Below are 121,896 nucleotides of genomic sequence, written 5' to 3'. Positions count from 1 at the left end.
CCGGTTCTTTTTTTTTTTCCCTAATTTCTGCTATCAGCTAACCAAATCCATAGTCCAAAGAGGACAAAAAAAAACAAAGAATGGATTCGGACCACGATGGGCACAAAGTTACCTTTGAAGCACTTGGCGGACGATTCTTCAGGGAGGGTTAAACCATGACCAAGGGGACCTCACAAGTCATATGCTGCAACTATTTTTTTTTTATTGGATGAATGAAAAATTAATTAAGAACAATAACGAAGACCTAAGGCTAGACGAAAAGGGAGGGACCCCTAGAACCAAAACAACTAATAAAATGATGATACGTCAAAACTTAGAGAAGAAAAAAACAATTAAACAAAGATGATACACCAAAAACCCGGGTGTTTACGATTGAATTTTCCCACAATAATTTTCTGCAACTTTGAGTACTTGGTAGCTATATGATTGAGTTTTCTCTCATATATTTGAATGGAAAAGCATTAGAATTCTTTGGCAATGGATTAATGGAGTAGTTATTATTCGATTGTAGGGGCTGTGTATATTGTAGAGATTTTTTTTTTGGGTAGAATTTTGTGGTAGACATTGACAAAACGAAGGGTTGGGTTCCCTCCAAAATTTCTGGTTGGTATACCATTAATGAAGCCTTTTTGATAATGGGTTCCACAATGGATTCCATATGAGTGGTCTTAGAGGACCTTGAATGGTACTTGTACAAGGACATGAACTGTGCTTTACGATTAACTTTTACACGAAAACCTAGTCAAATATTGAGGGGTAATTTTGGTATTAAAAATTTGAGGGTTGAAGGGCAGTTGGAAATTAAAGAATAAATTTTAGCTGTTTGGTGGAATTGGCAAATCTTCCCCCTTTTTATTTGTTATTTACTACAAAATTTTCCTTCTATAAGAATTCAAACACCACCTCTCCATGCCACAAACCCAACCCATTTCAACAGAGGCACAGATCTAACTCTTTCCATTCTCTGTTTCACACCATGATGCATCCCATTATCTTGCTTGGACTTCTGATAGTAGCATACTTTACTGTGAGAAAAATTGTGTTTTAATTTATCATTCATTTCAACTTTGTTAATTATTTTTTGTTCTTGTTTCATCTTCTTATTTCTAGCTTGTTCTTTCTTCCTATAAAATTGCAGAGTTCTCAAGCTGAAAATGCCTTCTCACAGTACTGGGAAGAGCATATTGGTCTTCCTCACCCTCCACATTGGTTGGTTGAAAAGGCTTCTCCATTAAGTCCCCATCAAGAAGCAGTGTTTATGAAACTTATGGAAGAAAATAAATTGGATTCACACTTGTATTTATTTTGTAAGCAAGCTAATGTTGCTTGTTCTACAAATGCACTTGTGAAGAAAACAAACAACACAACCCTACCACCAATAGCCCAGTGGAATGCTGCCAAATTGGAATATGACTTTCCAACTGAAACTCCCATGTTGGTTGCTAGCCAAGGGGGAGTGCCATATTTCAGAAAATCAATGTTGAAAGAGAGAGGTTTCATGCATATCCCTGATCTAAGGGATCCAATGTCATATAAATCATTCTTGCCTCGATCTTTAGCATCAAAAATCCCATTTTCCTTTGCACATATCATGGAATTGAAGAAGCTTTTTGGTGTGGTGGATGAATCAATCATGGATGAATATATTCAAGACACCCTCAAGACTTGTGAGAAATGCCCTATTCGAGGCAAGCAAAGCATCTGTGTGACTTCCGCCGAAGATCTCATTGATTTTGTTGTCAAGAAATTAGGGCACCATGTACACATATGGAATACTGAGAGCATTGAAGGATCATATGAGAATGTCACAATTGGAGTTGTGAAACTCATCCATGGAAACCTCTCTGAACCACCAGCCTTATGTCATAGTCAGCCATTCCCATTTCAAGTCTATTACTGTCATGTTTTAGAGAAAGTGAAAGTATATGCAGTTGATATACATGCTCATAAGAAAGTGAATCATGTTATCATGGCATGCCATTATGACACATCTTCTTGGAATCCAAACCATCTTGCTTTTAAGCTTCTTGGTTTTGGCCCAGGCCTAATTGAAGTTTGTCATTGGATAAATGAGAATGAAGTGGTTTGGACAAAAGTTCTAGGTTGAAAAACATTTGAAGATTTGATTATCTTCTAGTTCTCTTGTTTGTGTTACATGTTACTACTTGTGCTATTAGATGGATAAATAATTACTTAATTTTTATTTCTTCTTATGTCTTTCAAGTTTTAATATAATTTTGTTCTTCAATTGTCCTACATAAATGATAGGGAAGCAGTTTTCTATACGGGAGTGTGGCCTACACCAGCACTCCCATGTGTCTATCTCTCTCCTCCTTAAAACAAGGGGGCAGAGGTGTCTTTTCACATGGGGAGGAGAGATATAGACTCATGGGAGTGCTGGTGTAGGCCACACTCCCGGACAGAGAACTTTTTCCCTAAATTATATTACAACTTGAAATAAAAAAGGGCAAGAGAACGCTACCTATTCACGGGCGGTGTGTAGCTCCTGCACCTAGACAGGGCTACGCTAAATGACCGCCACACCCTTAGGAATTTTTGTCTTTTCATGGGGGCAATGGTCATTTCACACGGCTCTATGTCTAGGCGCAGGAGCCACTCACCACACGTGATCGTGCAACATTCTTTTTCCCTAAAAAAATGTTTGTCCATTAAAGTTTTTAGTTAGACATGGTCAATCTATAAAGAAACATGTTGAGGGCGATTGCGTAACCACAAGGAAGAAACCAAATAAACAATCACACAACACGAGGAATTTAAAGTGGTTCGGCACGAATGCCTACATTCGTCCTAGTGAACTAGAGATTTCCCACTAAAGCTGAAAAACTCTCTCCACCTCACAAAGTGATCTTTCCTTTGCTCGTGTTTAGGTTTTCTCAGAGAGAATATATAGGAAACCTAAAAACCCTAATCCCCACGCAATTACAGTTTTACCGTGTACTTGTAATGGACCCAAAACCTAATCCAATTACAAATACATGCCCTATAATAATTATGTGAAGACACACCGAACCCCTACAATCTCCACCTTGGTTTAGATTCTGCAAACCACTCTAAAGAACCAATGGTGATGTCGAGTATACAAGTTTCGCCAATGTCTCTGCCTATCTGCCAGACCCAATTGGCATAACTACACACCCTACCAGGTGTCCTTTCCTGTCCGCCATACCCAAATTGGCATGTCCTATACCTCTTGTCCGGTGTGTCCTTACTGTCCACCATACTCAAAACGGCATGGCCCACACTCAATTGGGTGTCCCCATACAACATACCACTGATTTGGCTTGGATTAGTTGGGAAAGCTGCATTGGAGAGACCACTCTCAATGGCACTTTGTAAGCTCCTTCACAACTGCTTCCCCTTTCAGCCATTCTTTTCAAAATATTGGCACTGGAGCCCGTTTTATATCCACTATAGCCATCAACTGTTCATATAGCCGTCGGATCTACAATTTCAAGTACATAATAGCCATATGATATGAATGGGTACACACCAGCCGATGAATGTTGTAATGGACGAAAACAGGAGGACGGTGAGGTATTTGTAATAACTAATAACAAATGGGCTGGGAAGCCCAGGATGGAAAGAGGGAGAGAGATTTAAGGTGGCAGAGGCAAAATAAAGATATAGGAGAGAAGGAAAGAAATTTTGGTCACCAAATCTTAGTTATTCCAACAATGTCTTTGTCTGTAATTACTCAGTTATTGTCCTAGAGAAGTCTTTTCCTTCAACAGTAGGCCTAGAGTTCGATACAATGCCATTTCTCTACAATTTGCATTTGTACCTTGGGTAATATTTTAATGGGCAGAGTTTTCTTCAGTCAAGGAAAATGAGAATCCATTCACCACAGGGATTCAGATGCACGCATGAAGATATCAACAGGGTATTTTGGAAAACATACTAAAACCCTATAGGGAGTTATAAACCCTAGAATGGTATGGTTTAAGCTCCACAGAATGGTGAAGGGAAAATTTCTCCAATTTAATATTTTTTTTTTTTAGAAGGGGGAACATTACCAAGATCCACTAAATAAGAAACAGTATTACAAAGCAAGTAGGTTTGACTTTATTTTACACTTACTTTTTGTGTAAACCTACATGTTTTGTTATACTTTTTCATATCTAATAAATGTATGAAATTGTCCCAAAAAATATAACCTACATGATAATGATCACTTCAATGATCCAGATTTAAAAATTCTCAACAGAGACAATTCCCTATTCTCAACACACACACACACACACACACACAGGCCATGGCAAAGTAAAATGGCAGATTGCAGTACCAAAGGACCCCGAAGTATCATATCGGAGGCTTACCATTTAATAACTATATATTCTTAATTAATTGAACAGCAAAATCTCTTACAATGACATTCTAAACAGGTTCCATAAGTTAGTTTTGTTGTTGAGCTACAAAGGCTAGGCCTCATTGTAAACCATTCCGTTCTTTGTCCCATTAGAAAAAAAACTCTGCATCCGAGGGGCTCCTCCCCTATTCCTTTTTTTTGCTTGATTTGGAATCATCGTCTTCATCATTTCTCAACTCTCCATCTTTAGTTGACGCAGCTGTCTTGGACTCATCAAACTCCAATAGCTATATAAACGACAACAAAATCATTAGAATAGAGACTCAATTACTCAATAAATACAAAAAGATTAAAACATCCAAGGAACAGCCGGTGCTGGTCAGCTTCATTTTAATCAATCAGAAGTAGTTGAGAGGCTGACTAGATGAAAATGACTTTACAAATTATTGCTCTCTTTCAATTTTTATCCATAATAATTTAGAGGTGGGTGATGTGGGTCAGGACCACCATTCACTTCAATTTATGGCATCTTGATTGCCCCTGACCACGTGTCTCTCATTAAGGAACAATACACCACCAGTACCATGTATGAAGTCATGGGTGTCTTTAATATTTCTTACAAGAAAGCCCAAATAACAGTATAATAAACTCACTAAGCACAGACAATTAAATTAAACGATCTTCGAGTTTAACAAATTAACTGGTAAAGACTAACCCGAAACATATAAATTGAATGTCATACCACTTTCTGATTCTAACAACATTATGTGATGTAAATCATCTGAAATTACTGTATAATGGAAAACTGCCTCTTAACAGATCTAAGCTTTGATGAAATAGAAAATGATGCTGGCAGAGATCAGAATACCTAATAAGCCTTAGTGTAATGGGCCCAAAGTTGAAGAAAACTAAAGAAATAAGGAGGAATCTGGTGGACTGTATTATGAAGATGGAGACCCAAATCTATCCATCTGATTTATTAAATTTTGTAGGTAGGATAATAGATATAAAGTTCAAGGTTAATATTGGAGAAGTATGAAAAATAAAAAGGTTTGAAAAAGGAGAAAACAAGTGTTAAAGAAGGCCAGAGGGACACTTAAGGCGCAGACCCCTCCTAGGGTCTAAGGCACAAGCTCACTGAAATTAGGTGCAATTTTTTCCCAAAAAAAAAAAAAAAACTCTTAAAAACACAAATAATTGAAAGACAAACTATTCTACACCGAAAATGTCAATTAAAAAAAATAAATAAACAAAAACCGGCATATTAGCAAAGATGAAACCAGAAATTGTGTGACTTGAATCTTTGCAACTTCTAAATTAGTGTCAAAACAATAAAAGGAAAAAAAAAAAAACAACAGAGTTGAATCGTTGAATGTGGGAGCAGGAAGAAGCAGGGAGAAAAGTAAAAAAAAAAAAAAAAAAAAACACCAAAAGGATGGGGAGATGGAGAGACAGGAAAGTATTTTAGCAGTGCAGGGTGGTGGTTCAAACCCAGAACAGAGGAGGGAGGAGGATGAGGAAGTGGAGAGAAAAGTAAACCTAAAAAAGAGGCAATTTAGCATTGGAGGGTGGTGGTTCAAACTTAGAAAGTAGGGAGGAAAAAGAAGAAGAATTAAGAAAGGGGGGGGATATAAAAACATAAAATACATACCTGTTAGAGATCGAGAGACCATGCAAGACCTCTTCGGTCTTTGATTCTTATCTCTTCTTCTGTTTCTTCTCTTGCTCTCCCTCTCTTGATTTAGGTTTTTAAGGCACATATACAATCCAAAACAAATGCCAAACATCCAATAGCTAGCAAATAGTAAAGGAGATCCCTTGATTTCATTTATGGATAAAGTGGTCAAACAAGGAAAGTGGGACCTTGCAGGCGACACTAATTGATGTGGAACGAGATGGCAAATTGTATTAAAAAGGTTGCTAAGGAGGTCCTAGGGTAATCGAAAGGTAAACGTCATGCCCCTAGAGAGTCTTGGTGGCAGGATGATGAGGTCTAAGCAACCATCAAGACTAAGAAAGCTAGTTTTAAGACATGGCAAAGGACTAAGAAGTATAGGATTTAAAAGGTATAAATCTGCCAGATATGAAGCTAAGAAGATTGAGGGGAATGCAAGGGCAAGAAAATATGATGATCATTACAACAATCTGAACACAAAGGAAAGAGAAAAATCAATCTATAGGATAACTAAAGCAAGAGAAAGGATGTGTAGAGATGTTGACCATGTAAGATGTATTAAAAGTGAAGATGGTGAAGTTTTAACAAGGGATGAAGACATTATGAAGCGATGGAATTAGTATTTCTGCAGTCTCCTAAATGCAGACTTTTCGAGTAATAATGCCACAGAGGGCTGTATTACTCATCGTGACACCACTTGTTGTAGATATATACGTAAAATTAGGGTGTCTAAAAGTCAAAGAAGCTTTAAGAAGGATGAAAGTAGGGAAGACCCCAGGCCCAGACGGAGTCCCAATCGAAGTGTGGAAGAGTCTAGGGATATGTGATTTATCCTGGCTAACCAAGTTGTTTAACAAGAACTTAAGTACAAAGATAATACCAAATGAATGGAGAAGAATTGTGGTCCCCATTTACAAAAATAAAGGTGGTACATAGAGTTGCAATAACTATAGTGGAGTAAATCTAATGAGCCATACGATGAAGTTATGGGAGAGGGTTATTGATACTCATCTGATAAAGGAAACTACTATTTCGGAGAACCAATCTGGCTTTATGACAGGTAGATCTACAATGGAAGCTATATTCTTAGTAAGGAGACTCATGGAATGGTATAGAGAAGGTAAAAAGGATTTTCATATGGTCTTTATTGAACTAGAAAAAGCCTATGATAGAGTCCCTAGAGAGCTAATCTAGCACATCCTGGAGAAGAGAAGGATGCCATCTAAATACGTTTATAATTAAAGATATGTATGATGGTGTGGTGACTAGCATAAGATCTGTGGGGGTTCAAGGTAGTTAGTTCCCAATTACGCTTGGGGTTCATCAAGGATCAACCTAAAGCCCTTATTTATTTTCACTTATCATGGATGATTTAACTCGAGACATACAAGATGAGATTCCTTGGTGTATGCTTGTTGCTGATGATAGTGTTCGTCGACGAGACAAAAGTAGGGATTAACACCCAATTAGAGTTTTGGAGAACTATCTTGGAATCAAAAGGTCTTAAGATAAGTAATACAAAAACGGAGTACATGGTGTGCAACTTTAGCCACACTATAATCGTTAATGAGGTAGTCAATATTGACGATAAAGAGATACCTCTTAGTGATTATTTTAGATATCTGGGCTCTATCGTAATTCCGTAAGTAAAGAAGGGGTTATAAAGGATGATGTTTCCCAAAGAATTAAAATAGGATGGATGAAGTGGAGAGGTGCAACCAGCGTACTGTGTGATCGGTGTATTCCTTTGAAACTCAAAGGAAAATTTTATAAGACTACCATACGAGTGGTTATGATGTATAGTGCTGAATATTGGGCAGTTAAGAAGCGATACACAGATAAACTAAATGTGGTGGAGATGAGGATGTTGAGATGGATGTGTGGTAAGACTAGGAAGGATAAAGTAAAGAATGATCATATTAGAGCTGAGTTGGGAGTAGCACCTATACATGAGAAGTTACGAGAGAGCCGTTTGAGGTGGCATGGTCATGTACAACAGAGGCCCTGGAATGCACCAATACGGAGGAGTGATTTGATTCAGATTGAAGGATCTAAAAGAGCTATGGGCAGGCCTAAAATGAACATAGGAGTAGTGAGGAAAGACATACATAGTAGAGCTTGTCTCAAGTATGGCCTCGAATAGAGCTGATTGGAGGGCAACGATCCATGTAGGCAACCCCATTTAGGTAGGATATCCCTGCGTTTTTGTCGATGTTGTTGTTCTCTTTTCTTTTAACAAGTATGTTTAATTGTTTTTGTCTTTGCAAGGACCAATGTAGCCGACCCCAATTAGCTGGGATAAGGCAAAGTTGTTGTTGCTAATTTTGGAAGTCAAAACTTCTTTGTTTAGCGTGCTTTTGGGCTGTTTTTAAATTATTAAGTTACCTATCCAATAAGACTAACATCTTGCGATATGAGTTGTATCAAGAAAGTTATGATCAACTTACTTGTGGGTAATGTAGTCCTAGATAGGTAGGAGACCTACTAGGAGCCAGACAACAGGATCAATAGCAAAAGGGGTTCCTGGTTCGAATGGACAGCTCTAGGTTTTAGGCTAATTCTAGGGTTTAGGATGAGAATTTGGGAATGGGTCTTATATGACTTTAATATGCAGGTCTAGGGGGTTATTATGGGATAAAAATAATTGGATTTGGGAAGGTTTTAAAATTCTGCAATTTTGCAGGTTTTAGGTTTAATGGAGTGGAGGAATAGAGGGGTTGTAGAGGAGACTAAGGGCTAGGTTTAAGGCCGAGTGTAGGGAGAGGTGTGGGGGTTGTGTGCTGGAAGTGTGGTTCAAAATTGATGGTCAGATCTGTAGTTAAAAGGGACAGGATTTCTATTTCAAAAAGTTCAATTAAATTATGGGTTCTGCTTAGAGTTTATATCTTAAAACAGTTCTTTTATTTATTTAGGAAAAGTCACAAAATTCTAGTTAAAGTCATATTAGGAATTCATTTTCAGAGTCAAATAGTCATAAGGACATGGGGTCTGGTTATTATATTTTGAGTAGAATCATTTAGTTCTCAGTTTGACCAAGGGATTGGTTCCCATCCAAGTGTTTTGTTGGCCAATCCATAGATTTGTTCATGGTGAACAGGCTTTGATCTCTCTCTCTTTCTTCTTCAATGAGATCCTATTCAGTTATAGTTACAGTAGTGCCCATTAACAACTGGTTTAGTAACTCTAGTTGCACCATCATAGCATAACAGTAACAGAGCTGAATTTTACACTCAATCAATCGAACAAAAACCAAATTTTTTAATCATTCTTGCACAGTTGCACCAACAGCTTCTTTTTTGTGTGTGTGAGTATGTGTGCTAGGAATGGGCCCTAACATATCAAGCCACAAGGCTCTGGTTGGAAGGGGGTTGTTGTAACCTCTTTTAGGTCCTACTAACAACAAAAATAAGGGAGGTAGAAGCAATTCTCAAGAAGGTAGCAGCAAACCAGATCTCTCCTCCAATGAATACCATAATCACCAATATAACCCAAGGAGCAATTAGATCTAAAACTCTTTACCGGAATCTAGGTATTTGAATCACAAACCACGCAGCAGTTCACTCAACAGAGAGATATTGACTAGTATCCAACAATAGAAGCTAGTAACAGAGTAATATTATAGTAGCAACAGCTTAGGCCGCAGCCTTAGGAAAGAATGAAATCTTCAACTCAACAACTGATTACAACTTATGTATAACTCTATATTTAGAGAAGAGATCAAGGGAACTAAAGATTCCTATTAGAAATAGGGAACCCAACTCCCAATGTTAAACACTTGGTACCCAACAAATTCTCTCTTAGCAGATCAATATAACCCCCCTATGGGACCCCATATAAGGAAGCCCACTTACAATAAAATAGAGCCCATCTAGAAGTCCATTACCCTGAATACTCTAACAATTATAATAATCATACCAATCAAGGCGGCAAGGCAACCCAAGGCAGTTGAGGGGGAAAAAAAAACCAAGGCAACACCAACAAGGCACCTAGGCACCGCCTGGGGGGTGATGCCTAGTCGATGCCTTGACAACTATGATAATTATATTAATAACAATGAAAGAAAGACCATAATATCTAGTGAATCGAGTATCTTCACTGTTCATTGCTGAATGGAACTCCAACAATCCCCATTAGGCAGCTGACCAGTACCCCCACTTATGTGGAGGCACATAGAGAGGAACCTTGGAGGATGCTCCTGCATCAAATTCTCTATTGGAGGTCTTGTACTCTTGTTGCATATTATTCTTTCTTTGATCAATAATGTTCCTTTGCATATAAAACATTGTTTGGGGGGGAGGAGGGAGGGGGAGAACAGGTGTAGAACAAACCGGTTTGACTTCTCCATTCCATATGCAGTGGACAGCGACAGATCCAATAACAGCTGGTACAATATACAGAAGCGCAGGCTGAAAGTGCAAAGGGAAGTTGTAAGATAATTTAGAATATGGAAGAAAATTAACTAAAGGAGTCACTTTAGTCGGAATATATTTGAGATTTGAACAGGCCCATCTGCTTTGGTTTATGAACCACAGATTAGTACAAGTTCAATCATGGTATTCAGTGTAGTCAGAACTCATTTCCCCAAATGAAAATTTTAACCATGTCCCACTGGGATTTAAAGGATTATAAATTATATGCATATAACTGACCTGTGCAGCTTGAAACCAGTTCATCACAATAATTGTTAGGACCAAACCAACTGCATATCCAAAAAATGCACTTCTGAAATAGCGATTCTCTTTCCCTCTTGACACATCAAACCGCAATGCCAATGCAACAAAAATTCCTTCACGAAGATTAAAAAGAGAAACCAGTAAGTGCGGGTTAATATGAAACCAAGAGGTGGGGGGGTGGGAGAACAAAACAAAATGAATCTCAGAATTAAACATAATTAGAACATCTTACATATCCACAGGTGCAATTCCACCACAATATAATTACATTAAAGAAACATGAAAATCAATCAGTTCAAGTCACAAAAATGAGGGCATAAAATTTCTTTATGCTGTGAGTTTGCACTTTACCTCTAAAATCTTAAGCCTCAAACATGTCATATCCCTTTCAGAATGGCAACATTTCGTTCACATGGTCACATGCAGATAAGCTTATCCATACAGTCCTAAAATCTGCCAGTTGGCAGCTTAGTTGAATTAAAAAATTGTGTGTGGCCATATTGTCCAGATCACCTTGATTCATGTGGTATGTTCAGCTCAAACGCGTTTCGTACGGAAAGATAAGTCAATCTTGGTTAAGAATTGGATAACTGAGAAAATGATTGACTACATTGTGAGCTACGTAATTGAGTTTGACTTTGAAACTAGACAGGTAACCAATCCACATGGTCCTTTATCATTTTTTTTTTTTTGGGGTAGAATGGTCCTCTTTATCTATTTAACAGGTTAGAATTACATCAGCTATATCAGTCATATGCCGATTTGACAGTTAAAAATAAATCCAGTAGATGGTGGGCTGTATAGCAGAGATGGGCCACGAAATATGACATACAAAGTATCAAAGAGTGTTTTACCGATCCAACAACAGAATCTGTTAGATCAGACCTCCAAATGGCTCAAATACAGTTGACCGTTTGGTGAAGATCTCTGAACAGGTTATTCAGGAAACATTTGCTTACACGCATTATTATTCACACTGCACTTCTACTTTTCCCTCCACCCCCCCCCCAACACACAATGGAGAAATCATCAAGAAAATGAATACAGAAACCCCACAAAAATGGAGTTTTGAATCTGATAAACATTTCAATGAAGAAACCAGCCTCATTACCCTTGGTGACAGCCCATACTTCCACAGGAGTTGTACCATAAACATTCATGAACATGAAGATAATGAAAGATATGCTATGCTACTTTTAAAATATGGCATGGTCCCATAACTGTAGCACTGGTATAGCCCTGTCTAAAGCATCAATAAAATATTTCTAGGTTTCCATGTCCAGATCTTTGATCTAGAAGCTAAAAGCATATCAGCAGAGTAGTTTTAAGGCAACCTGATGCAGATTTATCACCAAACTGGGCTTCCTTCCTTAGGAATAAGTCTAGGGTTGGGTTATATACATGTTAGGCCTTTGATTCCATGGGTTTTCTATGTAATAGGCAATTTTTATGGGCTTAAAGTATGGGTAATTGAGTTGCATACGGGATTAGTTGTTTTAGTTCCATACTTACGTTTTGTTCACAAATTGAACCGGTTCAACAATTGTTCAATTTAAGTGATTTTACTAGTTTTCTTTTAAGTGTTTAGTGGGGCTGGATTAGAACTCTGTTTTGAGTCTATTTCAGTTTCTTAGTCAGTTTAAGTTACCTAATAGGTTAAGGATTGGGTTAGGCCTTTCCTTTTTAGTGTAGGAGTCTATTTTTGAGTCTTTTATATAAGTTTGTATGGGGGGCAAATATTGGACACGAATTTTGATTAATGAAAAGCTTTTTGCTGTTCTTCTCCTCCATTGAAGATTTTTGCCTTATGTTTGATCAAGGCTGGCAGGATTGATCTTTGATCTAATCGACACCTTGTGGTGTGAAGCCCGGGTGGTTCGAATTGGTTATTTGCTTTCTCCATTGCTGTTATGTTCAAGTTCTACATTCAAATTCTGATTTCAAGAGTGATTCTACAACATCAAGCACTGTTCAAGTCTACAACATCAGCCCAAGTCTGACCCAATCTGTTCTTCATCCACAAGTAAGTCTAGAACTGAAAACTTGCAAATATTCTTCTTCCCTTCTAGGTCACATGCAAGGTGATTTTCGCGAGCTGATCGTAAGAACCTGCTAAAATTTTGATGGACTCTTCCTCAAACCCAAAGAGAGAGACGATCCAAATTTCATTACCATCAACCCAGCCGCTTGTCTGAAATGACAGTTTTACCCCTCTCCCATCTCTACTAAGAAACCTCCATAACTCCAGATTTAACCATCTGATTTAGCCATACTTTCAGCATATAGTCCCCTCCACCCTATCCATACTCAACCTAAATATTAAGCCCTTCAACTATCTGATTTCCTGTTATTATAAACCCTAGATTCCATATTCTTCCATTTTCCAAAAACCCGAAACCCTAACCCTAACCTTGCTGCCCATTTAAGTTTACACACTTCCGCTCATTAAAACATCTCAGGACCTTCACTGATAGACTCCCCTACACCTGCCTAGCATAACCAACACCTCAAACCCTAACCCTAATTTTAACCTAAAATCATAGTTTGACCTAATCGGACCACCAGTTCATATCAGATCCTAGTTTACTGGCTCCTAATTGGTCTCCTACCAATCTAGGACTACATTAAGTGGTATCGGAGCATGGATGAACATCATAGACCAGTGTTGCCAGCAACACCCGATCCTACGGCTACAATACTCGAGAAGTTTGAAAAGTTCTCTTCTTAATAGAGGACTATAGCTGCAGAAATGAGAGCTATTGATGAAAAATTACAGCAAGTTGAGCAACATCTAGTTACTCCAATAAGGAATCGCAATCTACCCATGGAAGAGGACAGATATCAGGTGTACTGACCTCCCAGATGACAGGGATTACAAAGAAGACAGGGAAAGGTACAGATATCACAAGGAAGACAGGCATAGAGAATATAAAGACTACAGGGAACAGCCTAGACCTCCAAAGGCATTCAAGTTGAGGGACTACGATAGCAGACCAGATCCACAGGTAAATTACGATTGGTTAGATGCTTTAGATGATTATTTTGATTGGTATGATTTATCTGAGCCTAGGAAGATGAGATTAGCTCGTACTAATCTAGTGGGGCTAGCCCTTGAGTGGTGGAGAACTACTGAGAGAGATCTTCAGTATGAAGGCAAAGCACCTATTAATTGGGCAGAGATGAACGAAGACCCAAGTAAGAAATATATACCACAAACATTTAGAGCTCAACAGGAAGGTCAAATAAATTCCCTTCGACAACATCACCACCAAAAGACCTTCAAATCTAAAGACAACTTGAAGCCTCCATCAATGAGATTCAGTTTGCAAGTTGAAGAGTGTTGGAAATCTGACATCACCAATTTTAAGTCAACAGCTGAATACAAATTTACATTGCCAATGGAAATTAAGACAGCACAAGTTGAAGACAAAGCTGAAGTGATCACAGTGAATTTATGATTAAAAAGAAGAAACAATGCTTGAAACTTCAAAGATGGAAGGTCAACAAGTAGAAGAAATTACTAAAGAGGTCTACGCAGACGAGATCAAAGTAAGCAAAGCTGAAATAGTGGAACGTGAAGTGGTGATCGAGAACACTCCACAAGAAATCATTGATATTCAAGATGTTGTTCTTGAAGAGGTGGTAATGTAATTCTAGATAGGCTAAAGCCCTACTAGAAACCAATTAAACCAGGACCAATAACAAGGAACTAAGGGGCTGTTGATTCTGCAGTTTCAGTAGGACAGAATTGCAGTTTTAGGTCAAATCTAGGGCTTAGGTTAGGATAATGGAAGGGGGGCTTAGGGGGTATGGCTAGGTAGGTTTATAGGACTCTAATAATATAGGTATTATAGAGTTTTAAGTGTTTTGAAAATTTTGTAAAACTGGGCAGCAAGTCGGGGTCGACTATAGGTTTTGGGGAAATTAATGAAGGATGAGGGGATTAGGGTTTTGATGGACAAATATGGCTGAGCAGCAAGATCTAGAGTTTAATGGAATTCAAGCAAAAATAAAGGGGGATCAATTGGGGAAGGGAGTAGAGGATTAGAAGAAGAAATTAATGAACAAGTTGCAACAGAAATCCACTAGCAGCAGCTTGGACAGAAGTGAAGGATAGAACCACCTTCGAATTAGGATCCTCCCGGCCGTCACGGCGCAAGGAGTCAATCAGATTCCACCAATCCCTTTCCACCTTGATAGAACCACAAGGATGCACACTCACAAGGAGCATAGGAACAGCAACAATGGCAGCCAACAAACAAAAGCTTTTTTCATTAATCAAATTCGTATTCAAGGCTTTGCCCCCTTACAACCTTATATAAAAGACTCAAATAGACTTCCACTCTAAAAAGGAAAGGCCTAACCCAATCCTTAACCTATTAGGTAACTTAAACTGACTAGGAAACTAAAATACTAAAAGAAATAGACTCAAAACCTGGCTAGACTTATAGAATCCTAATCCAGCCCAATTTACATCACATGACCACTTAAACAAGTCACATGATCACTTAAGTGATCACATGATCACTAATTACATAAAAATCAAAACTAAGGAATTAAAACAGCTAATCCCGTATGCAACCTAATACCCATATTTTAGGCCCATAAAAGTGGCCTATTACATAGGAAACCCATGGGATCAAAGGCCCAACATACATATAACCCAACCCTAGACTTATTTCTAAAGAAATAAGCCCATTTCGATGATGAATCTGCATCAAGTGGAGCTCGTGCCTCAAGTCTTCGATGAGAAGGTTACAAACGTTGACACCCTATGAATACGACATTCACAGTTGATATTGTTGATATTGAATCAAAGGTTCAACACATAGAGTTTGATCTACCCCCATGGTTCTTTAAAGAGAAAGCTCCACGCCTTGAAGATTTTATTCCTAATATTCTTGCATTACCAGAGTTTTGTTTCGGAATGGTCAAAGTTGCTACTCAAATGTTGTTTTCTGCTCATCACTACAAAATTCAAGGATGAATTTTTTCAAGCTGGAGAAAGTTAATGCAGATTTATCACTAAACAATGCTTATTTCCTTGGGAGTAAGTCTAGGGTTGGGTTATATACATGTTGGGCCTTTGATCCCATGGGTTTTCTAAGTAATAGGCCACTTTTATGGGCCTAAAGTATGGGTAATAGGATTGCATACGGGATTAGTTGTTTTAGTTTCATACTTACATTTATTTTGGTGTTTTTATTCATAAATTGAACCGGTTCAACCAATGGTTCAATTTAAGTGATTTTAGTAGTTTTCTTTTAAGTGTTTAGTAAGGCTAGATTAGGACTCTGTTTTGAGTCTATTTCAATTTCCTAGTCACTTTAAGTTACCTAATAGGTTAAGGATTGGGTTAGGCCTTTCCTTTTTAGTGTAGGAGTCTATTTTCGAGTCTATTAAATAAGGTTGTAAGGGGGACAAGTATTGGACACGAATTTTGATTGATGAAAAGCTTTTGCTGCTCTCCTCCTCCATTGAAGATTTTTGTCTTGTGTTTGATCAAGGCTGGTGGGATTGGTATTTGAACCAATTGACATCTTGCGGTGTGAAGCCCGGGTAGTACGAATTGGTTATCTGTTTTCTCCATTGCTGTTACGTTCAAGTTCTGATTTCAAGAGTGATTCTACATCATCAAGCACTGTTCTAGTCTACAACATCACCCCAAGTCTGATCCAATCTGTTCTTCATCCACAAGTAAGTCTAGAACTGAAAACCTGCAACTATTCTTCTTCCCTTCTATAGAAGGTCAGATGCAAGGTGATTTTCACGAGAATTCTGCCCAACCAAATCTTACCGTTAGAACCTACTAAAATTTGATCGAATCTTCCTCAAACCCGAAGAGAGAGACAATCCAAATTTCATTACCATCGACCCAGCCGCTTGTCTGAAATTACACTTTTACCCCTCTCTCCCATCTCTACTAGGAAACCTCCATAACTCCATATTTAACCATCTGATTTAACCATAACTTTCAGCATATAGACCCCTCCACCCTACCCACACTCAACCTAAATATTAAGCCCTTCAACCACCTGATTTCCTGTTATTATAAACCCTAGATTCCATCCTCTTCCACTTTTCAAAAACACGAAACCCTAACCCTAACCCTAACCCTAACTCTAACCTTGCTGCCCATTTAAGTTTACACACTTCCACTCATTAAAACATCTCAGGACCATAGTTGTCACGTCGTCATGGCGATCCAAGTCGGTGGAGGGTGTCTAATCGACATATCGACATGTCGCCCCCCATCGCGATCATGTCGACCATGTTTTATTTTTTATTTTCTCTATTTTTAATGTCATTTAGTATGCTATAATATATACCCTACAACATAAAAAAATCAACAGGAAAGTGTCCTACTAATCTACTATGGTTTAATTCATGAAAGTGTTAATATGAAAAAATTACCAATACCCCCCCCTCTCTTTCTCTCGACACTCTCCCTCTGTCTCTCTCTATGTGTGTGTGTGTGTGTGTGTGGCTGTGTGCAAGGGAAGAAGAAAGAAAGAAAAAAAAACTGTTGTTGGTGACTTGGTGTTGCTTTAGTGCTTTACCAAACAAAAAAAATACAATACCGTGTGTATTTGGCTGTCACTGTCACATGAAAAAAACCCTCTATGGTTTAATTCATGAAAGTGTTAATATGAAAAAATTACCAATACCCCCCCCTCTCTTTCTCTCGACACTCTCCCTCTGTCTCTCTCTATGTGTGTGTGTGTGGCTGTGTGCAAGGGAAGAAGAAAGAAAGAAAAAAAAACTGTTGTTGGTGACTTGGTGTTGCTTTAGTGCTTTACCAAACAAAAAAATACAATACCGTGTGTATTTGGCTGTCACTGTCACATGAAAAACCCTCTATGGTTTAATTCATGAAAGTGTTAATATGAAAAATTACCAATACCCCCCTCTCTTTCTCTCGACACTCTCCCTCTGTCTCTCTCTGTGTGTGTGTGTGTGGCTGTGTGCAAGGGAAGAAGAAAGAAAGAAAAAAAAACTGTTGTTGGTGACTTGGTGTTGCTTTAGTGCTTTACCAAACAAAAAAAATACAATACCGTGTGTATTTGGCTGTCACTGTCACATGAAAAAAACCCTCTGTGACTGAATATTATCTATAAAAAAAAAAAGGAGAAGAGGAGTCACCGGAAGTGAAGAAGTGAGAAGAACTAAAAAAGCAAAGGGAAGAGAAGAAGAACTGAAGGAGTGAGAAACCCCCTCTGTCTTTCGCAGTCTCGCTGGAGTCGCGACTGTGTGTGAATGAGTGAGAAGAAAAACTGAAGAAGAACTGAACAAAAGAAGAAGAAGAAGAAGAAGAAGAATTGAAGGAGAGAATTGCCGGAGGACTGGGAGGAGAAGAAGAAAAAGAACCACCACCAAATAAAATAAAATAAAACAATTACAGTAATTACTTACCTGCTTGAAGAGGTTGCCGGAGCTGGGAGCACTCGCCGGAGCCGAGGAAGGAGGCCAACAGCCGTTCAAAGAAATGAAGAAGAACTGCGTCTCTCTATCTCACGACTCTCTCCTTTGTTCTCTTTTTTGATTTCTATTTCTCCCAAGAGACGAGAGTTAGGGTATAGCATATTGTTTTAAGTTTTTTTTTAACTTTTTTTATGTTGATGTGTATTGCAGGTGTAACTTGAAAAGTTACAGCTCCAATCCACATTAAGATAAAAGCATCATCTTTTAAACGGTTAAAAAAAATTAATAATTGTTAAAAACTTAAGTTTTATACACTTGAACATGAATATCAGTCAATATTCTTACACATCCCATGTCATTGGTTGATATGCCCATTATTCCAACGATATGACACCATGACAACTATGCTCAGGACCTTCACTGATAGACTCCCCTACACCTGCCTAGCATAACCAACACCTCAAACCCTAACCCTAATTTTAACCTAAAACCATATTTTGACCTAATCGGACCACCAGTTCATATCAGATCCTGGTTTACTGGTTCCTAGTTGGTCTCCTACCAATTTAGGACTATATTACAACCATTAAACAAGAAACATTTACCAGCTCTACATATATGTTGCATGGACACTAATAGTGGATAAACATCCATTTCACTCTATCCCCTCCATGGACATCCCGGTTACATAATCACTTCCACCTATTCCCATATAAAGTTTCTACATAAAAATTAGTTGTTTTACATATATGTTCTTTCCTTTTGAATAGTGCTATTATCTCAATAAGTGACTCAGCAGACAAAATATCTCATTGTTTAGGCATGAATAACGTGGGATTCTGAATTTCAACTCCTACATAAATGCAACACTTATCCAGTCGAGATTAATGAGCAAACATGCCATGTGCACCAATGACCAACAACAAATGAAGAACAATGTCCTGGGACGGCTGTATTTTTTAAGTCAACCTGATGACGAGAACAACTGCCAAGACAAATTGGTAGAAGTGTGGAGCAAAAAAGCCCACCCTACAAGGAGGTGTTGAGTTCAAGCCTCATGGTTTTCATCTTCCCTCCCTCCACCATAGAATAGGGTACCTTAATACCTATCTTAAAAAAAATAAAAAAATAAAAAATCAACCTGATGACCCGGTGATCGAAACAGGTGGATCAACCACCCCCAACCTGGTCATTAACACCTTCTTAATGACTCCATTAACCCACATAGTCAAGCCAGGTTTGCATAAGTATGAGTGGTTTGTTGACCTTTTGAAACAGTGAGACAGCAACATGGTCAGCAATAGGATTAACCAGGCCAGAAGTCGGGACATTGCGATAAGGAGAATCTTATTGATCTGTAAAGTAAAACAGTACAATGGGATAAGCATATACCGCGTATAGCGCACCTTTTTGTCTTTGGGGGAGGGGGCATAGCACGTATGTGTATTAGTTACAACTCAACTTGATTCAACCAAGCCTTTTTTCAGCCAATCATAGTTCTCATGGTGTGTAGGCAATCTTAGGCATTGGAGGAGGGGAAAAATAAGGCAACACCAACAAGGCGTCAAGGTGTCGCCTAGGCAACCAAGGCGCCCTTCCAGAAATTGGCACTTGGACGCCTAGGTGATGCCTTGACAACTACATGGGGTCCATTTCACCATTCAACTTTATTTTTAGGTCAAGTTAGTTGTCAACCTAGAACATTCATATCTTTGTCCACTACTTCTTCCCAAGCCACTTTTGTCCAACTCTTGTCTCTTTGTCTTTTAACTCCTCCAATCTGTACCACATCACTCCTCGCTGGTGCACACAACGGCCTTGACTGTAAATGCACATACCACATAAAATGATGTATGTGTAATAGTTACAACTATTATTGATGTAGAACGAAGGAGGAAAGATAGAAGAAAGGCCAGTACAGCGAGCCATCGAACCAGTAGCCCAACCAACCCACTTGGCCCAGCTCAATCAGCCCACAGTTCTATTTAGGGCTTGACAACTGGACAGGGTATCAACTTTCAGCATATGTGGGCTTGATTGGAAGATCAGATCTTGCTGTGGGATTAATATTTAGTAACTAGTTGCTATTTCTAGTTTGGGCTTGTAATCTGTGATCCACCCATCAGTTGGATGTGGTAATTCAGGGGTCTCTTATTGTGTCAAAGACCTAGAACTGATCTCAGATTGAGTGTATTCTACCCTAGGATTTGTGAGTTATTCATAGCTAATAATTCTGCAGCAGCAAGTTGACATTTACTTTCATCTGCTGTATTTATCAATCCAACCGTTGGATGGCTACCTTCTTTAGGGTATAAGTACCATAGTTGTCATGGCGCCGCCATGGCATCCTGGCTCTGGAGAAGATTGCATATCGACCTCCGATATCGTTGATATACAAATAACGACCGATATGGCCTCCATGGCGTCACCATGGCGCCGCCATGGACGCCATACCACGATATATGGCCATATCAGTCTATATTTGTGTTTGAGTGTATAAAACTTAGGTTTTTAAATTTTTTTTTTAAAACCATTTAAGAGCTTAAATGCTTTTTCCTTAATGTGTATTGGAGGTGTAACTTGAAAAGTCACACTTGCAATACACATTAACATAAAAAAATTAAAAACATTAAACAATATATACCCTAATTTTGAAACACTAAGTCACTAATTGGAATTTGGGAGACATAGGAATCACAAAAAGAGATTTCGAGACAGAGGAGAGAGTTCGTGAGACAGAGACACAGAGACACAGTTCCGGCAACTCTCGGCTTCAGTTCCTGCAACAGTTCTTCACTTCTTCGAACCCCTCCAGCAACCACTTCAAGCAGGTAAGTAATTTTTTTTTTTTATTTGGTTCTTCCTCTTCTTCTCCTCCCAGTCCTCCGGCAATCCTCTCCTTCAGTTGAGTTCTTCTTATTCCTCTTCTTCAGTTCTTCTCACTTCTTCGTCTTCTTCACTTCCGGCAACTCTCTCATTCAGTTCTTCTTCTTCTTCAGTTCTTCTTCTCACTTCTTCTTCTTCAGTTCCTCTTCTTGCCTTGCAGTTGCAGGCTTGCACACAGTCACAGACCTCGTTTTTTTTTCTTCTTCTTGCCTTGCAGTTGCAGGCATGCACACAGTCACAGACCTCTCGGTTGTTTTTTTTTTCTTTTTTCTTCTTCTTGCCTTGCAGTTGCAGGCTTGCACACAGTCACAGACCTCTCGTTTTTTTTTTTTTTCCTTCTTGCCTTGCAGTTGCAGGCTTGCACAGTCACACACATGGGTTTTCTTTTTTCTTTTTTCTTCTTCCTGCCTTGCAATTGCACTGTTGCAGGCTTGCACACAGTCACAGACCACTCGGTTTTTTTTTTTCCTTTTTTCTTCTTGATTTGCAGTTGCAGGCTTGCACAGTCACAGAGAAGGGTTTTTTTTTTTTCCTCTTCTTCTTGCCTTGCACACAGCCACACACACACACACAGAGACGGAGAGAGTCGAGAGACAAGAGGGGGGGGATTTATTACAGACAGAAGTCCATCACTCACACACACACACACACACACAAACAGCAGCAAGCATATATTCACATCAGCAAATTTTTTTTCCCCGTCTATATGGGCTGTTTATTAGGTTTATTCACTGATTTCACTCAATATAAATTGTGTTCTTTTAATTTGTATTTTTGTTTTGTTACTTTTGTAGTCACTTTCACTCAACTAATGGCTAGTTCTACACCAATTAGTAGTGGGGGTGAAAATATTGCAAGTACGGGAGCTACTCCAGCATATGATCCAAGCAAAAACCATAGTAGATTATTAATACACTTTCCTGTTGATTTTTTATGTTATAGGGTATATATTATAGCATACTAAATGATAATAAAAATAGAAAAAATAAAAAATAAAACATGGTCGACATGATCGTCCTGGCAAGGCTACGTGTCAATATATCGATCAGACACCCCTCCACCGACTTGGATCGCTGTGACACCGTGACAACTATGATAAGTACTATTGCTGTAGCCTTACTCTTGACCTAATTTTGGGTCTAATACAAGACCTATTACTGTGGTTATTAAACCCTCTATATAGCTGTACAACAATAACCTACAGTCCTACTTGTGGGTTGGGAATTTGTTTACTGTTTAGTGAGCATAGCCCCATTACTAAAAACCAATCCACAAGATAGATCCAAAATCAACTCCATAAGAACATACCATAGCACACCACCCCAACACCAATCGTTGGATGGCTACCTTCTTTGGGGTATAAGTACTATTTCTGTAGCCTTACTCTTGACCTAATTTTGGGTCTAATACAAGCCCTATTACTGTGGTTATTAAACCCTCTATATTGCTGTACAACAGTAACCAACAGTCCTACTTGTGGGTGGAAATTTGTTCACTGTTTACAGAGCATAGCCCCATTAATAATAACCAATCCACAAGATAGATCCAAAATCAACTCCATAAGAACATACTGTAGCACACCACCCCAACACACACACACATCAATTATAACAGGGCTCCAAGATACAAGTTTCCTTCAAAATAGGACAAAAGTAGATCTCTTCAAACATAAAAATTGAAAAACTTACCAGGAATTACAATGTCACCAAGTCCAAGCATGGAATATGGCCGTGCAGAATCTGCCGTTGGGAATAAAAGCTGCAGAAAAGGGACATGAATTTTGCTATCAACACAAACGAACATTCTTTCTTGCTTCAACAAATAATACAAAAACCAATATCCACTTTAATATGCAGAATCTATCCAAAAAGGAAAATTGAATCTCGGACGATTCAGAAGTACTTTAAGCATAAAATTGGATTATCATGCAAGACCTCAAGTGATCTGAAGAACTAACCTTTATAGGAGCATCAAAAGATTTTGCAACACTAACCATCACCGGTGTAAAGAAGACCCAGAAAATATCATAAACAAAAAGTCCAGCCTACAATTGCCCAAAAAAGATAAAAGGAGTAAGATGAAGCAATTATAAACTATAAAGAACCCTCATTTTATATTTCCTTTTTTGAAATGGTGAAATTTCTTCTGGAAAAGAAAAGAGGGAAAGAACACAGGCAACAGAAGATATGGAAATTAAAAAAGACGAGCCACAGAAAATTAAAGAAAGGAAGCCATACTGAATGAGAACTCCTGGTTGTATTTTCTCACCCTATTGGCATTTCTAATCTGCTATGATTAAGGCAGTTATTAATGTCTTAAAGATTGCCATCTCCACAGGCTCATTTAACGCTGCAATTGAAAGTGATTCCACGATGATGGTTGGTTGGCTGCATGCCTCAGATGGTGGGCGATGGAGACTCCATCATCACTGAAAAGGTTCTTTGCTTGCAAGGGAACTAATCATTTTCTAGGGGACTGAGGTGTGCTAAATTCCTTAGCAGATGTGCTTGCTAGGGAAGGGATAGATAGGTTTTGTATGCAGGAGATTATCATACTGTAAATTTTTATTTATTTATTTATTTTTTGTTATACTTTACATTTTGGCAAGGAAAATCCATTGTTATCAGGGGTGGATGGAGAAGGGAAGCTCTCCGAAGTGTGGAAACCCATATAATAAATTAGAGTGGTAAAAAAAGACTCCAGAACAATGCATCCCTAACAAGTAACAACTCGCTTCTTCAAAATGCCAGCTACGAAAGTAGCCAATCATAGGATACAAGAGACCGACATATTCAACAAAGATGCAAAGAGCAGACATCATATACCAATTAGGAGATTTTCCAAGGGCCTCTAAAGAGGATTTTTCTATTACAGTGCGCAAAATTCCCACTCAGCTTCCAGAATGTCCCAATGAGAAATTTGGAAATATGATTACTTGATAAGGAACTATTGCTACAGCCGTAATTGCATGCCGGATTTAACCAGCCCCAAAAAAGGTCATGTATTAACCAACCCCAAAAAGGGCAGGTATTGAAAAAGCAAAAGGTTCTATGTACTACCCACTTAGGAAGTGGATTGATGCAGGACGATGGGGCTTGAAGAGGAGGAAGATCCAGCCACAGATGACGAGGCCTGCTCCTATCAAGCCAGTCCCTTTTGGCCTTCATTTGAGCCAGCATGGCCTGCATTATAAGGCCTGGTTGTTGGAGTTTTAGGCTAAACTAATGGGCCAGGTTTGGACCCATTAAGAGACCCTTATAATGACTTGTGTGGGAGGCTTCTTCAAGGAGATTTTGATTTAATTTTTGTTTCTATTTTGGTGTAACCTAAAAATAAGAAGCAATCTAGATTTTTTCCTAATTCTCTTTGGATTGTTTTTGTAAGGGATCTTTGCCTTCACCACACAAGGGAGATTCTGCTTTGGATTATCAATAAAATAGGGCTGTAGTCAATTTGAAGTATTGAAAAAAGAAGTTTTTTTGCTTTGTGCTGTATGATTTAACCATGGTGAGAGACCAAGATCAGTGACAGACTGACCAAGGCCATAGGTGAGAGGCCTAGGTCATATAACCCCCCCCCTCCTTCGTCTTCCCTTTTCTTACCTAAGTTCTTCTTCAGTTTCTAATTTTATTAGCCTTCAACAAGTCATCAACAGAGAGGCACCTAGGCACCTTCTTCTACTGTTACTGTTGCTGTTTGTCACTAGAGAGCTGTTCCATCGATTTTCCCAACAGAGGCTGGTACTGGAGATTCATTGCCACCCTGTGGCTACAGGATTTGGTATTTTCTGGTTGTCTTCTCTTCTACTCATACCGTTGTTCATACCAGCAGGTCCTTTCGATTCTCTGAAGTTTGGTCCTACTCTTAAAGCTCTTCCATAAATCTGAATTGGATCTTCATTCATGACAGATTGGTAGTAGCAGTAAACCTGTATTTTTGGTAACTACCTTCTAATTTCTGTCCCTGTTTATATCTAACAATATAACTGTATGCTAGGTGTGATATCTGAGGGGTTATCTCCATCACTTGGGCCCTATGACTGATCCAAAGCTGACGGTGATCTACCCAGCAGGTTAAGAGTTTTAAATAGCTCTTAAATCTGTTTCTAAGTTACTATTTTAGAGTGCTGCTGATTTGAAGATTCTGTCTGATGCATTACCTTGAATCTGATATATGTGATATCAGTTATTGAGTGGATGACATGTTGTTATTTTGATTTTTGATGGGGAGTTACATGTTGATGTAGATTTATAGCTAGGTTACCAATTCTGAAACCTAGTTTCTATTTGGATCTTTTTACAATATCTCTCCATCCCACCGTTGGATTAAGATCTCTTTTGGGGATATTGAAGACCCTAGGGAGACCATTTATTGCAGTTAATTTGGGGCTGATCAGACTTGTACATTGGGACTAATCTGGGTATTAAGCTCCTGTTTTTGTAAGCCCACCGATCTATTGATAGGATTCTGATCTCTATGGTAATGTTAAATTGAGTGCATCAGAAATCCTGTGATGTCCATTATCATTGTGCCACATGGACAAGTGAAGTGGCTATTCCAAATGTTGGATAGGAAGGACAGAGTCTTGATTAGCCACATGTCAAATTTCAGAGCATATTTCAATCAAATAACCCTCACATGTATTGCCATGAATCCCATGTATGTCCACACACATCAAATGGTACTCCAACCACATTTGTGTATTCTCCCACGGTCCTGATTTTCCAAAGCTATATTTTGTCACTTGACAAAATCCATTTGGGCTGAAATTTGATATGTGAGCAGGAGGCCTTGGATCTACCTGTTTCACAAATTTTGGGCCCTACCATAGCTGCCATGTGGAAGACATTTGTAGATGCAGGAAGCCCTTCCTAGGTTAGCCATGCAGGAAACAGAAATTCTTTGAAAAATAATGAAAGAATAAAAACTCTCATCTTCACTAAATGGTATAATAATCAGCTGGAGCACAGAAATTTGCCAATAAGATCCCAATCAAACAATACGTAACAGATGCAAAAATGTCTCAGCATCAAAAGCTAAGAGATGCTCGCTATCATAATTGGTATACAAATTGAAAGATCACACACTAGGTGGCCTCACAAGCCTTAAACTGAAAGGTGGACAAATTAAAAAAATTTCCACTCAGTAACACAAGTAAAGACATATCTGATGAGTATCCCAAAAGGCAACATGAAACTAACGATAACAAATGTCATTCAAAAAAAAAATTCTACTCCAACTCAACCACTTTGAACGATGGTAAACTTCATGAATAAATAAGCAGTTTAGAGACAATGTAATGGAATTGCCTACTGCCCTGGAATCATGGAACAAAGTCACACAGATCGATACGATTTTAGAACCAATGTAACATGCTTAACAGTAGAATGTCAAAATCAGTTACAAAGCTATATGTGAACCGAGGCATTGTTTTCATACATTCTGTCTGGCTTGGGAAATGGATGGCAGGATCTCCCCCTCTGACCAAAAGTACAAATGAAAAGATAAAAGTCACCAGTTGTAGAGCATCGTTGAGCCGGTGTCTATGCATCATATTGGACACGGAAGATGTCCAAGCAAAAAATAATACAACAAAGTTGAATCACAGATTGGAATTTGGATTGACATTGAGATTGAATATAAAAATGCAGAAACGCAAAGAATGGGGAAACTAAAGAACAGCACCCAAATGGGATCCACAAACTTCTAATGAAGGAGTATGCAAATTCTCCAAAACTGGAACTAGTAGCTTAGTGAAATTAAGGAATAGGACGGTGATCCTGTTTCAGAAGATTGCAACACCAGAGCCAAAAATCTTACTCAAGAGAGATGAATTTAAGTTAACTAGAAGAGAATACATACACTATACAAGAAGAAACTTTTCCCAAGTGAGACCTTGAGAAACATTTACAAAGGGAAATTGTATGTAGGAGAAGCAGCAGAATAAAAAGAACTCAACCGCAGGACATCAGGTGCGCACATTGGCTTTCTTCTTCTTGTTCAACAGTTATCTTGAAGTAGTTCAAAGCAAGGTTTAAAGTATCGGTATAGGGTATCATATTGGTCGGGCGATTTTAAGAGACGTATCGTATCGGAGATACGTATCGATCGGTGCAGAAACGCATGAAAATGATCAAAATACACATGGAAATACACTTTTGGACACAAAAAACAATATAAACAAGCAATATATGTCATATATCATGCATATACACTAAGAATTGTGAATAATGTATAACCAGACAAGTGTGGCACTTTGAAATTGTTATAAAAGATGAGATTTCTTACATGCAAAATCACTCTATTGCCATGAAGAATGTCGGGGTGGATCAAACTCATGTCTGTAAGGGTCTTCAAGAATAAGAGCAACTAGGATGATGTTGTGTACTGACCTGACCGAACATAAGCACAAGAATGACCCTTAAGGAAGCCATTTTCGATTTTGGGTGAAAAATGGTGGATTTGAGGTCAAATCTTTGCAAATGTATACAAATCATGCATCTAATAGTTAGTTGAACCTATTCTCCTTGAATCATAGCCAAAAAAAAAAGAACTAAAATGCAAGATTTGAAGCAAAAGCTCAAGTTTTTTGAAAAAAACCTACCTTTCCCTTCAACTGTTGAGTATGTCTTGTATTCCAAGGATTCAAGTGTCATCTGGATCCGACCCGACCCGAAGGGAGAAAAAGTTGAGCTTTAGTTCATGAAGTGGAGGGCTTATCCAAGCGAACAAATCTTTTTTTTTTTTGGGGGGGGGGGGCTATGACCCTGAAAAACTTTTTTGGGGGTCCGGTTCGTGTTTGCTGTAAAATATGAAAAAAGGCATGTGTATCGATATGTATCGGCCGATACATATCGATACTTATTGATACATTTAAAAACCCAAACAAATGGTAATATTAGTACGTATCGAGTGTATCGATCGTATCGACCGTATTGTATCATATCGACACATATCGATACATTTGATTCAATATATTTTTTTTAAAAAAAAAAAAAAGACGTATCGGTCAATATCGTATCGATACGGACCGATACTTTAAACCATACTTCAAAGACTTAACCATGTACACTTCGGAGTAGTTGGAATGATCTTATATAGAGGGAAACGAAAAGTATAGAACAATTTTTCTGCATTTAATCTTTTGAAAGTTTTAAGCATTTATACCCACATGATATACTTTCCCTCTATCTGTACAATTACGGTTACATTATTAAAATTCATTTGTCTCTGATCAGAACAACACACAACAAATATAAATTCTCAAAAAAGATAACTTCACTTACAAAATCCAAGAAAACAGACTATGGTTACAGTATATAGACCAGAAAATAAAGGAGCATATTGTTGAAAGGATCACAAACCCCACTAAAGAAAAGGCAGAAGCCTTGTAATTATACATTATGCTTCTATAACAGTGGTTTACTTTGATGACATTCTTATCTACAGTCACACCACTGAGGACCATCTCGATCATCTGAAGCACATGTTGAGAGTGTTACGTACAGAGAAACTCTTCATCAACCTTAAAAAGTGTTCTTTTATGTTGCCTAAGGTTGTCTTCCTTGGGTTTATGATATCGTCAGAAGGGGTTGAAGCTGATCCGGAGAAAGTGCAAAGCATAGTCGATTGGCCAATACCACAAACCTTGACAGAGGTCAGGAGCTTCCACGGCCTAGCATCTTTTTATCGGCGTTTTATTTGGAACTTCAGTGGCATCATGGCACCCATTACTGAATGGATGAAGGAACGTAAGGGCAAATTCCAGTGGACACCGGCTGCTACAAAAGCTTTTGCATTGATCAAGCAAAAGATGACCGAGGCACCTGTTCTATGGCTTCCAAGCGTTGCTGTCATATTTGAGGTAGCTACAGATGCATCCCATGTTGGGATTGGAGGAGTTCATATGCAATCAAATCATCCCATTGCCTACTATAGTGAGAAACTCAACGATGCTAAGCGGCGTTACTCTACCTATGATTTGGAACTTTATGCAATGATCCAGATTCTAAAGCATTGGAGACACTACCTTGTGGGCAAGGAATTTATTCTATATTCTGACTATGAAGCCGTTAAGTATCTCCATTCTCAGCGATCCATAAGCAACCGACATGCTAAATGGATTGCCAATCTCCAAGAGTTTAATTTCGCTCTGAAGTACAAGGCAGGCAAAGAGAACCAGGTAGCTAATGCACTAAGTAGGAAAGTACTCACCATGTCCACCTCTTCTACTCACAGTACAGGCATCGAACATATCAAGGATGAGTACACGGCTGATTCTGATTTTTCTCCCATTCATACTACATTACAGCAAGGTGGAACTGATGCCAAATACTCTTTACGTGATGGATATCTTTTCTTAGGGACACGCCTATGTATCCTTAACACGTCCCTTCGACAGCACCTCATTAGGGAGCTACATGGAGGTGGCATGGGAGGGCATTTTGGCATTAGCAAGACTTATGCTGCAGTTGCTGATTTGTATTATTGGCCACATCTTCAGCACGATGTACAGCAAGTGATACAACGATGCCGTGCTTGTTAGCTTGCCAAGGGTGATAAGCAAAACACAGGTTTCTACACACCTCTTCCAATACCTCATGCCCCATGGTTACATATCAGCATGGATTTTGTTCTGGGTTTACGATCTACACGGGAGCGTCATGATTCTATATTTGTCGTGGTAAACAGGTTCTCGAAGATGACTCATTTTCTTCCCTGCAAGAAGGCATTTGATGCAAGTCACATAGCCAAACTCTTCTTCAAAGAGGTGGTACGTATTCATGGACTACCCGAATCTATTGTTTCTGATCGTGATGTGAAATTCACTACCTATTTTTGGAAGACCCTGTGGCTGAAGACCAATAGCAAGCTGAAGTTCTCCACCGCCTTTCTTCCTCAAACAGATGGGAAAACTGAAGCGATTAATCGCAGCTTAGGCAATCTCCTCTGATGTCTTGTTCGTGATCATGAGAAAGATTGGCCTTCTATCCTTGATATTGCTGAGTTCGCATACAACAGTTCTGCCAATCGGACCACTGGCCGTACCCCATTTGAGATTGTTTTGGGTATGCAACCCAAGCGCCCCATGGACTTGTTTCCTCTTCCTCCTCATGTTCGTGTTAGTGTGGAAGCTGATGAGTTCCTCCGCCACATCACCGAGGTCCATGCCGACGTTCGCCGACGCATTGCTACTAACAATGAAGGATACAAGGCAGCAGCTGATCATCATCGCCGATACGTGGAATTCCAACCTAGTGATTTGGTGATGGTTCGTATTTCTCCTGAGCGACTTCCTTCTGGGGCCAATCATAAGTTCCATCCTCGCAAGATGGGTCCTTTCAAGGTGCTACAACACATTGGGACCAAAACCTATATGCTCAAGCTTCCTCCGCCCATGAAGATTAACAATGTTTTCAACGTGGCTGATCTCACTCTCTATGTCGGCCACCATTCTGATGAAGGTGATACTGCAAATGCTCTCCGCCTCCCACAGTTTACCACTCCTACTACTCATATCATTGAGAGTGTGCTTGATAACAAGTTTACTACTATGCGGGGTGGTCGCGGCTATTACTCTTTCCTTATTAAATAGAAGGATCGTCAGGATAGTGACAGTAGCTGGATTCACGCCAAGACTTCAAGCGCCTTGATCCAGATCTCTACGAGCACTACATGTCTTTCATCCATTCGTCAGAGATGAATGTTTTTAAGAAGGGGGGGAGTTGATGTAAACAATAGTTTGAAATCTCGCGATATCTCGGTATCTTAGGCTGGTCGAGATATCCGAAATATACCGAAATTTCGCCGAAATATGGTATTTTTTCTGCCATATTTTGGCACTCCATCTCGTTGGGTTTTTGGCCATATTAAGGTCTAATACTTCATGTACACCCTTATTAAAGCTAAATAAACACATTTAAACCTTCATATTGCAAAAAAAATGAAATCAAAGTGGTGTTTTAGGTTTGCACCCTTGATTGATTGTATACGGCCCGACCCTGATGTATAAAATAGTTAAATACATATTGTTTAAGTACTAAAAGACATAATAAGAAATTTAAACAAAGTAATGAAACAAAAATAAAGTCAAATGTAGCCTTTAGTTTAAACTCAAAGTCATAAGTGCATAAGTCATAACTCATAAACTTCATAATAGTCAATAGTGCAATACTCAATACACAAAGTATCTCTACGAAATATACCGAAATGTACCAAAATTTACCGAAATATACTGCTCAATACACAGTATTTCTACGAAATATACCGAAATTTCTACAAAATTTGAACTTTTTTCATTTTGGAAGCCCATCTCGTCTCGATAGTGTTGAAATTACCGAAATTTCCGCTATATATCGCGAAATTTTGTACCATGATGTAAATTGGTTGTCTAAAACCAGCCGCATGTGTAGGGATTCTTCCCTACACCAGCATAAATAACCATCAGGTAGGTGTAGGGATTCTTCCCTACACCAGCAGTAGTTGTGGGGTTGTTAGGATTTAAATTAGTATTTTTTTTTATTATTCTTTATTGAGTTGTAATTCTAAAATAGGATTCCTAGTGCAAGTTTGAATCCTAATTAGAAGTCCTAGTCCTAGTTAGCATTCCTATTTCTATTTTGAGTCCTAGTCCTAGTTAGCATTCCTATTTCTATTTTGAGTCCTAGTCATAGTTAGAATTTATTTTCTGTCCAGCCTTAAAGGCTATATAACATAAGAGCTCAATTGAGCCCCCCACGATTTAATAAAGAAGAATATTGCTTTAATGCATTCCACTGTCCTGAGATAGGCTGTGAAGGTGAGGCTGAGATAGCCTTCACTAGTTCACTGCTTCTCTCCTTCGAGTGCATTCAAGTTTGTTCAAGTTTGCTACTGCCGAGTGTGTGAAGATTCATAGCTCAGTTATTCAGATCTGCTATCAGTTCAAGGATCCATTCAACAAGTAAGCATATAATCCCCAATCCCCCAAACCCTTCTTCTCCTAATCCTCTAACCTAACCCTAACTCTAAACCCTAGATCTCTTCTCCTTTCACATTCCCAAAATCCAAACCCTAAATTGATATCTATCTTAGTTTACATCTATAACTCCATTAGAACACTTCAAGACCTTCAATAGAAGACCCCTCCACATCAGCTTATCCTGTCCATACCATCAAACCCTAAACTCCATTAAACCCTAACCCTAATTTCATCTAATCATCCATTTTACTCTAGCCGATTGCATTAAACCCAAGCAGATCCTGGTTCTGGTTCTAGTTGGCTTTATATCCATCTGGAATTACATTACCCCATCAACTAGAAGGCTGACTCTAGAGGAGATAAGCTGGATTTCTAACATCAGACCTAATCCAGCTAAAAATAAGATAAAATATTAACAACAATAGTGAAACAGAAAACAAATACTAAGTCTCCTACTCAATGCCATCGACTGGCCTGACTTGGAGTGCCTAACAGCGTAAAACACTGAAGTAGTCCAAACATCGGAGAATAATCAACTGTCCTAACTGAACAGAACACTAAAGTAGCATAGTGTAGCACAGTGTCCCATCAATAGGGGCTGCAGGACTGCCTTATCGACAGCAATAGCCTGCTACTTCCATCTATTTTCTCTGATCTGCATCAGAGTTAATTTCATCATAGAGAGATGTTAGTGTTGTCATTGCAATAACTTCTATGTACTCGAATCATTATGTACTGCTATGATATTTTCTATATGGTTCCTATGCTGGGAGCATTTCGGGGCATAGGTCTAACCACCTCAACTCCCCGTTTCTGGCATGCTATAGTTATTATAGTCTCTCGATGACGGGAATGGGAGATTACCGATAAGCCAGATGCTTCATGAACCACAAGTACATCTCGTCAATAAAATCTTTAATAAGCATTGCATGGTTCACCTAAATTCTCTAATGCACAATAGTCAATGCTTCTATGACATTAGCTAATTGCTGTATCTACTCGTTCTCCTTTTTTCAAAAGATTTACATCATCTTATTCTCAACAAGAAGTTTTGCAAAAAGTAACCTTCATGATCAGCAAAGATATCATAATTTGAAACACATTGAACTAGGCAAGCAAGGTTGCCTAAAAACATAAAATCTAATCAAAGCAACAAAACAAATTTGTCTCTGGTAACAAAACATATGGAATCAAATTCATACCAAGAGAATGGCACCAGTTTTGAATGACCCAAGAGAAAGCATTTCAATTCCCTGCAAAACAAATTTGGGATCATTTCTCAAATAGTGACACTCTAAAATGCTCTATCAGTTCACCATGTGCAGATTATGAAAATCGAAGCACATCCAATCAAAGAATGACTACGCAAAGGACTTAATGTTTCAGAAGTTACAGGAACATCAAAAATAAAAACTGTCATCTAAAATCATGAAATGTAGCAAAAGAAAATAGAGGATATCAGTCACGCTCACAAGTCTACTAACTGGGCTTCAAGCAAACCCACCTGATGCAGATCTGAAGACCTACATTTGTAGGAAGAAGAAGTCCAAGTAGTTGCTGTTTTAGTTTTAGTTTGCTGATTTTAATTACTATACTTAGTTTTATTTTGATGTCTTTTATTTAAAATTGAACCAGGTCCAATTTTGGTCAAACTGCTGGTTCAACTAAGTGATTTGATTTTGTTTTTTTTAATTACGTAAGTTGGGTCCACTCCTCTCCATGCATAAGAGAGGAGGTGTTTTAATTTCTTAGTACAGCTAGGTGCACTTTTAGTCTCCTAGACTAATTGGAATTACTTGGCCTATTGGCCTTTAAATAAAGTAAATTGTGGAGGCTCTTTTTTACCTCACACGAATTTTAGAAAGCAAAAAAAAAGAAGCTGCAGCTCTGCAACTTGTCATCCTCGCGAAGAAGAATCTTGTGTTTGATCAAGGTTTGAAGGACTCGGAGTTTGATCTGATTAACACATTGCGATGGGAAGCCCGGATGGGTCGTGTTGGTTATTCTCTACGTTTTCTACTACGGTTCTACTGCCCAAGAATTCTGAAATGAAGTTTTACCATCAACAAGTAAGTCTGAAACTGAAAACCCGCAACTAATCTTCTTCCCTTCTAGACGGTTTACATGTTATGTGTTTTTCATGAGAATTCAGTCTAGCCGAATCCAACCATTGGAATACATTCAAATTTTAATCGAATGTTCTGCAACCCTAATCATGAACTTGATCCAAATTTGAGGACATTCTGACAGCCAATCTCCCTATTTTTGAGTTTTCCTATTTTACCCCTACTCCCACTTCAACTCTGTTTTAACCCTTTAAACCTTGCTGCCTGTTCTGATTTCTACCCTATTAGCTTGCTGAGATCAGATTATTACATCTCTGAAATCAATGAGTTAACTTCCTATTATCAACCCTAACTCCAGTACCCTAATTAACATATTTCTTGGTAATTTAAAGATTCTATTTGGTTTCTGGTTTGAGACTTTGAGTAATTCAGATCCAAGACTTCATTACCAACAGTTCCAATATATAAGCTCCAGTATAAGGTGCAGAAATCATTGAAAATTTAGTTACTTTGAAATGATAGGATCAAACCTGAATGCAGAATGCTAGACCCAGTATGTTGTTGGCCAGCCAATGCTTCTGTTTTGCATACCATGCGCAGAAAAAAGTTCCTGGAATTGCAGCAACAATCTGAGATCTTGTGAACTCAACCTCCACAGCTGTGTAAGAAAGGCACAAAGATAAACATCATTCTGCATGATAGAGGGGCAATAAGATGTCAACTGATCAATGCAATCAGAAAAACAAGAGAATTCATTAGCTCGCCGCAGCCCATGGAACCAAAACTTGAAAAATATCAGCTTAGTTTATCAGGCCTTAGTTGTTACTGACCAGCACTGCTTAGTTTATCGAGTTCGAGTTTTTATAATAATATATCTGCTTAGTTTATCGGCCTTAGTTGTTCAGCCCTGCTAAAATCACCTAAATTGACCCCATTTAGCTGAGTTTAGTTGGGTAATGGCCAATACCCAGTGCTGGTCTTGCCTATGCAAGGTCCTGGGAGGGATGAGTTTGGAGTTGGTCCAAACCTTTGGCATTTTTGTGCACAGTGGCTGCCCTCAAGACTCGAACCTGAGCATTTGCCCTGGCAGCCCGAACCTTTTACCATCGCTCTAAGCAATGGTCTCTTGCCCAAGATTTGGGGGTAATTAGTGGATTTTTAGCCTACACTCTTAGGTGTTACTGTTTTTCAATACCCATCATAAAGGCTAGATTAAGTTTCCTGTTGCCTGTTGCATGTTGCATGTTGCATGTTGCCTGTAGCCTCTTGTAATAGATACATTTCTTGGTGCAAAATACAAATAACTAGATAAACAGCATATTTCAGAAATAATCAAAGATGTAAATCTATCATCAGCCAAATTTATACAGATGCACTAGGCAAACTCCAATGCATAAAGATGGAAGGAAATCAGAAATTTTAACCATGGCTTAACAAGATAAGGATTTTTTTATATAAAATGTTTATTAAGAAAAATATCAGAGAAATTTTAGGCTGGCATTCTCAATTACAACAGTACAACAGTATGTGGTTCAACGTTCATGGTCAGCATAAAAAAAATTGCAATCAAAATCACAAGAGTACAACTGATAACCTAATAAAGAATAACCATTTGGAAAATCAGAGGAAGTTAGTATATCACATACAAGGGAAATATGGAAGATGCCAGACAATGAGGTTCTCATTCCAATGTCTAGGAAGAAACCGCTTAAGTGCAGGTAACAATGTTGCACTGCATAACAAAAGAGAAACAACAATATATTGGGAAAATTGAAGAGGAGATTAACTAAAATGATTCATTAACTTAGTTCAGACAAAAACTTCAGTAACAGGAGTCATGTGCAAAGAACATACGAAAGTGCAACGATCCCAAGTACAAAGAAGTAGCATGTCAGTACAGCATTAACCAAGTCTTTCGATAGAAACTTGAATAGCAAGAACAGTGATAAAAGCATTGCACTTCCAATCAAGGGGAAACGCATAGCATGTTCATTAGACATTGTCTCCTGCGTAATTAGGGAAATCAATGTCAGAAAAATCCAAAATGATCACAATTGACTATTGTGAATGTGAAATCTACAATAAAAATTCACAATCACAAGATTCTTTTTCTGAGTCACAATCACAAGATTGTGCAACATGCAAGGTTTTACTTACCGAAGGTGGTGTTGGCTTGACTGATCGATAGCAACCCACATAGACAGTCAGACATGCTGTCAAAATAACATTTAAATTTGGGTCTACCTTCACAACAAGTGGTGCCAAGGATAAACCTGTACACAAAGCAAACAAGTTATGCAGGCACATGCTCCAGAACTCCCAGGACAACTAAAAGAGAATGTACCATCACATTAAAAGAAAGTAAAAGGGTTTACAGCAACAACTGAATAATTTAATTCCTAAGTGATAAGTGACGCTATTAACCTCCACCGAATTTGAAGTGTTAACTTATTTACTTATCATTCATAGATCTCAAAAAAGAAAATAGAATGGATTATGTTCGAGACTCCAGAGGCTTTCAGGTGCTGAACCAGGAGGTCATTTCCAACCAATATTTGTCCATCCATTCTGAAACCGGGAGTAAGCTCAGAAGAGGCTCAATGAATTCAATATTACTCCTTCAATAAAATATGTTATTCATACCAAATGGTTCCAATTTAAAAAATAGAAACCCAATGAATTTTTCTAGGGGCAGCCAACATGAAAAAATGACTTCTTAACAGAAATGGCTTCTAGAAAGCTCTCTTCCAGCCAATTTAAACATAATATTTTCAGATTTCACCACGAAGATCTTTTGTATGCCTTAAATGTGACGACCACCTCAGGAATAGAGATATTACGAAACAACTATTCAGCGAAGAGTCAGATCAATGTATCCTTCAAAGCTCATGGCTGTCCATCCATTCTGAAGCTCACAGTGGAGCAGAAAGGCTGACAAATGACTTACAATTTCCAACCAAAAAAAAAGAGATAAGAGGTAGGCATTAGAGGATTTCTCTTCTATTAGAGATTTTAAAATTATATAATTTTGTAGGTTTTTCTGAATGAATTTTATGCATAAAAGTTACGATCTTAAGAAATAAACATGCAGGGTAAGGACAATCTAGAAGCACCCCTCTCCACATGGTTGACAATTTCAAAATTTGGTCGTACTCAAGGTAAATCAGATGTTTTGACACCAAAAGTCATAAAGGAGGTCCAAGTTCAACTCTCATTGCTACATTGGATTAGAATAAATAGCAAAGGTTTTTTTAGGGCTCTCTTCCCATGCCAACTTCAGAGGAGTGGCGACTTTTCAAGAACCACCTCATGGCTTATGAGGGAGCATTGGACCCTAATATTCTGACAATCCATTCAAATTATCTACATTAGGTTTCTGTTCATTCATACCTTCAGAATGCTAGAATTAGCCAATTAGTGTTCATCCAAACATACTAGAAAATCATAATCATCAGTGATCTTCAAACAAAATAAGATCTCAAGGAAGACTGAGTGGATTGAAAATCAATCAATTAAAAACATTTATATCAATGAGAATGGTTGATGTCCGACCGTAGCCAAACATGAGGTCAGTAAAACTTTAAAACCTGGGAAATCTATCACACACAGCTTTCATTTCCTTTCATGGAACAAAATTAACATACATATGGAAAGGGGTATTCATCAGCATCCATGTTTAGGCGGCACCAAAATAATTTAGGTTAGGAAAAAAATTGATGAAATACAGTCAACAGTGCTATGTCTCCCGTGCCATGTCCTAACATTTAAAAAAAAATGTCGGGAGGGGGGGAAGTGCAGGGGCATTATCCCTTACAAGTCAATATATAACTTTTGGAAGAGAATGGTACCAACAACTAGCACATGCAGGATTTTCAGCCACAAGATTTCAACAATGTGCTGCAACCTAGGAAAATTTTTTTTTCCTGCAGGCAGCTCAGCTAAAATGTGCCATGGTGGAATAATAAGCACAGAGAAACCAAAAGGATATCATACTAGGGGGTGGGAAACCCCAAAAATTGAACTCCAAAACCCATTTGAAACCTTTGAAAATAAATACAAAACAGGAAACCAGAACTAAAAGATTAAAAACAAAATTGTTAATTTTGCGTCCCTCCAACCGCCCCTCCCCCCTTCCCTTTTTGAATCCTTATCCTTGTATGTTTTGATTGGAGATACAATAAAGCCAAAGGTGTTCCCACTCCCAATTTCTCAAAATGTTGAAGCATATAGAAGCGTGTTAGGTAAGAACACCACTCCAGATTGAACATTCTTCTTCAGTAATGAAAGCATAACCTAAAAACAAAAATGCAAGAAGAAAAATTGTTCTCCAATGAACAAAAGTGCTGCAACAAAGATGAATGCGCATTCAAGGAGTTTTCAACCAATTCTTATCTTAAAGCTCAATTCCGCACTCAACATCACAAACCGGCAACAAATAGAAAACCAACTAAACTCTCATCTGCATCAAAATACCTGCTAGGGCCAAATTCGCAATACGTTCACTGGTCATCATTGTCAGCAACTATGAACCGCCAGTAGTAGCTATTGCGAATAAACCAATACCGAGGGAAACAATATACCCTTGGTCTGATGAAGTCGCACGTGCAGAGCAAGCCTAGAACGCACAGATTGATTAACAAAACCGTTTTCAATGATAAAATGTAGCACTTTCTTCAGGTAAGGATAATTTTTCTCCGCAGATCACGGCCCTGCAACAAGAAAAAAACAATAAATAACAAAGAAGATAGAAGATATGCATCACGCCGAAATCTTCAATTGAATTCATTCGAAAGGAAAAGATATCAATGAACATATTAAGGATAAAATCTAAGCGTAGGATTTGAAGGATGTACCGATTCTCAGAAGTTGATCTCTACGGATCGAAAGATTTTTCACAGATTTTTAAAAAGGAGAAACAAAAATTAAGGAAGAAAGCAAGGTTTTCTGAATGGTAAGAAGGAAGAAGAAAAGTTAGGGTTTTTGTTTACCTCAGATGGGAAGAGCGTTAAGGGCCGATCTCTCGATGCTGTTTTGTGGGTTTTACAGGTCGGTGATGCGTCGTCGCCCCCCTACAGAAACGAAGTACAGACCCAGTGAAACCGAAAATTAAGAAAATAAATTTATAAAGAAATCAATAATAAAAATGGAAATAAATGCACGGATTATAGTCCGAATTTACTAAGGACCCCACATAATTTATCACTTACAAACCGTTTGATTAGCATCGGATGAGCATCCCATTGAAGTCGATTCTAATCTGACAATCAAAAGATATACCTCACGTGCGCGACGGCTTTAAATTATCGTAACTCCTTTCCTCCTGTCATACGGTCATACCGGTGGCTATACTCACATAAAAAGACTACGGTGGCTACATAATAATAAAAAAAAATCCTTCTATACGTCACTACGGAAAGTAAAGTGAAATTGCTCACTATTCTTTATTTAACCTTATTTTTTAATTGAACAATAAATTAAGAAGATAGGTACAAATGTAATTTCACATTTACTGTACCAGGTTTGCTTCTAAGTTTCTATTTTATCAATGGCTCTTCTTCTTTCCTATTCTATTACTACTTTGTTGGCCTACTTTCATCCTTCTTACAGCTTCTTTGACCTTAGAAACCCCAATTTTCCTTATATATCTACAAAAAATGGTGTCACGATGAGTAATACAATCCTCGGGGCATTATTATTTGAAAAGTCTTTATTTAGGAGACTACAAAAATACTCATTCCGTCGCTTCATAATGTCTTCATCCCTTGTTAAAACTTCATCATCTTCACTTTTAATACGTCCAACATTGTTAGCATCTCTACTCATCCTTTCTCTTGCCTTAACTATCCTATAGATAGTTTTTTCTCTTTCCTTTGTGTTCAAATTGTTGTAATGATTATCATATTTCCTCGCCCTTTCAGTCCCCTCAATCTTCTTAGCTTCCTAGGACATGTAGTATCAGCAGAAGGTATTTTTGTGGATACTAGCAAAGTAGAACAGTGACCAAATGGGCTAGACCTACAAATGTCACAAAAATTTGAAGTTTTCTCGGCTTAGTTGGATATTATAGACGGTCTATCGAGGGGTTTTCTTGGTTATCATTACCAATGACCAAATTAACCCGAAAAGGAGTGTAATTCATTTGGAGTGATGAATGTGAACAAAGTTTTCAGGAACTGAAGAAGAGATTAGTGACTGCTCCGGTGTTGACAATCCCAACGAAATCGGAGGATATTTCATTTATAGCGATGCTTCACTAAAAGGACTTGGCTGCATACTTATGAAAGATGGTAAAGTGGTAGCGTATGCTTTAAGACAATTGAAGAGCTACAAACATAATTACCTACCCATGACCTGGAATTAGCAGTTGTAGTTTTCGCCTTAAAAATCTGGAGGCATACCTTTATGAGGAAAAATGTGAAATTTTCACAGACCATAAAAGTTTAAAGTACTTTTTCACCCAAAAGGAATTGACCATGAGACAAAGAAGATGGCTTGAGCTAATCAAAGATTATGACTGTGAGATAAATTACCACCCGGGCAAGGCGAATGTGGTGGCAAATGCCTTGAGTAGGAAGTCCCAGACTTGTACAGCTATGCCGTTGACCATTCATCCCCACATTCTTGAGGACCTGAGAAGACTAAACATTGAGATAGTGACTAGTGACATTGTAGCTACACTGACAAATATCACAGTCTGACCATCATTGATGAGTGAAATAAAGGCCAAGCAAGATGAGGACGAGTTTCTGATGAAGGTTAGACAAGAAATTCAAGAAGATAAGAACAAAAATTTCTGCATTGAAATGGATGGTATATCATGTTCAGGAGAAGAATTTGTGTTCCTGACAATTTGAAGTTGAAAGAAGAGATATTAAGAGAAGCACATTATTCCCCTTATACCATACACCCAGGAGGTAAAAAATGTATAGGGATATTAAAGGATTTTACTGGTGGAATAAGACTTTGTTGTTGTTGTCGGTACTGGTGGAACAATATGAAGAGAGAGGTTGCAAAATATGTTGAAAAATGCTTAACATGTCAACAAGTTAAGGCAGAGCACCAACGATTGTCGGGGGGACTATTACAACCAATCATTGTCTCAGAATGGAAATGAGAGAACACCACTATGGACTTCGTGATTGCATTACCCAAGACAGTTAAAAGTCAGAACGCAATATGGGTAATAGTTGATTGCCTAACAAAATCTGTCCATTCCTTACCAATGTAGATAACTTACTCAATGGAAAAATTGGCACAGTTGTACATCAACGAAATCATCCCCTCTTTCCCCTCTTTGGTTTTGGGTTTGGGAAATGACTTTGGGTGGTTTGAACCTTGAGTTTCTTTTGAAACCTAAAGGATGCTGGAGTTCTTGATGTAGGATCCATTAATGGATCTTTCCATCTTCCATAGTATGATATATGAGCCATGTATGGAGCTTAAGGATCCATTTTTCCCAAAACCTAGGGCTAGACTTTGTGGGGGATTCACTCCATAGAACCCCTCAAATCCATTGAATACTTGGGCTAAATAAGTTCTTGGGACCTTAAAGGACAGTAGGGTACTTCCCCTCTCCTTGGAGCCCTAAAATCCAAGAAAAGTGAGGTTTGGAGGTGAAAACCTCAAAATCTCAGATCTGCAGGTGGGTGGACCCAAGCCAGAATCCAAGTATGAGTCCATCCCTATTTTGATTGCAGGTGGACCTAGAGGTGGACTCAAGCCATATTCCACCTAAATGTCCGGTTCAGGTTTTTGGGGCATTTTGCCCTGGGTGGACCTAGATACTGTGTCTCCACTCAAGAGTCCACCTGGACTCTATTATCCTTCCTTAAGGCTTAATCTTTGAAGACCCTTTGGGACTCCTCCTACCTTACCTAACATGCCTTATCACGCTTCTTTAGGCAACATAACTTTTACGGTGAGGCATATCATACATTGATCGGCGACGAACCCTAGTAAATGAATCGCGAACTAATAGGTGAGTGGGTGTGGATTTGATTGATTTTGGGAGTGTTTTGCATTATATTATGCTTTTATGTCATTTCTCATACATACTCGTTCTTGCATTATTATAACTATATTTTTAGAGTGTTTTGATCCGAGCCCTATTTATTGTGGCAGAAGGAGAAGAAGTCAGGGTGATGAACCCAAGCTTCTTAAAAGTGAAAGAGCTTCCGATAGCCATGACGAGAACTACAGATCAAGAGTAAAATAGGATTATGATAAGATCTTGTAGAGGGTAGGTTAGAAAGGGGAGCATCAAGGAAAGAGGACCCCCACTCAGGTGAGAAAAAGACTTTATCTACACACTCCCTAACAAAAGTAGGAGATTTCTATTTATTGGACCAAGTAAAGGGAGAGGTCAAGGGTTTAAGGCACTCAAGGGAGAAGTCGTCAATCAGATTTGAGAGAAGGTGGGCTGCAGGAGATGGATGGAAGGTGGCTCCACCCAATTCCTCCGATGTAGATAGTACCTCATGAAAATCTCCAACTAAAACAAATATACACGAGAGGGAAGAGATGAAAGAGTGAAGGTCCTCCCAATAGGAAGGCCGAAGGCTAAGGTGAGGGGGCATGGATACAAATTAAAACCCAAGGGACGAAGGAAATATCAGATAATAAGAGAGCAATGAAGTTAGGGTGAGAAAAAGATTGTAACACATTAACCGATTCATAAACAATCATCCAAAGAACACATTTGCATCCTCTAGGGCCTTCACTGTTTGCGTAGGCCACAGAACCATAACCATTCTTTAAACAAGCAAACTTAATAGAATCATGATCAATGCATTTGTTTCACAGAGGAAAATAATATCAGCCTTAGCAGACTTAACACGATGATTGAACACATTTTTTTGTAAAAGAGCCATTAAGGCCACGAGTATTTCAAGAAAGCAACTTCATTCCAAAAGTACAGAGGGAAGCCAGGGTGAAAGAAATAGATAGCGTTAGAAAAGGAGTTAAAAATTCTTTCAAGGTTAGAAAACACGTTTATTAGCTCTAAGATTAAGCATAACACGACAACATTAAATACTAAGCATAACAGTATAAAACACCAAAAAGAACTTAAAAGAAGTCCTCACTAAAGTTGGAAAGAATTACCTAGGTTGGTGTGAAAGAGTCATCAGCCTCTTGGATAGTGTAGGGGACAACATGGAACTCTGGAGCAACATCAGCTTCAGGGCTTGAGGAATTAACAAGAGAAAGGTCAGATAACCTGTCCTTGACAAGGGACAGTAGTTGTTTAGGATCTGAAGAGATGGAGAGAGAGTTAGACATATAATTCTTTACATTATCAAGTTTAGAGAAGATAGAAGGGGGAGAAACAAAAGGAATAAATTTCTGTTTCTTAGAACAATGATTGAGGCTCGAGTTCCCAGTGAAAGAGTTCAGAACTCCGGCAGGGGTGGCTGTCTTCAAGAAGCCAAATTGGGGCAAAGGTCCACAGAAATATTGGTTGATAGTAATGCACTGAGCCTCCGAGATAGTGACCCCGTCGTAGGAATGTCACTAGAATTTGAGGGAGAGTGGTATCAGGATTCGGATTGGAAGGTGTCAAAAGCACATTGTCTCCCAAATTCAGTAAAATAGTGAAGGTGCCATCTTTGTCACGAGCATAGGCATCCAAAGACGCCTCCAATCTTAAAGAGTCAGAAAAGAGATGACCAGGTTCTGTATCCTTATTGTCATTATTGAACTGGCTAGAAGGAAAAAGTCTTCATAGTCTCCATTACCAGTCAAAGACGAAGTATCGTAGTCCATCTCACACGGTTTAGACTCGACCAAACCTTCCTCTTCATAAATTACCGAACGATGCCCATAGAAGTCTAAAACTCCTTCTAGTTCGGATGATGAGGAAGAAGACATCATCATAGAGCTTGAAGCTAGCAGAGTAGGGCAGAGAGCATTCACCATAATAGGGGGAGCAAGCACATCATCATAAAAACCCACAGGTGGAAGCTTCTAGGCCGGGGAACCTTTCAATATCGGGCAAAAAGTAGTATCATGGAATAGCCTTCTATACCGAAAGTAGATCGACCATAGCTCATACGTCAATTTCACAACATATGCCTCCTTTGTGACCGGATCTCTTATTTTGGACAAAAAACAGATAACTATTTTCTTTTTTAAATTAATTTTGATGCGGGCTGTATTTTGGGGAAGCCCAAAAACCATAAGGTTAGTGCAAATTTGCAGAGAGCAACCAACACAAGAAACCGCATGCTCAATTGCCTCATCAGAAAAACAACTATCTGGAATGGGAGAGACTTGAACCCATAACGGCTCAAAATCAGATTCTTTAGCATAACGATCATAATCCGATGCATGAGGCAAAAGGTGAATGAGATTCATCATACAAAGGCTGACTTTTTTCCCATAGGTAAGTGTATAGATTCATCATCCATAAATACCTAATAACAAACTAAATGTATATATTAATGCATTTCCCTTTCCTTTTTCCCATGCAAAAGACCAAAGGTCTTGCCCCGATGGAATGGATTATACATTAATGTGTTTTTTTAAAACAGATTATGCTTCGACTCCTTTTGAAAAATAAAATATTTAATGTCTCTCAAAGTCTTAATTATCTTTCTAATTAGGAAAAGGTCAAAAGGTCATGCCCATTCTTGTTATTATGTATATTAATTATTAAATATATTTAAAATTTTAATAAACATGACTTGCCTTGACCAAGTTTGACTTGTCTGAGTCACCAGGTTTTGAAAAGGACAAGTCAAGTCGAGAAACCTAGTTTTCCAAATATGGTTTCTACAAGGGTTTAGATATACTTCGTTTTTGTATCCGCCAGAGAAGTAAATATAATTTCCGAATTTGAATTCGTTTCTGCAACGAATATTTGACGAATATCTGCTTCGAAAATTGCAGTTGCAGAGAAAGGGGATGCAACCGCTGGATTCCTCTTACGGTTGGCTCTTTTTTGAACTCTCTGTCTCGGTGAAGAGAGAGAGAGAGAGAGAGCTTGGATGTCTCTCGATCGGCTCGTTTCTTGAACTCGCGTCGACTCCGAAACACGAGAGAGAGAGAGAGAGAGAGAGAGAGAGAGAAGGAGAGGATGCTGCTAGATGTCTTTGCTGCCGACTCCTTTTTTGCTTCCATTGAGCTCTGCTGGTCGTCTCCGACAACACGAGAGAGAGAGAGATTACAATCTGAAACCTCCTTCCCAGCATGCGAGAGATTCCTCTCGATTTGTCTATACTCTATCTTAAGTCTTAACCTATGTTTATCTCGAATCTTTGATGGTGCTATCCTTCATATCTCTATTCACTATGCTTTTCTAAATTTTAAATGATCTTTGTGCATAATTAGGGTTGAACACCTGAGTTATTTTCTTTACTTCTTTTTATCCTACGGTCCAAATTCAACCTTTAAATCTGGCCTTTGAGATTGGCATGTTGATTTCTATAATAAATAATAAAAAATAGGCCATGTATCACATACTTCTACACTATTAATGTAATAAAATTAATATTCTTAAATAATCAGATAAAAGATATGGATATAATATTTCGAATAATTTCTTACTGTCGGATAGTTAAACAAATTGGGTAATAATCGGTCGAAAACTAGGATTATCATATTCGTATCCGATTAGTCCCAGACGGATTCGGATAATTTTCGGATAATGATTTTTCGAATACGGATTCTCCTAAACGAATATAAATATGAATCGAATACGGATTTTCGACTATCCGTTTACATCCCTACCCATAATTGATTTTTGGTTGTATCCATATCTGATTATGTGTTGGACTCTACTATTTAGGGTTTGACTCGGTTATGAACCAGTTTGATACCTTCTTGAGTTTTGTGATATGCGGAGTAATTTACATAAGTTTCTGCTATAATTTCAAACTTTTTTAAAATTATATAATTAATAACATGAATAGAAAAATCACAAGTTTACACTTGTCTTTCATTAGACCTAAATTCGTAACACCATAATACCCATTTTACCCTCGGCCTTATAATATCAATATTAGATGAACATCACATTAAAGTGTTTAGTGTCATGTTATTACAAGTAGTTGTAATGACATAAATATCCTTAAGACCCTTCTTGGCATTCCAAGAGTTGGAATTGGTGCATTGTTTGTTATTTTAATTGTTAATTATATTGCAATGTGATGTTAATAATGTTATGTATGTATACAATGATGAATGTGTTATAACATAGGCTGGTCATGGGAATTTTTTTTTATGAGAATGTATGTAATGCATTGTTATTTATTATTTTCTCTCTCTTCCCCTCTCACACTCCCTTTTAATAAATGTAATCCTCTTTGAAAAAACCTAAATGGAGAGGGTTGATTTTCTCAAGGTTTCCTCAAGGTTTCCTCAAGGTTTTCTTATGGATTATTTTTTATTAATGTTAAAGTTCATGTGATGTAACTTAAGTATGTACATGAGATGTATCATGGTGGAGGTCATGTGATGTGATTCATGGTGGAGATAAAATATGGAGGAGTAATATCTTTCAAAGGAGGCCATGTCTAATGGGAGCAACATCAAATTGATCAAGTTGCACTTCAATCATTAGTGAATGGTTTCTTAATCTCATTCCTTTGACATATTATAATGGGTAAATTACACGTCACCCCTTGGTTTTCAAACGAAATTCAAATCACCCCCTGTATTAGATCCCAATATGATAAATTAGTCCCTATCGTTAGTTTTATGCTATTAAGTGATGATGTCAGTTAGTTAAATAAATTTAAATCCCTAAACTACCCTTGACATCCAAACATAGATTTTGAAAGATAGTATTGAAAATTTAATTCTAATGTTTTAGTACAAGGGTAATAGTCCTTTCACACCAATAACTAACAGACTAACACCGTTACTGTAAAGGGGGATGGATGAGTATTTTCAAAAATCAGGGGTGATTTGAGTTTCGTTTGAAAACTAGGGGTGACGTGTAATTTACCCTATTATAATTGTTAGTTTATGTGGTTGACGTATATGCCTATGTCTTCGTATTGCAAGGAAGTTTACATTCTTTTATGCGTTAATTGATGTGTCTGATGTATGAGTGTTAATTATAACATGTGATGTGTATACCATGCTTTGCGTTATTATTTAGTAAATTCCCTTCTTAACTTCGACCTTAGATACAAGTACGATACGAGATGGACTAAGCAATGAGGATTGGGCTCCTCTCCTTGGAGGGCATCATCCAATGAGTGCCTAATGCGGCATCAAACGGCTGGGCTATGTCACACACATCCCAATGGCTGATTGGACACACGCCGAGATGTGTGCGGCACAACCCAGCCATCAGATGACTCATTGGGCACTCATTGGGCAATGCCCTCCAAGGAGAGGAGCCGAATTCAGATATCATGGCCTCATAAGTATGTGTGGGGACCATCTTAAGGGCTCTTAGCTAGGGAACTCTTTTGGAACCATCATAGAATGTAAATTTTTTTACTTACTTTATAGGGAAAAGTTTCTTCATAACACTTGTGTATGGAGTCCCACACGCCAAGATACAAAACGTTGGAGCGCAGTCTATCTGTCCTCCAAACCCCTTATTTTATGATTCGTAATGGGGATCCTCTATTTTCTCAAATCAATAATTGGGTGTTGGTGGGCACCTCACCAGCCGTATATTCAGAAAAAGTTCTATAAATATGAAAAATAAATATTTGTACAAAACCTTTAAATTAAATATTTTATGTGAAATATTACAAAGTAAATATAGCTTTCTGTGTTAAATATTGTACAACAATATAAAACAAACTTGTAGAAGTCCAGAAAAAAACAATATGGTGCCGAATAAAAATTGGAAATATGATATAGCTTTTTGTGCTAAATAAAATATATATATTTCCAAAAAATTAACTGTAGAATTTTTTGTCAAAATATTATATTAAATGCAACATATATTATAATAAGTTTGTACACAATATTAACAAAAAATCTGTAAAAATCTAGGAAAATTCATACACTACAAAAATTAAAGTTGGAACAAAATCTAGCATTTATACAAACAAATACATTTAATAAAAAAATTATCTTTACCAAGAACTTAATAACTCACCACTATTTAGTGAATATTCAATCGCAATTATACAAATATAGTTTCATCATAAAATGAAACGAAATGTGTTTTCTAAAACAAGAGTTGTGAACGCCTTGAGTAAACTATTGGAGGAGTAGGACGTACAAGAAACTTGTAAGCAGTTTCAAGGTAACAAAAGAAAAAATATATAGTCTGGATAAACCCTTAATCGATTCTGATTAAGTCGGAATTGACAAGAATCACCCAGTCTCAGCCTAAACCCTAGAAACTACTAATAGTTTACGGCTAAATCCTAAACTAGTGTACCTCAGCTAATGTCTAAACCACTTAGAATTTTGAAAAATCCTAGGTCTCTCAACCACCTGATTTTTAGTAGGGGTGATCTAATGACAGAAATCAGGTCAATTGGAGTTCCACAGGAAAATATTCTGTTTCAGAGGCAATCATCGGTCGATTAGAAATTTATGGAGGGACCTTGGAAAATTGAATATACAAGGTCTTAACCACCTAATTTTTAGTAGGGGATCCGACGTTGAAATCAAGTTAATCGAAGTACCACGGGAAAAAATTTCATTTCGAGGGTCATCATTGGACAACAAGAAATTTGTAAAAGGCCTTGGAAAATTGAAAACCCTAGGTCTACACACCTAATTTTGAAAGTGGAATCCGATGCAAACAACCGCTAGCTCGGTTGGTTGGAAGCATTGCCGGTTGAGTGCATGCCCCCTAGGAGGTCAAGGGATCGACTCTCCTGGATTGCATCCTGTGCCAAAAGGCACCTCTCTCTCCCCTCCCCCACTAGTTGTAGATTGTGGGCTTGTCTTAGCCTTCTCCCCTTAGTTTGTAGTTGGCATGTGGGCCCTTGAATAGGATAGACCAAAAAAAAAAAGAAGGGGATCCAATGACCTTGTAAATAGGTCAATTGGAGTTCCACGTACGGGAAAAGATTTCATTTCAAAGGCCATCATTGGCCAATAATAAATTTATGAAAGAAAACCCAGATACTTGAACAATTATAGATCTAAACCATCTAATTTTGAAAGGGGGGTCTGATGACATTGAAATCAGGTCAATCAGAGTTCCATGGGAAAAGATTCCATTTTGAGGGCCATCATTGGCTGACAAGAAATTTATGAAGGAAACCTTAAAACTTGAAAAATTATAGGTCTAAACCATCTAATTGAAAGGGGGATCCGATGACATTGAAATTAGATCAATCAGAGTTCCAAGGGAAAAGATTCTATTTCGAAGGCCATTATTGGCTAACAAGAAATTTATGAGGGGAATCCAAAAAATTTCAAAATCCTAGATCGATCTAGCAGACTAATTTTGAAAGGGGTATCCAATGCCATTGAAATCAATTCAATCGAAGTTCCATGCAAAAAGATTCTCTTCTAAGGGTCATCATTGGCAAACAAGAACTTTGTTAGGGAAACCCTCAGAACCCAATAAAGAATATTTATTATTAGTATTAATATTATTATAATATTAGTAGAGATAGTACTATGATGGAAAGAACTACTATTTTAATAAAAAATAATAAAAAAGTAGAAATGAAAAAATGATATCTAGCAGTGGTTATCGAAAATCACTGTTTTTTTTTTTGTGGTAAAAATGGGTACAACTAGTGGCCTCACTTACACAGAGATCATGAAGCCACCGAATGGAACAACTCAACACTTTTATCTTTTATGCTTTTCGTCTTTTGTTCAACTTCTTTGTTTTATTTTTGGGAGATGTATTCTTCAGTCATTGGGTCATCAGTCGTGAGGAGTCAGGAGTTTATCCGCCTCTGTGTAACGGTATGACCTAATGTTTATCATTTCCTTTATTGAAGTTGTGTTGTTTTGTCTTTTCTGCATTTATCTTTTTAGGTATTTGTATATCTTCCTTTTCCGTTTGTGTTGCTCTTGAGCTCCATTGAGACCTACGCCCTTCAGTCTACCCAAAGGTCCTTAGAGTTACTCAGGCACGAGGGAACCCTAAATTCCCTGGATGAAAGTCAGATAAGGCAATCCTAGCCTCATTTGAGCCTGCGTAAAAGGTTTTGGCATGCCTGCACCTACACCATCCCTGCGCCATTTTGTGAGAATGTTGGAAAAGCACCAACAAGTTTATGCCAATCTTGCTCGACATCTCTACATCAATTAAAGAAGGGAGGAAAAAAGAAAAAGGGGTTAGATAAGAATCAAACATGGATAAAATAGGAACAGAGGACAGTGATGGTGGTGGTGGTAGTATTGGGTATCTACATTTGCAAAAGAAGAAGATGATATGGGGAAGATGAGGGCATTTTGGTCTTTCCTCGTTCTTCCTTTGAGCAAAAAATAGAAGAGAATGGGTATATCTACTCATAAGGGCATTGTGGTAATTATGCCCTTGTGAGGGTATAATTGTACATTACATTCTTCAATTTCAGATCCATTAACATTTAATGCCTGATATTAACGCGTGGACTTAAATGACTTTAAGTTGAAAAGTAGGGGGTGTACATGGAATTTTCAAGGGGTGGGTGTGGAATTGTCAGAATCTTAGGGGTGCATGTGGAATATTGGGACCATTTAAGGGGGGCATGTGTATTTAGCCCATTATTATTCCTTTAGGCAAAATACAGGGGCGTACACATAATTTTCCCTAAAAATATTATTTATATCTTAAACGTCATTAATTGTCTCCATAGGCAGCAACAGTCTTTTATAACCACATCTATCTAGTATATTAATACATAGGAAAAACACTACAATGCACTGTTTGTATAGCAGAAAACCCATGATGGTCCCAACAGGAAGAAATTTTATTTTACCGCCGCTATATAAACTAAATTTACTTCTCCCACAAACACGAATTATTTGGCAGGCACTCGGTGGGAATAGTTTTTTGGACAATCAGCAGTGGTAATATTTTCGCTGCCATATGATAATATTTCACGGCAGTTAAGTAAATTATCACGGCTAATTGTTTTATTTAGCGTCAATTTAAAGAACCACTAGAAAATAGTGATATATGGTTTATGTAATACTTTACTACCTCAGTGCTCCTGCTATTGCTTGGTCTGGGGAGGGTCATAATGTACTAATGTAAGCGATAGAAGTATAAGACTGGGATAAGTAAATTACATACTCTCAAGGTGTAAGAAAGGCCAATAAGTATGACCACAAAAATCGATAATAAGAAGGGGAATTTGCACAACTCTTCAAGGTTATGTGGGCAATGCCCCAATATTTTCATGACAACTCTTCAAGGAGACAAAGTTCTTACTCTTCAAGGAAGGAGTGAAACTCTTCAAGATTTCAAAGCAAGGCAAGGTGATTTATGACAATATTGGGGTCGCCTCAGAATTGACAAACCTCATGCATGTTAAGTGCAGGGGAGGAGGTCTAGCCCTTAAATTAGACATTCAGAAGGCATTTGACACTCTTGAGTGGGGATTTTTATTCGAGGTGCTCAGGGCTTTCGGCTTCTCGGATTTATGGGTTTCTTTAGTGCACCAAATTTTGCTCTCTACAAAAATTTCTATCTTGATCAATGGTGGTCCGGTTGGAGTTTTCAATGTCGAAAGAGGGCTTCGACAGGGAGACCCCCTCTCCCCCCTTCTTTTTATCCTCTCTAAGGAAGTGCTTTGCCGTGGAATTGGTGATCTCTGTCGTAGGGGGGATATTACTCCTCTCCCAGGCACTCGCCAGGTATCTCCTCCCACACATCTCCTATACGCTGATGATCTCTTTATTTTTATGAGGGCAGATTTGAAAGGTGTAAAGAAAATCAAGCATTTCCTAGAGGACTATAGCAAGTGTTTAGCACATCAACCTTGATAAAAGCAAGGTCTTCTTGGGCCGAATTTCGCGACTCGCAAGGCGCGCCGACCACGATGCTTCAAATCCCAATCGCAATTTCCTACAAGGTATTTGGGAGTAGAGTTGATAAAGGGGCGTGTCACGAAGGCAACTGTCCTTCCTCTCCTTGATCACTTCAAGAAAAAGCTTTCTTCTTGGAAAGGTCGCCTTCTTTCCCTGGCTGGGCGTGTGGAATTGGTAAGATCGGTCATGGGAAGCATTCCAATACGCAACCTCTCTATGTATTTTTGGCCGTCGTCTGCTATTGATTGCATGGAAAGATGGGTCCATAATTTCATTTGGTCAGGGGACTCAGACAAATCCAAAGCCATCACTGTAAGGTGGGACACCCTTTGTAAGCCGAAAGATGAAGGGAGACTTGGCATCCGACATCTCAGAGAGGTAAACCTAGCCCTTCTTTCCAAGTTTGCCTGGTCTATAAGACATGGAAATTCAAGCTTAACTACCTTCTTGCAAGGAAGATTGGTTAATAAGGATGGTTCCCTGAAGAAATATGTGGGTTCCTCTACGGTACTTATAGGATTAAAGAAGGTGTGGGACTTCATTCAAGCCGAAGAACGCTGGGTGGTTGGGAATGGAGATTCCATTAGGTTTTGGTATGACAAGTGGTTGGGTAACCATAGCATAGACCAGTTGCTGGAAGGCCGTATTCACAACAACCTCATAGCCACCGTCTCAAATTTTATTGAAGAAGGTAAATGGGTGTTCCCACGGGTGGAGGATCAGGTGCTTCAAGGCGTTTTCTCCAAGATACACAACCTGAATATTGTGCCTTCAGGGAGGGAGGACGTTCGGGTTTGGGTGAACACCAAGTTTGGATCCTTCTCGGTGCACTCAGCCTGGGAAGGGTTGAGGCAAAGAGCAGCAAATCCGGAGTGGACTTGGGCAGTTTGGCTTCAACATCTCCACCCCCGCAGTTCCATGTTTGGCTAGAGACTAGTTCACAAATCACTCCCTACTCGATGAGAATGTCCGTCGTAGAGCGCTCCACGGTGTCCGGATGTGAGCTTTGTTGGGCTGAAGAGGATTCAAGGAATCACATCTTCCTCAATTGCATTTTCTCGAACCGATTTGGGTCAAGGTTTTAGGTCTTTTCAATGAGCATTGGAACGGTTTCCCCTCCATGGAGCTCCTTTTCTCATGGTGGCGGAGAAAAGCAAAGATAGTTTTGGTGGTGATATCCGAAAGGCACTCCTTATAATTGTATGCCAACGATTTGGGTGGAAAGAAATAGACGAAGGTATGACAACCAGCGCAACACTCCAATGCGGGTCATGCAACGTTGTATCGCCGAGATTGCGATTGCTCTATAGCCAAAGGAATCCAAATTAAATCAAGAAATGATCTAATGCTAGCAAAATTCTTCAAGGTAGACACCGCAACGCCCAAATTGAAGCAAAATCTTGAAATTGATGGAAGGCGCCCCGTTGGGGTGGTGGAAATCGAACATTGATGGCTCTTCCATTGGCAATCCCGGCTATTCAGTGCGGGGGATTTTCGAGGAATCACCTTGGTGTAACAAGAAGATGCTTCTCTATTTTCCAAGGAATCGAACGAACTTCCAAGCCGAGATGGCAGCCTTTTTTATTGGCATAAATGAGGTGAAAGATCTAGAGGTCGAGCGCCTGCGGGTGGAGTGTGATTCAGCCACGGTGGTTGCTGGCATTCTTTCCTCTAAGATCCGTGGGCCTTCCTTCAACGCGGTGGATGCTGAAAATTACCTAAAATCAATACGAGGGCGAATCACCCATTGTTATAGAGAGGGTAATGCCACGGCCGATGCCCTTGCCAATCGTGCGAAGCAAATTCCAAAACTTCGAGAACTGGAACGGATCCCCTAACTTCATTGCTCATACTACTACGTGGGAAGCTTTGGGCAGTCGTACTACCGCCTCTCAAACCCGTAGTGAGGCCGCTACGATCTTGATTGTACTTGTAATTGGCTGTTTGTGCTCTCAAGCCACATTAGCTGTTCAGTTCTTTTATTTTTGCAATTTTCATCTTACTTTCAATATATACTTGCTGACCTTTAGCAAAAAAAAGAAACTCTTCAAGATTTCAAAGAATGAACTCTTCTAGGTTCAAGGGGAAGAACTCATCATGGTTCAAGAGAAGTGCTCCCTTCTACAAAATATTAATTCATAAATCTCTAGTCTCCATTACAAATAAGATTAGTGAGAATTTTATAGGCAAAGGAAAAGAAAACCTAAAAGTTCCTACGACATCTCAAGAAAATGAAAATTCTAGAAAACAAATAAATAAAAGTAAATTTCAAGACATAGGGGTTGTTCCAATGTGCCTTGATGCAAGCTCCAAGATTGAAGTAGGTGTCTCAATAGAGAAGACCTTATAATATTTTTGTTGCTTCTTAAGAGAGCTCATGGCAGAAGGTGAGCTTCATGGGGAAATGAAGAGACATAAGGAAGATGAAGGTCATTCATGAGTTGGACTACACATGTTCAGTGTAAAAGTCATAGCTCCTTCATTTTAGATCCATTCAACCTCATTCCGAAGCCATTGAAATGAAAACTCAAAGATATACAACTATTATGTTTCGCATTCTCCAAATTCCCAATGGAAATAATGCAAAATTTCACTTGAAGTGGAGGCATGTGCAATGTGCATAGTCATGATTCTGGATTATTCATTGATCAACTTTGAGTGGCAATTTTGTTGGCCTTGGTCTTTGGTTCATTTTAGACCAAGAGTTGGTGCTGGACCTTGAGATAATTTTGGGATTCATGAGCTTGAATGGGCTGATACCAGCTCACACGGTGGAGGTGGGCTGAAGTCTTCAAGATGCGGGTGGGCCTGCATCATGTATGTACCCTTACCCTTACTTTCATAGAGAGGCTTTTTCTAAACTCGAACCCGTGACCACTTGCTCACAATGGAGCAACCTTACCATGCACTATGGCTAGCCCTCTATTATGGAATATGATTATATCATTTGTATAGCCACAGTAACTATAAACCATTGTTGAATCTACATATATAGCGGCAGTTAAAAATTACTTCCGCTAAAGTGCATTCATTGAGCACTTTTTTTTTTTTTTTTGGGGTGTGGCGGTCTAAAGAGACCATTGGACTACTAAAACTTCTTCCAAGCTTATTTACATGAATGAAGAAGACTATTTCTTTTTTGTACTTTGTCATCGTTTTTGCATCCCTAAAACTTAAACTGTATGTCAATGACAATTTAAATGATTACAGACAGCCTTGATCTCCCAAAATATTTTTGTCATACTTAAAATAGTAATGCACCTCAGTCTATTGTAGCCTACTTACATTTGAATATTCAACACTCACTTATTTGGTCTTTCAAACACTAGGAACTACATCTTCGAGTGTACTCGTTAACAAGCTTTGAGAATAATGAAGACTTGGTCTCTAGCAATTTGGCTGGAGAATCATATTCTAGTACAAGGCCTGTTTAAGAAAAGAAAACATATCAATCTGATAAGTACCAGAAAAGGATGAGAAGACATTACATAACTCAACTGAATCAATTTGGTTGTGGTGTACTATCTGGATACTAACCGTTATCGAGAAGGAGGACCATATTGGTATCAAGAATTGATGTTATCCTATGTGCGATTGTGATGACAGTAGACGTTGAGAAATGTCGATTAAGCGTTTCTTGAATAAGATAGTCAGTCATAGAATCCACTGATGCAGTGGCTTCATCGAGTACTAAAACTTTGCTCTTTTTGAGTAATACCCTCCCTAAACAGATTAGCTGTCTTTGACCCATGCTCCAATTCTCTCCATTCTCATTCACTTTAACAGAAATCATATGAAAATGGATTAGCTATTCAGAATCTTCTTTTCCTTAATTTTCTTCCCTTACTTTTTGTTGGAAAAGGGGTTAGGGGCTGGGAGTTTGGGTTGTACATTACAAATTAGATATCTCATACAATAATACACCTAAGGAGGATAAATTGAAGTTGATTAACTTTGGTACAGAGTGAATATGAGAAGAAACCCACCTGCAGAATCAAGCTTCACTTCCTTCTTTCTAAGCTCATCACCAAGCTGGCATTTGTCTAAAGCCTAGAGAAAAAAATTCCATGTCAACTTACCACCTTGGTTGATTCTTCAAGATGGCATAGAATTGATCATTATAGATGAGTTAATCGGAAGACTAAATGAACAAGCAAGGGGGTTACCAAGTGAAAATGGAAAACAGGGCAATAAAAATATTGCACTTCTCAAGTCCAAACTAAAAGATCTCTTAGGAAAAAAATGGTACAAAGATGATCCAATGCATCTAATGTAATGATTGAAATATCTCAATAAAAACGATATCAAAAAAATTGAACAAATAATAAAAAGAAGATGACCACGAGAAAGGATTTCATGGAGATACATGTCCTAACTAGTCGATTAAGATGAGTTTGTTTTGTGTGTGAATCATCAGTAAGTAGAAGATATGTTCATCCTATCTTTGTCATTGATTAACTATTATTGATAAAATGAAAAAAATCCACCTCCCAAATCTGTTCATTAGAGTACTCCTCAAGTGGGTCAAGATTGCTTCTTAGAGTCCCCTCAAACATGGTTGGGTCTTGTGGAATGATGCTCAATCTTGACCTCAAATCATGAAGGCCAATCTTGGAGATGTTAATACCATCTATCCAAATTTGACCGGCTGTAGGTTCAAGCATGCGGAAGAGAGCTTGTGCAAGTGTTGATTTACCACTTCCCGTACGCCTAACAATTCCAATCTTCATCCCTCCAGGGAAAGTGCAGGAAAGACCTCACAAGACAAGGGAAGGTGTGGGGCATATCGAACCTACATACATATTAATTAATTAAATTATTGTGCTTAGTAGAATAAAAAAATAGAAAGAAGAAATGCCTAGCAACAATAGGCTTCAATGGAGTTTATTCCATAAAGCAAGGAAATAAGTAAGGAGATAAAGTCTTGGGAAATCTATATTGTAGCTTACCTGCAAATCAACAATATCAACTTTCCCTTGTGATGGCCATTCATGATCTAATCTGTTTTCTTCTACCAATAGAGGGGATTCACTAGGGATGCAGACGTATTGCATTATTCTCTCTACAGATATAATTTGATTCTCCAGTCTGCTAAGATCCCATATGACCCCATGCATACTAAGACCAAGGCCATATGTGACAACTAAACCCACAACACCTTCAAGAGAGAAAATAAAACAAAATAAATTCAAAATCATACTTCCATGAGAGCAATCAATCATTGTTCCTTTAAAGGATGATTTTATTAGATCTCGTGTTTAGCTTTTTACCAGGACTAAATACTCCCTTGGGCACTGAGATCAAGAAAATCAAAGAGATGGCATATGTGATGGATGTCAACATATCTAGGCGGAAGCATAACCACTTCATTGCACTAGAGAGATGAAATTTGGACCGAGAAAAATCATCCACCAGCTTGAGGTTTGTGTCCATAAACCTCTCTTCTTGATTGAAACACTTGATTGTAGTTGAACCTAAACTAGATTCAGAAAAATGTTGTATAATTGGAGCTTGGCAAACCCCGGCTAGCCGTGAAAGTTCTCGTGCTATAGATGCGTAGTATTGCTACACGTCATTGTTCACAAAAAAGAAAATTAGTTGTAATGCAAAATAAATAAAAGATGCAAGGATTAGTAAGAAATTTAGCCATTTTTTATGAGGGATTTCTTAATGTGAGATGCTTTTGTTTAGATGTTAGTAGTGATACCTCTTCATGGACAAAAGTGTAGGGAAATATTTCATTTTGTTTTATTTATTTTTCAACTATTCTCATTTGAATCGCTACTATTTTCTATTTTTGTTAGATGTTGATTGAATTATAAACATTACCTTATGTTGACTCTGTCCCAAAATTTCTATCCCAAATTCTTTAATAAAAAGTTTACTCAAAATATACATAATTGTATCCCAAATTTTGTAGTACCCAATTTGTTTTACCAAATTTCGAATCATATTATCGAATTTCAATTCCATTAACAATGGCATGTATCTATAGCCAATTTTTTGCTAAATCTAAATTTTCTAATGATGGGACTATAAAATATAGCCTTATTCACTATTGCCAAAGAAAATAAATAAGCAGTTAAGTACAAAAATGCACCATAGTGGTGCCTAGGTACTTCAATTAAGCTAGAGAAGACTGCTGGCGGGAGATCTCTATTCATTACACCCAGCGAAACCAAAAAACATGAGCGCATAGAGTGATACGCAATCAAACTACTATGCTAACGTGCTTTAACCTAAACAAGCAAGGGCCTGACTATATACAACGGCTAGCGCCAGAACAAGCAAGGGCCTGCGCCAGAACAAGCAAGGGATGTGAAATGATTTTGCATGATTAAAGTAAAAGCGTAACCCTCGTGCTTTACTTTGGAAATAAAGAGGCATGTTAAGACCCAATGGAATAAGAAGGAAAGTAGAAAAGAAAGATGGAAAGGAATTGCAAAAGAATATTTGCCCCTTGAAAAATATCAACTATTTAATAATGTGGCATTGATTCCTAGAGGCTTCTCTTGACTTCCCAAATATCTGCCATATGGTAGTTCAATTGGGGGATCAAAGCTAGTTGATGTGGGTTGTCCAATTAACCAACACACCATCTATCAAATTTGATCCTAATTGGTTGAGAATTCAATTTCAAAGCTTTGGGTAAGTTAAAAGACAAGGTATAGACACTAAATTTTGTCATCTCAAACACTCCTCCCCTACTGCAAGTGATTCGAAGCCGAAATAGCCCATATAGTTTTTCGCTATGGAAACTTTCCAGATAGCATAGTTTTATGATATTAAGGCATGTCCTAAAATTTGTTACAAATCACACGCTGTTTAGCCATCCTTTCATCAAACCCAAATTTTGTTGGTCCCACCCCGCTCTAGGTCACAAATCTGACTATGTCCCTGGACATATCTGTGGTTGATCTTTGAATCAATGATTATAACATAAAATTTTTTTTCCGATGATGAGTGGATTGTCAAAATTTGACGGTTGGATCTCCCGAAAGTTTGCTAAAAAGGTGATTGCACTGCAGACTAGCCGGCTTTGGGCACAAATCTAACTAACTTCACAGAAGAATCTAGGGTTTCTATTTATTTCATTGAAAAAAAGATTCAAAATACTTTCCATCAATATAAAGATCACAAAAATTAGAAAGCTAGATCTCTCGGAATTAGTCCCAAAATTTAGCAAAAATGCAATTGAAAACCTATAAATATAAATGGGTTCCTCTCTCTCTCTCTCTCACACACACACACACACACACATTTCAAACTGACCAATTCACCTTCTAAGCTCTGAACGTTCAAGATCAAGTTTATTTTCTCTCTCCTAGATTAGTGTCTGATAGTCCCTCGGAAAATCCGAAAACCCCTGGGGAAAGATTGAAATGTAGGAGAAGTCTACAAAAAGTCAGCAAGAGTGGAAATTCTGTAGAATCTATAAAATTCCTAAAAATAAAAAATGGCAAATTTCCCTGGGAGTACTGAATTACTTCTAGACTATCGCAGAAGTATTAGAATTCCCCAGAAACTCTAGTGAATTACTTCTATAATGTCGGTTTTACCAAAAATACCCCTTGTAATAAGTAAGCGCTGCCAGATCTTTTCAAAAGGATATATATATATATATACATATACATATACGTAGACAACCATACGGAATTATGTTGGACCTAATCCCTAGTGAGGGGGGTATGTAGATAGGCAGACAATTTTATGCCTTAGTTCAGTCATTCCTATATATATATATATATTTCAATCGTGCATTTACCATACATATTACATACGTACATATATTTTGCCGCTTTCATTTACATTTAAGTAGTATTATTATTATGCAAGTTAGTATTTAGGACTAGTTAGTAAGACTAATTAGAATAGGAGTTGGTTTACATAGAAAGAGACTAGCCAGTGGCTAGGTGGCTGTTAGGGTGTCTCACACCTTCCCAACCCATAAATTTGAACATATCCTGGGTCAGACCTTTGACTTATCCATTACTGATCGAGTTAAACATAGTCCTCCTCCTAAAATGGGGGAGACATTTATGGGTCCTAGACGTTGATCTAGGAGATGACTCCAAAAGAACATTTATCTGAAGATGATATTCCTCTCCTTTTCCCAACGAAGAGGAGGATAGAGGTCCCATCAAACCTCAAAAAATTGGGGCTTTCCTAACAAAATTGCCTCAGGAATCATGGTGCACAATCGTCTCCGATCCCCAACCAACACACATGCACTTGCGTTCCTTTTTTCCCTTTTTCTCCCCCTTATCCGAAGACGAAAAAAGAGGACGTGGAAAACCCAGTCATTTACACCCACACAAGGATACAAATCCAAACATGGTGTGCTATGCATAGATGTTGGATAAAAAGACACATGACTTTTCCAAATAGGAAACAACTATCCATTGGTCAATCTGACTAAATCATCCCTCCACATGACCCTAAATTGCTGGATCACTAACACAAGGCTCTTAGTCAGGCCTTGGAATGGACATTTCTCTCTAATCCTTAATATTTAGCTAATAATAGTTATTTATTAATTTATCATTTCAAAAGTATTTATAATTTTTTTATAATTATTGACTGTTTTATTATTTATTTGTTTGGATGAATAATGATTAATATTTAACGAGTGCCAAAGAATACATCTACTCCCCAAGAAGGAAGCACATGAAGAAAAAAAATACAAGGACCCACCCTCAAGGGATATTCCCATTCCTAGTATGCAACAAAATTGGAAAATCCTAAGGTTGGATAACGTGCCTATTTGTAGGAGTATCGAAGTAAGACCAAGCATGGAGATAAAGCTTTCCCTTGAACACCGAAAAATATGGATGTTCAAATGATTCATTATTTAAATAGTAAATAAATGAGAAATTATTCATTAATTTAGTATTTGCAAAGTGTTCTTGGTCAACAGACCAAGTAAGGTTGAAACATACAATTCCACTACGTAGAAGGATCAACTGGTAAGTGTGGTGTAGACACCAATTTTTGTCACCTCAGGAGTTTTATTGACGATGATGGAAGGAGTCTCCTAGAATCTCAACAAAAAAATTTGTTGTAGAGTTCGTGGTTTTTTAGGAAAATGACTATTTTGCCTTTGGTATTACTTACGTGCCTCTACCTTTTCAAAATTAACAAAGACTGATAGGTTAAGTGTGTTTTGTCATTATAAGCCTAAATCTAGAAGATGGTGAAAAGACAACTTTGTTTAGCTATTATTTTGTGGGTCCCCCACTTTGAGTACAGTTTTGATTGTGTTCTCAGTCAAATTTGTTTCTGATATCCCCATATCGGATATTACTCAGAAAGACCTTCCGGCGATATGTGGTGCATCAAAATTTGATCACCAGATTAAAAGAAATCGCCATTTAAAGTTTTTGGAAAAGGATTCCATTCTGACCAATTTGGGAGTGCCATTTGGCACCTCCCTTGCAGTTCTATAGGGACCATTTCTATGGTACCGCAGAAATTGCTTCTGTGGTACTACAAAGACCAGTAAGGGTCTATAAAAGAAGACCCCTTCATTATGGAGGCTTGATTTTTGCTCCAAAGGATTGTTGTTAGTCTCTCTCTCTCAAATCACCAAAAGAAAAGAGGAGAGAGAAAGAGAAATAAGGCTCTTGATGAGTCAAGAAATAATAGACCAATAAGGGAATGACATGTGGCAACCTAGAGACTGAACAAGAGAAACCGGTCGGACCAAGCCATAACCCAAGGCCGGCCGGAGAACAAATCTTCAAGGTCCGAGTGGTGTACCCTCGGATGCTCAGTCAGTATTTGGCGCACTTAACCAGCAGTACATGCCAGGGGAACAAGAGAAGACCTAAGTGCTCCAACTCGGATCATGATTAGGTGAGACCGAGTGCTCCCACTCAGATTCAGGTTCAGGATTGGAGAACAAGGAAGACCCAAGTGGTCCACACTTAGGTGACAAGGCAATTATCGATGGAAGAACCGAGTGTATGACACTCGGACCAAGACTTCACGCACGGCCCATGCACAGGGTCAGCCTCAGATCACGGCTGGTCTGGCATAGGGTCAGCCTAGTATGAAGGATTGGATCTTCCTATAAAACCCTAAATCAAAACAACAACCGTAACCCGAGTAATAAGTCGCAGGGCCACGTCACCTCACCTCGAAGATCACGAGATGTGCTGAGTCAACTGGCACAAGATCTTCTACCTAAATCAGACTCTTTCCTTACAAGGACTCTCCCCATAATCGTCCAAGGCCACACTATAAATACCCAGGTATGAGGCTCAAATGCTATCTAATTTTTTGCGATATTGAACTGCTGCTAAAATGAAGACCTGACTTAGGCATTGAAAAGTCCTCGGCCAGAGCCACATCGGCTCTCCAATACTAGCTCAATCGATTTTTGCAGATTCATTCTAGGTGGACCAGACCAGAGGTTTTCAGACGCAACAGTTCCATTTCAATTAATGAAAGTGGAGTTTTCTCTCTCCTAACCTAGCAAAGCCCCAACTGAAATACTCAAAATACCGTTAAATGCCTTGGAGAAAGCTTGACATCCAAAGAACTATAGACACCAAAGAGCGAGTATCTAAGATTCCCCAAGACGCCAAAATTCTGTCAGGAGGTGCCTAGGCAACCGAAATACTACTAATTGGGTCCCGCACCTCTGATTTAAGAATTTCTCCGAGTAAGCCAGAAACTAAGGGGCAGTCACTCTTTGCTTTCTTTTCATTTTATTTCTTTTGTTATAAGTGTGTGTACACATATAACTCTCTCTTAACCCTAATGTGTCGTTGTGCTGTCGATTTTTTCTATCAAACCCCACCTTACTATCAAGTTCATTCCAGATGTTTTCAAAACCCTAGACAAATTTAAATCAAATAAAATGGGTTTCATCACTTATTTAAATTACATAGAATGAATGCGGATTCTAATGCCAACCCTGACCCTTGAAATAAAAGCTTTTCGTGTGGGAATCGATTGACAACCAGTCGGTGTCATTGTACTTTGTTTAATGTGAATAGGTAATTTTGAACCCTATTCCCTTGTTTTTACATGTGGATTTAGTTGGCCCATCTTGACTCTCAAAATAGAATCTTTTTTGTGTGAGCACCATTGACACCAAGTAAGTGTCATTGGACACCATTTACTGGATAGGTGGTTTTGGACCTCTAGTTAAGTTAGATCCTTGGTATTTTCATCGACCAACGAGGGCCATCCAAATGGAATATTTCATTTTAAACCACCCATGTTATTTCATAACCTTTCGTATCTGTCTGTGCACCCCTTCGATAATCTCTGCACCCATGTCGAATCTATAGATTTTTAATGAACTATCTTTCCACATGTCAACTCTATTTGGGCTTAAACTTGATTTGTGAGTAGGGACTTTAGGTCAACCTGACGAAATTTTTTTTACCCAATCCGATTTACCACATGGCAAAAGTAGGCACCAGGCCATGGGTTGGTTGTGTGGATTGTTGGACTAAAAACCCATCTCCCCTTATTTTAAATATATTCTACAAAAAAAAAAAAAAAACTTTTTTAAATATGAACTTGAACTGCCAGAAGAGGCCATACTATATATTTATCATATATATTTCAAATATTTTATGCATATCAAAAGTGCAACAATATCGTTTTAAGTGACCTTTGCACATTGACAACATATTCCTTATTCTGTCCTTTCTTCTCAAACAATTTTGTATGCTAATTTATATGAAAAATGTGTGATTGGTAAAAAAGATTTCTTTTATGTATTGATTATAAGTTAAGAAGACTAGTAAGGCCTAAAACTACTTTCTCATCTAAGCATATATTCATCAACCACTAAATCAATTTTGATATGAACAAAGAAAATTCGTAATTCATTGATTAAACAAAGCTTGAACCAACTTGTATTATGACCTATTAATCATGATAAAGATATGGAGAGCTTGATTTGAAATCTTTAGAAGTGGAAGTGGCTATATGATTACCTGGTACCAGATGCATGCCACAGTCATTGAGATAAAAACTATTAACATCTGCCATGTAACCCATGACATTATAGCTGTAGTTCCAAGAAATCCTATGATTGAGATAAGAAGTTCTTCAATTTGATGGGGAATAGAGGTATCAACTGCACTTTGATCTATGGATACCTATATACAAAAAATAGAATTTATTTATAATTTAAAATATATTAACTTTTATGGTGGTCAAACAAGGTCATTTAGACTACAAGAATAATTAAGCATATTTACTAACCCGATTTAGAATCCTTCCACTTGGAGTAGAATCAAAAATGAAATAGGAGCACGGAAAATGCACAAATGCATTTTCTTGAAGAGCAAAATGGCTGTCTTGTATCCAACATTTACAACGAGCATGGACCTTATAAGTACACAAAGAGAGCTTCCAAGGGTCATAACAACATAAACAAAGATGAGAGTGGTTACTCGAACATGAGGTCTCACATCCTCTGAAACAGGAGTAGCTAACACCATCCGGTACTTACTAGCTATTTGAAGAAGCTGAAAAAGAATTTGTGCTAGCAATATCAATAGTACAAAAACTTCTTTATATGCAGTGGTAACATATTTCCAGTAGAGTGATAAGCTAACTCTACCCTTTTCTCTTCTTTCTTCTTGGACAAGCTGCCCTTCTGACCTCTCTAGTTTTTCTATTTTATAATTTTTGGGTTCTTTTTCCTCGTCTTGAATAGAATTCTCACTACATAGCATATTACCATCTTCCTCATCATTTATTAAATTATCCAATGCAGTCCCACGATCGACAGAATTAAGGTTCATCAAAGCTTTCTTATGTGCACCCACTAATTCCATAAAGTCAGTTCCTGGACTAAGAATTTCTTCATACTTTCCTGCTTGGGTAATCTTCCCATCTCTCATAACCTATCAAACAAGAGAAGGTAAATAATCACTCTTAAATTATGTTGAATGACTAAGTCGGGAATGAAATATGTCATCTTCTCACCAGGATAAGATCAGCAGAAGGTAAAAACTCTACTTGATGGGTAACATAAATTATTGTTTTTGAACCCAAAATTCTCAGCAAACACTCCTGTCACAAAAGTTTAGATGTTCACATTAAAGAACTCAAAAAGAACTTCTAGTCACTTAAAGATCTTATACATATTAATATAATTTATTTTTCATAAAGATAAGTACATTAAACCTTAGGTTTTATACAAGAACACATGCATATTTCTCTATATCAAATGTATGTATATCTTTTTTGTTTAGACAAATATGATTTCATTCTTTTTAGATCAATTTTAGATTAAATTTAGTTCATGATGAACAAAATTATGATGTAAGCAATGAGATGTATAGTTTCAAGCCAAATTTATTAAGGAAATCTTTGGAATTAGAGATAAGGTATTACCAAAGCTTTCTTATGTGCACCCACTAACTACATAAAGCTAGTTAGATTCTGAACTAAGTTTTTTTTTCATACTTTCCCGCTTAAATAAGCTTTCCATCTCTCATAACATACCAAACAAGAGAAGGTAAATAATCACTCTAAAACTGGGTTGAATGATTAAATTAGAAAAGAAAGATGACATATTCTCAGCAAAATAAGATCAACAGAAGGTAAAAACTCTACTTGAGGGGTAAAATAAATTATTATTTTTGAATAAAAAAATTCCGAATAAAAAATTTCCAGCAAATACTCCTATCACAAAGTTTAGATGTTCACATTAAAGCACTCAAAAAGAATTTCTGGTTACTTAAAGATCTTATATATATTAATATAAAGATAAGTACATCAAGCCATAGGTTTTATACAAGAACACAAATTTCTCAATATCATATGTATGTATATCATTTTTGTTTAGACAAACATGATTTCATTCTTCTTTAATCAATATTTAGATTAAATTTAGTTTATGGAGAACAAAATTATGATGTAAGCAATGAGATGTACAGTTTCAAGCCAAATTTATCAAGGAAATAATTAGAATTAGAGGTCAAAGAATAGCTACCTTAAATAGATGAGTTCCAGTGTGAGCATCGACAGCACTAAAGGGATCATCAAGCAGATAAATGTCAGCATCATGGTACAAAGCACGTGCAATCTGGATTCTGTGCTTCTGCCCACCACTCAAGTTGATCCCCCTCTCTCCAATGATAGTCTGGTCACCAAAGGCACACAATTCTAGGTCCTTTTTTAATGAACATGCTTCAAGAATCATTTCGTGCCTTTTCTTATCCATCTCCTTACCAAACAATATATTGTCCATTATCTTGCCACTTTGTATCCAAGGTGATTAGGCAACATATGCTTTTGTCCCATTCAACTTAATGGTTCTAGATACCTTCGGCACTTCCCCTAATATACATGAAAGTAGGCTTGACTTGCCTGACCCAACAGAACCACAAACTGCCACTCTCATACCACAGTGTATTTGAAAATTAAGATTTTTTAATGTGAGATTAGGAGAATGAAGGTCCCAAGAGAAATTCCCCTTGACCATGTCAATTGCAATGTTGGCACCATCTCCTGGAAGCTTTTGTACTATATTTGGATGAAGATCATCAAGACAGCGGAATAAGACTATTCTATCAAGGGAAACTTTAGTTTGTACTACCATGGAAATTGTGTCAGGAAGATTATGAATGGGCCCTTGCAATATCTCAAATGTTGCAAGTGCAGATAGAATCTTCCCCGACTCTAACGGAATTCCCATAAGTATACAAAAGCCAAAAGTAATAATGGAGACAAACATGGGAGACGAAGAGTAGACAAAAACAGTCATAGCTGATGCATAAAGTTGCTTTTTTAACCATCTTGTTTCAAAGTTCCTTAGCTCAATTATCTTAGCCAAGAACTTCATGTCCCAGTTCTGGAGCTTGAGAATCCTCATATTCCTTAGAGCCTCAGATGTCACCTTCATCCTTCGATCCTTTGAATCCATCAACTCCTCTTGAAATTTCTCTTGTAGTTTTCCTAATGGAATATTTGCTAACATCAAAATCACTGTGGAAACAAAAGCTGCAAGTGAAGCCAACCCAAGGCTCTTGTACAAGATCAACAATGCTAGGACAACCTCAATAGGCACCTTCCATATATCGTGTACATACCAACTAAAAAAGGCAATTCTCTCAACATCAACACTCATCAAATTAATGCTCTCCCCACTAGTGTGACCCTGCTTTGATTGGCTTGAAAGCCTGAGACCCTTCTTATAAATTATTGAGAACAAGGCAGCACGGACCCTAATTGCCATCTTTCGTAGTTGAAAAAACAAGTGTCTCTCTGAGAGGCTCCATACGAGCTTTGAGAGAAAGAAAATAAATACTAGCACATAGCCTTTATATTTTAGTTGGTGAGGGTTATTGAGATACTGGACGAAGGAATCCATAAGATATGGTCCAACATAAGAAGCTATTGTGCATATAATGGAGAATACAGTCGTCCATAGAGTTTCTTTCCACGTCAAAAGAATCAATGCCTTCACTATCTTGAGTGTGCTTACCTCCTCACCATTACCATTGTCATTATAATCAGATTCAAGTTTATTTCTAAAACAAGCAAAAACCACATTGCCTCTATCACAATTGGCAAGCTGAGGAATATCTTCAAGGTCCAATGTTTTTTTGTACCCAAGTGCAAGCAAAGGCCCCATCCATGAAAAAATAAAAATACTAAGAACATTGGCATTTGCATAAGGAGTTACATTCTCTCCACTAACACTAGATTTTTGTCCACCGTCACGTTTGTTTGTACTTGAACTAATTTTCAAAAAAGGCTCTAATAGATGAAGATCTTCTTCTTTTCGTTTCTTGCCAAACAACCCAGCATAGCAAAAGATCAAACCAGCAATAAACGATGCAACATCAGAGATCCATAGCAAGAATGTTATGAAAAAATGTTTCCAATATAGACCAAGATGTATAACAAGAAGGAACAAGACATTAGGAAGAAGAAGGCCCACCAAATCCTTAGTAGAATGGGAAACTTGCACTCACTTGAATAAGAAAATTGAATGTACAAGTAAGCAGAGATCACAAACCAAGTAAGTGTTCTAAATGAAAAATCCAATTGGCCGAAAATATTTAGGTCAGACCAACCATGTCTATATCCAGAGAGGTAGTTTAACACACATTGGAGAAGATCACAGAATTACAGACCCATGCAAGATATAAGGGCTGACCAATAATATAAAAAGTATGTATTTTTTAACATTGGTTTTGAATTTTCAAGGGTAGGTATCGTGTATCTCTTGCAAGTCCAAGAAATGGATATAACTAATAGAAAAACTAGGTGTGAAAAAATAGAAAGCCCATGCAAGAAAATGGTTGTAGAAGACTGCGAAAAAAAAATCCAGGTGTCCATATCATCCTTTGATTCTTCAAAAATATCCATATCTGCAATTTTCTTTTATTCTGTTTGCGATTTGGTGGCTTAGCTCATATAGATCCAATACAAATCTTATCAGCTTTACTATTTTTTGAATTGATGCAGGGACATTTGACAAATGTTGACGAAACTCTTAGCATCTAAATACCACGATTATCAACTAATGTGTTCTAGAAAGACTTAGACCAATATTGAAGTCTCAATATCACCCTTAGCTGTAGTTGAACCTGTTAATGGATAAGAGAACAAAAATTGTTTGAGAATATATAAAGATGAACAAAATTTCATCGAAAAAAAAAAAACAAGAATGGAAGAAGCTGCAGTTATATATGATTTAGTCCATATTCAATTAAGATCATCAATAGAGAGCCTATACTTAGAAATATGATTTATAAACCAATAAATATTTTAGAAAACATAATGGAGAGAAATGCAAGGTAGAGAGCTTCGTATCATAAGAAACCTAGAGATGCATTACACTAAATGTAAATAGAAAAATAAGAAGAAAATAATGAACTTCCAAAATACAAAATCCATATATGATGACGTTTCAAAAAATGCAATCATAGAAACAACATCAACAACATAATTCACCTATGAATAGAGTTATCAAATGTTGACAAACAGTAGTACGTAGCTTCTCTACGAGAAACATTACAAAACAAATTATGGCAAATTGAAGATTATCAAATGTGAGGGAGGAAAATCCTTGTGAAACAACACTTCAACTAACCACACTCAACTTGATATTACCTATAAATCAATAACTGGATCGATTCATACACTAATTTAAGTGACTATTCCAATCCATCTCATGCAATAATCAATACAATTTCACTTGTTATAAGATATGAGTGGAGTGTGACTCTAGTGCGGTGGTAACTTCAGTTATCTCTCAATTCATCCACTGGTTCTTCATAAAAACATGGATGTTTTTCAACAGTTATCTGGAAAGAATCTCTTGGAAAATATCTCATTGCTATCGTGAAGTGAATGTGGTAGCATATGCGTTAGCAAAGAAAGCAGCCTCGACACGGGCATTTTCCGTTTGGTTTCCTTCTCCGCCTTTCATTTTAGGGGATATTCACTGTGATATGCAGGGGAGACTATGATATAGATTTGGTTGATGCCTGGTCTTGTATTTTCGTTAATCTGTAATTCTGCTGATGGACGTGTCGAAGGTGGAATTACAGATTAATGTCTTGATGTATTTTATTTATTTATTTATTTTTTATCTTGCCTAGATGTTAACTCAGTAATTTTTCCTTTATTTTAATATATTTTCCGGCCATTAAAGAAAAAAAAAGGGGCAAATTTCATGGACCCCCCCTCTAAGTATGCAAAATGTTACAGACATCCCAAACTTGGATAAAATGTCACAGACACCCTTTACTTTATGATTTCATTTCAACTTAGTCTACTGAGTTAAGTCTCTCTTAGTTCTTTTAAAATGATGAAATTACCCTTACAATAGGGTGAACTTCCCATAATACCCTTAAGGGTAAAACCCCAAATTACAAAGCACTCTACTTCGTCTTCAATTCGTTGGTCCAAGCCCGAAGAAGCAAGAACTCGGAAATTGTGGTAAACCCACTGTACAAATTACAATGGATGCAAGGAAGGTTCCCACAAGGATCAAAGAAAATTAAGTGGAGTTTCGTCTTTCCCTCTTGAAGCTCTACTAAGAGTGCGTTTGGTAACGTTTAGAACAGTGTTTTGAACAGTTCTTTTGTTCAAAAAAACATGAAAAAGTGTTTGGCTTTGCGGTTCATTTTTTTGTTCTTTTAGAACGAACCGGAGGTCTTGAGCACCAAAAGAACGTTATTTACAGACTGTCTCGGAGACGGTCTGCAAAGAACAAAGAACGACGCGAGCGACGGATAGAAGGCAAAACCCGTGATTTTTTGGAGAAAAAACACGACTCTCACATCTCTCTCTCTCTGCTACCACCAATTTTGGAGACGACGAAGGGCTCACTCTGCAACCCTAGGTGAGATCTCTCACTCTCTCTCCCTCTCTATCTCTCGCATGCTGGTAACATTGTTTCCCTCTCTCTGTTTCTCTCTCTCCCTCTCTATCTCTCGCACTCTCTGCACTTCTCTCTCGCTCTTTCCCTTTCTCTGTCTCACTCTCTCCTTCTCATATACTCTCTCTGTGTCATTGTTTTGGTTCATTTCCTCTCTATGTCTCTCTCTCTCTCCCTCTCATACTCTCCCTCTCACCGTCTCTGTGTGGAGATTATGGAAGACTGATCCAAATTTTTTTAGATTTTGTCTCAGGAAGTCGATCTGCACCCTACAACCGAAAACAACAGACGGATCAGCACCCCTTTGCTTCCCATTTTGTCTCAGGTAATTTTATATCTTAGATCTAGTGTAGTCTACTTTTTTTTTCTTTTAAATTTTTTTTCTTGCTGTAACGGATCAGCACCCCTTTGCTTCCCATTTTGATGCATTACAATATGGATGACAAATCAAAATGGTATTGATTTTACAAGTTGGTATGCCTCTAGATGATTCCATGATGAAGCAATGTAAACTTATGATTTTACAAGTTGGTATGCCTCTAGATGATTCCATGGTAAATTTTGTGAAGTTGGAGTTTTCTGGTTTACTCTCTTCTGTCTTTGATCAGTAAATTCAAGGTGCAGGAATTGCTTGCACTATAGCTTTTCATGGGGAATAGTTTTGCAGATTGAATCATAAGTTGGGACAGTTGGTTGAATAGTTTTGCCACTCATCTTTTGACTTGCATTTTTTTTATTTTTGTTATTAATTTGTTAGGATTTCTTTTTCCATTTTTATTGCTATTATTTCTGCTACTGTATTTTTTACCACATGTTCCAGAGACCTGGAGAAATAACATTAAATAAGAAACCATCATTATAACTCCTACAATTGATTCATAATATCATTTATATCAATTCCAGAATTGGTAATTGTCCTGAACATCCTGAAATGTCTAGGAAGCATGCGATGCAGTCATTGCTAATGGATATTTTCTGTCCACAATGGACTAGTTTCTATTGTCTGACCCCTCAAAGAAAGCATAGTCCACAGGGAAGTATTCATTGCCATAGAGGCTAAGGAATGGGTAGATATTAACAGTGAAAGGGGCATCATTCTCATTGAGGTACTGAACTATTTCAATTGTAAGTTCACGTATGTCTGACCTGAAGTCACCAGTAGAAGGGACTGGCTTTGTATCCTCATTTAAGGCTTTCTGAACATTCTGCAAGGTAGGCAGGGTGACTTGTGAGAAGGTGCCATTGTATGTCTAGAGGAAGGGTTCATTGCCCACAGCAACATACCTGCAAATTTTAATGGTTTTTGTTGGGAAGGATGGGATTTTGTGAAGGTATCATGATCAAGGAACTGAAATTGAAACAATTAATATCAAATTTTTGAAAACAAACACCAACTTTGCAGAGCAGTTCCCTGAAGAAAATGACTGGCTGGAAGATTAAGGAACTGAAAGAAGAGCATACCAATGCTAATGGTAAGATGGCTCGTCCTAGTTAAAAATGCCCTCTTTCAGGTGGCATTAAAATAGAAACAGAAGTGATCACAAAAAAATGGACACTTACGAGCTGAAACTCATTTTCAGAGAACACCCCAACAAACAGAGGAATTTGAAGAAACGACCTGCAAAATTGCAGAAACTGCATTGCTATCGTTGAAAACAAAGAAACCCATCAAGTAGAAAAGGAAAAGAAGCTCAAGATAGAATGGATTAAAACGAAGAAGAAGAAGTAGAAAGAAAAAAAAAAACAGTCTCAAAGAACAATACCGAGAAGGAAGCAACAATATAAAGAGGTAGCAATGGGCTTTTATGCACCACAAGCTACCAAGGGCACTAGGCACTTGTTCACTAAGCAGGGGTTGTTAGTAGGCCAATCCATGGAGTATTTCAGCCTTGAATTTGTGTTAAAACTAGTAAGCTCACATAGGGCTATTCAAAGTGGACAGAAGTTATATAACAAGAAACTCTCACAAATCTTTACTATCCCCACTACATAATTTTGGACTTATTAGCGATTACTCCTTGCTTTGCTAGATCATTGGCTATCTCATTTGCTGATTTTGGCTTCTACTGGAATGAGGTATGAGGTATACTCTTAGGAAGCAATGTGAATGATGAAACAAATAAGGTGGGTATAAACACCAAGGCTAACTAGAGGCTTTCCTCATCCAACCAGTGACTATAGCTGAATCATCTTCCACCATGAAATTGACGCAGAGCAAAACTGTTGTCTATGATGGGCCGAAAGGTGATGATTTCAAGAGTAATAGGAGCTTCTTTTTTTTGGGGGGGGGGGGGGGTAGTGGCAACACTTGTAGTATTGCTAAAATCGGATGACTCTTTGTTCTGTACTAACAATCCAATATATCCATGTATTCATCATAACATACCCTTTTGATGCTTGTTTTAAGCTTTTGATTGGCTGGGTATGCATTAGGAGCAGAATCATAGATCCATACTCAAATCACCTTTATCATTGTCCCATCCTCATGTAATGGAAAACCCAAACTACAACATAAGTTCCTTCTTTATCAAGAAGAAAATTGTGGTTCCTTCTCTATTACCAACTGACAGTTGGGTCTGCCTTTGTCCACTTGTGTAAAATTAATAGAAAACCCTTCCATCTGCTTTATGGATCTCACTTCTCTTTTCTTAAATCTGTAGCTAGAGTTTTTTATGAAAGACATCTCTAGCGCTCATGGGAGTTTGTAACTGTAATTTGAGTTATATTAGGATTCTAGTTAGGCCAAAAGGGCCAAATCTGTGTGGTTAATACCTATATGTAGCCTTGAAAACAGCATGTTTGTATGGAATTGTTTGGGTCTTTTGGTTATGGTTGAGGAGTGGTTCTCTTTCAAGTGGACTAACCCTAGCTTTGCTCATTGTGATCAAGCCTCCTATTTCTCTTTATGTTTTTTTAATCAACATTCTTCAATTCTTTGGTAATGAATATGACTATTTATTTTTTTGGGTAATAGATATTTTTATTTCATATTGTTTGTTACATAATGTATGTGTTATTATTCAGATATTGTGGCTACTTCATCAAACTATGGTTTGTTTATGTAACTTATGTTGGATTTTACAGAGTGATAATCGTGGATGTGGATTTTTTCAATGGATAGAAGAAGGCATGATCTCATCTTCTAGCCAACAGACTAATGTATCAGTGGTTTGTCCCTCAGGCTCAACAGCTATATCCGCTCCGTCTTCTTTGAAATTTCTGAAAGATTATTGCAAGAGTGCAATTATATCCTTGGGAAACCATGCCAAGATGTTCAAAGACATCCTTGAAGGTCTTACCAAGTTAGACTTGAAGAAAGAAGAAAATTAAATCATGAGAGGGGTTATCAAAGTTGTAATTTAATGACTTTAATTAACTATAAGTTGATATATTTTAATTATAGACATATTTTAAATTATGTTAAGTTTAATAATTTATTAGATATTTTAATTTATGTTAAATATGGAACTTATGAGAAATTTTTAATTTATGTTTGTAGAGAAACATTTATTTTGAGGTAAAAATGGTATTATTGTAATTAACATCAAAACTGTTTTGAACAGATTTTGCCAAACATCATTTCTGTTCTGAACAGCGTTCTTGAGAACGTTACCAAACGGTCATTTTTTGTCTCAGAACGCCGTTCCAGACAAAGAATGCAAAAGAACATTCTTAGTCAAGAACGGGCGTTCTTTGCTCAGACCGATACCAAACGCAGCCTAATTAAGCAATTCTAATTTTGAGGATTTAGGTTTTGGGGAGTTTTGAAATTTAAAAAGAGCCAGAGAAGGAAAAAAGATGGAAATTGTTGGAGGACTTATTTTGGGGCCAGCAGTGCAAGAATTAGTGGATGCCAAAAGATGGGAATGATCCGACTAGCGGTTTGGGAGTAATTTGGAAAACCATGATCTTACGAGCAGAGATCCCAGAAACCAAATGAGATTCCTCAAGTACTCCTTTGCGGATTGGATTGTATCATCTGGGAGTTCTTGAATTATCTGAACCATATCAGGAATAGAGTTAGAGACGATTTCCAATAGAATCCTCTCAGGCCTCGTGAGCTTTTTTGCTCTGCCTCCATCTGAATGCTGCCTAGAAGCTCTTCCTTTCGAATCCACGGAGGCCGTATCTTTCCTCAGCCTCGTCGGGAGCTCCGATGGGAAGAAGGATTGGTTATCAAAGGTGGTTGCTCTGTAAAGACTATTACACGATTCCTTATTGATTTGACGATTACCCAGCATCAATTGATGACCAAAACCACCGGCGCCTCCTTCGCCACCGTGATTCGATATTGCAACGCCGCCTTCACCGACGGCTAATCTGCAAAACCATGACCTTACGGGCAGAGATCCCAGAAACAGTGAAACTGAAATTTAATCCAATTAAGCCAATAGATTCCCCTCAAACTTGGATCGAGTATGAATCTAGGTAAGCTAGATATGAAATAATTAGGGAAACAAAATTCTGAAATCCCAAATTTGCAGGTTTAGAGTGATTTTAAGTAGCAATCAAATAACAAAACCAAAGGACTCCAAACTCGGCCGAGTTTAGGTCAGAGGGTGTCCTTGAACTCCACAAAGTTTCAGGGAAAATAGAAGAGGGGTTTGGATTTTATAGATCAAACAATAGGTGATGAAATAACTCTGAAAACAGAGCACCCTGTTGAACAGTGAACCAGAAATTAAACTCAGATTCAGGCTTACGGCCCTGATAATTGGGGGTTAAACATATAGTAAGACAACTCTTAAACTTCTTGAAATCTGGATTCAAACGAGCAACTAACGAACTCGGCAGATTGTTGAGCGTGCTCTGAAGCATGTTGATAAGATACCAAACTTCTCTGGTATATTTCAGGCAATAGGAAGGAAAGTTGAAGAAGATGGGAGGATGGGATTCTATTCTTTATCGACACGAAGCAAGCTTCTTCATTGGGGTCTTGTTGTTGATCCCACTTGTGTTCTGTGTCATGGGGAGGTGGAGACCATAGACCATCTCTTCTTTCATTGTGATTTTTCGGCTGCAATATGGAGGAAGGTTTTGGGGTTGAATGGTTTTGAGAGGAATCCTTTGGCTTCTTGGAAGGAGGAGATTGAGTGGTTGACGATGCACTTTGGAGGAAATACTCTTGTTTCGAGTGTTAGAAAGTTTAGCTTTGTGGCGTCGATCTATCGTATTTGGCAGGAGCGGAATACTAGAGTTCATCAACGTCGATCTATCGTATTTGGCAGGAGCGGAATACTAGAGTTCATCAACAGGTATCTTCTACTTCTGATTCGGTTTTACATCAAATTGTCACAGACACAAGGCAGCGGTTCAAGGAGGTTGATGGTGGTATGGTGGACAGCAGCAGTAAATTGCAATTAATTGTGACGGTTCTGTCAAGCATGGGATGGGAGGCTATGGTGCCATTGGAAAGAATCCTAGGTGTAGGCCTGCTTTCGCACTGGCTGGAGGGCTGCAAAATGGTGATGTTATACACATGGAGCTCTTTGCTACAAGGGCTGGTTTGTTGAAAGCAAGGGCCTTGCAAATACAGCAAGTGCAGGCGCGTTTAGACTCTATGGTGGCATTGCAAATGGTTGTTGGAACTTTCCAGCTCTATTGGGAATTCCTATGATTACTTAAGGAGATTTGGAGTTTGCGTGATGGTTTTCGCAGTTGTAGCTTCATTCATTATGTTAGAGAGATTTATGGTTGTGCAGATTTCTTAGCAGGTTTTGTGCATCATGTTTATGAACATGATTTTAGTATTAGTTGTCTACCTGAGGCACTTTCCACTATTATTAGGAATGATGCTTCTGGTATGACATATTACAGGTTGTAAGTCCGTTAACTCTATACTAATATAAGCTCCTCTTAACCAAAAAAAAAAACTACTTGGGGGTTAAAATGGACATTTCAACTTTGACTGCTAACTATGCTTAACGTTAGGGGGAAGGTTGATATTTTGACATAGTTTGGTATGTCTATGATATTTCATATACTTACAGAGGATGTCCCTGAAATTTACCCCAAAAAAAAAAATCATGTAAGAAAGCTTCTTCAGAAATTATCATAGAAAAATAGATCTCTTATGAGAAATTCCTAGTTTTGATTAAAAAAACAAAATTGAAGTAGACTTCCTTGTAGTCTCAAAGGTTCAACCGTTCAAGGCTCGGTGGAGAGAGAGAGAGAGAGAGAGAGAGAGAGAGGCACGCACCTTGACGAAGAAGCTTCCAATTGTCCTGTGATTTTGGTTGCTAACGTTTAACTTTTTGTTGCACTTTGTTCAATGAATCAAAAAATTTAACCTGGACCTCTTGAAAGAACCTGAACCGTGGCCTCTGCTGGTAGCGTAACTTAACATGGGAAATACCTAGATGAGTTATCGGTGAGGAGAGGGAAAATTTCTAAGTTAAGGAATTGGACATGTATGACTTTGGCACCTGTAAACTGTTGACTTACTGAAAAATAGGGATCCCTTGGAACTATAGGAATGTACGAACTTCCTAAGAAATCGGGAAGTTGTTGGTTCGTATTCTTCCTGGAACCGTACTTACTGAGGAATAGGAAAAGTGGTGGGTTCGTATACTCTTCAACCCGCGTTCAATGGATTGCATGCCTAAAAACGCTGCAGAAACGGGATCGTCAGTGATTACGAAAGGGAAATATCATCCCTTCGCTCTAAGTATCCATAATATCAAGCCTTTCCCCCGATTTTAAATAATGACAATGTTCACCTTACTTTTGAAAGATTCTATAGACCGTACCCTAAGTGGCTAACGGTGTTAAAACAGCAGTTCAAGAGACGAATTTGAGTTAAAAATGGCTAGAAGAAGGCGCAATTGACAACCTAGAAGCATCCTCCGCCATTGATGACCTTCAAAGGACAACTGTTTCCCTTAGGACGTGTTTGTTAGGAAGGGAAATGGGAAAGGGAAGTGAAGGGAATTTTTTTCTTCCCTTTTAAGTCGTTTGGTTGCAAAGGAAGTCAAGTGAAAATAATTTTGCTAAGTCGTTTGGTTGTCTGTGAAATTGATGTAAAATCAATGTAAGTTTTTTAAAAATTTGTAATCCAACCCACTTTACTAACTTTCACTTATTAAGGGTCTTTCTTAATAATTTATGGAAAAGAAACGCTAACCGGTGCTGCAATGCAGTGTGTACCTGCGCTTAGGCATTGCCATGCAAAATGGCCGATGCACTCCCTGGAAAGGCAGAAAGGACCAGAGGTGCACTGATTATTTCAAACTTTTGTAATATATAACAAAATTTTAATGACTTTGAAATACTATTTGAAAACACATCATATCCACCCCATTGAGACCCATAACATTTACACACAAATGTGCATGGGCAATTAGAGAGCCTCCAAATTCTAACAATTTGGATGGTCAGGAGAGGATATCGCACATCAATGGGGGGATATTATCGGACATTCATAAATAAAAGGGTAGATATTTATAGTCATTAATGACCATTGAAGCAAAACCAAATTGTAAATTCGGGCCTAATGATTCAAAATGCAAACATTCAATATGCCTCTTCTGCATTTCTCTAACCTTGGGTGGAAGAGAAAAATAAAATGATTTCCAATGACAAGCTGGATAAAAGAAATTCTATCTATAACCAGTTGGATTTTTCCTCAATCAACCAAATAGTACATTTTGCTTACAAAAAAAAAAAAATCCAAAAATAACCACAAACAAGACCAGCCTCAATGGCATGTCTATATCAGATTGCAATGTCAAGTTCCTAATTGAAGTTTTCCAACTACGATGTGAGCACTGAGCACTGTATACAAGGGCAAGGATAGAGTTACAAGAAAAGAATATATATACAGAATAGAAACTATGATCAAATACCATATTCAAAGACCAAAATTAAGCTCCACAGGAAACACCAATGAAACTCAACGAGTGAGCCAAACATTACAAATCCAAAGTGCAAACAATTCCATACTTAGCTAACAATGTTGTATCTTATACTAACTCAACTGTAGGTTCCCAACCCCACACCAATGTCTTTGCCAAAGTCAGATTTGAATCCATCCTTAGCCTTAGAGTAGCAAACATTGAAGAGTTCATTGAGTATGCCAGTGAACACAATGAAGGCAGCCCCTACTCCCAAGACTCCTTTCCTCAAGATCTCGCAAGAAGGAGGTTTTTTTTTTTTGATGGGACGCAAGGAGGTTGGTCTCCAAAAACTGTCCTGTATCTAGTATGGTAGGCATTCCTCACAGAACCCGCAAGCAAGCAAATCTCCGCGATAAAAAATGCCAACCTGCGATGGACAAATCAACATTATATTTAATGGTTGGAGCAAAGAAGAAGAATATTACTAATGTCATGGAATGGAAAATTAAGGCATTGGACAGATACAGATCAAAGAGAGTTCAATTTGAAAATTTATCCACCATTAATAAGTGCCAACACCCTAAATTTCATCAAGCAAATCCAAGTATGCTGCAAGGGAACTTTTTCCAAAAAATAAAAGAGTACAACCCCCCCCCCCCAATAAATAAATAAATAAATAGCAATCAATCAATAGAATAATCATTTGAGTCTAATAAATAACAGCAAATCCAAGTATGCTACAAGAGGCATTGATGTTAGATTTGGGATTTGAATCAAGAAAGGAATACTAACATCCATGGCTACAAAGGTTTATTTTGGCAACATTACATATTATTGCATATCCTCCCAACTCCAATTGTAATCTATCTGTAGTCAAATCCATTATTGTTATATACTGAAATATCTTGGACATTCAAAGCTCTTTCACAAATTTTCAAGTAAAAAAAGAATACAAATAAAGGGAAAAAGTCGCAGCGCGACGTGTAAAAGTCCTTAAGCGCAATGCTAAACACAACGGTTAAATCTCAACCGTTGAGATTTAACCAGTTGATCTAAGTCGTTGAATTTTTAACCTGCAACTGGTTGCAACTGGCTGCCCACATCTTCTTCTTTAGCTACCGATCTGCAAAAGGTCGTTGAACGTTTCCCATCTCCGACGAACTTGAAACCACCCCGAAACCACCCCTTCGTTTGGTTTGTGTTCAACCTCACACCTTCCTCTCAATACCCCACACCATGAAAGTTCAGATTTTGAAAGAAAACATAAGGAAGAAGAACAGAGAAGTGTCAACAGACTGAGAAGCTCTCTCTCTGCTGCAAAATCTTCAAAGCTTCAATGTCCACTACCATTAAAAACCCTTTTAACGAGCAATTAAAAACTCCTTTAACAAGCAATAGCAGAATCAACAACAAAAATAAAAAAGGACATCTAAAAATTCAGTCCTAGATGAAAAGCCGAAGGAACCCAAGTGAAAAAATCCCATGAAATTTAGGTTATCGCTGGGGTTATCGTCGCTGAAGACGGTGATGTTTCAGATCAGAAACCCTCGGTCCCATGTACTTGCTTGTTCTTCTTCAAATCCACATACTTGCGTCACTAACCCAGTTCACCGACAGAACCACCGGAACGCAGTACAACCCTTTTTTTCCACCCTCCCTGTGTATTCTCGGTGGGAAGATGGAGGGTTTTTTTATTTTTTTATTTTTTTTTACTTAAATGAAAGGGAAGATGGAGTTTGGGTTATGGTATTTGAAATTTCTTGATTTCTCTGTACTGATTTCTACAGAGAAAAGGTAACTTGGAGGATCTATGTCGGTTATTAGTTCTAGATTTCTCTGTTCTCTGTTCTCTAGAGAAGATGAATCGATGATTTCTAATGGAAGATGAACCGAGAGAAGATAACTCGGGAGATTCTGCGACTTCCATCCTCCCACCACCGCCCTCCCTGTGTATTGTCTCCTCCCATGCAGCGTCAATCTTTCTTCTCCGTTCTATGTCACATGAAACACTTCCCTGCAGTGAAAAAGAATAGGAAAAAGAAGAAAAGGGCTGTGATGGTTAGCAGGTTAATGGCATTTTTTATTCAACGGTTACAATTAATAGGTCAAAAAATAAATGGTTTAGATTTACTCGTCGCGTTTAGTGGTGAGTTTAAGGAATTTTATCATCGCGCCGCTACCACCCGCTCTACAAATAATTATGTAACCATCATTAATCATATTCATCCTAAGAATCATGTCAAATGTGTACAAAGATTGGGGATTTCAATATCCATCTTGTTTATAAGCAGCAGAAGGGAAACAACAATATCGACTAACAAACATTGATTCTTGCACAACTAAAAATGGTAATACAGAGCTAATGTCAAGACTTCACAAATATTTTAAATCAGGAAGCACACGGCAGACACTAGGTCATCGGGTATCAGAATGTTGAGATATCTCATTCACTGGGTAATCTCAACAAGTTCAATAGATCACAAACAACCAAAACATGCTGAAATCATACATGCATGATCAGCATAGAAAGAACTACAAGTTCCTGCACGAAACAAGAATGCCACCGCAGCAGCCATCACAGCCTTGTCAACTTAAAATCAACACCACCCATTTAGCACTAAGATTTCAGCATTGATGTGGTTGTGCCACTTTCAGAAAGCACAACTCAAAACCTGAATGTAATGAACTTTCAGCATGCTCTCTCTCTCTCTCACACACACACACATGCAAAATCAACCTCGAACCAGGGAAGAACCAGTGAAAGATCGATTACAGCCAGGATCAACACAATAAGGAAGAACAAATTAAATATAACTGAAACTAATTTTTTTACTGCTATTTTCTGTTTACATATGAAAGAAGAACATCAAACATTGTTGGAGATTGGGAGGTGGAGAAGATGAGAAGACCCTGTAAGAAGATAATAGAGTATACATAAGAAGGAGCTTGTGTAGCTGTACTTGGCAAGAGGAGAGGCTGAAGCCCTTTTAAAGCCTCTGTTTGTAAATAAAGTGTACTAAGGAAGCTCTTCTCATTGTTTGCAAAAGTCCAAAACAAGGAAACAGAGAGGTGTAGTGTGAAAGCTACTTGAGGTCCTTTAATTTAATGTAGTTGGGAAGCTTCTTGTCAACTTTAGAATGGGGCATCACATGAACCCATGATTAAATAATGATAGAGTTGACCAAGAAAAATCACAAGGCAACTTCTAAGCAGGGTAGCTACAGGCACTACACCTTCTCTCTCTCATGTCATCACATGAGGTCATGGACAAGCCCACGAGTCCTGTTCTTGTGTCCACATCTTTCTCCAATTTTTTCAGAGGTGATGGTGTAATTGAGATTCTTCTTCTTCTCTTCCATATCACCACCATAAAGGCCCAAAAGATGGTTTGCCCAAGTAAAAAACTGCAACCTTTTTAGCCTTTGATTGATTAGTGCTTGATGAGCACAGTGTATGTAAAAATGTAGGCATTCAAAGCAAAAATTTTACTAGAAAACATGATCCAAACTGTTCATGTTTAATGAATTTAATCTGGTTTTGCTAGATCACTTCTTGACCATCATAGAGATATCATTTTCTAAGGCTTCCTCATAATATTTACAGGATTTTGTTGAAATCTAATACAGAAACGTAAAAGGATTAGAAAGAGAGGAAAATATTTTACAACGAGGAGGAGCTTAACAAGGACTGAACTGAGGGGGTTGAAACATGGGTCAAGTAGTGTATTTGTCATCTGAGGGGGTTAAAACATGGGTCAAGTAGTTTATTTGTCAAGGAGAATAGACCATCAGGCATCAAAGTTGGACAATATTCCAACAGCCAGATTCAGAGGTAGGGAAGAATCACACTTTTAGCAGGTTACAAAACCAAGACAGAAAATAAAAACTAGAAACCAGAATTAGCAGCTGCCAAAATTATTAAGTACCAGACTTAGTGACTCAGCTGAATGAAAAAAGATCTGCAGAAATTCCTTTCTTTCATATTTACCAAATTTAATATTGTTGATCAGGGACATTCACATTCAACAGATATTTATATAGGCAAACTTCACAACAATTGAGCAGGCAAAGCATATCAAGAGGTGAGTGTGGGTTTCTCTTTCCCCCACTCCCTTCCCCCCCCCACCCCCCCCAAATAAATTTTGGGGAGTTCCGCTCTTCTTTACATTCTTCTTTTTCCTGGCCTTCAGCGTTAACAAATTCAGTATAATTCAGAAAGAAAAATCTTGAAATCTCTTTATGAGTTCCTTCAACATGTTCCATTTATTTATTTATTATTTCTATTTTCATTTTCGAGGTAGTGGTGGGGTAGGAATTAATGCAGCACAGTTGGATAACATTAATGAAAGAGAAGGGGGAAAAAACATTGGGGTTTGAGGCAATACCTTAACAACAGGGGATCTTTGCTGTATAAGAGTCAATGCACTAGAAGGAGAATCATAAGCTGCAAGCAGAAAGTATAATGTTATGCTAGGCTTGTCATATCAAGAGCAACAGAATGGTGTATGTTTCAAAACTTGAATCACTCTATTATCACCTGAAAGTAAGTCCATCCTATTTATAACCAAAAAAAAAGTCCATCCTAACTATGATATGAAAAGGTTTCTTGAATTTCAAATTCAATGGGCTCCCATCACACATTCAATTAAGAAGAAATTATTCCCATAGAACAACAATGACTTGCTATCAACAACTTACCATTGAGAGGCAAATATACACAGGGAGGTAGCATACATCATAAGTTCTACTCCCGCATAAGAAGTTTCTAGTGCAAAAGTTGCAGGTAAGAAAACTTAAAAATGACAATCTTTACCATCTGCAACAACTGCATTGCCTTCTACTACAATAAACAAAGTAACAGTGCCCATTTCTTCTCCACTTTTTTTCCCTTTTTGTTACACACGGAAGTTTATGATTATCTAATCATGTAGAGTTTTTGCATGTGTTCAATTTGTGACCCGATTGAATTATGATCCTTAATTTTCCTCTTCCATTAAAATTTTCTAATCGATAAAAGCAACTACTACTCATCATTAAAGGTACCAATTAATAAAGGGGAAAATTGCGCCAACAAAATAAAAAAGAAAAATACAGGAAGCCCTTGCCCTTTTTTTATCCTCTCAAATCACGTTTACAAAATCCCTTCTCAAGTCTCAGCATGTTAAAGTTTATCTTACAATCATATTACCAGGACATAAAGAACGGGGGTGAATAACTAGAAAAAAAAATACCAGAGAAGAGGCAGAAGGAAATGAGAACAGAATATGAAGCTAGGTCTAATAGACAATAGAAGCATTGATAGAATGGGGTAGAAATCCACCTAAACTGTGTAGAGAATCCTGTCTTCTACTAAGGAATCTGTCCTAACTTTCATTTGGTATCAAAACCAGAGAAGAGGCAGAAGGAAATGAGATTACCTTCCAGAGGTTCGGAGAGATGAGAGCTTCGGAGCTTCTCAAAGAGACAACCACCACTGCTTGCTCAAAGCTTTGCAGCTTTTCAGAGAAACTGAAGTAGCACAAGATAGAGATGTTAGAAATACCTAGATCTCATGCCTTGTGAACAAAATCAGAGAAGAGGAAGAAGGATATGAGAGTACCTTCGTTCGGAGAGATGAGAGCTTCGGAGCTTCTCAAAGAGACAACCACCACCGCTTGCTCGAGCTTCGAAGCCTTCTCAAAGAGACTGAACCAGGAAGAAGGAGAGCTTCGAAGCCTTCTCAGAGAGACGAACCAGCACCAGAGACGTTTTAGGTCTTTTGAGCTTCTCAAACGTTTTCAGATCTCCAACCCTTTCAATCGACGAAACAATGCACAACACAAGGCTCGAAGTCGATTTCTCGGGTTTTGAATTTACTTGCGTTTTTGGTCAGAAAATAAAAATTGCAATCTTACCTAAAAAGTGAAAATTATTCTCCATGGGAAAAACAATTCCCTGGCAACCAAACACAAAAAATTATTATCCTTGGAAAAAAAATTTCACTTTACATAAAAAATTTACATTCCCCTTGCAACCAAACAAACCCTTATGAAATATATCAGTTACCATGGAAGAAGAACTCGATCGAAACCTGTCGAAACCACCGAGTTAACTCGATTTCGCAGGTTTCCGAGACGAGTTGAGGGGTGATTTTAAAAAATCCAGGGTTTCAATCGAAATTCGATGGTTTCGACCAGTTTTGACCAAGATGTTGGTAATTTCGCAAGTTTCGACACTTATGCCCATCGAAACTTGAGAAAACCTGGCTTGAAACCAGTATAGATACTTAAGTATGCCAGTAACCAAGCCAGAACCCAAGACAAACACTTGTTTATGCTTAATATCATTTAAGTAAATGTTTTCATTTACTTAAGATATTATTCATAAATAAGCAAATACCCCCTTATTCGAATCCAATAAAAATAGTTAAAAAATTAAATTCCAAAAGGAAAAAAAGTCAACCCCCCCAGTTCCAGAACAAAAATTGGATTTTCGGCGGTAGGTGCAATTTTCAACTTTCTAATGCTGGGGTTTTTCTCAAATTTAAAAATTCCATAAACTTAATATGGTAAAACATTGTTAAAACCTAAAAGTGCGGTAAAATATTCATTTGTTTTGAAGTCCAAAAAATATTTTCATTCAGAGCGATTTTGACAATATTTGCACACACCAAATTAAGCTTGACCGGTACATAACTCCTATATAAACCAAATTTAAGCAATCTTGGACTTGTTTGACAGCTGTCAAAAAAAGCTTTCTAACAAATCCAAGATTGCTTAAATCTAATTTATATTGAAGGTGTTATATTCCGGTCAAACCTTATTCGATACCATGTCCAAGAACAATATACAGTATCAACTTTAGATCAAAACCACAAGTATTATTTTTAGTGTTCTTTATGTGAAACTAATGCATGGATTGGATTTAAAACGTAAAAAATAGGCAGCACAAAAATAATCAGGGCAAAAAAAAAACTTTTGGGCCTCGAAACCAAGGTTCGAGTTAACCTGGAGAAAGTTCCAAGTTTCGACCGAGATATGGTCGAAACTGAGACGAACTTGATTTCTGGCTGGTTGAAACCTAGTCGAAACCTGAGTTTTAGAACCTTGTCAGTTACAGAAGAAAAGAAAAAAAAATATCTGACTTAAAGGCTTAGGGAATTCCTAACCTGTAATCTTCCATCTTCCTTCTATCTCTTCTCTATCATCTAAAAGTAACAGGTGGATTCCTAACAAGTAATCTTCCATCTTCCTTCTTTCTCTTCTCTATCATCAAAAAGCTATTTCAAGTCAGAATTCTTAATCATAATACCAGGGGTTACACTATTTTATCAGAGTATCAGTTTCAGGTGTGATCTAAATTAGAATTCTGGTTACTGAATTGATTACTGGTTAGACTCTTCCAAATTCTGATTTCCATTAGAATCCTTATTCTTACAACTAAATGTCTACTTTAAAACTCTAGACTTCTAGTTGATCTAAATTTTAAGAATTCAGAATGGAATTGCCAAATAAATCTGAATTGAAAAAAGCAGAATTTTAGGAATGTCAGTCAGTAATCTCTCAAGATCCACCCGTCAGAACTCAGAATTGAATGAAACTTTACAGACATTCTCTACTTCTTACTACCATGTTTGCTTACCAACTACTTACAATCTGGTTTCTACAAGTACCAAGGAAATGAAAATGCAACCTAATTCCTTTCCTTTATACCTTAATCAGAGAGTCTCATCCTCAATCTCACACTCTGCCTTCGACTCGGCCTCCGCCTTTGCCCGCTGCCAATGTCTCCACCTCCAACTGTGCCTGTGCCTTGACCATTGCCACTTCGGCTTCTGCTTTTACTGCTTCAGCAGCTGCCTTCACTGTTTTTACTGCCACCTCTGCTGCTTCAACTGCAGCCTATGCCATTGCAGCCACCCCCATCTCTAGCTTCTCACAAACGTTCGTTGGAAGCTGATCCTTCGTGAGAAGCTCACCCGTTCTCGAGGCCAACCCCAACGCCTCATATGCCACTTCCAACGCTGCATTCGCAGTCTCCACCGCCTCTGCCACCATCTTCACAAGAACGCCAATTGGAACATGAAGAAGAGAAGAAGACACGGAGACGGGTTTTTGAGGGAAGAAGCCGCAAAAAGGGTTTTGGGGTTGAAGGGGGTAAAATTGAAATAAAATTACATTAAGGGTATTATGGGGGTTTAAAAAAATTTGTAAATGCCCATGTCATCATTTAATGTCGTCTTTTTACGATTAGTATACGGTTGATAGAATCTTTCAAAAGTACGGGAGGGGCATTATTATTATTTAAAACCTAGGGGAGGGGTTTGATATTATAGATACTTAGAGGGAAGGGATCCTAAAATTAATATTGATCAAACATTGAATATGCAAAAATCATTTGATACTTGTTGTTAAGGGTATTAAATGGTCTGGTTCAGATTAAATTGTTTAATAAAATTGTCTTAATTTTAGAGCTATAAATGGATAATCGAAAATCCAAATTCGATCCGCATCTGTGTCCGTTTAGGGGCATCCGTATTCGATTAGAGATATCCGGAAAAAAATCCGAATACTTAATCTTTAAAAATTAAGTAAATAACGATCTTGAGGGTTTTTGAAGATTTAACAGGTTCTAGAATATGAGGAGAAGAGAATCAGGATCTAAAACTATGGATTGAGAGTGAATTGTATCCACTAGGGGGGAGGAAGGTTCGGGTTACACAAGGTAGAGGTGTAAACGGATGGTTGAAAATTCGAATTCGATCCGCATCCGAATCCATCCGAATCCGTTTAGAGGTATCCGTATTCGACCAGGAAATATTCGAATCCGATTGCATCCGATCCGTATCCGAGCCCAATCCGATCCGTTTACAGGCCTACTTAATTTTGAAACCATAATCGAACCATTTATTAAACGGTTCGATTCGGTTTAGATAAACGGTTTCCGTTTATTTTGGTACATTTATGTACATCTAAGAGTGTTAAACGGTTTATTCAGTTAAACGATCCGGCTCGGTATAAACCTTTTAATTAAACGACCTCAATTTTAAAATCATAACCGAACCATTTATTAAACGGTTTCATGCTTCGATTTAAATGATCCGACTCGATTTCAGTAAACGGTTTCGGTTTGATTTTGACACCCTTACTTGTTGTCAAGGCTCGTACAAAATGTTCTTCGGTGTCACGATCCCAACTCAAGCGGGCTGGCGATGGGGGAAAGCATAGAACCGTTCTAAGTCATCATTTATCAAATCGGTCAAAAACAAGTAGTACCTCTGACATCATTTAGATCCCAATATCACACTCTTAGAGTATTGATACTAGGGGTGTCAACCGGTCGGGCTCAGTCGGGTTCGGTTGGGCCTTGCCGGGCCTCACGATGCTTAAAGCTTGCTCCGTTACCACCTGTTTAAGTCTTCGGGCCGGGCCTGGTCTGGCTAGGTCGGGTTTCAGGTTACAATTGGGCTAATGTAATCAGTCCTTAACCGGGTCCTAACTGGGCTATGGGCATGTTTAACTCTAAACGGTCTTTAAACGGGCTCCAAACAGTGCAGCCCTATGAACAACTCTTTTTTATCCTCATATACTATAATCAATAACATATATTGCACAACTTATATGATTGAGTGAAGAAAGAGAAGAAATGTTGTATTTTGATAGTTTTGAATCTCTTTTTGAATCAGTGTACAACCCTCCTGTTCGATCATTTCTACTTGAACAAACTAAGCAGAAAACAGCTGACTTCAAAGTTTTACTTGAGAAATAAGGACTCAGATGGGATCCATTCATACTGAAAAACTAGAAACTTTGTGTCTTGTTTTTCTTTCTTCGAAGACGAAAATTTTTGCTGCTTTGATTCTCTTTAATTGACATTTTTGACCAATTAAACTCCCACTGTTACATCGGCCTGCTCTATATGAATAAAATCAACTTAAATTTGTAAATCTGTAACTATTTGAAGAAATCAGGATAAAAAAAATGAAGAGGCAATAGTATATTCTGGAGGAGTAGCAGAGAAGAAGCTCAATGGTTTGTTCCTCATAAGAGATAGGCCTCCACAGGAAAATTGTTTGAAAACCATGTTAACATGGAACTAGGTCGGTCCGGTTGGGCCCCCGACGGGCTACAACCCCACACTGAGACTGCCCGATTATTAAATGTGTTGGGCTTAAGCCCGACACGTTTAATAATCTGTTCGAGCCAGGTCAGGCCTGGAATTGATACCCCTAATTGATACAGTGGAAGTCTTATATTATTATTATTATTATTATTATTATTATTATTATTATTAGTATTAGCATTAGTATTAGTATTAGCATTACTATTACTATTACTACTACTACTACTACTACTATTATTATTATTATTATTATTATTATTATTATTATTATTTTGAGAGAGGATTATTCACAAAGAAAACCCAAAGTTCATATATACATATCCAACGACGAGATTCTAATATGGCATGTACACAAGCATTAAAGACCCTTTGAATTTGACATTCCTAATGTATGGTAAAGACATAATTACATCATTTACACCCAAAAAAAAAAAATCATCAAGTTTATACAGTCCACATATGTAATACGTACAGGCCGAAAAGAAAGTCTCCACACAATGAGATACTAAGTAGATGGGTACGCTCAACCCCTATCACCAAACGCACATTCCACACTACACTATTCATGCACAGGATCTGAAGATGGAGAAACATAGTGGAGTGAGATAAAAGCCTAGTAGCTGTCATTTTGAAAAACTTACATGTGATCTTAAGGAATTTGAAGCGGAGTTACCGAGGTTGAACCGGAGTTCACTAGGAAGAGCATAGTAACTCCTTCGCCAATCGACATGATCGCCTAGGCCCTTCATCTTCTCCTGCTTTGTTCTGACTTACTTGTTACTAGATTTATAGAGCTCGATCTATATCTTGGTCTTCATTACACCCCTGTTTTATCATGACTCGGAATCATCTACATCATAATCCCCCTCTTCGTTTCTCTTCTCCTTTGATCCCTTTTTCTTGAGCAGTGGACGGATTTCCTTCTATTTATCTCTCCTTTCAAGTGCTTCTTTGTTAGCTATGAAAGCTGTGGATAGAGCTCTTCTCTCATTCGACATTCCAAGGTCACTTGCACATGTCAGATCCTTCTTGATGGGTTGTTTTGGATGATTTTATGGGCAACTGCATTGTTAGTTGCAAGTTGGAGTTGGCGTTTTATGGTGATCTTCCCATGAATGGTAGCTCCTACTTATTTAAGTGGACTTTTAGCCTCCAGAATCAAGGCGCTGTAAGTTTTCTGTTCTTCTCTCCAGATGCTTCTCCTTTATGTATGCATGAGCTTTTGATGTGAAGGCACCGCAAGTACGATCGCAATGGAAGCATAAATAGGATCACAATATCGATGGAGAAGTCATTCAAAATAGAACGAAGCAGGGATCGATAATTACCTAAGTCTCACAAGTGCAAGACCTCCAACCGATGATAGCCCTTTCGCAATCGTTCCACGCACCACGCAAGCTTTACATTCCCACCACGGTCAAGCTTACTCCTCCACAGTTCCAAGAACACAATAGCTTGGACCACCTCTAGGATCAAACACCAAGAGAACAAGAGAGAAGGAGAGGACGATTTTTCTAGGAGGAGGGAGAGCTCTGCATTTTTGGCTTTTTGGGTTTCCTTGTCTTGTATGATTTTGTGATCTCATGAATATTTATATTTATCTCATAAAATCCCCATATTGCAAGCTCACATGGGATAGATATATTGAGTTACTATAAGTAACTCAATTATCTCCCAAGCAATCTTTCTCTAAATTAGGAAAGACATGGATTGCTAAGAAAATCCAATCTTGAGTGAATATGAATATTCTCTCCATTGGGTTTCCTTTTCTAACAATCTCCTCCATCCTACTGTAAGATCCAATCTTACAAGAAGATCATGAAAAGAAAATCACGATCAATCATCACCGCGTAGATGAATGGAATTGAAAGGAAAGGGGTAGGATCGCAATGGGATACCACTTAGCTTCTAAGAAAACTAACGTCGAAGATGCTAAGTAGATGTAATAACCTACGCCCAAGGTAAGTAGTTAAAACACGCATCAGTCCCCCACAAAACAATGTTGCATGGTTCAATATAAGACATGTGTACGAGACTATCAATCCTCAATGAACCGATACACCGATCAAGAGATTCAATTACCTTGATTGGACCGAGAGAAAACATTTCAAACAAAATGTTCAAGAAAATAGATAATGTTTCATATATATATATAACTAAAAACATTTCAAAAACATTTTGAAGATGCTACCGGATCCGGATTTGGGTCCAATCCTGTATAAAATACTCTCCTCAACATAATCCCAACGTATGGGCTGTGGTTTCCATGTTGGGCATCTCTTTCGAATACAGTCAGACACTGAGAATCTAGTGACCGATATATAGTCAGAGAGAGACATCAACCGTTGGTACACCAAAACCCTCAATATATGAATGCGTCGATAAGGACCCCTCAAGTCAAGGGACCAATCGTGAACTACTTAAGAGAATCTCATTTTCATTATGAACTGACAGTACACCACATGTGAAATTCTCAATGATCCAGTCCAATGCACACACCATATGTACACTCACTTTTGTGTCTTGGGAAAAATCCTCCCTAAGCACACACAATGTGACCATCACGCCGGATGGGATGTCCAGTTCCATCCCCAGTGGTGAACAATTTTAGGTATGAATACTTAAGGACAACAACTGAGCTCAACAACTGATCATGCTAATCAAAACAAATATATTAAGTTAAATAGAAGGAGTTTTATACAACAGTGCCAGTCACCCATGGACTTTACCCCCATATTCCCAACATGTTTCTCAAAAACACTAGGAGGCAATGCCTTAGTCATGGGGTCAGATAAGTTATCTACAGTGTCAACCTTAGCTATGGCTACATCACCACGTTGAATAATCTCACGGATCAAGTGATATTTCCGCTCCACATGCTTGTTCCTCTAATGAGCTCTTGGTTCCTTCGCTTGTGCTATAGCTCCCCTGTTGTCATATAACAGTTGTATGGGTCGCTCCACTAGCTCAGGCACCACCCCTAGGTCTATCAAGAATTTTTTGAGCCAGACAACTTCCTTGGCTGCTTCACTAGCTGCCAAGTACTCAGCTTCTATTGTGGAATCAGCTGTTGACTTCTGTTTGGCACTCCTCCAAATTACTGTACCCCCACCAATCATAAAAACCATCCCAGAAGTGGACTTTTTGTCATCCTTGTCAGTTTGGAAATCTGAATCCGTATATCCAACCACTGACAACTGATCACAACCATAAACAAGGAAGTAATCTTTGGTCCTCCTTAAGTATTTGAGGATCCCCTTGATAGCTGTCCAGTGTTCCTGTCCTGGATTGGATTGATATCGACTCACAATCCCTATGACATGACAAATATCTGGCCTAGTACATAACATGGCATACATCAGACTTCCTACTGCCGAAGCATAAGGAACTCTCTTCATAGCCTTAATTTCCTAAGGAGTTTGAGGACATTGTGACTTGGATAAATCGATTCCATGTCTGAGGGGCACACTACCTCTCTTCGAATCCTACATGTTGAACCTTTCAAGTACTTTGTCAATGTAGGTGGATTGTGACAATCCCAACATCCTCTTCTTGCAATCTCTCAAAAGCTTAATTCCTAGGATGTAGCTGGCTTCATCCAGATCCTTCATTGAGAATGTTTTGGATAACCATATCTTTACCGATGAAAGTAATTCCACATCATTCCCAATGAGCAATATATCATCCACATATAGGACTAGGAAACAGACGGCACTCCCACAGAATTTCTTATACACACATGGCTCATCAATGTTTTGTTCAAACTCAAAATCCTTGATCGTTTGATCAAAATGGATGTTCCATGATCTGGAAGCTTGTTTTAGTCCATAAATAGACCTCAACAACTTGCACACCTTGTTTTCCTCTCCTGGAGAGACAAAACCCTCTGGCTGATTCATGTATATGACCTCATCAAGATAACCGTTAAGGAAAGCGGTCTGTACATCCATCTGCCAAATTTCATAGTCATGGTATGCAACAATCGATAATAGAATCCGAATGGATTTAATCATCGCTACAGGTGAGAAGGTTTCATCATAGTCAACACCCTCTTTCTCGGTGTATCCCTTCGCCACCAGTCTTGCCTTGAAACGTTTCACCTTTCCATCCACACCTCTCTTCCTCTTGTAGATCCATTTACACCCTATGGGTTTTACCCCAACTGGCAGATCTTCAAGAGTCCAGACATGGTTAGAATCCATGGAATCTATTTCACTACGCATAGCTTCCTGCCATTTCACCGAGTCAACGTCCTTAAGAGCCTCAGCGTAAGTATAAGGATCTGTGTCTGAACAATCAAACACCATGTGGAATTCTTCCACCTTTTGATCCTCCTCAATGAGAAGGTTCAAACGAGTTGGTGGTCTGATAGACCTCCCACTCCTCCTAGGCTCTTGAGGCTGTTGCTCAACTGTGGGTACGTCAACTGGAACCTCTGTCGACGCAGAGGGTACTTGGTCATCAGTTATTTCTTTAATGACCACTGGATCTGATCTCGGTGAGATCGTGTCATCCTCAAGAAATGTTGCATGCTTACTAACTATGACTTTCTAATTAACAGGGTCATAGAAGTAGTAGCCTATTGTAGTCTTAGGGTATCCCAAGAAATAGCATCTATCTGTTCGGGATTCCAACTTATCTGTCTGTTGTTTCCTTACATGTGCTATGCAACCCCACACCTTAAGATGTTGAAGACTAGGCTTACGCCGATACCACAACTCAAAAGGTTTTCTGGTCACAGACTTCATTGGTATCCTGTTCAGTATATAGATGGCAGTTTCCAGTGCGAAACCCCAAAAACTCAATGGCAGTTCCGAATAACTCAACATGGACCGAACCATGTCCAACAAGATTCGGTTCATCCTTTCAGAAACTCCGTTCTGTTGAGGTGTTCCTGGGGCCATCAACTGGGTTATGATCCCAGCTTCTTTCAGATAGTCCCTAAACTCATCTGATAAGTACTCTCCTCCTAGATCAGATCGAAGGCACTTGATGCAATTACCCAACTATTTTTCAACCTCCTCTCAAAATTCCTTGAATTTATCAAAGGTTTTCGACTTGCGGTGCATCAAGTAAATATAATCATAATGAGAGTAGTCATCAGTGAAGGTCACAAAGTATTCGTAACCATACCTCGCCTGAACGTTGATGGGTCCATATACATCTGAGTGTATCAATTCTAACACTGCTTCGGTTCTTCTTCCCTTATTAGAGAAGGGTTTTTTGGTCATTTTTCCTTGTAGACACAACTCATAGGTTGGGTAAGGTTTTACCTTTAATGATTCCAAAGGCCCATCCTTCACCAACCTGTTAATCCTTTCTACTCCACTATGACCTAGCCTCAAGTGCCAAAGGTATGTAGAATTATCTTGGGCTGATTTTCTTTTTAAAGAATTATTGGAGATCTCATTCACCTCTAGTACCAGTTTTAAGAGATATAACCCGTTATCCAGTAGGCCAGAAGCAATAAAAGAATTATTCAATCGAATAGTTAATTTATTACCAAAGAGGAAAGTATAACCATCCTTAACAAGCCTACTAACAGAAACAATGTTCCTCCTAAAATGAGGAACATAAAAATAATCTCTCAAAACTAAAGTACTGTTATAAAATACTAAAGTAAAATCTCCAACGGCCTCAGCAATGGCCTCAGCACCCGTACCCGTTCACAATCGAACTTCATCCTTACTTAGTCTTCTTGTCAGCTTGAACCCTTGCAACAAGTTGCAAATATGGGCGGTAGACCCCGAGTCCACCAACCATGTGTTAGTAGGTTCCTCCGACAAATTATACTCATAAAGGACCAAGGTTTCAGAAATACCTTCGTCCTGTTTCTCCTGCTTCTTTTTCTGAGTAGCCAGGAAAGCACGACATTCCTTTTTTCAATGTCCATCCTTCTTACAATAGAAATAAGTCCCCTTGCTCTTGTTCTTCTGAATTCCCTTATTGCCAACCTTAGGGTTTTTGCCCTTGTTAGCCTTCTTCTTTTCCTTTTTGCCCTTGGGCTTTGAGGAAGAAGACTTGTCCTCTGTAGTCAAGACCTCCACTTTCTGCTTCTTGGATGCAGCTTCCACTTCTTGCAACATGTTGCCCAACTCAGGGAGTTCCACGAAAAGTTTATTCATATTGTAATTGATAATAAACGATCCATAGATGTCTTGAGGCAATGAGTGGAAGATGACATCCGTCTTATAATTCAGCTTGAATGCAGTCCCAAGGTTCTCCAGATCTAGGAACAAGTTCCTCAGTTTCATGACATGGTCAATAATCGGAGTACCTTGAGCCATCTTCGTGCCATGGAGGAGTGTCACCAGTTGATGATGGGCATGACGTTCTTCCCTCCCATACATCTCCTTTAACTCCTCCATCATGTCCTTGGTCAAGTACAGATCCTTGACCGAATCAGCGATGGTCTTCTCCAGAGAACTCAACACAAGGAGTTTTGCCTTAGAGTTTTTCTGTCGAAACAACTCATAGGCAGGCTTAGAATCAAGGTTCTTCTCATTAGGGAATTTAGGCTCATCTTCGTCCAGGACAAATATTAGACCTTCCGCAGACAGGAGTAACTTGATGTTCCTCTTCCAGTTAACATAATTAGGGTCAGTCAAAACATGGTCTTTGATAAAGGCGGCATAGTTCATTTGGGTTGACATTTTTAAAATCTACATGATGTACAAAAATTACTAATTAGCATGGTCAACAACCATTGAAATAACTGGGGTAAGAACAATTAATGGTCTGTCACACCCCAAGCTTCCCTCTAGTTTGTAAGGCATGAATCGGAAACGACCAACCCTTATGCTCCTGACTTAGCCTATCGGAGTTCATCATTCGCATCTTGGTTGGGTGGAGTATTCTGTCTGTCACTTAGACTTCTAATGTATTTGCCCACCTGAGTGTCATGCCCATTCCTATCGGCTGACACACACTCAAGTCAAGTGTTTACCCTTAATTTCGGAGGGAACTATGGTGTTTGTGGGTTAATGCCTATTATCATAGAATACATACCACTGACCATATTCTCTACCTATCACATGTGAGATGAGTGCAAACAATTTCACCAATTCACCCAAATATTATCCTATCGGCATCTATAAGGGTGGATCAATGAAATTTCTACACTCACCAATTAAGGGAGGCCATGAGAATCCCACCAACCAGGGTTTCCCATATCACACTTGTATTATAATGAAGGTAAACGGGAACGCATATAAATCACAAACATACATCCAATGTATAAACAAAATAGCACATCCATCTAATGGAAATAATAAATACATATACACCAATGGTTATGGGATAGCATCTTTAATCAATGTGAGTTCATAACTAAGACAAACTCACTTTGACTAAAAATGGATGGGAGCAATCATAGCCTCATATGTTACTCCCACACATGGCAAAATTAGTGTGGTAATGCATATGCAACTATCTATTACAGGAAAATTCCAAAACTGCAATAAATAAGGACACTTCAAGTGAGCAAGTCCTGCCTTTAATCTCCTCTCCAATGAACCGACAAGATCCCTGATCCATGATCCATGATCCACGATCCACGATCCACGATCCACGATCCACGATCCATGATCCATGATCCATGATCCATGATCCAAGATCCAAGATCCATGATCCACGATGCACGAGGTTACAATAAATATTTTTAAACTAAGCTAAAATTATTACAACCCTTTCCAAATAAATAAAATTACATAACAGGAAACTAGTCCACCAAAATTGGACTGTCTAGAGAGTAATAAAGGAAATTACATATAAAATCACAATCATCCCATGCCTAGCACACACATACATCTAACGCATGTAATTTTTACATCCCATAACCATGGTCCTCATTACACATATGATGCTCAAAAATTAATATTCTAACAATTATGTGAAAATTGCCCAAAAACACATAAAACATCATTACCATGGCAATTCAAGCCATAATGATCATGTGCATCCAATGCATCCATCATACAACCATTACCATAACAACTTATGTCATAATGGTTATGTGCATTACATGACCATTACCATGACAATCCAATGTCACTATGATCACGTACATCACATAGCCATTGCCATGACATCTTATGTCATAATGGTCATGACACATGCCCCCACAAAGCCATCACATACATGCTTACAATAAAATTATTAATCCATAAAAATATCATAAGCCATTATGCACATGGGGAAGGTGGGTGAATGAAAGAATCTTTCCACCCATCTTCTCCAAGAGATCTTCCCAATAAAGCAAACCAGAATTATTTTTTTTATTTTTTTTTGTAAAAACTGCTACATAAAATAGCCAAATTAAAACACATAAACATGGGAAGATCACATACATAAAGTGCACAAAGGCACAAATGCATCACCACACATGGTAGGGCTGCCAAACCGCGCATGCGGCAGGCAGCCATGGTGCTCACAAGGGGGGGGTAGGCCGCTGCAAGAGAGGGGAGGGTTGGGGTGCATGCGGTGGGAGGGGCGTGCAGGCAGCAAGCCCACGGCCCCTCATTCCCATGCATCTCAATCCCCAAATTTTTTTAAAAAAATTTATAAACGACTGAATAAAAATTAAGAGTATCACATCATAATGAACAAAAAAATTGAAGACAACCCCATCGATAAAGAGGCTCTGATACCACTGAAGGCATCGCAAGTGCGATCACAACGGAAATGTAAATAGGATCACAGTATCGATGGAGAAGTCATTCAAAATAGAATGAAGTAGGGATCGATTATTACCTAAGTCTCACAAGTGCAAGACCTCCAACCGATGATAGCCCTTTCGTAATCGTTCCACGCACCACACAAGCTTTGCGTTCCCACCATAGTCAAGCTTACTCCTCCACAATTCCAAGAACACAAGAGCTTGGACCACCTCTAGGATCAAACACCAAGAGAACAAGAGAGAAGGAGAGGACGATTTTTCTAGGAGGGAGAGCTCTGCGTTTTTGGCTTTTTGGGTTTCCTTGTCTTGTATGATTTTGTGATCTCATGAATATTTATATTTATCTCACAAAATCCCCATATTGCAAGCTCACATGGGATAGATATATTGAGTTACTATAAGTGACTCAATTATCTCCCAAGCAATCTTTCTCAAAATTAGGAAAGACATGGATTGCTAGGAAAATCCAATCTTGAGTGAATATGAATATTCTCTCCATTGGGTTTCCTTTTTTAACATGATGATCCTGGAATATGTGATACTCTTGGTGGCTATTGTGCTAGTATTGGATTTGCATGACTCCTTATCATCCCAGCCCCCTCTTTTAGACTTAATCCTGAACTCTAGTGGTTATTCTCCTTGTTGGTATCGGAACTGGTTATTTCTGGGTTGTTTACAATAGTATTTAAGCGGGTTCATGGTGGTGAGTTTGCTCAACCTTCTTACCCCCCTGAAGCAATCCCCCTCTCTTGGTGTGAAAGCTTTTGTGGTCCAGTCGTGCTACGCAATATCTCTCTCTATGGTGCAACCCAGCAACTCTGCTCTCTCGTCGTTCACCTTCGTTGAGATACTCGGTTCCAATGCCTTTGTAGAGTCCTTAGCGACAGAGTTTACATCCAAGTTGAACCTCTCAGCTATGCCTATTCCTCATATTGATGTCACTGATCATGCACCCCAACAAGCGCGAGCTAATCTACAGTACACCATTATCGGATGGATCCTCGAGAATGTTCATGTGCAACAGGTTGTTCTACAGAAGCGTGTTATAATTGTAGTAGAGAATGACCCACTTGCTCTGTTGTTCTGCCCATCGGGTGGAGGAGAATCATCCATGACAGCTAAGGCTGACAAGGATGCAACTTCATCAACTGAATTTGAGGCTATGGTGGCAGGCCGGATGTAGTCACCTAGTGGAGAATGATTGTAATGTGCCTGAATTGTCGAGGGTTGGGTAGACCCTCGACACGGCGGGAGGTCCGATAACTAGTAAATAAACACAGACCCGTCTTTTGTTTCTTGTCTGAAGTTAAGTCATCCCTCAATCCCATCAATGTAGCTAGAACATTGTCCTATTAGCATTTTGTTTGTGCACCAGCGGTGAATGGAGCTGGGGGTTTAATGTTGTTCTGGTCTGATCTTGTTAGTTGTAATATCTTATGGAGGAGCGACTGGTGCTTTCATATTGAAGCTATTGTACTCAACTTGAATAAAAAATGGGAGATGACTTTTGTCTATTTGAGCAGTCTTACACACTTTAGATAGCAACAATTGACCTCTCTTTTAGATTTGGCACCATTCATTCAACATCCATGGTTATTACTGGGTGATTGGAACTCATACCTCCTGGCAACTGATAAAAGAGGAGGTAGAGCGGTTCAGCCTTCACAATTAAATGGGTTTAATCAATTCCTCAATAGGGTCTGCGTTCAAGAAATTCCTCAAAGGGGATATCAGTTCACCTGGTCCAATCAACAAGTTGGTCATAATAGGGTAGAAGCTAAGTTAGATCGGGTCCTTGCTAATGCGGCAAGGTTTCAGAAATTTTCTTTTGCCTTTGTCTTCAATGAAGTTGTGGCAACATCAGATCACTGAGCTATTTTTCTTCAAACAGAATCTCAAAAACCTTTTACTAGAAGGCCATTCCGTTTTGAAGCAATGTGGACTCTGTTGGACAAGTGTGTGTCCATCAAACCCGGTTCGGTCCGGTTCAACCCGATTCACCTTTGTATTGAACATTTATACATTTTAGTTTAATATTGTCACATGCGATATAAACTTTTTGAGCATTATGTGTCCGTAAGTTATACTTAAAATGGTAGTCACGACTAGGGTTTGGGCTGGGCACCCTTATCATATGGTCGTCGCATTGGGTATGCCTAGACATGTGATGTCAGGGTACGAATGCGAGTGCTCACATGTTTGATGTGTGCATTGGCGAAGAATCTACTTTGTCGATTCCCTCATGTATTCTTGCCGGATGTAGGAAGGGATAGACATGTGTCACCGACACTCACATACTGAGGGAACCACTCCTTGCAAAGTGTGATCGCATTCTTTGGTTCATCAATGACTGAGACTCAAGCGAGTCAAAGCCGGTGTTCTGGGAATGCGTGAACACTTTGTGAGTGAAGGAGTTATCCAACATGGTCACCTTGCCGATTGGGAACACCAAGATAGAGATGCTCGTGCATGGTCGGATCGAGAATCGGATCGATCCGTTTTGGAAATGGTTTTGCAAAATTTATTTTACATAAAATGATACATTATTTATAGTTATTTCAAATAAAGTGTTTTATTAAGTTTTGCGGGACCCGATCGGATGCACAGACGCTCTTATATGGACATGTACTATGGATTGGGGTTTGGCAGTACATGTGTACATGCCCTAGATTCCATAATGATGGTGTTGATTAGTGGGGGGGTTGTATATGATAAATTGTTATCATATAGGGAGTTATTTGGAATTTGCTAATTTAATTGGCTCTTTAGTTAATTAATGGATTTGGTGCTAATTGTAATTATCCATTAATAATTAAATAAAGAATCTAATTAATACTTTCCCTATTAGATTCTGCTTCTTCACTGTGTAGCACTTTGAGTTTAAACAGAACGCCGGACTAAGAGAGAGAGAGTCAGACTCTCACTAGGGCTCTATTAAATCTATCTAGGATTTAATTAAACCCTATTATTATAAATAGGGGACCAAAAATACGCAGAAGAGGAGCTCTCCACGTTTTTGGAGCAGACACTCTCTCTCCTACGTTTTTGGTTTCTCTCTCTCCCTCTTGTGATCTCTCTTCTTCTTCTTGCTTCTCTCACTGTGTTTGAGAGTTAGGGTTTGTGAAACCCTAGATCGTCTTGAGGAGTTTGAGGGCATGCGGGATTGGTGTGTAGAACCTTGGTAGCACCATTGGAGGTTCGATCTGTTTGCTTGGAGCGCTCATTGGAGGAAGAACCACTTGTCTATTGGAGGAGCAACACTTGAGGCTCACCAGGTTAGCAGTTCTTTATTAATTCCTTCTGTTCGTTGATTATTAATATTTATGCGATGCGAAAGAAACTCGAATCGATTATTTTCCGCTGCGCATTCGAGTATGGGATGGATCCTTCTTGCCATGTGATGGACTAGAGACGAGCTTCTCCGTCCCTATTGTGATAATTAATTTTATGGAATGCAATAGGGAAGGAGAAACCCTAATAGGGATGCACCAGGGTTCCCATGGGCGACCATGGGAAACCCTAAAATTAAAATGGGGCACCCATGGGACACCATGGGCTAACCCAGGGCGTGCAAAACCCTAAAGATAAATATCTTGGTCTCCCTAGGGAACCATGGTTTGATCCCTGGACCGTTGTTTGGCCAACAGTGTGGTATCAGAGCCACCTTTCCCACCCATGAATATTAGATAATTAATGGTTAATATGATTATCATGAGTGGGATGCAAGTTGGAACATGGGTGGTTAGGATATGGTTGTTGTAACAACCTTCCCATGTGCACATAGGTAGTTACAAGGTTGCTAGTGTAACAACCTACCCATGTGATGATGGATTTGGTTTGTTTTGTTTATTCCAAATTGAAGCATGTATCCAATTAGGTTGTGATTACTAATTTTTTTTTTAAAATTTTTTAATCATGTTCTATATGTGGGGGGGGGGGGGAGCGCACACTGCCAAGCCTCTATGCACGTCCTTCCCCATGAACCTACCCTTGTGCGCATCCCCTTGTGGGCTGCTGCCTGCGGGCTGCGGGCCTACAGGCTGCTGTCCGTGGGCCCTGTGCCTATGGGCTGCACAAGGAGTGCCTGCAGCCTGCGCAAGTGGGCTGCATGCACCCCCCTTGTTTTCCCTCCAGTTTAACAAAAAAAAAAAAAAAAAAAAAAAAAGATTTTTCAAAACAGAATTTTATTATTTTGTTTTGTTTTTGGAGGATGATGATGGGTGAAGAGATTCCCTCTTTACCCACTTGCAATTAAAATGCGATTTTAATTTTATGGGCTTGGATACATGATATCACATGCGATGTGGTGGTTCAATAATTGAAGGAATCCATGTTTTAATTTTTGGTTCACTTGCTTTAATGCCCATGCATGAAATTATATTATGATGTGATTATGGGAATGGCATTCTAATAAATGGATGGATTGTTTATGTATGTGATACATGGGGTTATGGGTGGATGTGATGCTTCTCTCTCTTTCTCTCTCTCCCCCTTTCTTTTTTATAAACAAATGTACTCCACCCCATGGGTAACCCAAATGGTGGGTTGGTTTCTCCATGCGGGGTTTCTTTATTATTATGGAAAGGAAAGTGTATAGAATTTTTCTAGGTTTCCATTGTAATTTTAGAGGAGTTAGGACTCCCAAGGCATGTAGATGGTGATCCACATGTGGTGCTCAAAGCTTATGGAGATGCAAGTCACCTACTTTGAAGACGTGATCGGGCGGAGGAGATGATCGAGGCGTGGCATCCATGGCATGATAAATGCACCCAAAGTTATTAGTTTTATTTTTATTGGGAGGGTTCTTTAATTGCTTCTGATAAAAATGCCGCCATCCCATAATCACTTTTAATTAATGTTGATTAATTATGTTGTTTAAATCTATCCATGTATGTGAGAGTTAATTAATCCCTCTTTATTTACAATACATGTATGATATGGACTAGTCTTAATTGGTAGACATGTCCATGGCCTCCTATTGAAGATAAATGTAGAAAATGTATGACATGACCCCGCATAAGCCGACAGGACATTGCCAGGACCTCTGTCACGCATTTATCTATATTTACCTCCATCTAGATACGTTAGGGTATGGATAGTGAGAGGGCACTGCGACAGTGGGCCATCTTTCATGATTCCATGATTCTAACTAATGCGATAGGTAAGTACATGACTTGGGTGTATGTCAACCGATAGGATCTGGACATGACACCCAGGTGGCCGAAAATATTGGAAGCCCATGAGGCGGACAGCATAGTCCACACTACCATGGTGTGTATAATGACTCCCGACAGGGTAAGTTATGCATGCAAGGGTTGTAGGTATCCAATTCATCTTTTGGGTTATGAGGGAAACCCAAATCATGAAAGACCATTGATGTGTGTGTGCTCAATTTATTATTTTCAATGGTCATTAATTAGCATGTGGTTATTTACTTGTGCATGTGTAGATTAATATACGATGGCTGCGTTAATTCCAACTGTTAACACTCATTAGCGAATACAAACTTAATGGTACAAACTATGTCGATTGGTACGGAGCATTAAGTTGCTCTGATTTTGAAGGATGTACACGATTCTAGATGAACAAGTTCCTCCTCAACCGACCGAACGATTTTGAGGCAAATGAAGAGATGCAAGGGTTCCTCATGAGGATTCCAAGGCATCACTCTATATCCTAGGATCGTTGGAAAAATCGATTGTAGACTCGAGTCAAGGATATACGCTTCTTGAGGGTAAAATGGATAAGCTTGCTGAATTGTTCAACGAGGCGGTTGACACACGCACATTCGATGCGGTGAGTCAAATCCATAACTCCAAGATGTCTCGGGGACTCGGTGATGGATCATGTAATGAAAATGATCAATCTGTTTGAAAACTGGAATCCATGGGGACGATTTCAGCTGCGATACAAGGCGATGTGATCTTAGCGTCACTCACTACGCCTACGCACCTTTTAGGATGTCCTACAAGATGTCCGAGAAGGAGATGGAGCTCACCGAGCTTGCTAATGCTTGTAGAGGTGAGCGTCCTTGAAAAAGGACAAGGCTGAGGTCAATGCAAGCGAGGTAAAGCCTTCTTCAAATGGGAAGAAGAAGAAAAAGGAAGTAAGGGCAAGACCACGAAAGCCAAGGGTGGGAAGTCGGCAATAAAGGCAAAGGCAAGTGCTTCTATTGCAAGAAGGAGGGTCATTGGAAAAGAAAGCGTCGTGCTTACCTGGCAACTTTGAAAGACAAGAAGCGGATGAAGCAGAGGCTGCTAAAGAAGGTACATGTGATGTTCACGTTCTTTATGAGTCTAATTTGTCTTTTGAACCGACCAATTCTTGGTTGGTGGATAGTGGATCCACTTGTTCACATTTGCAATGATTTGCGGGGGTTCAAGGAGACAAGGAACACTGGAAAAGAAATGAAGTGCGTCTTCGGATGGGCCTTGGGCTGAGACCATGGCGTTGGCTGTGGGAACTTTTATTTTAAATTTTAGTTACTGCTAGTTTAGTTTTAAAGGATTGCTATTATGTACCCTCTTTCAAGAGGAAGATAATTTTCGATTTCAAAACTTGTTTTGGACGGATATAGTTTTTCCTTTAATTCTAAATTGATTATTCGTTTTAATAATTCCTTTGTGGCATCCGGATATATGCAAAGTGGTTTGTATTTTCTAGATTGCCCTATTAGAGCGAATGTTGTTTCAAATGTTGATTTGAAATGGAAAGCGACTCGATGAACTCAACATATCTGTGGCATCTAAGATTGGGTCACATTAATGTGGACCGAATCGATGGATTGGTGAGGATGGGTCCTTAGAGAGTCGAGGTGGAACCATTCCCCACCGTGAGTCATGCCTTCGAGGGCAAAATGACCAAGAAATCCTTTAGCAATAAAGGTGCTAGAGCCACGGTCTGTTGGAGTTGATACACAGCGCGTGTGTGGACCCATAAACATACAAGCAAGATATGGGTATGAGTACTTTATCACGTTCACCGATGATTACTCTAGATATGATTACATATACTTGATGCGTAGGAAATCGGAAGCCTTTGATAAATTCAAAGAATTCCATGCCGAGGTCGAAAGACAGCTCGATAAACGCGTCAAGTCCTTACGATCAGATCGTAGAGGGGAGTATCTATCGGATGAGTTTAAAGAACATCTCATATCCCAAGGGATAGTTAGTCAATTAACTAATCCAGGCACGCCACAACAAAATGGTGTATCCGAACGACGCAATCGGACCCTATTGGATATGGTCAGGACGATGCTCACTTATAGTGAGCTGCCTCTTTCTTTCTGGGGGTACGCTTTAGAGACGGTGATATATATCTTGAATAGGGTTCCATCTAAGTCTGTAGCCAAGACACCCTTTGAGTTGTGGAAAGGGCGAAAGCCCAGTATTCAACACCTTAGGGTATGGGGTTGCATAGCACATGTGCGAAAGCAACAGACAGACAAGTTAGAATCCAGGACTTCGAGATGCTATTTCTTAGGCTACCCCAAAGGCACGATAGGCTATTATTTCTATGACCCAGTTGACCAAAAGGTCATTGTAAGTAAACATGTCACATTTTTGGAGGAAGAAATGATGACCCGGAGGTCGAACCGATAGTCATAAAGAGCTATCGGATGGCTCGAAAGTCACTTCCAGTGAGACCAACCGACATACCGAAAATACCAACACCGAGGAACCTCGACGCGGTGGGAGGACTATTAGACCACCCACCAGGCTAACTCTTCTAACAAGAGAAACAGTGGAAGAGTTCCACATGGTATCGGTTGAATCGGATGATGATCCGATGACATACTACGAGGCTCTAAAGGATGTTGATGCCACTAGGTGGCTGGAAGCAATGCACTCTGAAATCGATTCGATGCATTCCAACAAGGTCTAGACTCTAGTCGATCCACCACTTGGCGTCAAGCCGATTGGATGTAAATGGATCTTCAAGAGGAAGAAGGGCGCAGATGGAAAGGTCGAGAGATTCAAGCGAGGCGGTGGCAAAGGGTTATACCTAGAAAGAGGTATAGACTATGAGAAACCTTTTCACCGATGGCGATGATGAAATCCATCGAGGATTTTATTGGCTATCGCACACACTTTGATTATGAGATCGGCGGATGGATGTGTAGACTGCATTTCTAAATGGGTTCCTTCAAGAGGAAATCTACATGGAACAGCCGAGAGGGGTTCTCTTCCTTGGAGGAAGAAAGAAAGGTGTGCAAATTCGAGAGGTCCATTTATGGGCTGAAGCGAGGCTTCCAGGAGCTGGAACATCGAGGTTTGATCAATCAATCAAATCATTTGGTTTTGATCAAAACATGGATGAACCATGCGTTTACAAGAAGATCAGTGGGAGGGCAGTATGTTTTCTTATTTTATACGTAGATGACATATTGCTGATTGGTAACGATGTAGGATTCCTTTCATCAGTAAAACAGTGGTTATCCACAACGTTTTCGATGAAAGACCTTGGTGAAGCTAGCTATATCCTTGGGATCAAACTCGTAAGAGATCGCCAGAAAAGGATGCTAGGCTTGTCACAGGCTACCTATATAGACAAAGTCCTGGCCAATTTAGTATGGAGAACTCCAAGAGGGAAGTGTTCCCTTGGACATGGAGTCGGTCTTTCCAGATCTCAATGTCCTCGGTCTCGAGGAGACATTGAAGAGATGAAGAGGATTCCCTATGCCTCGGCGGAGAGTCTTATGTACGCCATGTTGTGTACGAGGCGGATATTTGCTATGCGTAGGCATGGTAAGTCGTTATCAATCTAACCACTGGGCGCGAGCATTGGAGTGCTTGTTAAGAATATCCTCAAGTACTTGAGAAGGACTAAGGAATATTTCTTGGTTTTGGATCTGATCAGTTGTCAGTATTGGGATACACAGATTCAGATTTCCAAACTGACAAGGATGACAGAAAATCCACGTCCGGGATGGTATATCTAATGGGTGGAGGTGCCATTGTGTGGCGGAGTGCGAAACAAAAGTCTACGGCCGATTCTACTACAAGACGAGAATACCTTGCGACTTGTGATGCGGCAAAAGAAGGTGTTTGGTGAGAAAATTCCTATCAGATTTGGAGGTAGTCCCTGATCTTGTCAAGGGCTCTATTCCCCTGTTATGTGACAATAGAGGGACCATTGCACAAGCTAAGGAGCCTAGGGCTCATCGAGAGGAACAAGCACGTGCGGGAAGTATCACCTCATCGGAGAGATTATCCGGCGGGGTGGCGTGAGTATCTCCAAAGTGGACACAAGCGAAAATGTGTCGATGCCATGACAAAGGGTTTGTCACCGGAGTGTTTGAGAAACACATGGAGGGCATGGGTTTAAAATGTATGGGGAATTGGCTTTGATGTACAAGTGGGAGATTGTTGGACAAGTGTGTGTCCATCAAACCCGGTTCGGTCCGGTTCAACCCGGTTCACCTTTGTATTGAACATTTATATATTTTAGTTTAATATTGTCACATGCGATATAAACTTTTTGAGCATTATGTGTCCGTAAGTTATACTTAAAATGGTAGTCACGACTAGGGTTTGGGCTGGGCACCCTTATCATATGGTCGTCGCATTGGGTATGCCTAGACATGTGATGTCGAGATGCAGATGCGAGTGCTCACATGTTTGATGTGTGCATTGGCGAAGAATCTACTTTGTCGATTCCCTCATGTATTCTTGCCGGATGTAGGAAGGGATAGACATGTGTCACGATACCACTACTGAGGGAACCACTGTCACTACAAAGTGTGATCGCATTCTTTGGTTCATCAATGACTGAGACTCAAGCGAGTCAAAGCCGGTGTTCTGGGAATGCGTGAACACTTTGTGAGTGAAGGAGTTATCCAACACGGTCACCACTGCCCGATTGGGGAACACCAAGATAGAGACTGTCTGTGCATGGTGGATCGAATGCGGATCGATGCCGTTTTGGAAATGGTTTTGCAAAATTTATTTTACATAAAATGATACATTATTTATAGTTATTTCAAATAAAGTGTTTTACCGAGTTTTGCGGGACCCGATCGGATGCACAGACGCTCTTATATGGACATGTACTATGGATTGGGGTTTGGCAGTACATGTGTACATGCCCTAGATTCCATAATGATGGTGTTGATTAGTGGGGGGGGTTGTATATGATAAATTGTTATCATATAGGAAGTTATTTGGAATTTGCTAATTTAATTGGCTCTTTATTTAATTAATGGATTTGGTGCTAATTGTAATTATTCATTAATAATTAAATAAAGAATCTAATTAATACTTTCCTATTAGATTCTGCTTCTTCACTGTGTAGCACTTTGAGTTTAAACAAAGCGCCGGTGAGAGAGAGAGAGTCGGACTCTCACTAGGGCTCTATTAAATCTATCTAGGATTTAATTAAACCTATTATTATAAATAGGGGACCAAAAATATGCAGAAGAGGAGCTCTCCACGTTTTTGGAGCAGACACTCTCTCTCCTACGTTTTTGGTTTCTCTCTCTCCCTCTTGTGATCTCTCTTCTTCTTCTTGCTTCTCTCACTGTGTTTGAGAGTTAGGGTTTGTGAAACCCTAGATCTGTCTTGAGGAGTTTGAGGGCATCGGGATTGGCGTGTAGAACCTTGGTAGCACCATTGGAGGTTCGATCTGTTTGCTTGGAGCGCTCATTGGAGGAAGAACCACTTGTCTATTGGAGGAGCAACACTTGAGGCTCACCAGGTTAGCAGTTCTTTATTAATTCCTTATGTTCGTTGATTATTAATATTTATGCGATGCGAAAGAAACTCGAATCGATTATTTTCCGCTGCTCATTCGAGTATGGGATGGATCCCTCTTGCCATGTGATGGACTAGAGACGAGCTTCTCTGTCCCTATTGTGATAATTAATTTTATGGAATGCAATAGGGAAGGAGAAACCTTAATAGGGATGCACCAGGGTTCCCATGGGCGACCATGGGAAACCCTAAAATTAAAATGGGGCACCCATGGGACACCATGGGCTAACCCAGGGCGTGCAAAACCCTAAAGATAAATATCTTGGTCTCCCTAGGGAACCATGGTTTGATCCCTGGACCGTTGTTTGGCCAACAGACTCATGAACCGACCTACTAGGAAATGCTCCTTCATTTTTGGACAAGTAATACTTTTCAGGGTTCACCATCATTCAGCCTTAACACTAAACTACAACATCTTCAGGCAGATCTTAAATGGTGGAATACTAACTTCATTGGAAATATTTTTCATAAGTTGGAGCATAACAGAAGAGCTCTTCAAGAGCATTATACTTGGGACCCATCGCTTAGAAATGATCTTTGGTTTGTCGAGGAAAAATGCCTCATTGCCATTTGTAATAGATTACATCATCATTCATCAAGAGGAAATTTTGTGGCATCAAAAGGCCAGGCTGCAATGGAATCTGGAAGGGGATAGAAACACTCGATTTTTTCATCTATCCACCTTAAAGAGAAGGGCAAGGAATCACATTCGTTCTATTAATGTAAATGGCCTCACCATCACAAGGGAAGCAGAATTGGGTTTGGCTTTCACGGTCTCTTTGCAAGAGATTTTTCAACCCAATAATATCAGACTGGACGAAAAATACTTCCTACCCATCAGAGGCAGAGTAACTCCTGAAGACAATCTCAGTCTTACTAAGGAAGTAACTGATGAGGAAATCTTTAACACGGTGATGTCAATGCCAGCAGACCGTGCTCCTGGGCCGGATGGTTTTTCAGGACACTTCTACCATAAGTCTTTGGATATCATTGGCCATGAAGTCTCAGCATGCATAAAGAGCCTTTTTCTCACTCGTACATTCAACCTTCCCCTCAATCAAACTTATATTTCTCTCATCCCTAAGGTTGACTTCCCCACTTCACCAAATCAGTTCAGACCAATTGGCCTATGCAATTTTGCCTATAAAATTATCTCAAGAATCATTTTCAATAGGCTGAGGCCTATATTGAATCGCATCATTTCTTTCAATCAAAATGGGTTTGTGAAAGGACGTCAAATACAGGATAATGTCCTCATTTGTCATGAGCTTTTGCACAAAATCAAGACCACCAAGCGAGGAAAGACTGGATATTTTTCGCTAAAGAATGATATGAACAAAGCTTATGACAGACTGGAGTGGGGCTTTCTATGGATGACTCTTTCACAGATGGGCTTTAGTGAGGTTTGGTTGAACAAAGTCATGTTCTGCGTGCAATGTACACAACTGGTATTCTTTTGAATGGAACCCCCCTCCCTTTCTTCAAACCATCTAGAGGTCTACGACAGGGAGACCCCTCTCCTCTTATCTCTTTGTGTTATGTGTGGAAGTCTTGTCCACCAAACTCAGTAATGCATTAGAAGACCGCAAGATTAAAGGAATGCAAATTAGCAGGGGAGGAGAGAGAATCTCCCATATGGCCTTCGCAGATGATTTGATTTTATTTGGGGAAGCAAGAATGGCGGAAGCAAGAGGTTTAGATGAGGTCCTCAGGACTTATTGTGCATTTTCGGGTCAAGAAATTAACATTACAAAAACCAGAGCACAGTTCAACCCGAATGTGAGTTCGGATGTCAAGCAAAGATTGCAGGAGTTCTTCCAAATCACCCCCACTTCCAATTTATATAAATATATGGGAATCCCTTATGTTGGAGGAAGACTCACTAAAGCCCACTGTCAAGATCTCATCACCAGGGTGAATAGCAAATTGCTTTACTGGAAAGCACAATTTCTCAGTCCGGCAGGTAATTAAGACGGTCCTCATACAATCCACTCTTTCTACGATGCTGCAGTATACTATGTCTTGTTTCTAACTCCCTTCTTCCATACGTAAGGAGTTGGATACAATCTGCCGTCAATTCTTTTGGTCAAGTGGTACTCAATCTTTGACCCCAACCATTTCTTGGAAAACCATATGTCAACCCAGAAGATCAGGGGATCTCAATGTCAAACTTTCTGCATCCATGAATCTTGCTATTCTCGCAAAAAAGGGTTGGGAACTCCTTCATGCCCCAGTTTCACTTTGGGCGCGCTCTATGAAAGCTAAGTACTTCCCCAATTCCTCCTTTTTTCAAGCTCGGTGCTCTCAAGCATCTTCATGGGGTTGGAAATCTGTATGTTCGACTCTCAAACTATTACACAGGGGCACCTTCTTTCAAGTCGGTAACGGCCAATCCATTAATCCATGGCTGGATTATTGGATCCTTGATCATCAACCTTCTTCAGCTCCATTTCCTCTACCATCAACAGCCCCTAATACCGTGGATTTTTTCATTGATTCTCACTCTTATTCTTGGATTCGTGACCGTATATTTCACTGGTGGCCATCTGATGTGGCTTTTATCATTCTTTCTATTCCTTTACCTATGATGAGAACATTTATGTGTGAAATCTTAGGGCATAAAGCATACATTTTACCACATTAGACAGAGTTACTCGGTGCTTTCTTGTGCTTTTCAGGTTTTAGGTGAATTCTTGTGAAAATGGAGGAGATGATGCTAAGGAAATGTTTTTAAGCTGTTTAAAGGTGTTAATGGCTTGGATGCGTAGCCCATCGAGTCAGCTTCGCAACGGTTCAAACGGCACATGATTCCGAGTTGAAACGAAGAAGTTACAGCCGTTTCCGTAACGAAGCACGAAAATGGTCTATAGGGATTTATTTGTAATTATTGACAGTCGGCTGGAGACAAAGTGAAGCGAAAGTTCAGATTGTAGGGGCCTTAACGCAATAACCAAAAGTTATATTTCCTGTACCCGAAAGATTCCATTTGGAGGGCTCTGGACAGTCCAACTTCAACTTGAGATATCTTGGGCTCCCGAACTCCAAATTGGACGAAATTTGGGTCTATTTTGGGTGATTTTTCGCAAGGAACACAATGGTGAGGCCTATATAAACATCCCATACTCCACGTTTCCTGAAGGACAGAATGGGTATTTTATTTATTCTTGAAGGAATCCTAGTCATCACCGTTACTCTCTCTCTCTTCCAACTTCTCAAGGGCACTTCTAGAATTCTACTTGGGATAGATTTATTTTGAAAGATATTCTCTCACCTATGAAAAGTTGAAAAGTCAAAGATGCTTTGATTTTATTGCTTGGAGAAGATATCTACAAAGAAAAGGAAGCACAAGTTAGAATTAGAAATTTACTTTTCTAAAAATGGAAGGTCTATGTAAATAATCTTCTCTTCTTCTTCTTTCTATTTTTTTCTTTTTTTCTTAGGATTCAAGGCATTGTAAAAGAGGAAGGAGAAGAGAATATTCTCTTTTCTTAGGGAATATTTCTCCTACACTTCCCCCTCCTCTCTTCTCCTCTCTTCTCCTATAAATACCCCTTGCCCTTTGGGTTGTAAGAAGTAGTTTTTTAGTTCAGTTTTTAGTTAGTTTCTAGTTCAATTTTAATTCAATTTTTTAGTGTAATTTTTACTTCATTCACTTAGTGAAATTTTCTCTTCTTTTCGTATTTTTGGCTTAAGTTCTTAGTTTTGATTTCAAGTTCTTAGTTTTGATTTCATAAGTTTAGTTTAATGGTTGTAATAGTTTTAGTTTAAAGCTTCCTAGTCTAAGTTCCTATGTTGATGACAAGACATGGAGATTTAGAAGAGGAAGCCATGGTGAGTTTATTCAAGTATTCAAGCACATCAAGGTATCTCATTCTCTAAACCCTTAATCTCATTTTCCCTTTCCTCTATCTCTCTCTATATTCTTCTTCTTCTCCCTCTATTTCTTTTATTTTTTTTATATGGTTGTGGTATGTGGATGCACTTTTATTCTCTTATTTCTTTTTATGTGATTATGAAGTGTGGCTGCGTTTTTGTTATTCCTTTCAATTCGCTTTAGTTTGATAGGTTAGATGCTCATGTGTTAGGACGCCAATTTAATCCTTTAATTTTGTTAGATGCTTATGAGTTAGAATGCATTAATTTTCATTAGTTTAATTAGTTTAATTTAACATTTTAATTTGGTTCACTTTGCATTACTTTTAAGTTAATTAAATAGGGTGGCATATATCTCCTCGTGTTCGACCAGTAGCTACGATTGACCCGTACGCTTGCGGTATTATTTTAACTCAAACAACCTATCTTCCCCACTAAGGATAAGTTGGTTTGGGTAGTCACTTCGTCAGGCAACTTCCCGGTGGCCTCGGCATACCGCTTAGCAACAACTGATGTAGCTTCCCCTCCATTACCCCATTGGCTCAAACTATGGCATCTCCCCACACCCCCAAAGACTCAACATCTTCTTTGGAAAATTCTTCATAACAAATTACCGCTCCCTGATTTACTCAACCAAAGGGGCTACAGTTTAAACCCATATTGTCATATTTGCCAGAACAGTCACCAGAATGCCACTCATCTTTTCATGCAGTGTCCAATTGTCACTACAAGAAATTGGTGTAATGGCGGCACTTTGGGTTGAGTTATTGCGGCATATTTTACAAATGTCGTCATATGTGAAGATATACCGACATTTTATTAAAAATGCCGTCATATATAAAGGTATAACGGCGTATGGGTATAAACACCGTCATATATGAATATATAACGGCGTTTGATCACAATCGCCGCTAAACAAACTAGTTTCCGCGGCATTTTTTAACAATCGCCGCTGTAGTTCACTATTTAATAATAGTATAATATTTTTTTTAACGGCGTTTCCAAAGAAATGCCGTTGTATTGTGACATACAACGGCATTTATAAATAAACGCCGTAAAAAATAATAGTTTTCAGCCAAAAAAAACCCCAAAATCGTTTTCACTTCCCCGCATTGTCCATCTCTCTCTCAAAAACCTTTTCGTTTCCCCGCTCTTTCCATCTCTCTCTCAAAGTTCTCTCAAATCTGTTTCCTCTCTCAACCGTCAAACTTCTCTGAAATGACAGAGCAACGGTGAATCGACGACACCAATTCTCGCAAGTCCCACAAGGTTCGATCCCATTAACCCTTCTCCTCTGTTTTTTCTTACATGTTTTGATTTGTGAGAAAGTATTAGTTCTTGTGTTTGATCTATTGTTAGTATTTCAAGTTTTTTGTTCAATATTCTTTTGTTTAGGGTTTTTGTAGTTAAATTCTGTTGTTTTAATTTTATTTTTTTTTAATCTTAAACTCTCCTTTCTCACTCGCTCTCTCTGTTTCTGCTTCGATTCATTCTGTGTTTATCTTTGGATTTGCTTATGTAGTTTATATATGTATGAACACGTGGTTTTGATCTTTGAGGGGGGAGAGTATTTTCTACTTTTCTCTTCCGTCTTCGTTCATTCAATTCTTTTGCTTCGTTTGAGGACCAAAAAAGATAGGTTTGATTTCTGGAATTCTAATGGGGATTGTCATCAGCATCACTTTGAGGGCATGAGCTTTATGGAGCTTTATAGAGCTTTATGGCCTGTGGGGTGTTGATATATCATACTACAGTACTACTACTACTGGGTATGGTTGTATGGACTAAGGAGTCTGGACTGAAAATTAAGAAGTGAGAGAGAGAAAGACCTTTTAAGCTGTGGGCTGAGGTAGCGTGCTTGCGGAGGAGTACCCTTTGTGTAGTTGGCTTTTGGCATAAGGACCAAGAGCCCTTTGAGAGAGTGTGAGGTTGACATGACGCTCTAACCCTTCACTTTCCATCTTCAGGCAGGCCTCTTAAGATGGAGAAAACAAACAGTGGCACAGTAGGGGGAGAGACTAGACACTTAGAGAGAAAACAAAAGTTGGAAGCCGGGGTGGGGTGGGGACATGGGTTATGAGATATGATTGGGACTTATTCCTCGACGATGCTCGCTCTCTTTTTAGCTCTACTGAAGGGAGGAAGGAGGTTTACCAAAAAAAAAAAAAAAAAGGGAGGAAGGAAGGAAGGGTAGGGGAATTGAGGTCGAGTGATAGGTTGGGGGACACAGGACAACCACTCAGAGTAGTGTCCGGATTTTGGGGGACATGGATAATACCCAACTTCTATCTGGGTTTCTTCTTTTTCTTTGATGGCTGGATGCAGTTGGGGCTGGAGTTGGATTTGTGGGGAGTGGCATTGGGGCTGGAGTAGGTCTGGTTGGGACTGGGATTGGGGCAGGAGTAGGGCTTGTTGGTGCTATGGGCAGTGGCCTCAGCAAGGCTGGAAAGTTCATGGGCAGGACCATTACGGGGACATCAAGCAGCTCCAAGAAGAGTGGTAGCAGCACTCCTGTAACACCACAAGAAAATGGTGGTGCAAAGCCGGCATGAGCTTTCCTATATTATCTTAGCCTTTGGTAACTGTGATACGACCTTTTGATTTGTAGTATTTTAGTATCTTATATGATTAGTTGAAGGTTTGAAATCCTTTTCTTCCCTCTGTTACATCTCTTAGATCCCTATTGTTTAGGTTGGAAAATGAATGACATATGAACATGTGTTTATAAGGACTGAGAGTGTACTTGGCACAAGATCAGTCATGCCCTTTTGACAACATTACTGCCGATTCAGAGAGGACATCACCTTTCAGTCAGCCTTAATCCTTCCAGTTATCACCACAAGTCCTCATATTTTTTAAGTACTCCTTAGTTCCTCAATTGAAATTACAATTTTCTACGCATCTCAAACTTCCAAAAGAGGATTGTCCTTATCCTCAGTTAAATCAATAGAACCTATAATCAAATCATAGTACACAAACCAGGTTGTTCAATGCATAATCAGCCAACTCAAATCAACCAGGAAAGATAATTCACAATAGCAAAATCCTACTAGTCATCCATCGTTTGACTGAGGTAACCAAGATATTTTTGTGACTATGTCTTTGTGATGGTGAAAAGTGAAAACAGTCGAATTTGAGCTAATTTGGATTTGTTTTGATCAAACAAAGGTGGGGAAAAAGAAAATAGAATAGGTTTTACTTTCATCTTTGTTCTACTTGTTTCCAAGTGTGTTTAGGATGTCAGATTTCTGATATCTTGTTCGGTTCTGAATTCTGATCATTGGATTTATTAGAAATTACCTAGCTCTAATTACTAGTTGTTGTGGATGTATCGGACAAAAATTAATTCAATTTTGAAATTACAGCCGATACTGGCCGGACAAGATCCAATTCCAAACTATTTGTATAATATCGGCGGACACTGATACCAATAATATGCCTATACTTGTACCTATAACCTGCAGTGACACCAACTGTTCTCTGAGAGCGAAACTCTAATCTTGTGGAAAGATGATGATGGTGATGATGGTGACAGTGATTCTTGTACTTACCCTCAAAATTTAATTTCTTTTCGGATGGTTAGAACATAATCATTCGATTAGTGACTACACCGAGTAAGTAGCCACCGATTAATAACCCAAATGAGTGTTACTTGGACTACTTGAGCCTAAGTTCTTTGTTTTGGAGGTGAGAGAGGTAAGTGGAGGTTGAGGAATTTCTGTCCTTAATCAATGCTTTCTTTACAACTAATGTCATATAGATCTTTTTAACCCCTCCTCCCTCGTCTCCCTAGAAAGAGAACATCATGTTGGGAAGGGGGAGAGACAGGGGATATTGGGGGAATTGAGATTCTCATTTGTTTGTTTATCACGATTGCTGAATCGAGAAAAGGACATAATGACAGATTGTTCGCACTTTTGTACACAAAATCAACAAAAAGATTTACAGAATTGAAATACCCATAAGAATTGCAGGGGAAAGAAGATGATGAAGAAGAAGACAGCTTTGTGAGTTTTGGAAGGAGGTAAGTGCCAAAACTGCAACAAATAATGGAGTCTTTATTCAATATGAAAAGCTCCTTTGATCTTGACTAGTCATTTTCATTTTTCCCTCTATCAACAAAGGAAGCCCCAGCTAGCCCACATTAGACCTTTGGGGGTGCACCGACTACATCACCAGTTCCTTGTACCCCTTTTTAAGTAGTATTTCATGGCTATTCTTTCATTCATGTCACCTCTTACTAAGTTGTGGCAATTGCCAACAAAATTTGCGAGAGAAAAGGAAGATATCCCAAGGTGGAAAGGACCGGGTTTATCGGATCTGTCCAATTAAAGGAATTAAGAAACAGTGAGAGAGACGACTAGATGAGATTGAGATAGCAAGCTCTAACTTTTGCTTTAATTCTCTTTTGTTTTTTTCCTTCTAATATACAAATGCCAAACATGATCTCAATTTCTCAACCAACTTAGCTTTGAAGATCATAAGATCATATAAGAAAAGAAACTCCCAAATAAAATTATCCAACATTAAAAAAAAAAAAGGAATTTAACCCCAAGTTATAAAGATCTAAAAGAAGATTCTTTAATTTAATACATTTTCAAGAAAAAAAAAATAATAATACCCAACCCATCTCCCTTTCACTCTTGCTTTGTCATATTGAGTAGAAGATCTTTTAAGAATTCTACTGTTTTAATGGTGCAACAGATAATGTTGTAGGAGTCTATTAGCTTCCCTTAGACCACTGAAATAAGCTCCATGGGTGGTAGAATAGTGTGTTCTGTATGTAGCTTCCCCTACAAATAGAATTTGAAGAGGAGGAGGAGAAGCTCCTTCAACAAAGTCACTGTTGCTACTTTGTGGCAATGGCTTTGCCATTAAATCAAAATCATGGCCGCTCGACCCCACTGCTACATAACTGTAAGAACCCATGAACAAAGGATTGTTTCCCCATTTGCTCCTTAGAACCCCAGTGAACTTTATCTTCTTCCCATGACTATGATTGCACTCCACAGAATTCACACATCCATTCTTGTTTTGGGGCTTAGAGTCGACAAGAAACTAGAGACTGTCTTGGAGACTCCATTTAGAATTTCATCATCTTTGAGAGACTCGAGCTCTAGAGCTTCTTCCCCACCAAACCAAGAGAGGACTACATTAGAGTTCTTGTACATTGGAAAGAGAGAGCTGTTTTACGCATCCACCAGGGAATCTTCTGGTTTCTGGCTTCCGAATCAGACCAGTGAAACACCATTTGCAGGAAGGGAAACGTTTCAAGATTCTCACTTTCTCGATCCAATTGCAGAAACAACTTGTTAACAACACCAAAACCAAGCCTGGAAATCGCTTCAGTCTTGAAGGAGGGAAGCGGAGGACTGAACATACCTGATTTTCCCAGAATCCCAGCTTTGAGAACCCCCAAAGACACTATCACAATGACATGATCCGCCACCATTTCTGAACCATCATCGAAACAGAGCTTCACAGGCCTCCTGCTGCTGCTGCAACCCCCATTACTCTCCATGTTGCAATGAGCACAGAAATTTTATCATTCTTATGCTCAATTGTCTGAAGACTCTCTCACATAGACTGATTAAAAGATATTTGCAGGTTAAATTGATGGCCTTGGAGATGCGGTTGAGCAGGGCCTTGTGAAGGCTGTTGGTGTCTCAAATTACAACGCTAATTTTCTCATTTTCAGCAACATGGTGTTTATGGTTTTTGTGTGGAAAAAAGTTACAAAGGGTAACAAATAAGATGATCTTTGGATTACAACAGATTTAATTTTGTGAAATCTCTTCAGAACATCTAATCATTTTTTTAGGGATTCCAAAGTAGAGCAGCCACGCGGAGGACACTGACACCTCTATTCTTTCCTTAAGAAAACTTGTATAAAACTCTTTAGTCCCAAATTAACATCTTATATGTAAGTGAATTTTGTCAGGTAGGTCTAGGTTCCTCTAAACGTCTCTGTGATTCTTATGAGAAGCTTAAGAAGAGAGGTATTCCACTGGCTTCCAACCAGGTAAATTACAGCCTGATATACAGAGCTCCAGAGGAAAAAGGTGTGAAAGCCACCTGTGATGAGCTGGGGATCACTCTAATTGCGTATTCTCCTATTACCTAAGGTGGGATTCCTATACATTCTTATGTACGTAGAAACATTTTGCTAAAAATATAAGCATGAACTCAAAATTCAACTAAGGATGCAAAGGAGAACCAAGATGACTACTTTTTTAGCATTTTCAACTTTAGTTTCAAGTTGAGGATTTGTCCAGTAATTCAATGAGACTTGAGTGTTGCATTAACTGTATTGTTATTCTCTTTTGTTTTCTAGTTTACTTTTATTTGGTTTTTTTTCTACCCCAGTACCTATGACTATTCTTTCCCCAGTACCACATCAAGCATTTCTTTTAGTGCTTCCTTCTCAAGGTTTACAAAATTGGCTGACTTTTATTTTGACCTTGTTTTTATTTCACGTATTCTTTGCCTAGAGAAATTTCATCAGGCTGTCATTGTGATAAGCACTTATTTTGTACTGCTCAATGGAGAAATAAATAACTTTTGTAGTTCTATACTTTTGAGTCCAAAAGGATTGCTTCAGAAGTTACTTCAACTCTGCACCCACTGCACACCTTTCTTCTTCCTTCTCCTTTCTATTTATTTACTATTTTCTTTTAATGTATCTATACATTAATGGCTATCTTTTCGAACTTGTAGGTGCTCTTACAGGAAAGTACACACTAGAGAATCCACCCTCTGGTCCCCGAGGCCGGATATACACTCCTGAGTTCCTCACGAAGGTAATAAAACAACACATTCTAATTTAACATAATCCTCTAGGAATAAGATTCATAAGTAAGCTAGCCCTAAAGAGTGTATTTGATTGCACATATTTAAATATCTGTAGAGGAAACTGAATATTTAAGTTTTATTTTTTGGAAGGTTGATATGAATTCATTAAAATGTATGTCTTCCGAAGTGGTTTTAAATAGAAAACTGGTGTAGAATAGCATAATTGTTCTGTTTTTTTTTATTCCTGAGTAAATTGCTTAATTGGTTAAAGAAAGAGGCTCTCACTCCAGAAAACAAAGCTTGGTTGACATTCAACTTCCTTCTTGTTCTTTTACTAGTCTACTCCATGTATTATTTGATATGTATTTTCTGATCATGAACAAATGCAATGGAGATCAAAGCCAAAGTGCAGTGGGTCTTGCTATAAAGCATCTTAAATAGGGTAGCAATCCGCATGGAAATGAAACTAAACTAACATTTGGTTAGTGTTCTCAAACAATACTGTCACCAAAATAACTTTTGATTAGTCCCCATTGATTTTGATTTCTGGATCCATTATTCCCACACAACACCCATTTCACTTCCACACAAAGCAATAACCATCATTGAACGAGACACAAAAACCAGAGCAACAGCAATAAGTAAGAGCTTTCATCTAAAATTCCAAATTTCCCACCTGGGCTTTAGGTTCGGTGTTCATATGGGTAAAGTGAGAAATTTATAAAGTTTATCAACTCATGGATGGCTATTGTAACTCTAGGCTACAGCATGGCAAAGGCACCCTGTGGGTTGTGTAAGTCCAGGTGCATGTGTGTTGCTGCCCAAGTAGCTGCGAGAGTGTGTGTCTTTGGGTGTTTATGTGGCTGCCCATTAGGCTGTGTGTATGAGTGTGTGTGTGTGTGTGTGTGTGTGTGTTTTTTTAGCATGTATCTGATGTAAACTTTGGGTTTTCTTATTCTAACCACAAGTTAGATAGTTGATATATCATTGTTTGGGAATGTTTCTCTCTTACATTAACAAATTCAGCAATGGTTGAAAAATGTATCTTTTCTTGACTATTTTTATTTCTTTTCTCTTCTTTCACTTTGCTATTGTCAGTCAAGTGTAGAGGCTTAACTATTTATGGATGAATGGATTTCTATTTCCACTGGGATTCTTAATCGCTGAGTTCTTTCAGGTAGCCTCATCCTCACAATCTTCAGATCTCAAATAACTATGGGAATGCTGCTGGCTATTGATACCCACCATTCAGACTTCCCTCTTTCTTTTTCTTTTCCATGTTTTACATAGTGAACAATCATTGGGAAACTTACTTCTTTTTTTTTTGGGTAAGGGAAAGCTTACTTGATACTTAATAGATTATGATAGTCTACATATGAAAATATTGAATTTCTTGGTTTGATTTGTGCCTTGGTAAGGAAAGATAGATTGACGGGTTTGGCTGTTGAGGCAGCAAAGAGAGCTCTTCAAATGGCTCAAGTCAATGTTGATGATGTAGACTTTACCCTACTGTGCAAACCTAGCTACTCCGGACGATCTTTTTGGCAGTGCTCCTCAGGTACATCCACATGATTTAGGAATCTTGAAATGCTAAGGTTAAAGTAATCATCTTTATAAGAAGAAGCAATTATAACTGTACTGTGGCTGCAAAACATGTTTTCATTTGATTATGAGTGAAGGGCTAAGTACTTTATAAGAGTAATATTTCATTGTTAGTATAAAGAAGTGTGATGCTAGGTGATAAGGATCCAATTAAAATTCTATTTCTTGTTAGTTCATAAATATCATTTTGTCTGTGTTATGCCATGCTTAGCTTAATATTGTGTTTCATTTATCATTCTTTTAGACTTGATATAGCTAAAGAGGAACAAGTTAGTTTATATAGTTGAGACCAACTTTTCAAGAGACATATTCATTTCTAACCGATTATTATACTTAGTTGACCATCCATACTTGTGATATTATTTGTCTGATCATTAACAAGTATTTGTGTTGGATCTCATACTACCTAATGTGCTTCGTGTTTCTGTACCAGAGCATTCATTGTAACTTACCATCTCATGACAGTTCTAGAGATATATCATCAATTATTAGATTACAATCCCCTCAAGTGTGTTAAGGCATCAGTTAGACCTGAGCAACTCAAACTCAAAATTCTCTTTAGATGATCTGTGATGAATTTTGGATTTATGCATAAAAGGACACGCTGTTTCAGTCTATTTATTTGGATGATTACTTGCTTAAGTCCTTATTTCTGCCTATTACTTATAAATGGGTCAGATTTGAGTTTGATTTGGACTATTGATCGCTTAATCTCTGTTTCAATCCATTGCATTTTAAATGTATCAGACTTTAACATGACTTGGATATATTTACTTAAATCTCTTATTTCATCCCATCTCTGTGGATGCACTTCGAATTTGAAATGGGTAGGGTATTTGGTGAGGTATATCTCTGTTTTATATATGAATTTGGTTTGGATATAAAAATAGATGACATGATGAATCTATTATCTTTGAAATAGGTTAATGGATTGACTATATAAATAATTTTTTTTTTTAAAAAACCTACATTTAGCGGCGTTTTTTTACAAACGCCGCTAAAAGTGTAAACTCAATACCTATAACGACACTTTTTAAATGCCGTTGTAAGATACTTTTTTCGGCGTTTATTGAAAAACGCCGCACAAAGAATTGAAATTCAATACCTATTACGACACTTACAAAAAACGCCGTTGTAGGACATTTTCACCGGCATTTACTAAAAACCGCTGCGAAAAAGGTACAGACACACTAAAAAAACGCCGTTGTACAAAAACGGCGGTACCTTTGCTGACATTTCAGCGGCACAAATTATAAACGCCGTTATATCCTATGGCGGCATTTTTCAGACTTATAGCGGCGTTTACAAACACCGTCGTAGGCCCAATTTCTTGTAGTGTGTCCAGACTCTTTGGTGGCAAGCAAGATTTCCCAATCTTCTTCAGATGAACAACATTGAAGAAGGGATGCTACATGTACTCAATCAAGCAGGATTTCGAGATCGCAATCACATTATCCAGGTCACCATGTTTTGCAGTTTAATCTGGCATATTTGGCATGGCTATTGGGATCTAGTCTTCTGGAATTCTCCATTTAGAACTTCAAGTATATTTCTTAGAGCAAGCAGCTCAACTCTTGATTTTGCACCGCACAATCAAGGTCCTACTCTCAAGCCACTCAAAACAATTTTATGGTCCCCGCCAAATGAGCCTTATTATAAATTCAACGTGGATGGTTCAAGCCAAGGCAATCTTGGACTCGCAGGTATTGGTGGTATTTGTCATTCTTCTCACTCTTTCATTGGTTGCTTCTCCTTTAGACTGGGTCACGGTTACGCATTGGTTGCAGAAGCGACTGCCATTCGGCTGGCTCTCATTTTAGCCACCAATTGGAATATCTCCCATCTCATTATTGAGAGCGATAATCTCTTATTGATTAACATCTTCAACCACCGGACTGCTAGAGCATCCCTTGGTGTATAGAAGCATTGCTTCATGACTGTTTCTCCCTCTCTCGCCAGTTTGTGGACATCCAGTTTCAT

At 38.6% G+C, this 121,896-nt stretch overlaps 2 protein-coding genes, 1 long non-coding RNA gene and 1 pseudogene across 3 annotated transcripts; 1 reads left to right on the top strand and 3 right to left on the bottom strand.

Moving 5' to 3' along the window:
* The first annotated feature begins 879 nt into the window (after window positions 1-879).
* On the top strand, window positions 880-2,245 carry LOC122643028 (polygalacturonase-1 non-catalytic subunit beta-like). The gene is made up of 2 exons (XM_043836654.1): window positions 880-1,027; window positions 1,139-2,245. Exons 1-2 carry the CDS (start codon window positions 977-979, stop codon window positions 2,105-2,107), a joined length of 1,020 nt encoding a protein of 339 aa, XP_043692589.1. The 5' UTR covers window positions 880-976; the 3' UTR covers window positions 2,108-2,245.
* A 2,049-nt stretch (window positions 2,246-4,294) lies between these two features.
* LOC122642936 (signal peptide peptidase 1) lies at window positions 4,295-39,127 on the bottom strand. Its single transcript, XM_043836552.1, has 12 exons — window positions 38,998-39,127; window positions 38,483-38,718; window positions 36,167-36,282; window positions 35,864-36,015; window positions 35,656-35,741; window positions 34,540-34,667; window positions 33,146-33,196; window positions 22,941-23,027; window positions 22,672-22,741; window positions 10,652-10,788; window positions 10,331-10,408; window positions 4,295-4,614 (listed from the first exon to the last, which is right to left on the bottom strand). Exons 2-12 carry the CDS (start codon window positions 38,520-38,522, stop codon window positions 4,513-4,515), a joined length of 1,047 nt encoding a protein of 348 aa, XP_043692487.1. The 5' UTR covers window positions 38,523-38,718; window positions 38,998-39,127; the 3' UTR covers window positions 4,295-4,512.
* Window positions 39,128-56,636: 17,509 nt separating this feature from the next.
* Window positions 56,637-86,153, bottom strand: LOC122643345 (annotated as a pseudogene).
* Window positions 86,154-102,550: 16,397 nt separating this feature from the next.
* On the bottom strand, window positions 102,551-117,637 carry LOC122641760. Its single transcript, XR_006329958.1, has 4 exons — window positions 117,486-117,637; window positions 117,005-117,008; window positions 106,945-106,949; window positions 102,551-102,562 (listed from the first exon to the last, which is right to left on the bottom strand). It is a non-coding gene; the product is annotated as an uncharacterized LOC122641760 (long non-coding RNA).
* Window positions 117,638-121,896: the final 4,259 nt, after the last annotated feature.

Source organism: Telopea speciosissima, chromosome 10 (assembly GCF_018873765.1).
Source record: "Telopea speciosissima isolate NSW1024214 ecotype Mountain lineage chromosome 10, Tspe_v1, whole genome shotgun sequence".
Classification (NCBI taxonomy): domain Eukaryota; kingdom Viridiplantae; phylum Streptophyta; class Magnoliopsida; order Proteales; family Proteaceae; genus Telopea; species Telopea speciosissima.
The sequence above is the reverse complement of the archived record's forward strand: the minus strand, read 5'-3'. Positions and strand labels throughout refer to the sequence as shown.

Coding starts and splice junctions, on each gene's coding strand:
- LOC122643028 (XM_043836654.1), top strand. CDS start 977: ATGATGCATCCCATTATCTTGCTTGGACTTCTGATAGTAGCATACTTT. Junction 1,028..1,138: donor TGATAGTAGCATACTTTACT/GTGAGAAAAATT, acceptor ATAAAATTGCAG/AGTTCTCAAGCTGAAAATGC.
- LOC122642936 (XM_043836552.1), bottom strand. CDS start 38,522: ATGATGACCAGTGAACGTATTGCGAATTTGGCCCTAGCAG. Junction 36,016..36,166: donor TCAAGCCAACACCACCTTCG/GTAAGTAAAACC, acceptor CTAATTACGCAG/GAGACAATGTCTAATGAACA. Junction 4,615..10,330: donor GGAATGGAGAAGTCAAACCG/GTTTGTTCTACA, acceptor TCGTTTATATAG/CTATTGGAGTTTGATGAGTC.